The sequence below is a fragment of the Syngnathus acus genome, chromosome 16, assembly GCF_901709675.1.
Source record: "Syngnathus acus chromosome 16, fSynAcu1.2, whole genome shotgun sequence".
In the NCBI taxonomy this organism is placed as follows: domain Eukaryota; kingdom Metazoa; phylum Chordata; class Actinopteri; order Syngnathiformes; family Syngnathidae; genus Syngnathus; species Syngnathus acus.
In genome coordinates this window covers 13,999,849-14,135,509 of record NC_051101.1, presented here as the reverse complement: position 1 = coordinate 14,135,509, position 135,661 = coordinate 13,999,849, and the positions used below count along the sequence as shown (strand labels likewise).

General features: G+C 46.9%; 13 protein-coding genes and 3 long non-coding RNA genes across 28 annotated transcripts; 10 read left to right on the top strand and 6 right to left on the bottom strand.

Moving 5' to 3' along the window:
- Positions 1–21,560: 21,560 nt before the first annotated feature.
- On the top strand, positions 21,561–26,737 carry LOC119135976 (endoribonuclease ZC3H12A). Of its 3 annotated transcripts, none has more exons than XM_037274016.1 (7): positions 21,561–21,785; positions 22,158–22,256; positions 22,858–23,202; positions 23,294–23,433; positions 24,778–25,012; positions 25,094–25,200; positions 25,859–26,737. In XM_037274016.1, the coding sequence occupies exons 3-7, from the start codon at positions 22,883–22,885 to the stop codon at positions 26,629–26,631; spliced, it is 1,575 nt and encodes a 524-aa protein (XP_037129911.1). In that variant the 5' UTR covers positions 21,561–21,785; positions 22,158–22,256; positions 22,858–22,882; the 3' UTR covers positions 26,632–26,737. The 3 variants fall into 3 exon arrangements, with proteins under 3 accessions (XP_037129911.1, XP_037129909.1, XP_037129910.1); XM_037274014.1 differs by having other exon boundaries at positions 21,562–21,785; positions 22,158–22,257; positions 22,844–23,202; XM_037274015.1 differs by lacking the exon at positions 21,561–21,785 and having other exon boundaries at positions 22,141–22,257; positions 22,844–23,202.
- Positions 26,738–26,772: 35 nt separating this feature from the next.
- On the bottom strand, positions 26,773–29,317 carry LOC119135977. The gene is made up of 7 exons (XR_005100651.1): positions 28,684–29,317; positions 28,252–28,360; positions 28,031–28,112; positions 27,734–27,921; positions 27,392–27,653; positions 27,058–27,294; positions 26,773–26,933 (listed from the first exon to the last, which is right to left on the bottom strand). It is a non-coding gene; the product is annotated as an uncharacterized LOC119135977 (long non-coding RNA).
- Positions 29,318–30,037: 720 nt separating this feature from the next.
- Positions 30,038–35,624, top strand: LOC119136029 (mucin-5AC). Its single transcript, XM_037274103.1, has 12 exons — positions 30,038–30,077; positions 31,449–31,502; positions 31,752–31,877; positions 33,054–33,146; positions 33,316–33,408; positions 33,483–33,554; positions 33,629–33,666; positions 33,795–33,890; positions 33,973–34,135; positions 34,230–34,303; positions 34,369–34,473; positions 34,654–35,624. Exons 2-12 carry the CDS (start codon positions 31,472–31,474, stop codon positions 34,906–34,908), a joined length of 1,146 nt encoding a protein of 381 aa, XP_037129998.1. The 5' UTR covers positions 30,038–30,077; positions 31,449–31,471; the 3' UTR covers positions 34,909–35,624.
- LOC119136030 lies at positions 32,036–32,969 on the bottom strand. The gene is made up of 3 exons (XR_005100662.1): positions 32,914–32,969; positions 32,503–32,571; positions 32,036–32,154 (listed from the first exon to the last, which is right to left on the bottom strand). It is a non-coding gene; the product is annotated as an uncharacterized LOC119136030 (long non-coding RNA).
- Positions 35,625–35,807: 183 nt separating the features above from the next.
- On the top strand, positions 35,808–46,346 carry inpp5b (inositol polyphosphate-5-phosphatase B). Of its 4 annotated transcripts, XM_037272890.1 has the most exons (23): positions 35,808–36,158; positions 36,484–36,563; positions 36,706–36,803; positions 38,013–38,042; positions 38,123–38,233; positions 38,978–39,121; positions 41,286–41,373; positions 42,221–42,406; positions 42,487–42,588; positions 42,647–42,761; positions 43,153–43,269; positions 43,343–43,530; positions 43,602–43,713; positions 43,781–43,890; positions 43,959–44,094; positions 44,401–44,511; positions 44,606–44,771; positions 44,848–45,083; positions 45,172–45,279; positions 45,355–45,439; positions 45,720–45,847; positions 45,933–46,044; positions 46,218–46,346. In XM_037272890.1, the coding sequence occupies exons 1-23, from the start codon at positions 36,102–36,104 to the stop codon at positions 46,343–46,345; spliced, it is 2,748 nt and encodes a 915-aa protein (XP_037128785.1). In that variant the 5' UTR covers positions 35,808–36,101; the 3' UTR covers position 46,346. The 4 variants fall into 4 exon arrangements, with proteins under 4 accessions (XP_037128785.1, XP_037128786.1, XP_037128790.1 ...); XM_037272891.1 differs by lacking the exons at positions 35,808–36,158; positions 36,484–36,563; positions 36,706–36,803; positions 38,013–38,042; positions 38,123–38,233 and adding an exon at positions 38,302–38,899; XM_037272895.1 differs by lacking the exons at positions 35,808–36,158; positions 36,484–36,563; positions 36,706–36,803; ... (1 more) ...; positions 38,123–38,233; positions 38,978–39,121 and adding an exon at positions 39,615–39,763.
- Positions 46,347–46,824: 478 nt separating this feature from the next.
- Positions 46,825–51,169, top strand: mtf1 (metal-regulatory transcription factor 1). 2 transcript variants are annotated; one of them, XM_037272896.1, is made up of 11 exons: positions 46,825–47,053; positions 47,809–48,264; positions 48,713–48,951; positions 49,015–49,146; positions 49,211–49,284; positions 49,366–49,499; positions 49,590–49,667; positions 49,736–49,838; positions 49,902–50,452; positions 50,521–50,587; positions 50,720–51,169. In XM_037272896.1, the coding sequence occupies exons 2-11, from the start codon at positions 47,839–47,841 to the stop codon at positions 51,112–51,114; spliced, it is 2,199 nt and encodes a 732-aa protein (XP_037128791.1). In that variant the 5' UTR covers positions 46,825–47,053; positions 47,809–47,838; the 3' UTR covers positions 51,115–51,169. The 2 variants fall into 2 exon arrangements, with proteins under 2 accessions (XP_037128791.1, XP_037128792.1); XM_037272897.1 differs by having other exon boundaries at positions 47,803–48,264.
- A 1,810-nt stretch (positions 51,170–52,979) lies between these two features.
- LOC119135376 lies at positions 52,980–53,692 on the bottom strand. Its single transcript, XR_005100552.1, has 3 exons — positions 53,327–53,692; positions 53,165–53,257; positions 52,980–53,060 (listed from the first exon to the last, which is right to left on the bottom strand). It is a non-coding gene; the product is annotated as an uncharacterized LOC119135376 (long non-coding RNA).
- On the top strand, positions 53,685–55,938 carry yrdc (yrdC N(6)-threonylcarbamoyltransferase domain containing). The gene is made up of 6 exons (XM_037272900.1): positions 53,685–53,938; positions 54,296–54,491; positions 54,688–54,802; positions 54,862–54,981; positions 55,213–55,343; positions 55,503–55,938. Exons 1-6 carry the CDS (start codon positions 53,782–53,784, stop codon positions 55,567–55,569), a joined length of 786 nt encoding a protein of 261 aa, XP_037128795.1. The 5' UTR covers positions 53,685–53,781; the 3' UTR covers positions 55,570–55,938.
- Positions 55,702–60,215, bottom strand: si:ch211-30b16.2 (glycoprotein endo-alpha-1,2-mannosidase-like protein). The gene is made up of 4 exons (XM_037272898.1): positions 59,529–60,215; positions 58,656–58,765; positions 57,095–57,171; positions 55,702–56,980 (listed from the first exon to the last, which is right to left on the bottom strand). The coding sequence occupies exons 1-4, from the start codon at positions 59,995–59,997 to the stop codon at positions 56,344–56,346; spliced, it is 1,293 nt and encodes a 430-aa protein (XP_037128793.1). The 5' UTR covers positions 59,998–60,215; the 3' UTR covers positions 55,702–56,343.
- A 2,171-nt stretch (positions 60,216–62,386) lies between these two features.
- sdha (succinate dehydrogenase complex, subunit A, flavoprotein (Fp)) lies at positions 62,387–67,424 on the bottom strand. Its single transcript, XM_037274090.1, has 15 exons — positions 67,279–67,424; positions 66,622–66,702; positions 66,349–66,510; positions 66,098–66,241; positions 65,705–65,869; positions 65,472–65,620; positions 65,276–65,400; positions 64,947–65,115; positions 64,671–64,866; positions 64,426–64,597; positions 64,113–64,231; positions 63,887–63,998; positions 63,440–63,570; positions 63,252–63,365; positions 62,387–63,178 (listed from the first exon to the last, which is right to left on the bottom strand). The coding sequence occupies exons 1-15, from the start codon at positions 67,339–67,341 to the stop codon at positions 63,092–63,094; spliced, it is 1,989 nt and encodes a 662-aa protein (XP_037129985.1). The 5' UTR covers positions 67,342–67,424; the 3' UTR covers positions 62,387–63,091.
- A 196-nt stretch (positions 67,425–67,620) lies between these two features.
- On the top strand, positions 67,621–69,787 carry ccdc127a (coiled-coil domain containing 127a). 2 transcript variants are annotated; one of them, XM_037274095.1, is made up of 4 exons: positions 67,621–67,735; positions 68,142–68,276; positions 68,665–68,909; positions 69,000–69,787. In XM_037274095.1, exons 2-4 carry the CDS (start codon positions 68,147–68,149, stop codon positions 69,444–69,446), a joined length of 822 nt encoding a protein of 273 aa, XP_037129990.1. In that variant the 5' UTR covers positions 67,621–67,735; positions 68,142–68,146; the 3' UTR covers positions 69,447–69,787. The 2 variants fall into 2 exon arrangements, with proteins under 2 accessions (XP_037129990.1, XP_037129991.1); XM_037274096.1 differs by lacking the exon at positions 67,621–67,735 and adding an exon at positions 67,796–67,814.
- A 252-nt stretch (positions 69,788–70,039) lies between these two features.
- On the bottom strand, positions 70,040–71,108 carry mrpl32 (mitochondrial ribosomal protein L32). The gene is made up of 3 exons (XM_037274098.1): positions 70,926–71,108; positions 70,619–70,812; positions 70,040–70,476 (listed from the first exon to the last, which is right to left on the bottom strand). Exons 1-3 carry the CDS (start codon positions 71,017–71,019, stop codon positions 70,225–70,227), a joined length of 540 nt encoding a protein of 179 aa, XP_037129993.1. The 5' UTR covers positions 71,020–71,108; the 3' UTR covers positions 70,040–70,224.
- Positions 71,109–71,317: 209 nt separating this feature from the next.
- LOC119136022 (proteasome subunit alpha type-2) lies at positions 71,318–74,179 on the top strand. The gene is made up of 8 exons (XM_037274097.1): positions 71,318–71,419; positions 71,859–71,935; positions 72,221–72,353; positions 72,451–72,573; positions 72,734–72,815; positions 73,033–73,106; positions 73,394–73,451; positions 73,516–74,179. Exons 1-8 carry the CDS (start codon positions 71,379–71,381, stop codon positions 73,630–73,632), a joined length of 705 nt encoding a protein of 234 aa, XP_037129992.1. The 5' UTR covers positions 71,318–71,378; the 3' UTR covers positions 73,633–74,179.
- Positions 74,180–74,443: 264 nt separating this feature from the next.
- LOC119136017 (ATPase family AAA domain-containing protein 2-like) lies at positions 74,444–82,801 on the top strand. Of its 4 annotated transcripts, none has more exons than XR_005100658.1 (29): positions 74,444–74,845; positions 75,326–75,447; positions 75,524–75,579; positions 75,687–75,852; positions 75,999–76,071; positions 76,154–76,232; positions 76,395–76,553; positions 76,621–76,756; positions 77,062–77,175; positions 77,242–77,341; positions 77,408–77,523; positions 77,595–77,769; positions 77,865–77,953; positions 78,157–78,316; positions 78,493–78,583; positions 78,755–78,932; positions 79,157–79,293; positions 79,362–79,473; positions 79,549–79,735; positions 79,910–80,095; positions 80,199–80,334; positions 80,438–80,637; positions 80,811–80,970; positions 81,068–81,190; positions 81,310–81,477; positions 81,546–81,862; positions 81,924–82,064; positions 82,151–82,293; positions 82,372–82,499. XR_005100658.1 is itself a non-coding variant. In XM_037274087.1 (29 exons), exons 1-29 carry the CDS (start codon positions 74,645–74,647, stop codon positions 82,660–82,662), a joined length of 4,248 nt encoding a protein of 1,415 aa, XP_037129982.1. In that variant the 5' UTR covers positions 74,453–74,644; the 3' UTR covers positions 82,663–82,801. The 4 variants fall into 4 exon arrangements, 3 of the variants coding, with proteins under 3 accessions (XP_037129982.1, XP_037129983.1, XP_037129981.1); XM_037274087.1 differs by adding an exon at positions 82,630–82,801 and having other exon boundaries at positions 74,453–74,845; positions 75,999–76,065; positions 76,148–76,232; positions 81,546–82,064; positions 82,372–82,500; XM_037274088.1 differs by adding an exon at positions 82,630–82,801 and having other exon boundaries at positions 74,453–74,845; positions 80,441–80,637; positions 81,546–82,064; positions 82,372–82,500.
- A 251-nt stretch (positions 82,802–83,052) lies between these two features.
- On the top strand, positions 83,053–91,183 carry LOC119136018 (zinc fingers and homeoboxes protein 1-like). The gene is made up of 9 exons (XM_037274089.1): positions 83,053–83,806; positions 84,636–84,928; positions 85,013–85,283; positions 85,341–85,539; positions 85,909–86,109; positions 86,180–86,395; positions 86,476–86,640; positions 86,730–87,941; positions 88,769–91,183. Exons 2-9 carry the CDS (start codon positions 84,748–84,750, stop codon positions 89,048–89,050), a joined length of 2,727 nt encoding a protein of 908 aa, XP_037129984.1. The 5' UTR covers positions 83,053–83,806; positions 84,636–84,747; the 3' UTR covers positions 89,051–91,183.
- A 919-nt stretch (positions 91,184–92,102) lies between these two features.
- On the top strand, positions 92,103–94,389 carry zgc:101716 (uncharacterized protein LOC492784 homolog). 3 transcript variants are annotated; one of them, XM_037274092.1, is made up of 8 exons: positions 92,103–92,423; positions 92,631–92,732; positions 92,815–92,958; positions 93,174–93,224; positions 93,296–93,440; positions 93,631–93,721; positions 93,783–93,915; positions 94,092–94,389. In XM_037274092.1, the coding sequence occupies exons 1-8, from the start codon at positions 92,319–92,321 to the stop codon at positions 94,260–94,262; spliced, it is 942 nt and encodes a 313-aa protein (XP_037129987.1). In that variant the 5' UTR covers positions 92,103–92,318; the 3' UTR covers positions 94,263–94,389. The 3 variants fall into 3 exon arrangements, with proteins under 3 accessions (XP_037129987.1, XP_037129988.1, XP_037129989.1); XM_037274093.1 differs by having other exon boundaries at positions 92,319–92,423; positions 93,640–93,721; XM_037274094.1 differs by having other exon boundaries at positions 92,319–92,423; positions 94,035–94,168.
- Positions 94,390–135,661: the final 41,272 nt, after the last annotated feature.

The window sequence follows — 135,661 nt, the reverse complement described above, 5'->3', positions numbered from 1 at the left end:
GTGAGAAATGATGTCTTGGTGGGCCGAGCTTGTTTAGAAAAAAAACGTTCCTTTGACAAACTTACTAACCAAAGAATCTTTAACATGCCATCGGCCTCGCGGCTTCCTCTACAACGCGGGTCGCCGAGGGTCGATACGGTGCAACAAACAACCCTTTCATGCTCGCTTTTTCACCTCCTGGCGATTCGCAGTCATCAATTAACCTACAGGCGATGTTTGTGGACGTGGGAGGAAGCCAAAGAATCCAGCACCGACCGGCCCACGCGCGCAGCGGAGCGGTCGGACCCGGCCGGGTTCACGAGGTGGCGCCCAGTCAAGAGTGTTAATGCGATAACGTCGAGTTATTATCTGCAGCGTATTTGGAGATTTGAAATGCTGCTCAGCGCTCTACACGCTTAGAGGAGAGGGTTGAATTTTTAAGGGTACTATTTTTCCAACGGTATTTGAGGGGTGGCAGATCATAAACACGATTTGTTTACTACTACTAGTGCAGGTTTTTTTTAATATTGGAAATACAAACAAACATTTCATGCATTTCACTGGGCGTCAGTTTTTCGCTATTCCGCAATGGTTTTAACTGTTAGCTTGCATTACCGCCTCTATTCACCACAGGATAGCAGCCATCGATTAGTCTCGTTCTACGTGAGTGAGGTCAATGATTTTGACGTGGAATTGAAATGACACAGGCCAAACAGTACCTGAATAATAAAATTTTTCAAGTTTTTTTTAATGCACAAAATGAGTTGTTACGTTAAAGGTGCCCTCCTTGCCGAATTCTGCCTAGCCACAAGATGACAAAGCAGAGCATATCTTTTCCACCAAGTATGCCATATACTGTATGTCTGCTGTCCGATTGTTGCTGTGGAAAAAAAGTTGTCTAGGCGTTTGCTAGTTGTTGTACATCGTGTAGATTGTCCAACTACTCGAAACCAAATTGAATGTGAGGATGTTTTCCGAAGCCAGTGTTTTAGAACGCAGCCTTTGTGTGACTTGTTGTTGTTGTTGTTGTTGTTGTTTTTGTCCTATTGTTGTCTTATGGTGTCCACTTGCGCATCATCTCCATTTCAATGGGTCAGCGCTTATCTCGGTCCTACCGGGCGTCTCCAAAAAAGAGCGGAGAGGAAATGGAGCTATACAGCGCGTCTATCTCCTATTTGTGAACGTTCCACTTGGCAGAACTTTAATTCCCCAGCTCCATCTGTTATTTATCGCTTACATAATTCAATTTGCTGCACCCGCTTCCATAGTTACTGTTGCCCTGTCTGTCAAGCTCACGCCTTTTGCTTTCTGAAATATTTGGCATTCTGTTGTCTCGTACCAACACTTGTTATTCTCCGCAGCGCTCAAGATGTGGACTTGGCAATAATGTAGCCAAAGGAAAAAGGTGAACTTTTTCTTTTTTTACACGACATGACTCAAATTTGATTTGTCTGTCAGACTGGCTGAGCCACAATCCCCCCCAAAAAAAGACTTTTTGACTTGACTCCTATTCCAACGGCATGATTCAAATGGGCGGGGCTTGTTTACGCAGCGTCCACGTGACCCGCTCACCCTCCTCCTCTAAATTGCTTGCAGCATTGCACTGATGAGATGACAATAGGCAGAAAAGGAAGGCATTAGCGCAGATGAGAGCGCAATGATCTTGTTAAGAGTACTTCTACCTGCTGATTTCAGCAAGAAATTGAGGGCATGATGGAGTTTGGACACGCGTGCGGGCACTCAATTACGAGCCGAGCGTTAGGCTCATCCGTGTTACTTGCAATTGCCCTCGCATTATCATGCTTTTTCTGTTTTTTTTGCCAGGGGGTGAGGCAGAGACGTGATTGTTTGTGCTTTGTACTTTGTTTTTATTCTGATATTTATTTTGTTAGAGGACGTCAAGTAAAAAAATGTCAAAATATGAATATGTTATGTGAGGCTTTTCTAGTCGAAACACAACCTTCTGACTAATATTGCACTTGTGGGATTTGAATGAAGCAGTAAAATTCACCCGTCAGTCAACAGCGAGTGGCAAAATGGCCGCCTGCTGAGATGGATAAAAAAAAAAAAGAAAATGGCTTTTTTGTTTTATTTAGTTCCTGTGAACGGCGTGAGATGCTTCCAGGTTGCTCTACCAGTATTCTAGACTAACAAAGTCTGTGAACCGAAGCTGTCATGGCCCTTCAAATTCTTAAAGTTAAAGTCCCAATGATCGTCACACACACATCTGGGTGTGGTGAAATTGGTCCTCTGCATCGAACCCATCCCCGTGTGATTTGGATCCATCCCCTGCCCTGGGGGAGAGGGGAGCAGTGAGCAGCAGCACGCTCGGGAATCATTTGGTGATCTCACCCCCCAATTCCAACCCTTCATGCTGAGTGCCAAGCAGGGAGGCAACGGGTCCCATTTTTATAGTCTTTGGTATGACCCGGCCGGCCGGCCGGGGTTTGAACCCGCAACCTTCCAGTCTCAGGGCGGACACTCTACAACTAGGCCACTGAGCTGAAATTCTTGAAGCAATCTTACTTTAAGTTACATGAGATTTAAAATCACAACGCCTACATAAGCGTCAGAGATGACTCGACATTATCATTAAAATTCAGCATGTAGACATCTGTCTCATTGAAGTCGGCACTGGGAAAAAAAAAAAGTTGAGTGATAAAAAGCATGCCATCATTTCCCAAATATCTAGGGACATGAATATTCTGGATACTCGCTGAGCCCCCCAAAAATCGTGGGAGGGCGATCACCAGGGGAATCGTGATGCTGGCGACAAAGGATCCAAGCCATGAATATTTCAAGGCAAAAAGTTTAAAGGTGTGTCAGGTGACATGAAAGTTGGATGGCTTGAAAGTGCTTTGCGATTCCCAGGACGCGCCTTTTGCACTTATTCAAACGCCAACTTCCATTCTTTGTCACAGATATTTCTTTTCATTCTATCAGAAGCGACTTTATATTCTTATTACGCTTGACCGAGACGGCGGGATTGGCCCCTTGTCAGAGGAGCATGAAACAGTCACCCAAAATGGCCGCCATCCTCCCATCCAAATGATTTGAGGTACACTAGTCGATAGTAGGCACTTTTAGCAATCGAAGATTCTGTTCTGTAACATTTATTAGCGCCAGCTCCAAAGATGGATTCAAAGTTGATTTTTGCTTTTGAGTTGTGGGAGCGGAGCCGTCACCAAAGCGGGTTGCAGGGATGCACGCGGGTGTCCATTTGGTGCCGTGCTGCTCTGCTCTGCTCTCCAAGCAAGTGATGAAAGTACTGCACATTTTTATTCCCCTCACACTTGACAAAAAAGTCAACATGCAGCGATATCCACGCGCGGGCGGCGGCACCTACGCCACATAACGACCGTCGACGAACGGCCGCTTCTTTGGCCAAAACGCCGATGGGACTCGAGCGGTAAGCTTCGTTGCGCTCGGCGAGCCGAAAAGTCTCACCGCGCGTTATGAGGCGTCCGCAATCAAGAAAACAAGCAAAAGAATAGGATTTGGTAAAGAATACAATTCTCCTCAGCAAGAGTCAAGCGCCATGAAGTAAATGTCACTCCTTTTTAAAATAAGCCTTGAATGTCACTTAGTTTTAAAATACCAGTCTGAGGATCGTGTTATTATAAAACCAGCGTGGAATGCAAAAAAAGGCATTAGCATGTCTTTGATTTCTTTACGTAAGACATCCCCGGCCGGATATGAGGACTCCCACGGGGATGACTCTAAAGCAGAGAAGCCCTTACGCAGTGTCTTCCTGTGTTCTCAACTTTTGTAAATGTGCACTATTTGGAATCCAACCACCAAAGAGCTTCGGCGTACCTCACTTGGGAAGAAGAGAGAAATGGCAAAGGGAGTAGCAGAATAAATTATTCCTAGGCGCCCTCTTTTATTCCGACGCAAAGCTCAAAACAAGTGTGCCAGCTCCCCGAATAATTCAAGTGGTGCTTTCCTTTTTCTCCTCGCCTTTGTTTTCAGTGCAAATTCGGAAATAGAAACGGCTAAATAAGGCTCCTCCCAGTTCCCCAACTCTGTCTGACAATCTTCTTCCATTATTGAAGGACTCGTCAACATTTGGAGCTCCGGGGACCAGATAGTTAGTTATACACAAATCCTGTTTGGTAATGGGCCGACAGAAAGTGTTTGGGAAAACGATATTCCATGCGGCCGGCCCGATTCTGATAAAACCGCTGCCTAGCCTAGCATGCCGTTTTCAAAATAGTTTTGTCCTCCATACCAAATTTTGGTTTTGTTTTTGTCTTGAGAAAAACTCATTTAATCGATCATCGAAATATCGACTGCTGTATTTTAATAATCGAAGTATCGTTTATGTTTGGCGTGGCTCGAGGAGGCAGCCAAGGCGTCGCAGATGAAACGCTCTATGCGATTGAAGACAAAAACCCAAACCTTGCACGTGATGCCCGAGGGCCTGAATTTATTCCACCCTTGAAGAGCTCAAGCAATTGAAAAGGCCGTCGGGGGTAACGGCACCTGATTAGCCAGTGTGTCTTTCAGCATTTTCTTTGGACATGGGTGGTAAAATGAAGCACAGCAAGGAGCAGAACTTTGCGCAAAAGCGAGCTGACGTTTAGCTTCGCTTAGCTCGCCGGCCCGCCCGGTGCATGGTTGGAGCTCAACAAGCTGGAGAATAACAAGATCCTTTGTTGTTTTTCAACAAAGGCGTGTTCACTCCGCCAGCGTGGGCGATGTCTCTTGATCATGTCAAGTGTGTTGTCAATCCAAGGAAAGCGCACCGCGTTTCTTCCAGGAATGTTTCAAGTGTTCCTCCACCTGGGGTTTAAGTGCTCGCTTGAATTATTGATGATGTGCGCAGCCGGAGCCATCGGTGGCCCGCGTGCGCTTCTTTGCGCAGAGTTGAGGATTGAGGCGCTGATATCAACCCCAAGATTGATTCACTTCCACTAAACCAGCAAGATTTTTTGGGGGGTGCTTATTTAAGGGAGAGGGAAGGAAGTGGATTTGAGCGATCATCATTTTTATTCAAACAGTAAACTTGTCAAAGAAGTAGCTTAACTTTATAATCATAATTCAAAGGGAGGAAAGTGCCCGAATGAATGCACCCGTGCACTTTGTTGACGGAGACTCATCACGCTTCGCTTTTAGGCCGCAGCTACTGCACGTATTGCCGCTTTAGTGGCACCCGGCTGGATGGTACAACCTGACATTTTTGGCGAGATGAATTCTCTGTTCACAATTTTGCACCTCCTAAAGCAGGGGTCTCAAACTCCAGTCCTCGGGGGGGGGCCGCATTCCTCCATGTTTTCCAAGTTTCCCTCGTTCAACACACCTGATTCAAATGATCAGTTCATCCTCACGTTCTGCAGGAGCCTGATCATTGAATCAGGTGTTTAACGAGGGAAACTTGGAAAACATGTAGGAATGCGCCCCCCCGAGGACTGGAGTTTGAGACCCCTGTCCTAAAGGAAATCATAGCACCAGTCTAGTATTGTCATTTTTACCCTTTAGGGACACCGTCGTTGTTTTGGCAATGTGAAGGTAAGCCAAATCCTTTTACATTGAGCCCAAAACATGGACAAGGACTCTTAAATATTAGGTATTGAAAAAAGGCTGAAAATCTTGTCAGGCTGCCAATGTTGTGCCGCGTTGCAGATGTTTTCGAAGGCATGGCCAATGCCTTTGCTTCTTTTTGTGTGCTGCGCTTGTCCGTGCGTGAGCAGATGATGTGGAGATACCTGGCATGGCTGCAGCCTCTGTTTGTTTGGCTCGGGGCTCGCAGACTGTCAGCGCCAGGCTTGTGCGGCAAAACAAAACACGCTGTCATCTCTGTAACAAGAGTAGCCGGCGGGACTCGCTAGACGCACCTCAGCCAGACAAGCTCGCTCTCTCTCTCTCGCTTCTCCTCCTCCACGTTGCCACGGTTGCCCCGACACCCGGGGCCACTGTGGCGGGGGGGGTGGAGACTCTAAAACCGCCAAGGTTCTGAGCAATACGCTTCCAATAAAAGATCGGCCAAACCGGCTTTACGTTTTCCAAGGCTGCTTATCGTATTTCTCTCCGACCGTCAAGTGTGAAATGAAACATCCGAGTCAATCTACAGTCATGTGTTTCTTTTCATATGGTTCTTTGTTGGCTTCCATAGACATCAGATGCTCATCCAAAGATCAAGGGAGCCAACTTTGTCTTTGCCCATCTGTTGTCTTAACGGCGCCGGCGCTGCTCCAGGCACACGCCGATATGTACGCCGTTAGAGACGGGAAGTCAAGCGCCTCTTTCAATTACTCTCTTATTGGCTTGGATCTCCCCGAGGATACGCCCGGGCCCCGTGTCAACCCCGCCGCCGCCAATGAGAGAGCCCTTGGCTCCCCAGCGGTCTCGTTGCTTTTGCGTCACTCGGCCCCCACTTGACAACCAACGAGGGTTTGCGTTTCCTCCCAATGTCGCTTTAACCTTTTCAAATGGCTTCACGTGGAAATTGTACGGTATTAGCGGGTGCCTGGTTATTGTCACTTTCATCTGCAGGCTACTGCCAAACAAAACAAAGCATTAGCGTTTCAAACAACGACGTAGTCTGCGCTAGCTTGATGCTAACATAAGCGCCGCCGTAGACACACAGGCTAACAATTGGGAGTGAATGAAAACAATGCAAATCCATTCTGCATAATTACATTCAAAGTGTTTCAATTGCAATCTTTTCTTTGATTATACAGCTTTGCTTTTTGAACCTCATTTAACATTTTGCTGCACGTTTGCCAGACGTTGGTCGGCTCTCACAAGCGCGTAGGACCGAAGCCTTTTACCCAACTCAACTTTCCGCCTTCTTCCCCCTGTGGGAGTTTCCACTGAGAGTCTGTGTGTGTGTGTGTGTGCGTGTGGCGCACAGCTGCACACCAGCCCAGTGTGAAGGTCAGGCTGCAGCTCGTCTAGCAGCAGGAGATGTCACACCAGGACGGCCCGTGGCAGCCATGCACAAAATTGCCTCAACAGATCGCAGACCTCCGCCCATCTGCCATGACGGCAGATTGCGGGTCGCAGGCGGCTGACTTGGATGGTCCAACCCCTAACCCTCCTCCTCCGCCGTCGCGTTCACCGCTGAGGTGCTGACCATTTGGAAATGAAGCGTTTGAACCCCCCAAAGCTTTGTCAAGCAGTGGCACGCTGTTGAAATACTTACTATTCTTTCGAATGACACGACTAGTGACGAGGGATATGATCGCTTTAAAGTTTGAAGTATTTATTTATTTACTCTTATGTGTCATCATTATCATCATATTGTGCGTTTACGTCGAGATTGTCCACCCTGTCGTAATGAGATCTTTATTGATAGAAACATCAGAATATCAAAATATGCTCTTGTTGTGACTGCCACCAAGTGAAGATTCACTAAATTGTCACAAGATAGCAGAAGCTGTCCACCCTGTCAATATATATTCTGACTCTGACCACTTCCTTTATGAAAATAACATTGTGCATACCAATATGCATTTCTAACAGCTACTTAATGCAATCAATATGATGTTGACTAGAAAATGGTCACGTTTTTGAAGGGTGAAATCTCAAAAGCGCCTCATGGCGGTATTGACTCTTTGGCGTGCGTCTAAGCTTAATGAAGTCGTTATGGGGGCGTACAAATGCTAACCTCTGAGAAAATATGATAGCTTGCAGTCAGAGTATGTCTTTTATACAAAGATTGGTTGGTTGGCTGGCTGGTTGGTTGGTTGGTTGGTTGGTTGGTTGGTTGGTTGGTTGGTTGGTTGGTTGGTTGGTTGGTTGGTTGGTTGGTTGGTTGGTTGGTTGGTTGGTTGGTTGGTTGGTTGGTTGGTTGGTTGGTTGGTTGGTTGGTTGATGCGTTGCTCTGCACAGGAAGTCAGCGCGCCGCCTTTTCTATTTCTGTTTCCGTTCCTGGTGCGTCCCACCTCGGAGGAGTCAATCTCGCTCACAAAGGAGGAGACCGACCGCCTTCTCCCCGAGGGACATCGTTTATTCATGTATCCGATTTTATTTTTTGCCAGGGCGGCCTCCCAGGATTCGCGGCGCATTTATTAGAGCCCCCCGCCGCCTCCCTCCCTGTAATGAAAATTGAATCCTTAGGTCGAAGGAAGCAACAATAATGCGTCTCTGCTGCAATAATGGTCTTCGCAGTGTGTTTATTGGTGGGTGAATGACCTTGGGAAGTTTGGGAGTGAGGAAAAAGTTAGGGGGGAAAAAAAACTCCATACCGTATGTGTTGGGATTGTTCTTTTTCTCTATGTTGCGTCAGTTTGCTGGAGGGGAGAGTTTCATCTGAAAAGGTTTCAGTGGGGTAAAAAAAAAGAAAAACATTTCGAGCATCTGCTTAAGTAATTGATGAGAAGGCGTCGTTGCCTTACATGCGCCACACGGCACAACACGGGAGTATGAAATAATAATAATAATGCGTGGCACATACAGGATGTGTGGAGATGAAATTACGAGCTGTATTTATTTCTGTTGGAGTTGGATCGCTGATGCATCGAGAGAAGTGAACTAACTTGACAGATTTTTTCAGAGCTTGAATTCATGCCGCAAAGCTAAGCTAACAGTTTGTCTCATCCACATCCATCTTATTTTCCTATTCTCTGCAATACAATTGAATTGAATTGAATCACGCATTATGGCAAAACAGACCTTCTACGTCACAGAAAGAATTGTTTTATAAAGGTTAGTGAGAAGGGAACATTCAGAGAGCAGGCGGCTTAAGAATTTGGACAGGTGGACGTGTGGTGGCTTCAGAGCATTTGTGGCGCCGGGGATGGAAGAACGTCTGAAGGTGGAAAGAAATCCATTTGGCTTCCAAAATGAGGCATTTCTTGAGGCTGATACCAAACCAAATGATGGCAGATAATGCCGAGTGTGAGTGTGGGACAGCGATAAGTAGTGGCGAAGGTGGAGGAGACCAATTCCTCCGCGTGAGCCCGACCGGAGCTGGCTGATCTTATCCGGCGTGGCGGCTCCGAGTGCTTTGCGCTCTCTCTCTTTCTCTTTCTCTCTCTCTCTCTCTTCTGCTTTTATATCCTTCCTTTTCTTTCCTAACAGAATTGAATGAATGGTTCTCGATTCTTTCGTTCTCTTAATTGCCTCGCAAAATGTTCTTTTTACAATTAAACAGCCGGCGCCTGGTTAAACAAAACACATAGCCCTGAGCTTTGCGTTCCAATAAAAAAAAAAAGCAAACTGTAAATATGACAAAGTATATCCCCATGCCTACGGATTTTTTTCCCCAAGTACATTCATGTAATTGTATGATAAAGCAGAGCATTTTTGGATTTGCAGTCCCTCCAGATGTTCCATTTCTTCCGTAACCCGTTTAGGCAGCAAACGGACTTTGCCCCCAGGCTGCTTTCCGCCATGTCGTGAAATTTGTGACGCGTTCATAATGCGAGGCTTGGAATTAAAAACATACAAAGTTCATTTTATCCGTGATGAATTGATGACATTGGCCGACAGAATTACAGCCAAGCATTTCCGATACCTTTTACCGATTAAACCGGTCGACATGTTTTTGTCATGGATTTTATTTTGCGCCGATTCCAAGTCTGGCTTCATAATAAATAGTTATTTAAAACATATATATATCTAATAATAATAATGATAATAATGGTGAATTCAGATTCCAATACAACAGCTTCAATATTTGAAGCAGGGATCCCAATTCGATACTGAAAAATAATGGCGTCAAGAAGGTCCATAATTAAAAGCACAAGAAAACACTCCCAATCGAAACGACACCAAATGTGCTCTGACGAGCGAGCGGTTGGTTTACCATCCAAGCCACTTGGGAATCTCTTTGGCAAGCTATTTTGTATTTCTATCATAACACAGAACGTCTCGCTAGCCCCCACCAAAACAATACCAAGACAAAGTCACCGGGGTGTGTAACAGCAGCAAGGGGACCTTTTTTCTTCCGTGTGGCTGCTTTCTTTCCACTGCACCTTCTTGAATCAAATCCAATCTGCCTGCTAATTCTTCCAATTGATGAATTATAACTTGATTATGCCACATTAGGGCTGGCTGAATCAAAAACGATCATTTCGCATGATGAAAATGCACCACCGCAGCCTCCCTCCCCGCCCTCATTTTACCAAGATGGTCGAGTCTCGTTGTCTGTTTGAAAAACGATTGTGCATTTTGTCACTGTCATGACACTTTTTCCAGCAAGAAAATCAAGTTTGGTGATCTGTTTAATGAGGCTCAGAGGAAAAATAGCATTCGGGAGTCATCCAAAGCGGATTCCCTGCAAACAATTTGCTCTCCGGATGGAATAAGCAGTGAGCCTTTTCCCTCGACGCCTGCCTGGCGGTCAGGCGCTAGCTAACCTCTGGCTCGCAAACGTAACCCCACCGCGTGACCTCCGCCATCGGTCGCCGCACGTGGGCAAAAAAGCGGCGTGGGTGGCGAGCGCCTTTGCGTGCGAGGGCTGAAGCCACGGAAGGAGGCGACGGGCAGGTTGGGAACCCGCCGAGACCTCATTAACTAGGGAGCTTTCACCACTTTGTGGCGGCTGAGGGAGGCCAGGACGGGCGGGCGGGGGGGGGGCCGTCTTTCCACACATTTTACCTTCTGTATTACGCCTCGTGTTTACTTCAACGGGTCGTATTATGGAAGATTGACTTTTTAATGGCTTGTGTACAAATAGCGGGCTCTGTAGAATTCCTTGCTCATTCGCCGAGTGTGAAATGATACAATCAAGGAAATATTTTATCAGCCCATTTTTCATCATAAGCTTGTGAGCAAACCGCTTTGCACTTCCACCCTAAGTTTATTCTTTGGCCTTCTCTTGATTATCTTTGTTTTATTCCATTGTGGCGACTTGAGTTTAGAATTAGAGCGCCTTTGCAAATGATAAAGAATATCTTTATAGGGTATATAGTCATATGGTCAGTCCACATGTATTGGGGTTATTTACAAATTATGATTCAGTGTTATGAGTATTTTTTTATATTGTTTTAGTATTTATATTAGATTATTATTATTAGTGTTGAACAAATGTTCTTTTTTTTTTCCCCCCCAAATGCCAGCGATATCTGATTACTATTTGTCTACCTGTGTTGCTCCACCGTGTCAACAATGCTAATCGTTAGCCCGTCCGTCTATGGCGCGGCTTTTGTAGGTATTGCTACATTTTGTATTTACCAGGAAAAATGTTAAGACTAGGATTATTTGCCAGGCGCACGATAAAATGAGGCGGCCAAGCGCACACTCGAGGGCCTCTCAGATCCGACTTTAGCAGATAGCCGGCCGGCAACCAACATCAAGACAAAACAGATGAATGGTGCAAAAAAAAATGTGAGAGTTGAGGAGAGAGAAAATCGACAACAGACAGACAGCTGCCTTTGTGAAGATAGTACGTATATACACACACACACACACACAGAGTGATGCTGATACGTGTTGGACTTGCTCGCAATGAGTCCTCATGATTTATGGAGGTAGAAAATGTCTCCTCTGACCTTCAGAGCCGCCTCGCTTTGTGCTGATGTTTGGGTTAACTGGGGGATTGTGGGAATTCAAGCCACCCAGGAGGGATCCTCCCCCTCCCACCTTTTTTCTTCAACTCCGACAGTTTCGGTGCCTTGCAGATATCCTAATCGATATCCGACGTGTTCTTCTTTTTTTCATTTTTTTTAACCCCGTACGGATGATTGATTGAGGCTTGGATGTTGCTTTCACAGCGAGGATGGAGAACTTGGAGCAAGTTTAGTAGCGTGATGTAGTCAATGGGTGGAAGAAAAGAGCAAAAAAAAGTTTCAGTCATGGAGAGCAAAATGAAAAAATATATATATATGGAATATATATATTCCATCTCCACCGTCACTCACTCACGTCCCTGAGCAGTGCTCGACCGAAGCTCGCCTCTCCAACGCGGAAGCCTCGGCCGAGGCAGGCGTTCAAAGCTACATGGCATTGTTCATGGGAAGATTTCAGAAATATTCAGATGAGTTCCAGAGGCTTTGATGTAATAAAAGCTTATTTACCAGAGGCGAGCAGAAGGCGCGACGCGAGTTGCATCTTTAAACAATGGCAGCGGCTGGCTATTCAATAACGTCCTCGCCGCAACACCGTCGGCGATAATCGTCAAGCTTCTTTCCATCGTTCCAAAACAAACCATATAATCAAGAAAAACAATGTTGCTTACTTTTTGTGTCCTTCAATCATCTGTACGTTTTCCACAAAAGTACATTTCTCGTTTTTGAGCACCTTTAGAGGTAGAGCGACGGCTAATTAAATAGTCGATGCCTCTCGCCATAGCTGGAAATGTACTTATTATCGATCGTGGCTGGCGTCCCCCCCCCCCCCCCGCTGCGAACCAGATGCATTTCTTCATCGACCCCATATCGCAGTGCGGCACAGTATTTCTTAAATCTCTGGGCCTATTACATATCGATCTGAAAAAGTTTTCATTTTTGTTACAAAATAGGCTTTTTTATGAACGCGACTCATACTGGCGTGGCAAGCGGTCGGGGCTAATTGCTCGCTTGTGGCAAAAACGCTCTTTCCCACCAATCCATCCATCCCAGATCAAATCACTAGCACACGGTGCTTTTGTCGTCTGGCTGAAAAGGTTTGAAACGTTCTGCGTCTTGGTGTTAATTCGTGTCTGATTTACACGACTTCTATATATGGCTCCAACTTCAAGGTGACGGTTGGGTGCTTTGTTGTTTGGAAAAGCAGAAACAGCAAGGGGGGGAGGAGGGGGCAAAAAGAAAGGCCTCTATTTCTGTCACGCGACAACACACATGTCAGGAGTGGAATTTGCACGCGGAATGCGGCGGCGGCGACGACGCTTCTTCTTGGCGGGCCTTCAAACGGACGCTACACGATGAAGCGTTTGACAACCTAACCACCGTCATTTGCTGCCCTGTCATGTTGTTGTTGGCTGCGCGTTTAGCACCTCTCCTAGTCTATACTTTGACCGATTTTGAAAGTGGACCCTTTTGTAACCGCCGCAGAGCTGGGATTCGGGATTGTCCATCGATGACCCAGCACACGCCACAGAGAAAGTATCAAAAACACGATCGTTCCATTCACCTTTACACACAATAATAAATGTGAAAGAATAATCAGTAGCTACACTGGGCAGACAATTGAAGGCAGGACTTTATGCTATGTGCTGCTGTTTTGGTTAGCGACAGGGTTCAACGCTTGATTTAATTGAGGGAGGTGTTTATTTTTTAATAAATGCACCCGGTGACTAATAAGGAGACGACAAAAAAACGTCACTTTTCGGTCCACAAATAAATACCTACTCCGCTCTTCTTTTTTTTAGCATCTTCATGAATTTGCAATGCGCGCCATAAACTTTAGCTTGTCTATATACGAAAGCTCCCAGCGTATACATGTGTAATCCCGTTTGCACAGAGCCCCACTTATGAATATACATAAGCGCTTTGATATCAAAGACTTTTGCAGTTCGGGGAGTTTTTCCAGGAAACAGCAGCGGGATCGCAGTGGTTGCTTTAAAACAGGGGTGCTCAATACGTCGATCGCGATCGACCAAGCCACTATTGGTCGATCGCGTGATATTCATTATTATATTTATTTTTTTTCCGCACTTGACGCGTGTACAAACAACGGCGCTAACAACACAACACAAACACGCTAGCTCGCGAGTTTTTTCTCTTAAACTTAAGAAAGGGTATAAAAATGAGTGGGGCAGCTGGCCATAGTAAGAAGTATCACTTTCATAGGGAATGGGAGTAGGACTTTTTTTTCACGACGACATAGATATATAGATATATATATATATATAAAAAATTGTTTTTTTGTGGGTAGATCTTTGTGACTTGGTCATTTCAAAAGTAGCTCGCGAGCTCAAAAAGTTTGCCCACCCCTGCTTTAAAATGATCGCTCGGGGTTGTGCTTTTAGTCTGTGCGTGTGCGCGTGCGTGCGTGCACGTGTGTGTGTGTGGCGCAATAGGTGAGCAGAGGCTGATACAGTGCGCAGGTGATGAACGAGCAAACAGCAGATAAAGTACACATCAATAACCTCCGCAGCAATCGGCAGCGAGCTCGGGGGGGACACTCGCCAGCAAATTCATCATTGAATCGTCGGAGGATTTAATCAAATGTGTTTTCTGCGCTCCCGCTGTTGGATTTATTCTACCGTTCATAAAAGTGGCTTTGAGTCAGCATTTGGCGAGAGTCGGCGCGGACGAGTCGCTGCGGTGCAAAGATCCAGCGTGGAGGAAAAAAGTCGTGCTTGGGGTTAGGGGGTGCATACACCAAATGGAAAATGTCTACATACAAAAAAATGATTCAAATGAATTAAATGCAAATAAATACAATCAAATCAAATAAAAATAATGAACATTATGAAATGAAACAAAGTGTCATCAATTCAATTGAAAGTCTGAATTTTTTTCTGAAACAATTTTAGCAATCCGGCTGAGGATAGCAATTTTAAGAGGACAAATGAGAATCTGAATAAAAATGTTTGAGTACATTCTAAATGTAAGCTTGATTCAGCTTTTGCAATGCTGCTCTTATGTCAACTGGCAATTTCCTTGTATTGTTTGCGAATGTCTCAGGATTTTGTTCTACTTTTGAGCTTAGGGTGTATTTGGAAGAAAAGCAAACCTTGTCGTCATTTCCTCAAAGAAGGCAGCCGCACCGCAGTGTTGCGAAGGGCAAAGAGTGGCGCGGCGCGGCGCGGCGCGGCGCGGCGCGGCGCGGCACACCACTCGCTGGCTCTCTTGGCTCAGACGAGTGGAGTGTGTGGGTTTTTTTTGTTTTTGGGGGGGATTTTTTGATTTGATTATTTTGGTGCCGAGGGTGGTGGCTCAGTGTAGGAGGCACAAACCCCCGCTGAGCGCCTGTGGGCTCTGAACACTCATCCGTACATGGAGTGCTCTTCAATATCTGCAACGGAATACTTCCATCCTTATTTGGAAATGCTCTTGTTGACACACTCAGAAGCAAATTTCTTGTTGGTCAGATATTTTTTTCAATGTTTGTCTCTAATAATGGCGTTGGGCCTGGTGGGGTGGACCTCGGGTTCAACCCAATGTTGGTCATTTTGATGGCGAGCGCAGGTCAGCCAATTTGTGCGCCTTTGTGGGAGTGGTCACAGCCGTTGTGGCAGCTCTTTTGATTTAGCGCAGTCAAATGAGTGCATGGCTTACAATAAGCATATTACTGAATTGCTGTATGTTCATTTTGCAATTTTATTGATTGCAAAAAAAATCAAAACCTTTCTTATCTTGCATATGAGTCTTGTGAATAACACCATCCAGAATTATTTTTTCGCACACACTACATTATAAATCGCTCTGCTGGAGTGGGAGGAAGTTCCGTTTAATAGGATTTTGATGTTTCCCGTTGTCATGACACCCAGATCCCATTCTTTTTTTACCCGTGAATGCGTGCTGTGCAAAAAGAGGGAGCGGCGTTTGGATGCGAGACAGAAAAAATAGCCGCGTCGAGGAGGGAGGGAGGGACGGACGGCCGTGATTGCCGCGGAAATACAATGTCCGACACGAGCAACTATTTGCATCTCCAGCTGGTCGATGGGATCCCTTCGCCAGCGGCAAAAATGCCGCCGCCAAGGGATTGATTTTGTGCATGAGGGGACACAAAGTCCATCTGCATCTCAGTCTTGAATCATCTCCAAAGATGACTCTCTAAAAACCTGTAGGGGAGCAAGAGCTCAACAACATCCCAGCAGGTTTTCATTTAACTCTCGCCTAAGTTGTGCAGAACCAAACTTTGTTTCAGTGGTGCGTTCAAGTTCCACCTAAGTGTCAGGTCCTGCCAAATGTGGAGCATCCAAATTTAGCAAAGATTAAAAGTAAATCAAAATACAAGAGTTATTAATCAGCCAGGATGCGATACGGACATTGGAACATCTGTTCATTTAGGAACACTTCAATGACTTTATGACCTTTAAGCAAAAACGTGAAAAGTCACTCCTTTTTGCCCGAGGGGGGGAAGCTAAAAAAAAAAAAAAGTGACATCTCACAGCGGAGTCTGGAGACATTTAAGCACGTTAGCTGCTAGGCTAATATGCTAGCCTATGTCGGGCGATAGACACTAAATTCATACGACTTATTTTTCCCTAAAGTGTTAGCATGTTATTTCGTCCGCTGCTCGGCTCATATGCTACATGAGGAATTTTTACCAGTGCCGATTATATTATCGACGATAGTCACAAACCATTGACAATGCGAACAAAACATTCAACCTTCACTTCACGTTGAAAGCGAAAAATGGGCTATAATGAATCCGTCTTGAAATTTTACTTCCAAAAAAACTTGGTAAAGAATCCTCTGGGATCAGCCATTTATCTTGAATGTATCGCTCCTTCTTTTCCGGGGCTCCAGGGACTGACGTTGAAGAACAGAAAGAAGGAAATAAAGGAATGAAAGACTTTGAAACGACTGTTGGGGACGAGGGGGCATCTTTGTGGAGAATATACGCTAAAAGATTGACGAGCAGACCGGTCTGACTGACGAATCCATCCCGTCATCGGGTCCCAGAAGATGATATCAAGCGTCATTGGGACACTTAGCTTTAAAGCTCCATGTTTTTCCACACCAAAAATGGAGAGAGAAAACGCCTCCATGGCCTCCAATCTCATTTGTTGTCATTTTGCTTCCGTGGCATGTACGGCCGTTCGTCCATCTGTCTTTTGTTTGCTTAATTTGCTCCGATCAATCTGCCCTCCCCAAAACGTCTTCCCTGTGTCCGTGTTTCCCCTCTGAACAAGCAACCCAGCCCGCTCTCATTTTCCCTGCAAAATCCTTGCCGATTTTTTATTTCATTTCTTTTCTGGCATCCGTTTTACCTGAGCACATAGCGGCTCCCGGTGGCAGTGGGCTAGTACTGCGTGGAAGTCTTTTTGCGTGCGTGCCTGCCGTCAAGCGTGAAATCAGCCTGGCGTTTGGCGACATTGTGACTCTCACATTTGGGCCTTGCACTTTTCTCTCTCTCTCTCTCTCTCTCTCTCTCTCTCTCTCTCTCTCTCTCTCATCTCTCTCACTTTGTACGCAGCACCAGTCTCGCTCTATTCTAAGTCAATATTCAAGAGACAACCGTGAACGTCATCGTTTCAGCTTGCGGTTCCGAACGAGGACGGATACTTAGGAGTCGTTTACGATGCGTGTAACGATGGGTCGGAGTCAATGGCTGTCTATTTTCCGGAGTGCTTGTCCTCATCTGACTTTGTATCCAAATAAATGACTTTGTTTTTGTTTTTTTGTCCAGTCGATAAATAGCGTCAGCGCTAAATTTATGGCCCTAACCCCAAAACAGAGTCGTCAATCATGCCAGAAAAATGACGGAATTGAGGAAATGCATTACTGGCCTCACAAATATGAAAAACAAAATGGCCCAAAATGGTGTCAACAACTGTTGCCTCTAAAGTTCCTGTTTTGTACCCTGTTTAAAAGGACGAATCAAATTTGTTTCTGACAGTGTACCATAAATTTGACATTTATGTCAAAAAGGACCTGAAAAGAAATGAAGTGGCATTTTTAATATTTGGGCAAGATGTTGCACAGATGCAGCTCATCCATAGGCGCCCGCTGATACGAGATAATGAGGTCCATTGTCGTAGCTGGAGGAGGGAGGCGAGGCGAGGCGAGGCGGCTGATGGAGTGGGAGTGCATTATTTTTTTAATTTATTTTTTCTTCTTCTTCAGCATTGCAAAGCACTTGAGCTGAATTCCCCAGCGTGGCTCAGCGGGGAACTCGCAGAACGCTCACGCCGTCCATCCGTCCGTCACTCACATATTTGTTCATCGATTTATGTGCGGGGTCAGAAACCTCCACTGGCATTTCTGCATTCCATCAGCGTGGTCAAGAGACGGCGGGTTTGGTCCGGGTCAGCCCCGCCTGCCTGTTTTCTTTTTGCATGAGTTTGCCGTGCCAACAACATTTGGAATTCCGTTGTCGGTTATTGACTGCTTTGAGCAGACTTGAGGAAAGTTGCAGCCCAAAACATGTTGATGTCACTTTCTTTCCACAAACACAATTTTGCATTTGACTCCCTCCATGTTTGTGGCAAAGTGATGGAGGGAGGGAGGGAGGGAGGTAACCTCCGTTTGGCACGCAGACGCTTGATGATGAGCGACAGCCAGACAGACAGACAGCACGTTATCCAGTTGGGAAAGTGAAATGGGGACATTTGAACTCGCTCTATTTTCAAACTTTTTGATGAATGAACAGTTGATGTCTCGCACCTTTACGGGTGCAGAAGAAGAAAAGTTGGAGTCGAGCAGATATTGTGGTAAAGCAATCAGCTTATTAGAGTTCAGTTAACAACTGGCATGGCCATGGCAACCGCCAAGTCCACTTGTATTTCTTTGCTACAACTTGTTGAAAAGGATAAATGACAATGGTTGTGATCAGATTTCAAGTTGACAAATCAGAAGTCAAAATAAAATCATAATCATAATGATAAAATAATCCAAATAAATCTAAATAAGTGCAAATAAAGCAACATGATAAAATAATAAAAACTACAATAATAAAATAATACAAATAAATCAAAATAATAGAAATAAATCCAAATAATCCAAACTACCTATCATGAAATTTCCAAAATGGCAGCCACGATAACGGTCTATCATTTTTAGTGGCTTTTTATGATCCAAAACTTAATAAACATGGAATAATTATTTGCAGCATCCTATAAGTACAGGAATATTTTTGGCACGTCTTCGCGGGATCCCAACATCACACTGCGCGCATGTTCACACTCAAATAATTGTAATAAAAAATAAAAATAACGACGGCCGTGGGGAAATATAAATGCATTTTATGTGCGCTGTAGTCATTTCACGGCTGAGAGCTTCTCACCTTTAACCGGCTGCCATGTTGCTCGCGTCTTTCTCGCCGCGGCCGCTTCTAATAAAAAGAATAATGAAAGCTTTCTCAGCGTTTTAATTGGACATTGTCGCAATGACATCTCAATCTCGTCGCCGAGATGCCCTTTCCGTGTTCCACCATAATTGAAACGTTGCCTCGTTCACTTGCGACTTCCTGAGTGTCGTCGTCTCCATGAAGTCGTCGATAGGAAGGAAGGAAGGAAGGAAGACGTTGCCGCCGCCGCCGCTGCGACTCTTTGTCTTTTCTTGCTATGTTATGAGTGGAAAGCGGACTTTGACATTTGCATTTTTGCAATTATCCAGCAATTCTATAGCATGCCAACTTGTCGCAGCGGGGGGAAACAAAAGCGACGTGATTTGCTTCGCGCGGCAATTATTCTCATGCTGAACTTGAAATTGCATTTCAGGTAAACAAGGCTGAGAGCAAGATTAGAAATTGTGGGTGGTAATGAGGAAGAATCATGTTAGATGGGAACCTCTCAGGTCAAACACGATCCGTTTCGGGATGCCGGTCCACCTCAGATCAATCTATTTGGGAAAAATAAATGCCCATTTCAAAAAAGAAAAAAATGGAAATGCAGAGAAATGATTTGTGTTCGTGAAAATTAAAGCAAACATTCATCGTAAATAAATCATAATACAAATCTATCATATCTAAAAAAAAATCCAAAATAAGTGAAATGAAAATAGAAAATTGCACACAGCCCCAAAATAGTTTTTTAGTTTTGTTTGTTTGGAAACTATAAAGTCTTCTCGCAAAGCTTTTGGAACAAGATCTTCAAAAAGCCGTCGTGGATATGATTGAGCGCTATCTCCAAAATTCAGCAAGTTGACGGTGTTTGCAAAGAGACTAAACACAAGAAACAGAAACCCAGAGAGAAGAAATCATGCCAAACACCAAATGAAAAACAAATTGACTGCTATTAACCTTCCTTCAAATATTCCAACAATAAGCCGCTTCAAGTAGGCTGCAACTTATCGACTGACTGAACAGATAGAAAACCAACAAGCCCATTCTGTGTTTACGCACACAAACACACTCACTCACTCACTCACACACACACACGAACACACACTCACACACACACGCAAGGAGAGATCATTCTGATTTTCAATTCTGATGCCGTTTTTTTTTCCGGCACCGCTCCGGCCGAGGTTTATAGTGAGAACCAATCACAGGTGAGATGAGCAAAGCGCTTGTGAAGACACTCCAGGTTTCTTTCCCGGTAGAGAGTGCATTAATCATGACACCCCCCACTCACCCCCTCCCCTCCCTCTCAATAAGACGCAGCAACAGCTGGCGGAGAGAAGCTGGCTTTTGAACACTCGGGCCATCATTTCTTGTTGTGCCTTCTGCCATCAATAGTAATGAACACCTTGGAGCGTCGCCCGGCCGACCCGACCCGGGCCGGGCCGCTCGAGCGTGAACGGCCGTCGTGCGCCAGGCCCGACCTGAGCGCCGCGCCGCACCGCTTTTTGTTTATTTAAAGGCAGCTGGCAGAGGAGTTGCCTTTTGTTGAGCATGAGTCATATGCAGACGAGCGAGTAGACCTGAATGACCTGGGCTGACAGGAGTAATTAATCACGACATGGTTGGAGCGCCCCTCCCCTCCCCGCCCCGGCAGGTTCCAGACGTGTTTGGCCGGCCGCTCGTTAAACCAGTCGCAACCGGCTGTGACGAGTCGTTTTGTTTTCAAAAACATAATTGCCAAGGCGGGAAAACAATTGGAGAAAGAATTGCCCGCTAATCAAAGCAAATTTTCATCCCCGCCAGCCCCCTCGTCGACTCTTTTCTTTCATCCCTTCCGTCCTTTCCCCGGCCGGGCCTTTGCTCGCCCGTCGCCGCGTCTGAAGCAATAACGGAACAAGATGAATGTGCGGGATATTCGCCGAGGCGCTTGTCGCTGACAGTTTTTGTCGCGGCGGCCGGCTGGCTGCTCAAAGGGTGGACCCGCCCGCGCCGCTTGATTTCCTTTTTGGATCCAAAAGAGCGGCTAAATTGGAATCACTCTGACACGGCCGGCGTGAAGATGGATTGCTCCCATTTAAAAGGCCGCCGCCTTCTCTTTACTTTGCCCAGTCATAGGTAGGCAAATTCATATTTGTGACAGACAGCTGACCCGGCCGGGCACTCCATGAAAGGGAGGGAGATGGCGGGCGGGCGGGGTGGGTGGGGCTCTACAAAGCCGCCAAGCACATCCAAAAGCTCTCCGATGAATGTTTGATCAAGTGTCAGCCGTTTAAGCAGCCTTGCCAAAGTACAGCCTGAAGGACAAAAGGTCAACCTGAGAGCACAGGTATCAAACCATCCAGGCTCTTTCTTTATTTGCACCTGTACGCCTGTCTAGTTTGGGAATCTCGGCTACATTTCACATCATTTGGACGGCTGAATGATTCACAAAATGAGCTGGGAAATAAATCTAAATCATAAATCCATTTTATTTTAACCTTATTCTAATTATACTTTCATAATGTTTTGTGACAATGAGTTCAGATTTCGCGGACCACCTGCAATACCGCCACGGACCCCTAGAGGGCCTCGGACTACCGGTTGACTATCCCGTATCTGATTATTGGGGGCTTCTGAATGCTCCCCATATATTGTGCATTGTGCTAGGCTGACATCTAGCGGCTGTAATGTAGCATAGCGCAACTTTTTGGTTTCTCTTTTCCCAATCTGCTGGAAATCTGTCACAGCTCCAAGCCGGCATTTCTTTTCCGTGGGCGTGTGTGTGGAGCTTCGGTTTCTCTCTTCCTTCTGTGACACACCAATCAGCCGCCGCGGTGCATTTTGTAGAATCAAAGCCGTATAGAAAAGTTGCTCTGCTTGTTTGGGTTTGCTTTGGTGTTGAGCGACGCGTGTTTTGTGTGACCGTCCGTGACCGTCGCAAACAGATAAACATGAAACAGCCAAGACTTGATCTTGATCAATTTCCCCACGACTTGACTTCAAAGACATTCCTCGGAAATCACAATGTCCTATCACCGGTGAGCTATTTGGATTAGGCCGCTCATGTCGCCATTGTGCCCGTTTGACCTAGAAATTCCCAAAAATGCATTGAATGATTTAAATCTGTATTTAATACAAAAATGATAACTGAATATTCCGTTCAAATGATATAGTATGTATATTAGAGAATGTCAGTAAAAACGCCATTTTTACATTAGCTGCCTTATTTCAATTAAAAGATCCAAATAAAAAAGTGCCGTAAAAAAATATATTTGAATATAATTGCCATTTACATGGCATTTTTTGTTTGATTTGGAATTTGGTATTTTACTTTTGTCATTGAACGGAGCTTTCACAAGTACTATGTTCCTTTCACACGTGCACACTCATGTTATGCAAATTTTCCTCAGTCTGCGAGTGGGAGGAGGAAGCTTGCTGTTCACTCCAACGTTACTGTACTTTGACACAGTCACACAAGGACACGCGAGGAGGAACAATCACACTTAGAAGGTAAGTTTCAATGCTTTTTCAACTGCCCTGGTATCAAAGTGGAGATATATATCTATATATATATATTTTTTTTTTTTTTTAAACCTTGAACGCAGCAGTCATTTATAGCTGATCAATTCTAATCACGTATTACAGAGGGACAAGCGTGTTGAGGACAAAGTGAGTCTTCCTGTCGCATTGTGGGGTTTATATTTAACCAAGAGCGACTAGCCTGGGGCTGTGCTGCAAGACCTCTCCCCCCTCCCACCTTTGTCTTCTAAGTATGTTGTCGTTATTGTATACGAAAACGGCTGGCTGGCTGGCTGGCTGGCTGGCTGGCTGGCTGGCTGGATGGATGGATGGATGGATGGCTGGATGGATGGCTGGATGGATGGCTGGATGGCGGGCCGGCCGGCCGGCTGGCTGGCTGGCTGCAATTGAAAAGTGCAAAGGGTCAACTGTGTCTTTTGCACATCGTTCACTTTCTCGGAAGCGTGTCAGGCGTCTGCCGAGAGGTTGTCAGGCATTCCGCTCAAATGTGATCTAAACAGTTGTGAATTTGAGTCTCGCGGTGACATGGTAAGAATGTGACTTTTCCTGATCGAAGGATATCCCGAGGTCGATGTAAGCAGTCTTCCTCTCCGGGATGGACCCGCCCATCTCCAGCTTGAGCTCAGGCCCCGGAGAGGGCCTGGAGCTCCAGCTCCGAGCGGACTTCTTCCGCAAGTTGGGTTACTCCACGGCAGAGGTCGACGCGGCGCTGTCCAAGCTGGGCCACTGCGCCGACACCAACGCCACGCTGGAGGAGCTGGTTCGGATCCGCAACGTGGCACCCGGCAAAGATCACCAAGAAGAGCTCAAGGAGGATCGGGGCGAAGTGTCCAGACCTGTCAGAATTGAGGACAAGAAGGCTGCGCAGTCCGACTTGAGGCCCATCGTTATTGACGGCAGCAACGTTGCCATGAGGTAAGAAGCGGCCATATCGTGTTATTAAGTTTAGGAACCAGCAACACACAAGACACGGATGGCCACAAAAGCCCTCTCCCCCTCCCGACAGTCACGGCAACAGCGAAGTGTTCTCATGCCGAGGCATCCAACTGGCGGTCGACTTCTTCCTGCAGAGAGGACACGCGGCCATTACGGTGTTTGTTCCATCTTGGCGGAAAGAGAAGAGCCGCCCCGACGCGGCCGTAAAGGGTGAGGCCGCCGGAGAAACGCTGTAATTCAAATGAAGCTGGTTTTCCCCAATTAAATCGCCCATGTAGATGATCACTACTGCTGAAATTGATTGACACCAAAAGAAAAAGTACAGAAATTAAATTCATACAGTTAGATTAAATGTCATTTATTCATGTCGTAGTATTCTTATTTATGATTTATTCATTACTTGTAGTAATTATTCATTCATATAAATAAAAGATTAAATGAAATGTATTAAATGTAATCAATTCATACAGTCAGGCGTGTGATCGCACGCCTCACACGCATATATTCTTTGTCTTCTGCCAAGAATGACTAATACGACTTTTTGACAAGCCTTACTTCTCATTTAACAATTTGAACACAGCAAAAGATTCTCATGCTTTCTTTGTGGCCATCTTTACGGTGCAATCAGATCAATTAGGCTCCAAATGTGCAATACGAGGCTGGTCGTGTTTTGCTAGCACCGAAGCCAGGGTGGAGCGCTTTTTCTCTTTGGCTGTGTGTGTGAACAAGGAAGTAAAAACCTCAGCATTTTCTGAATTCTGGCAGAGCTGCAGCAGGAAGTACGCGCGTTCCTTGCTGCTGACCTCAACGCTTAATCGACTTGGCTGCGTCTTGACGTCCCTGTCCAAATTAGATGCAAATTGTAGAACCCAGCCTACGTCATGATGCAAATATATTGAATTGAAATTGATGATTTGTTCGCTTTTCACGACACAAATGAACATTGAACAATTTGTGGCAATTTCCCTTGACAGTAAGTCATGTGTACCAAAATGGTGATTGGAGTCAACAAGAAAGCAATCAGATTCTAAATTTAAAAAATGAGAAAAAAGAAATGAAAGTAAAAAATTCATAAGATAAAGTGGAGATGGGAAAATTCTCAATTTTAAGTGAACATTTTTAAAAAAAAAATTAAAGTAGAAAATGAATAAGATAAAGTGCAGGTCTGGGAAAAATTCTGAATTTTAAGTGAAAAATTACAAAAAAATAGAAACTTGATAAGGTAAAGTGCAGATATGAGAAAATTCAAAATGTTAAGTGAAAAATTAAAAAAAATAATGTCACTGATTTGTACACCATTGCAGAAGAACACTGGGCCCCAACCAATTAGCGGTCGGTTGGCAATGAAAGAAGCAACAGCATTCATGTCATTTGATTTGAGTCATTATCACTCGCACGCAAACTTGTGTGCTTCACTTGAAGATGAAATGCGGAATTGTATTTTAGAAACCACTGCTTATGTGATTTCTCTTGCGTCTGAAACCAATGTTATGTTCCCAGGTCCTGTTTGACTTCACTTCTATTTCATCGTTTGTTTTACTCGCCACTTTTCAGATCCACACATCCTGATGGAGCTGGAGAGGCAGAAACGCGTGGTGTTCACCCCGTCGCGGCGCGTGGATGGCAAGTTGGTGGTGTGCTACGACGACCGCTACATCGTCAAGTTGGCGTACGAGTCGGACGGCGTGATCGTGTCCAACGACACCTACCGCGACCTGCAGGCAGAAAACCCCCAGTGGAAGCAATGCATCCAGGAGAGGCTCCTCATGTACTCCTTTGTCAACGACAAGTAAGCTTTCCTCTGCTTACCTTCCATCATGACTGAGAATGTGACAGAGATGATGATGAGGCAATCTTTTTTGCGGAGCAGATTCATGCCTCCAGATGATCCTCGAGGCCGTCACGGTCCCAATCTTGACAACTTACTCAGTACAAAGCCACTGCCGTCTGAACAAAAGAGACAACTGTGTCCATATGGTAAGAGCCCATACTCGTCTCGTCGACAAAACAAAACTTCCCAATTTTTGGTGTCGGTCAGCTTCAGGGGTCATGTTCAAGCCCCCTAAAGTTTTCACCGAGGCACACAAATACTAGTGACTTGTCAAAGCCCTAAGAGGTGAGTCATCCTTTGTGGACAGTAATAAACAAGAATTCTATTGCCTAGTGCTCAGGGCCTTATCTCGCAATGTTTTCATTAACAGTCACTTTGTCCTGTCACGTCGAGATAAAATGCAATTTCCTTCAGGGCCCGAGCCCTGTCAGGAAAAAAACAAAAACAAATCCTGACTGACACTCCCTAAAAAATGAATATTAAATATATGAAATATATATATATATATATATATAAAATCAAATATTTTCACATAGTCCTATATGATTCTTGTCTGCACAACAACAATATATAGTTGTTATATATATATATATAATCAAATATTTTCACATAGTCCTATATGATTCTTGTCTGCACAACAACAATCAGATAAATTGGGCGATAGCTTTCCGACAAACAGTAAGTCAGACCTTCAAAATAAAAGCAAACCAGTATAATAATACAAATTGAGAAACTTTCAATCAATCAAACAAAGGCAAATGATCTTTCCATTCTACCTTTTGTTGTCATTTTTGCTCCGTTCAGACAAAAAGTGCACTTATGGCATGAAATGTAAGTACTACCATCCAGAGCGGGCCAACCGGTCCTATCTCTCCTTGGCTGACCAACTGAGAGAAAAAGCCCAGTTATCGCCCGTGAAGGAGGATATACACTCGCCACGGTCAATGCCCGACCTCCATCCGCCCAAACTCAACATGTTGGAGCATCAGTGGTCTTCTCACCACCCCGCTCAGGCGAGCAAAAACAAAGTCATCTACTGGGAAGGTCCAAGTCTTGCTCCGTCTTCTGGACACCAAGAGTATTCTGGACCCAGTTCGGCTCATGAGTACTTGGACTCCGGCCTGGGCTCCTCCATAAGTCAGCACTCTGATGTCTACCTCGGAAACCCGCACAGGCTCGAAAGCGCTGAACCCAGACCGTCCTGCGGGTGCCACGGAAACTGGGACTCTGCGGGTCCGTTCTCATTCCCGGCTGGCGCGGCGCAGAACCACGGTGCGCCCTCGGCTTACTGGTCGGATCCTTTTTGTGCGTTGCCCCAAGTTCCGGGCCCACTGGGCTCCCCGCAGCACCACAGCTTTGGTTCCTCCTGCTTGAGGCGGCGGCAGCAGCAGCAGCACCCCGCCTGCACCCAGCAGCACTTGGACCCCCAAAGACTCGAACTCTGCAAGAAACTGCAGGCCATTTTCAGCCCTCAACAGGTGGCTACGGTGATGCGCATGTTCCCGCACGTGACAAACGCAGAGAAACTGGCCGCCGAGATCGTCAACCAGAAGACTCTGAGTGGCATGTTCCTCTAAAATTGATTGGAAGCTTCTTTTATCCGGCCGGGATGGGGGGGAACTTATGACCCAATGTGCAATCGTAAGAACAAATAAAACCTCAAATAAACCTGCTTAAGTCATTCTCATGTTTTAATGTAGCATCCTATTTTTTTTTTCCATGCATTTACTATGGCTCTCAGAGGACTTGACAGGGATGATTGTTTTTGATAAATGTGTCAAGTTGAGTGCTGTCATCTGCCCACGCTGTCATGTCAGCGCCTCATTCCCAGGCCATCAGGAGCTTGTGAAAGGGTACAAAGGCACCGTAGCCAGGTTTGCTGCACACACACACAGAAAAATATGATATTATAAATATTATATCGATATATATTAATGGAGAATGACCTTCCAATATTCACGTCTCTTGAAGTCCTACAGAACAAGACTTGCCCCCGAGCTCACCAGTCAAAGTAGCAGCGTCCCTTGTGGTGGCCGTCGCGCACGCCGTGGTCGGGAGCCTGCAGCTCCACCCCGAGATGGAGCTCTGACTCCCCCTGCAGGTGGCCCAGGAAACGGATGGTGCCCGTGCTGATTCGGCCGGAAGGCAGCATGATTCGGACCCGGTGGCCCAAGTGCAGGTCCAAGGGGGAGTGCGGTACGAAGACTCGGTGTGGCCCCAGAGAGCGTCCTGATCGAATACTGTGGACAGACAACGCAATTGCCGCTCAGGTAATAGCACAAACGGAAAATTGGGCGCAGTACCTCAGGAAATAAGTCTAATTGTCATGAGCAGTACCTGGATGCTGAAGAGCAAGACAAGGCTGATGTGGAGCGTGGTGTGGGGGACAAGGACGACAGGCTTCCTCCAGATGAAACATCACAGCGAGACTCGGTGAGCTCTAATTGGAAAGGATGTGTACCATGGTGAGTCGTCTGCGTGACCTCTGCCCCATTTTCCCCCAAAATTGAGCCGTAAATGATTCCTGTTACTTGCCTTTGCTTGAGTACCCTCCGAAAATGTCTCCGTTGTCCACTTTTTGCTCCGCCTCAAAGATGATCTGTGCCCATAACAGATTGTAAGAGTTGTGCTCCGCCCCCACACCCATTTTTGAATTTTTTTTTGTATCCATCTTAATACCTGATTGCAAAGCGCCTCCTGTTTTCTTTGCAGCTCCGCAAATTTCCTTTCCCACGATGCTCTTTCGCACGCAATTCTGGTTCTAAGCGACAGGATGTCCTGTTCGGTTTTGCTCAGCCTTTTTTGGAGTTCTGCCGTGCGGTCCGGGCAGCCCGGTATGGCGGCGGCGACCATTTTGTTTTCGCAACCTGGCGATCACAATTTCAAGTCAAACGATTGATTCCGGCGTGACATTGAAGTAAAAGTCCATTTTACGGAATATGTCCCCTTTCATCAAACACATTTCGATGACCTTACCCGTCGGTAGTTTTTGGGGAAAGCTTTTTTCTGCTGTGCGTTTTTCCCTTGGCAGGAACTGGATAGCATTGTAAGGACAAATCTGAAACATTAAACCCATCAGCATCATTTAAAAAAAAACAATTGTAGTGGTATGCCGTGATAATTTTATTCATTTATTTTATGGTGCCTTGTTTGCTCAAAGCTTTGGAAACATTGTATATTGGATGAAAAAGTCTCACCCAAAGAAACCTGCAGGTGCACAGTATTCCTTTAAAAGACAATGAAAAGATGGTCCACAGCATGCTGCCATCATGAGGAAGCATCTCACCTCACATGGTGGTGATATGACTAAGGAGTGAAACAAATTCAAATGGAATTCAATGAATTCCAATGAAAGAGCTTAAATGCAGTCAAAAAGAGTTCCACAAGATGGGGCCAAAGTAACATTTATGGCTTAAAATAATATGATGATTACATTATTGATGCGGCAAAAAGCTTGAGATGAAATTTTCTGGGCTTACATTTATTGACTTACCCTTAGCGTAAAAAAAAAAGCTCTAGATATTTTTTTTCTGGGTTGACTGTATCAATACACAGAAGAGAAACGCTCATCAGGTTAATCGCAATTGACAGCTAACATGAAAAGTGCCGAGACAAAGCTGCCCACTAACCTTTGCCCCGGTCCAAGCAAATCAGAGCAGAACAAGGTCATAACACGGCAGCTCCAGCTTTTCTTATTTTTTATTTGGATCGGTGGCAACTTTCCTCCGCTAGTGTAGCGCACGCTGACCCGTTGCCGCGCATCCCGCTGGCGACGTCAATGGCGTCTAATCCTCTTAGTCGCCGGCCGAGTTGCACAGTCCAGTTGCATGCGGGTTGCTTAATTTGGTCCGCTGAGCCTTGCCTCTAAACGCCTTGTCCCTGTTGTGACCAACACAGGCCTCTAGGGGCGCTGTTGTGCTCCAAAATACGTCTTGGCCAAGTTGTCAATTAAAAAGAAAAATCTGACTCTGGTCCTCATCTGAAATAGTCTGACCCAAAGCGGCAAAGTGCGCTGTGGTTTAACGAGTCCAAGGACCATCTGAATTGTAAATCCGGTCAAATTAAACATTGAAATAGGACAATGGATCATGTCTTAGTTTCGATGTGATCGGATAACAGGTCATTAGTGTTTGAAGTGCACCATTGTCCCGTGGCGGAGGAGAAATTAAAGATGTTGTTGGGCTAAAAAACTGCTCCAAAACACTTGTGCATCTTTTTGACAACAAAAAGTACAACTCCATCGGAGGAAAACTGTCACATGATTGGTGCGAGTGTCTTTTGTGTCGCCGGCAAAGAATTCAATGTTGTGCTGGTCACAAAGGCAGAATTGTTGTGTATGGGGGGGGCATCCGTGGAGGAGGAGTGGGGGGGCGGGGGGGGGGGGGGGGGGGGGGTCTGATTTCACATTGTGTTTGACCGAAACCAAAGGCCCATATCACCTATCAGAGACGTAGGTTCATCTAGCAAGTTACCAAAAAAACTTGTCAAAGAAGTGATTCTGTTCACGTTTAAAAAAAAAAAAAGTTGAGAGAGTGAAGAGCTAGCTAGAATTGACTCCGCTAAACATGTTTCATAATTTTGCTAACATTGTGCAAACATGCAAATTAGTCAACAAAAAGTGAAAATCATGTATTTTTCCTGGATGTGATTTTTTAAGTCAAAAAGTAGAACCTATTTTAAGGGCTAGAAAGTACAGATAATTAAATCAAGTCATTAAATGTGGGGTGTAAGAAATCCGATTTTATTCATTTATTTATTTATTTATTTATTTATTTATTTAATAATATCAGAAATATGAGACAGAATGATTTCTTAAAAACCCCCAACCTTGCCGTGGTAATGTTACCCAGGTGGAGGCGTCCTTGTCCTACGTCGCTTCCCAAAAGTGGCGAAACCGGGAGAAGGCAGCCTCGGGGTTGGTGGAAGAGGCGAGGGAGGGAGGGAGGGAGGGAGAGAGGTGGCAGTGTCTCGCACAAGCGCTCATTCACTTCACCCGCAGCTGACACAAGCTACGCCACAGCAGGTGAGACCAGCCGCAATAAAATTTCAATTTCAATCAGCATTATTGTTATTGCCAATCTAGATTTTGTGCATGAGCTACGCACGCACGCACGCAATGCAGGCAGGCAGGCAGGCAGGCAGGCAGGCAGCCGTGATTTGCAATCTCTCCATCACCACACCAGTACTTTTTCCATATGCTCAAAGTCGACAACTTAGGTCACTTTTTTGGCTTTGAAAGTGATTTTTTTTTTATTTACCGATCTAAAAAAGTTTTTATTATGTACGGCACTGGTTACAGCTTTTTGTGTGTTCTCGAAACAAAACTGAGCTACGTATTCATCACCTACCTGATGCGATGATAATTTTATTAAATATATATATATATAATTCAATATTTATGATGTAAATCTGTTATGGTTTGTTATGATTACAAATGATTAATAATAGTTAACCAAACAAAGTAATATATTATTTTTATTTGTTTATTTTATTAATAATAGTTAATCAATTGAGAATGACAAAGTAGTCATATCTCATTTTTATTTATAAAGGTTTATATGTACGTATGTCCTATTTGATTTTTTTTAAGCTTTTGCGTTTGTGTGTTAACGTTAGGTCAATTTGTGTTTTAATTTGATGCTATTCTATGATGCTATTTTATTTGATGTTATTCTTCAATCTGTTGAGTGTAATTTTGTCTTTTATTATTTGGCAATATTTCTCGTACCATTCATTTTCATCACGTCCCATTCTGTTCATTGAAGCTATTGATGCGACTTCCTTTTTCTTTTCTTTTTTTCCTGTTAACACCTGTCATGATTTCTCGGCCATGCGTTACCATGGCAACGTATTCACCTGATGAAAGCCGCGGCGAATGATGGCAGGTTCCTGATGGCGTTTGCGCAGTTGCCACGTGAAACGGAGCCGCTGTTGTCATTGCGTTTCCAGGGTGTGGAACCCAGAGGAGGCCGCTGCGATGGAGGAGGGAAAAAAAGAGAAGAAAAAAAACAAGTGGCACTCCTAAGCCAGTCCTCCCATTGGGACTGATCCAGGAACAAACAGATTTTAATTGCCTGCACGGATGCAAATACGGATGCGTGTATGGTTAGAATAGCATCTGTAGCCCGAAACAAATATATGACGAGAAAGGCGGAACTCATATTGTGTACAAACTGAGCAAATTCAGCGCCCGTCCGTCCGTCCTTTCTTTTGTCTCCATCGCTACCCAGCAAACAATTATGAGATCACGTTCGCCGAGACAATCGCCGGGATTGTAATGGAGAGGATGACAAATGTATTTGCTCAGATGCCGTTGGCAAACGAAAAGCCATTCAAATGAATCTTTTGCTGTTATGGCAATTTGTTACCCAACTTTTCTTTTTTGTGATTGCAGGCTTCTTCGCTGCCACAGTGACAATGGCCGCAACCACTTTTCAAATGTACACAGGTATCAGCTTTGATTATTCACCACGCACTCGTTTTACACAATGAGAGACGTTTGACCTTTCCTTCTTTGGATTTGCTTTGTCGGGTTACGTAACCGGCATCATATTTCCATGGGGAGAAATTACCAATCTATTTACCCACTTAAAGGGAGACAAAAGATTTGGAAATGTTGATGAATACGTATGTCGTCACTGTCGCTTACAATGTGTGCCTCTTTGGTTCATACGGATGCTGTTTTGGGTTTTTTCAGACCTGATTGGTGTCTCAACACCACGTCTTGTCTTGGTCGGTCTACTTCTTCTCGCGATGTCAGGAGTCACGTCCGGCGCCACTTTGTCTTCGCCCGTCTCCGGGACGGCCGCCTCCACGTCCATAGGTACAAGCATGCCCTCTGCCACCGCCTCGCCTTCCACAGGAGCATCCGTGACGACCTCTCCACAGCCTCCCTCAAGCGCGCCTTTATCCACAGCAGCCACTACCATGTCATGGTCGTCCTCCTCACTTGCAGCTACCGCCTCTACAAGCGCGCCTTTATCCACAGCAGTCACTACCATGTCATTGGCCTCCTCCCCTGCAGCTAGCACCTCACCAAGCGCACCTTTATCCACAGCAGCCACGACCATGTCATCGTCCTCCTCCCTTGCAGCTAGCACCTCATCGAGCGCACCTTTATCCGCTGCAGCCACTACCATCTCATCGTCCTCCCCTGCAGCTAGCACCTCACCGAGCGCACCTTTATCCGCAGCAGCCACTACCATGTCATGGTCGTCGTCCTCCCCTGCAGCTAGCACCTCACCGAGCGCACCTTTATCCGCAGCAGCCACTACCATGTCATGGTCGTCGTCCTCCCCTGCAGCTAGCACCTCACCGAGCGCACCTTTATCCGCAGCAGCCACTACCATGTCATGGTCGTCGTCCTCCCCTGCAGCTAGCACCTCATCGAGCGCACCTTTATCCGCTGCAGCCACTACCATCTCATCGTCCTCCCCTGCAGCTAGCACCTCATCAAGCGCGCCTTTATCCACAGCAGCCACTACCATGTCATGGTCGTCCTCCCCTGCAGCTAGCACCTCATCGAGCGCACCTTTATCCGCTGCAGCCACTACCATGTCATTGCCCTCCTCCTCAGCAGCTAGCACCTCATCAAGCGCACCTTTATCCACTGCAGCCACTCCCATGTCATTGGCCTCCTCCCCTGCAGCTAGCACCTCATCAAGCGCGCCTTTATCCACAGCAGCCACTACCATCTCATCGTCCTCCCCTGCAGCTAGCACCTCATCAAGCGCGCCTTTATCCACCGCAGCCACTACCATGTCATGGTCGTCCTCCCCTGCAGCTAGCACCTCACCAAGCGCACCTTTATCCACAGCAGCCACTACCATGTCATTGTCCTCCTCCCCTACAGCTAGCACCTCATGGAGCGCACCTCTATCCGCAGTCCCCGCAACCGGCAGCACGCTGGCATCGTTCTCCGGAACAAGCGCTGCTGGTCCTACACACATGAGCTCAGTTAGTGGTCCTAATACAGGGACCACCTCTGTCTCCTCAACAGCCACGTCCATCTCCTCAAGTCCAAGTAGCGGCTCCGGGACACCGACGATGATGACGACGATGATGTCCACCAGCAAAGCACCCATGCCAACCAGTGTGTTTTCTTTTATTGTCATTCATTTTGTTTCCCGATGTAAACAATTCCTTGGCCATCTTACAGAACACAGGGACATTTTTTTTATATAGAAGACAGTATTTTTCAAAAAAAAAAAAAAAAAAAAAAGCCAAGACAGGATCAACTGATGTTTCTTTTTCCTCCACAGCCACGCCCATTTCCAGCACCACCACAACCATGGCAGCGAGTCCAAACAGTGGCTCCATGATGATGTCCACCACCAAGACGTACCCGGCCACCAGTAAGTTTTATTTCACCAATTTACACCGACCGATAAGCTCGCTCTTGGCTGTAAATAATTCCACGTCTCCACAGCCATGCCCATGTCCGGCTCTCCAAACACAGGCTCTGGAAACACCACCATGATGATGACGTCCAACTCCACTGGTAGGTAGGCTTTGTTCTACAGGTTTGTGACGTTTAGATTTTCCAGTGTTAACAGCCACCATTCTTCTTTACAGGGAGCATGGCCAATATGACAGTGACAACCATGGGCATGGCAAGTCCAACACAAATCAGTCTCTCTATTTTGCTAGCTAGCTAGTAAACTATGGCTAGCTAATACATTTGAAAGATAGCAAGCTAGAAAGCTCTTTATTGACATCTTCATTTGTCTCTGGAATGCAGATATCCTGCCCGGTATTTTCGTGTAACTGCTCCGAATGCAAGGCAATGTACGCCAGTCAAAATACTACGCAGTGTGCCAGCGGTGAATGGTGTCAGGTAGGCAAACCTCATCATTTGCATGCCTCAACTCTTAATTCATGGCAACCTTATATTTTCGTGTTATTCTGCCACGAATCAGTTGTTGAAGACGGACGCGATGTACTACACGGCCAACTGCAGCGCCCCCTGCAGTAGTGGCTGCGCCAACGCCACTGACGTCAACTGCGCCGTCGCCTGCTGCAACAGCACTGGCTGCCTTGACGACACCTTTGCATCCCTGATGATGACGACCACGTCCGTGGGTACGAGACACGTCGAGCTGGCACTTCAAATAGCATTTGTTCTTTTACATTTTCAACCGAATCCATTTTGGGTTTTTCCTTTGTTTTTGCCAAGCAGTTGCTCCGACCACCGCATCCGTCACCACAGCCATGACCGTGGCCCCTACCGGTCAAGCTACGACAACTAAAGTAGGAGAAAAAGACACAGCGTCGTCCAAGCTGATCACTGGCCAAACTTTGCTCCTCTCTTGTAGTCTCAGGGAAACAAATGCCAGAAAGGGACTTGCACCGGCGCTACCTGCTACAGCAGCTTCAGCAACACACTGGAGACATGCTCCTCCACACAGCTGCAATGCCAGGTGAGAACACGAGGAGAGGGAAGCCAGCTTAGGTTCAGTTCAGAAATGAAAACACCTTTAGATTTGATATTCAACCTGACAGTAACAACAGGATTCCAGAAGATGGCGCCAAAGTCATACTTTTATCGTTTGAGCCAGAGCGCCAATTCACTATGTGTTCCGTCCGCATTCATTCTCCAGTTGAGCAAGCAAACGGTCAACGGCAACACGCAGTGGACAGCGGGCTGCACCACCACCTGCTCGGACCAGGAGCCGTGCAAGGGCGCCACGTCGCCTCCCTGCCACCTGGAGTGCTGCGACGCCGGCGCCGTGTCCTGCCTGTGGCTCAACGGCACACTTAACCACGTTTCCTCTGATGCCGCGGGCACTCGTCTACGCTCGGGATGGACCACGGCCGCGATGTGCCTCCTGCTGGCTTTGGGCCTCCTGTTGTGAGGATGCAAAATCCATCCCCCTAGTCTATGTTGCTGATGTGTGCTTGTAGTTTACAAGATGTTTGGTGACATTGAAACACACACTTGTACGTTTTTACCCCCCCCCCCCTGCACATTTGAAGGTTCCGCACAATTCGACGTAAGTATTGAAAAGATAACACGTTACATTTGGTGAGGAAAATGCAACATGAAGCGCTTCCAATGATATTTTGGGAAATAGAAATGTGCCTTACCAATTGAGGTTCGAATAAGTCAGATACGCAATACCTGCATAATCGAGAGAGTCCAAAAAAGATTGTTACGTTTATTCAGTTAAGGTTTCAAAAGTGACCATTTTGTAGATTTCTTTCCTCATCGTGCAGGCATGTCTTGCCCTCGTTGTTTTTTCCCCACTAAAATGCTTTCTCTTCATTTCTATCGTTTATAAAGCCATGGCAAGAATGATGTAGCTGTGACACTATATATCATATTATGATGCACTTTATGCAACACCAGCAGGGAACGGTCACAAAGTGTGGTGGAAAGCTGTTGCGATGTTTTCGCAGAGGCATTTGTTTCGTTCCTTTTGTGTTGTTCTTATTGCTGTTTTCAATTTCCTTGTGAATGTCTTAGTTGAGATGACATGTCGTTTTCATGTCAATTTGAAAATCAAGTCAAGTGTTTTGTGTTGTATAAAATATGGACATTTCTATTTGGAAATAAATCTTATCAACCATCTGCCTGGGGAATATTGATTGGAAATAATCATGTTACAAACCAAAATGCTTGAGCGGCAGTTCGGAAATGGGTTAAATCATCCACTAGAGGGTGCTGTTTTCCTTCTGAACGTTACAGCCATGTCTTCTTTCACACCAAAAAGCAGAGTGCAACGAGCTCATTGACTTTGAGCGCGCGCGGATGCTCGCGTTTCGACACGTTTGTCTGTTAGTTTGCATGAGCGTGCGCGTGTGTGCGTTTTGACCGCCCTGTTGTGACGTCACTCGGGTGCGGGCTTCAGAATCAGTGCGTGGCAGTCGTGTGAAAACCAGCCTAGACAGCAGCCAGCCAAACAAGTGGACTTTTGGATACAAGAAGAAGAAAAGTCACATAAGAACAAACAGGCCTGCTGTGTGCCCGTCGCCCACTCATGAGATCCACGACGACCACCCACGCGTGGACTTCCTGCAAGTTGCTTCAAGACAGAGCACAGCCGTCATGGATCAATCCATTGCCGTCCAAGACACACTGCAAGGAGACGAAAACTGCATCATAGTATCCTTTCTCTTGTTACTCGTCACGCGACAGACGGATTTAGCTCCTTAATCTCAATGTAGGATTCCTAATCCTGTCGCGATCTCCTCTAATTTGGTGCAATAACAGGCCGAAGTAACATTTTGAAGTTTGAACGAGAAAAGTATTGTTGGAGGGAGGACACGTTTGCATGTTATTCGGGTGGGACCAAACCAAATTGGGAGCCAGGTTTGGTAGTGACTGCGTTTGACCACCAGACGGCGCCGTTTTGTATTTTGTTACCTACCTGCTGATTGCTCGTTTGAAGACTTCAAGTTGCATTCTCCTGAATTGAGGCGTCAAACATGCTGTTCAATGCGACGTCCTCTCGGACGACATGACTGAAAGCAGACTGCTGGGATTGGTGGAGTCTGCCAAAGAGCATGCGTGAGTTCAAAAACTACTCGAGTACTTTTGAAAAGATGCTGTTGTAATTTCACTGCGTACTGTATATGTATGTGTATGTTCATTTTTGTGCAGGTGTACCTAATGTAGTGTCCGATGACAACCTTTTTTTGTTTTCAAACAGAATCTTTATTTATACCCACCGGAGGATGGCCATTACTGCAGAGGACGTATCTCTGGAGGACATTGTCCCAATCGACCTGGACTTTGCTGTTGTCGAGAGTGACTATATTTGCCCATTCATATTTTACAAAATATACAGTACCGTATTTTCCGCCCTAAAAGGCGCACCTAAAAACCTAAAATTTTCTCAAAAGCCGACAGTGCGCCTTATAGGCCAGTGCGCCTTATATATGGATCAACTGATGAATTTGTTGATCCATACTGGTTGTACACAGTGCTCTGCCAAAATGTTTCAGTAAGACTAGTAAATTACAAGGTCGCATCGCTTCCCAGCATTACGGCAACTGTAGTCAGGGGGCGTCACCGAATAGCTATTGTACCCGCGAGGCTATTTCATGTCAAAATAGGCTGCTCTGTTAATGTTTCGAGTAAATCTACGGATCGATATGGAAGGGAAACATAGGTAAGTAGTACCAATGCGTTAGATCGAACTTTAGTCAGTTCCGATCATTTTATAGGAGATCGTTTGAGAAACGCGATTGTTTACACTTTGCTGAGGCTCATGGGAGATTGCGAGCTGAGGCTCGTGAGACTTTGCGGATGGCTAATGCTATTGCGATAGCTGCTATACGTACCAGGCTATTTCATGTCAAAATAGGCTGCTCTGTTAATGTTTCGAGTAAATCTACGGATCGATATGGAAGGGAAACATAGGTAAGCAGTACCAATGCGTTAGATCGAACTTTAGTCAGTTCCGATCATTTTATAGGAGATCGTTTGAGAAACGCGATTGTTTACACTTTGCTGAGGCTCATGGGAGATTGCGAGCTGAGGCTCGTGAGACTTTGCGGATGGCTAATGCTATTGCGATAGCTGCTATACGTACCAGGCTATTTCATGTGAAAATAGGCTGCTCTGTTAATGTTTCGAGTAAATCTACGGATAGATATGGAAGGGAAACATAGGTAAGTAGTACCAATGCGTTAGATCGAACTTTAGTCAGTTCTGATCATTTTATAGGAGATCGTTTGAGAAACGCGATTGTTTACAGAGGGCTCGTTGGTTATTGGCTAGTGGATGCATACCGCAACCCTAGTCAACCTCAGTTTGATGCAGTATAGCTTCTATTTTATGCGCCTTATAATCCGGTGCGCCTTATATATGGACAAAGTTTTAAAATGGGCCGTTCATTGAAGGTGCGCCTTATAACCCGGTGCGCCTTTTAGGGCGGAAAATACGGTACTTTTAATCTACTATCATTGAACAGAGATTTAGTTTGAAATTTCAATTTGTTTGTCTGTTTTACAGTTTCCTCTCCAGAGGAGCTTGTACTTGTTGGTAAGTTGTTGTTGTTTTTTTGTGCCTGTGTGAGTGTTTCACTCTTGTTGCTATAAAAGCTTTTTATTTCTTTTTGGAAGGTGCTGATACGCGAGTGCGAGTGAGTTACAAGCATGAAAGCGTGGAGCTCACGCTTCCCTTCGGGTCTCACTCGAGACTCTTCCTCAGCCAGGTCATCCGGGCGTGGAGCGGTAGGTTGCTTTTAATGGCAGCAGCAATGATTGTTTGCTCCGCTCCATTTCAAACCGTTATCTTCATGACATGACTGAGGGTTTAAAAAGAGTTTCATTCGTATTGAAGTTAGAATTTGAGTCTAGTCTTGTGATAACAATCGTACATAGCACAACTGAAAGTGACTGTCAACACTCGGTTTGTTTTTGTTTTTTGAAATGAAGAAACCAGTTCATCCAGGTCCCAAATGGCCTCGTTCCTTGTCGCGTTCACCTGACGCGCACATTCATTCCAAAATGCGACCTGGGCGTGACGTAGGGAGACTGTGACGTAACACCAGGTGGAGTTCAAATGTAGGATATAGCGTCTTTCTTTTCTTCTTCTTTCCTGGAAGTGTCACCTCTTCGTCTTGACGACTTCTTCTTCTTTTTTGGGGGGGGGGGGAAACTGTCTTTTGGTTTGCCTTTTGGTTCAAACAGCTCAGCGTGATGGGATTTGTCAGGGACAGATCACTTTTGGCACTTGGGCGCTACTTTCCAGTCAAGACACGGATGATGACGTTTATGGGTAGCGGTGGTTTATTTTGGGTGTGTGGCGAAGAGGATTAGTTAGGGTACCAAAAATGGAGGGTTTACACAAGGTGGTGCGCGTGCTTCCTAAAAGTAAGCTTGTGGGAAATGGCGAAGGTGAGCCACCGTCCGCCTCATTTTCATATCTGTGGACATTTCTCAAATGCTCTCATTCTCTGTTTTTCTTGGCTTTAGATGTTTGCAAGATTCCCAAGCAAGAAGGCAAATTTGAGTGGATGGGCAAATACCGAAGTGGCACCAAAGGACAGGGAGTTGTCAAACAAGCCTTCGCGCCCCTCGGCACAACGCTCCATAAACTCAACCAGCATAGGAAAACAGGTTTGTCGCAACCGCCGTCTCCGATTGACTGAGGGCCACGCTGGATCACAACAAAAGAAAAAGTCTTGTTGATCTTCGAAGGCTGCCCGCCCGGGGGCCGTATGTCATTCTGAACACACACACAAAAAGAATAGCTTGACACGAGCAAAAGGGTCTTGATAGCATGCTACTACTCCAAGTCGAGCTGAACTTTATTGGGGCTTGATCAGAGACACTTGAAATGTTGCTTTGTGTGCCAACTCCTATTTAACTTTCATATTTGAATTTACATTGACGGTAGAAAAGGTGTGGAAATGCTTTCTCATGTTTCAGTAAATGACAGACAGCATTTGAACTACTAGAACGTGACCATTTTTGTCCGTTTCTGTAGTGGACACAAACAACTTTTTTTCTTTTTTTTGAACAATCTGTCAACAACGTACATACACTACACCGTGGGAAAATAACACCAGCAAATAATGTTATTTGACATGCATGGAGTTGTTTGAATGTCGGAGCCATGTTGACTCCGCCCACGGTAACATTAGCATGGGCAGGTCGCACTGGCTGGCTCGCTCCTCGGCGCCGACTCGCTTTCTCCTCCACACAATGCGTGGCCGTGGAAAGAGCGCAGGGACATGTCGATGGTCATGAGAGACTCTGGTATGACAAACAAATCTTCCGTATTCCTCTCGCTATTCGTTGTTTTGGTCACCGTGATTGATAAGTTAGCTTCGGCTAATTAGCAGCCTAGCTTAAGGAAGTGAATGCGTGAGTGGCAGGCAGTTAGCTGCCTGCCTGCCTGCCTGTCCGTCTGTCTGTCGACGAAGATGTTAGTAAATCTCAGACGGGGGATTCTACTGATTTCCTTGAATCTAGCCTTTTAATACGTGTACATTGAACGAGGTGGACGTGGGTCATCCGCACAAATTGTTACACCGCCGGTTGTTTTGTGTTTTGTGATGTTACCGGTGTGTCGTTGCGGTTCCAGTGTGGTCATAGCGTCATTGATTGGGAAACAATTCGTGTCTTCATCGCTTTAGTGTCCCTTTGTTTTATTCTGTGATGCTTTTGATGTTTGACTTAAGTAACTTTAGTGGCGAACTATGAAAGGCGCCTAGGACTTTGGGGAGCCTCTTTAGGAATAATGCTCATTCCTCTACGGATTCATGGCTTTTGTAATGTTGCATCGTAGGCGCGATTGTGTACTGCTGAACTTTGGCCATGTGTACTGGAAAGGCTATGAATGATAAAACGTTTGATAAAGAGTCCGATCAGACAAAAGACGAGCTGAAATGCACCTAAATGTGTGTCCGAAGTGTCATTTTGTAGGTAGCATTGATGAGAAGGCAAAGTTTCTTCAGTGGAAAAAGTACAAAGCAACTTGGTGCAAGCAGGTGAACAAACACAAGTCAACTAACAGCAGTGTGTTGAATAACAACACAAAGATGCTGAGTTGTCTTAAGATCTACGGGGGGGCAATAACAGTCAGATGTCTTGGCGCATAAGTGCAATGATTAATCAAATCTAAATGAAAGAAAACAAACAAGTAGAGAGCTGCCTTTTGGTTGTATAACATTTGAAAGTGAATGAATTATGCATGAATCTCCAAATAACCAAAGTAGAAAGAGCCGGAGGTTTTTTTGGGAGAGCGATGGAACGGTGGCCTTTGCGCAATCCATTTCTTTTCCATTCTATTGTTCTTCGATAAAGATATCTTTAACCACCATTGCGGGTTTTCCTTTCTGAGCGCGGTGCTCGGAAAGCAATTCACGTTGTGTCGACAGTTATCTCGGCCAAAGCGCAACACTCCTGTTTGTGACCTTCCTCTTCCACTCCCCAGAGCATGCTGCACTTGAGCCACTACGCCGAAAAATGCTTTTCATCATTTTACAAGAATTGATTTTCGCGTTACGCGCGCACAGAAGCGTAAGAAGCTTTCATATGGAGTTCATTTCCTGTCCGGACCAAATGTGGCCTTTCAGAAGCCAGCTGTGTTTAGACAGGCGCCACGCTGTCTCCCCCATTAAGATGCAACGCCACTCACCAGACACTTCATTAGGTACATAAAGGGCACTCGAGCAAAAAGAATAATAACGTTGTCCGAGAGGTAGGAAGTTTGGTTTTAGAGACAGGTGTATCTAATGCACGTGCTCTATTTGAATGTGTTTATGTTTATCGACAGAGAAAGCGACAGACAAGAAAAAGCGAAGTTTGGAACGGCTAAAGGTCTCCAACAGTGCGACGCCACCGCGCAGCTCCAAAACAGAGAGGTAAAGCATTCACGCCTGCAATTAATCCCCTTACGTAACCAGCTCTCTCTCGCTCTCTTTCTCTTTCATTCTTTCTTTCTTTTTGTACCCGGTGGCAGAAAGGAGTTGAAGCACATTTGAGTTCTTGCGAAAGCTTTCTGTTCTCCAGGAACAAGAGAAACAAAGCATAATGGTCACTTTATTGGCACAAATATTTGGCTCAAATGTGATCACAAAGGAATAAAAGGGAATCATAATTATCCCCTGGAGTGGCAAATTGTGCTCCGTCGTCTCGTCTGTCAACACGCCTGCCTGACTCGTGGAGCTTGTCACCTCCAGTGTTTACGCCTGACTCTATGTGACGCCATGAGCAGAAATGGCTTTGCTTGAAGCTGCGACTGTACTATTCATCCGACTAAGCGTTACTTAAGAGCTTAAAATATTCCCCGTCAAACATGGATGAAAAAACGGTAAGTCGCTGTCAAGTCAACCGCTAAAACTTTTTTTTTTTTCCCCCCCCCCCTTCAAGATTGACGGTTTAGGAGGCTTAGGGGTTGGTGTGTAAAAAGCAATTATTATGCACGCTGTTAAAATATAGCAAAAAAAGTCATTTACAGAAGTCATCCAATTTGCAGCTTTGGTATATTTGGAGAGTAAGAGTCAAATGAAAGTGGGCTGCTTGCCACTCTCCGACTGTTGAGTTGAGTTCCAGCTCATTCCTAGAAAGATGCCAATCGTATTCCATTTCCTCCCCTTCCCGCCCTTCCTCCACACATGCATGCATACCCTTTGCAACGGCCATCTTGGTCTGTGCCAGCTCACCTAACGTCAAATTTTTTTTCTCTCTCTATCTGGTCGCCTGCCGCAGTCAGGGCGTCTCCAGCGAGGACGTCTCCAGCCGGTCGGAGCGGGATGAGCTGGTGCGCTCGTCCAGCCACACACCGTCCAACAAATCTCACATTCTAGCCATGCCGCAGTTCGGCCTGCGCGACAACCTCATCAAGTGCGAGCTGCTGAAGAACGAGGACCTGTACATTTACCGAGAACATTTCAGGTACCGAACGGATTTGCCACACAATGTTACAAAAGCGGACGGCGCGGTTCCATTGTTTTTTTGTTTTTGTTTGGGGGCAGCTTTTTCCTGGGCACATACAATGTGAATGGGCAGGCGCCCAAAGAAAGCCTCCGCCCGTGGCTGAGCTGCACGCCGGAGCCTCCCGACATGTACTGCGTGGGGTAGGTAGCAAGCGCCGCCAGGGGACGCTTTGAAGGACTCATCCCGCCTATGTTTTAGCTTCCAGGAGCTGGACCTCAGCAAAGAGGCTTTCTTCTTCAACGACACCCCCAAAGAGATGGAGTGGACTAAGGCTGTGTCGGACGCTTTGCATCCTGATGCCAAGTATGCCTTAGTAAGAAACTCACCTTTTTTTTTCTCTCTCTCTCTCTCTCTCTCTCTCTCTCTCTCGCTCTCTGTTTGTCAACCGTTCCAGGATTTGTGACTTGTTCCTACATAGTGGATGTCAGAAACGTTCTTCTTTCATCTGCTTCCCCTTTTCTGCGATTGCTGACTGTAGATTAGCAGTTTCCTCTTCCTCTGTGTGAAAGCAGCTTTTCCTTTGCTTGAAGCCAAAGGCTCTGCGCTCATTGACAGTCGACGTCAGACTTTGTCGTCTGCCGCTAACGAAATTTAGAACGGCACTTTTTAGTCAATGACTGTATCATGAAAATATGTGGTTACTTTATGGTTTTCTTTCCCATCTGACGGGTTGAAGGCAATTTTCCTCCAATGTCCCCTTTCAGGTGAAGTTGGTGCGGCTCGTGGGCATCATGCTGCTCTTCTACGTGAGGAAGGAGCATGCCAAGTTCATTTCGGAGGTAGAGGTGGAGTCTGTGGGGACCGGCATCATGGGGAGGATGGTAAGATCCCATGCGAGCGAGCGAGCGCTGACGGTCCCTATTTGCCTGACAATCTGACGGTGACGGCCGGCAGGGCAACAAAGGTGCGGTGGGCATCCGCTTCCGCTTCCACAGCTCGGACATCTGCGTGGTCAACTGTCACCTGGCGGCGCACGTGGAAGAGTACGAGAGGCGCAATCAGGACTACAAAGACATTTGCAGCCGCCTGCAGTTTCGCCAGGCTGACCCCACGCAGCCGCCGCTGACCATCATGATGCACGAGTACGACGTTTTGCTCTCTCGTTGCCATCCTTTTGGCTTTGAACTTGCTTTCTCTTTTGTTGACCGACCAGTGCGGTCTTATGGATCGGTGACCTCAACTACAGGATCAGCGATCTGGATGTCAACAACGTGAAGGAGCTCATCAGCAAGAAGGACTTTGAGATGCTGCACACGTACGATCAGGTAACGGGCTCGGCCCGGCTCGGCTCGGCTCGCCCCGTCCGCGCTCACCGCTCGCGTCCGTCGGCAGCTCAAGAGGCAGATCGACGAGGAGGCGGTGTTTGTCGGCTTCGTGGAGGGGGGCATCGATTTCCAGCCCACCTACAAATACGACACCGGCTCCGACATGTGGGACACGAGGTAGGTCGACGGCGTTTCAGATTTGATTTCAAGACTCCCGAGCGAAATGTGTTTTCTTGCGCGTTTAGTGAAAAATGCCGCGTGCCTGCGTGGTGTGACCGCATCTTGTGGCGAGGGAAGGACATCGGTCAGCAGCATTACCAGAGTCACATGGCGCTGAAGACCAGCGACCACAAGCCCGTCAGTTCCCTCCTCGTCATTGGGGTAATCATTTGCTGACTTGTCACAAATATTTGTAAATCCAGTCCACTTGTTTGTTACTCTGGCTTCCTCTAGTGGTCCGCAAGTCCCTTGTATTTCTTTTCATCTCATTACAGTTGCATAGAATATTTTAGGAGGGAGTTCTCGTTTTCAAACATTTTGGTAGGATTTTAAAGAATACTTGGGCATACAGCACGAGTGTACTTGAATGTTGCTTCTGACTTTATTTTAACCATGATGGATTTTGTAACCATTAAGCGTCATCAAAAGTAACGTATGACGTTTGTGTCGTCGTCTCATGGTTCACAGATCAAGAGAGTCAATGCCGAGTCCTACAAGAAAACCTTTGAAGAGATTGTTCGCAATTTAGACAAAATGGAGAACGAGTGCATTCCGTCGGTCACCTTGTCCGAACGAGAGGTAAAGTTAGCGCTTTGTTTGGAACGTCTGGAGCGCCGCAGACCGCGTAAAGTTTCGTGACCACGGCGGCGCTTTCTCACTCTCTCTCTCCTAGTTCCACTTTGAGAAGGTGAAGTACATGGAGAACCACGCCAGGACGCTGTGCATCGTCAACGACGGCCAGGTGCCGTGTCAGTTCGAGTTCATCCCGAAGCCCAACGAGGCCACGTACTGCAAAGCCTGGCTCACGGCCAACCCCCCCAAAGGCTTCATTGCTCAGGGTGACAAACCTCCACCGTCCGTCTTGAGTTCACAGCCGCGCCCTCGCCTGACTGACTGAGCTCTCTTGGACTTTAGGTGCTTCCGTGGACATCGAGCTTGAGGTTTTTGTGAACCGCACCACGGCGCCCGACTTAAATTCCGGCAAGCAAGCCATCGAAGACATCCTGGTCCTCCACCTGGAGCGCGGCAAGGACTACTTCATCTCGGTGACGGGAAGCTACCTGCCCAGTTGCTTCGGCACCCCCCTCCACGTGCTGTGTCGGCTGAGGGAGCCCATCCAGGACATGCCGCTGGAGAGCCTCCAACAAATGGTGGCTGACTTTTTTTATTTTTTATTATGCTTTGGAGATTGCATTGTTTCCAAAAATATGCTTAATGGATGACTTGCCGAGCCAACAGATGGAAACGTCGGTGAACGACAACGCGGGAAGCACGGAAAAGCCGCTCGACATTCCCAAAGAACTTTGGATGATGGTGGATCACTTGTTTCGTAATGCAATCAAACAGGTTGGGATTTTTCAGGAGAAAGTCCACTGGCTTTGCCTTGACTGAAAGGATCTGTCGGCACGGTTGTCTTCACAGGAAGACATATTTCAACAACCTGGACTCCGGAGCGATTTTGCCGAAATACGGGACTGCCTTGACACTGGCATGGCGGATTCTCTGTGTATCCTTTTCAATCTGTGAGTCTCAAAGTATTGCTCGTGGGCTCCCTCTACAGGTAAGTGTTGAACTCACATAAACACAGGCTCGAATTTGATTGACAGTACTGTTGAGTTTGAATTACAATCCATGATTTGAGAAACGTTTGCTGTCAAAGGTTGAAGTGACATATTTATTTGTTAGCATTTTATTCCGTCCTTGTTTCCCCTGCTTCAGGCAGGTTGCGTCGACCGATATTTCTGTCGAACCGAAACGATGCATCCTTGACGTGTACCGACGCGTAGCTGGCAGTAACCACTCGGTAGCAGAGGCCTTGCTTCTCTTCTTGGACGCCCTCCCAGAGCCGGTCGTTCCCTACGCTTTCTATCAGCAGTGCCTGGAATGTTGCGCCGATGCCGTCCAGTGTGAGAAGGTTCTGTCTGCCTCCTGCCGTTGACCAACCATTTTGCTTGGTAGAAATCTGACTGTGGTTTTCTTTCTCCCAAACCTTTTTTAAGGTCATTTTCATGCTACCTCAGTGCAACCGAAATGTTTTTAATTATATCGCCGCCTTCCTGCGGGAGCTGTTGAAGAATTCGGCAAGCAATCGATTGGATGATACCATCGCCGGTAAGACAATAGAGATTTTTTTTCTTTTTCAATGCGTGTGTTTTTTCTATTTTTATTACACCGGGCCTTCAATAGGCACTCCCAGGATGATGAGAATTGAAATACAAAGCTTATCTAGGGTCACGAAAGTGGCACGGAAAATCTTTATTTTTCTCTTTTGTCTCCATCTTTAGCCACCATCTTTGCCTCGTTACTCCTACGGTCAGCGACCAAGCAAGACCTCACGGAAAAGAGAAAAGCGCGGGAGTTCTTTCAGCACTTCTTGGGCCACAGCTCATCCGAGACAAAGGACCACATTTAAATAAAACACTAAAACAAATCGTCCTATATTTGAAATAAACTGTTCATAATTTTGCAGATTTTCAAGGAGTCTTCAGACACGTTAAAAAGATTTAGTATCTTGTATAGTTGATTTGAGATGCTATTGTTTTTGTGCTCTGTTGAGCCTCTTTTTCATGTTTATTTAAAAAAATATTTTAATGTTTCTGATCTACAGCATAATTGTTTTATATAAAACATGTTGGAAAACAACTGCTTCGTATTTTTATTCTTGGCACGTTCAACTGCTTGGAGATTTTCTGGAGGATTTTCACCCATTTATAACCCATCCAACTCCTTTTCTTTCTTTCTTTTTCTTTCTCGAGGAGGTGATGATGATGCTTGGCGGATGAAAAATGAACGACAAATAATGCAATCAAAAGCGACGATCAGTTTCGAAATGAAAATGGGCGGTTGTGTCCAGTTGTTCAAATGTCCCACAATGCACAAGGAATGTCTTTACGCGTGTGACGTTGTTTGGTATCCTAGGGAGGCTACACGCACGGTGCTAAACATCCCAAAGCACGCGAATAAGCACCCCCAAAGAAATCATCTCCGCTCAAAAAACGACATTTAACTGCGCGACCGCCTTTGTGAGTCGTGGAAAGCGAGTGTGCAGCATTGTCACGCGGAAATAAATGGCTGTCGGGAAGACTGGAGAGTTTTAAGGTCAGCTGTCGACATTCAAACGGTAGGTGATTAGCTTGTGAGCTAAGCTAGCTGTTAGCCTCTCCTTTTAACGTTAGATGACCGTGCCAAAGCTAATCTTAAGTGTTGGTGGTTCGTGGATGGACGGTACGATACAAAATAATAATCGGACCGTTGCGTATCACAGCTGGTTGGTTCAAACGAGACTCTCGTATTGGTGTTTCTATTTCAAAATGGATGTATTGAATTATTTGTGGTAGCTCGTTAGCATTGCATCCGAGGCGGTGATGCTAACCAAGTAGTATAGGGAAAGATCATGACGAACTTGACTAAATAACTCAACTGATGTGAATATCTGGGCTATTATCGCGCCAAATAAACAAGCCACGCTCTGACTGTATTTGTGACGGCTTGTATGTTGTGTAAAAAAAATATGACAGAGCGGTTGTAAGGTTGTTTTTAAAGGTGAGTGATGTTCTTTCGATGATTTCCCTTTACTTCCATTGAGTCGCTTTCTGACTGTGATATTTTGACAGTGTCGCGTGTCGATGAAAGGAAAGTTCTAGAATAGATCCTTTCTATGTTTGAACAGTTGCTGTAGCTGGCAGTGGAGGGACGTACCGGTAGCTAGGGAGCAGTGGTACCTCGAGCTAGATTTTGTTTTCTATTGAAATGCCAATAATCCGTTCCAGCTCACGAGCAATCAAATATAACTCTTATTATGTGTTTAAAAGTCAGTCATAGCTGACAAGATCATTGAAATCTATCATGTGTTTCCTTGGATTGAACCATTGACAGTGAAGACCTCCTTGGCCAAAAGGAAGGAGCATGTCTGAAAATGGCCCTCGCACAGAGGCGCCGCTGTACTTTGAGGTAGAGGTGGACCCCTCGGAAGGGGGCGACGAGGACGACGAAGACAAGCACCTGATGGCGGAGCCGTCGTCATCCGGCGCCCGCGTCTACGACCGCACCACCGTGCTCATCGAGCGGGACCCCATCCGGCTGGATGAGGAAGGCGAGGAAGAAGGCCACTGCGGGGGCGACGAAGACGGCGTCACCTTCCTGACCGAAGGGGAAGGCGACGAGGAGGGGGGCTTCATGGCCGACGCCATGTCGCAGGGCTACGTGCACCACACCATCTCGCCGGACCAGATCCAGTTCACCATTAATCCGGGCTCCACCCCCATGCCACGCAACATCGAGGGCGCCACCCTCACCCTGCACTCGGAGTGTCCGGAGACCAAGCAGACGGAGGTGAACGTGCTGATAGTATTAAATGTGCAATCGCAACTAATCTATTTCCAAATGAATCCATCATCCAAAATGTAGAACAGGGGTGTGAAACAATGTTGTTGTTGTTGTTGTCGTCGTCCTTCCAGCTTTCCCCCAGAGGGCCGTTATGACTGTGAAACCACATAAATGTTCATTTAATCTCCCGTGTCTCCATATTGCACTTATAAAGAAATAAGATGTCGAAACAGTGTCACGATGAGTCACAAAGTAAAGGGAAGATGGTTCACTTCCTGCTTCTTTGCTACTGATTAACATACGCTTGCACAATCCAAGAGCTCTTGACAAATTGTATCTAGTACCAATGCGCATTGTTGGGTTTTGTGTCTTTGTGATCGCCACGCTACGGCTGCGCGTTTGCCACACCGCGCCGTGGCTATCGTTTGACCAACGGAATATCGGTGCTTCTCAGGTGAAACGTTACCAGTGCATGTTCGGAGGCTGCACGAGGACGTACAGCACGGCGGGCAACCTGCGCACGCACCAGAAGACCCACCGCGGCGAGTACACCTTCGTGTGCAACCAGCAAGGCTGCGGCAAGGCCTTCCTCACCTCGTACAGCCTGAAAATCCACGTGCGAGTGCACACCAAGGAGAAGCCCTTCGAGTGCGACGTGCAAGGCTGCGAGAAGGCCTTCAACACCCTGTACAGGTGGGTCGTCTGCATCGCGGCCCCGTTCCGTGATTGCTGACATCTGCCGGCTTGTCTCGGCAGGCTCAAAGCACACCAGAGACTCCACACGGGCAAAACGTTCAACTGTGAATCGGAGGGATGCACAAAGTACTTTACCACTCTCAGCGACTTGAGGAAGCACATTCGCACGCACACCGGAGAGAAGCCTTTCCGGTGAGCAGCACGATTGGAATCCGCAAAAGACGTATTTATATGGCATTGCTTTGATTTCATCAAGGTGCGACCACGACGGCTGCGGCAAAGCTTTTGCGGCAAGTCACCACTTAAGAACGCACGTTCGGACCCACACAGGTATGTGTGGCCAAGTCCATTTGTGTGATGAAAAATGTCTGTCATTCAGTTTGATTCCAATCCTTTCCTGCTTTTCCCAAGGCGAGAAGCCCTTCAACTGTCCGAGCGACGGCTGCGAGAAGACCTTCAGCAGTCAGTACAGTTTGAAGAGTCACATCCGGGGTCACGGCAAGGGGCAGCCTTTCAGCGTCACCCTCGCTCACCCGCTGTCCGAAGTGAGTCACCACTTTGCGCTCAGCGGGAACGCCGCTCGGACGATTCACTTCCTCACATCTTGCTTTGCCGATTCCTTTTTTGGGGAATAGGATGCAAATCATTCACTGTGCCTCAGTGACTTGAGCCTGATCTCCACTGACTCGGAGCTGCGGGAGCATCTGCGCAACGTAAGTGCGCTATCGACAAGGAGGTTTTGTAAGCGCCGAGTGTCCCGAACCTTCCTCCGACCTTCCAGGCGCAGAATTTGGACCTGAACAATGTGACCCCTGTGAAAATCTTTGAGCTCATGTTCCAGAGTCCGGAGAACAGTGTGAGCCAAGATGAGGCCCAGCCAAGTGGTAAGAACCTTTGCAAACGTTTGTTGTCGCTGCGCTGAGCCGCATTGGCCTTCTCCTCCTCAGAGAGTCTCCCCGAGCGTTTGGGACTGGAGACCCCCACCCCCCCGGCGGTGACCGAAGCTTCGTCTCTCATCTCTTTCTCCCTCACTACGGCCTGCTCCCGCCCGCCGGCCGTCATGGAGGCTCCTCCTTCTACTCAGGCCCCTGCCGTCGTCACCCCCGGCTCCGCTCAAGCGCCCGCATTCGTACACATTTCCGACGGGCCCGTTCAGGCTTCCGTCCAAGCGCAAAAGCAAGCGGCGCCACAGCGCTACGTGGCGCTGCCTTCGACATTCCTTCCTCCGGACACCGTGGCCCAGCCCGCTCCCCCTCCCATCTCGGCGCCCGCCCCGACGGCTCCGTTGCCGGGCGCTTCGACGCCGGCCGCCGCCTCGGACACAGCTGTAGCTCAACCTGTGCCTTTGGCCAGTAACTCGCTTTCCGCGTCCAGCCCCGCCACCATCACCATCGCGCCAACTCAGAACCTGCTGCAGCCCGGCCTGGTTATGTCCGACCAGAACCTTCAGTGGATCCTGAGCAGCGCCGCCAACAGCCAACAGAATCCCGAACAAGCGGTGAGTTTGAAACATGGCGATGCCTCGTCCGATTGATTCTTGTATTTTCATTTCAAATATTCCTTCAGTCACAAGGTGGTCCAAAAGTGGAGAAGGTCTTCTTCACAACAGCCATACCAGTGGGAGGCAATGCTGGTAAGATTTCTTTGAAAGCCGACAGAAAGTGGAAATACGTTTTTCTGATGATTGCAGCCTAAAGTTCATTTTCAGAAGCCACCGAGTCAACTTTCTTGTTGTCAGTGAATTGAAGTGTTGTCGTCTTTTCAGGCAGCTCAGTCCAGCAGATCGGCCTGAGCCTGCCCGTCATCATCATCAAGCAGGAAGAGTCGTGCCAGTGTCACTGCGCCTGCCGGGACACGGTCAAAGAGAAGAAGGCCTGCTCGCCCCCGCCCACCTCAGCGCCAGAGACCGCCGCTCCTCCGGCCCAGCCCCAAGCGCCTCCCCCCGCCGCCTCCGCTTCTCCGTGCTGCCTCCCCGAGTCTTCGTCCAAGGTGGGTGAAGTCGAACCCTCCCCCGCTCAGACGCCGCCGCCGCCGCACGGGCTCGCCAACATGGACGTGTCGGACTTCCTGACGCTGCAGAGCCCGGAGACCGCCGCCAACATCGAGGCGCTGCTGCTGGTCACCGACGACTTCAGCATGGCCACCGAAGGCAATCCTTAGAGCGGGCGGGGCGGTGTGCGCGGGCGCGCTCCTTAAATAGCGCGGGCGGGCGTGCGTGCGTGCGTGCTTGCCCACCTCCCGTACCTTCAGTGCATTCTCCTCTCATTGTGCGGCCTACCTGCACAAGTTTTCTTTTCTTTTGCAGTAGTTGAGCTCACTGTTGACCGACGGCAATTCATGCAGGGAAAAATGCGGTCGAAGAGTTTGGCTTTTCCTTTGAGGAAGCTTGTTAATACTACGCGTGTTTGTTCAAATTGTATATAAGTCACTGATGACAATTGTGCTGTCCAGACACTGAAATTGCAAGAGTTGCCATTTTGCTGGCTCGGAGAAGGTGTGTTAGAAGGTACTGCACTTGGAGGAGGAAGAAGAAGAGAAAAACAAATCCTGACACATGCTTGGAGCTGGTTGTAATGCACTGATAGAGAAGAGCTCCCAGCACAATCTTCACGGGTAGACAGACACGCTTGTACACTAGTCCAAAAGATGTGAGCTGGGGTCTTTTTGCGCAAATTCAGGTTTGAGCCGCCTCGTCAAAATGGCTGCAATGGCATCGCTTCCCTCTAACTTAAACCTAATTTAAAAATTGTACATTTTCATTTATTTAAGCCTTTAATTTCCGACTGGCAATGCTGTTGTGATAGATGAAGAGTCTTTTATTAATTTATTCCGATCACACAAACGGTTTTTCTTTGGGTTCTGTTACTGAATGACTTCTCTTCAGGAAGACAAATGCTCCTTCAAGTGAACTCCTGTCATTATGGGTTCTCTCAGGGACTCTTAAATGATCCCTGCGTTTTGCGCAATTGCATTTGGACGCGCTCATCTCCACACTGCGACACGACATCTGCGACTTTTCAAAGCCAGGGGTGGGACATGGAACGGCGTGTTTACTACTCACACAAAGTTTGAAGATTTGACATTTCTGGGTCACACGCAGTACTGAAAAACTATTGCGAAGGTTTTATTTTTGTAGAGACAAAACCCTTCTAGAATGCGGAGCTAACATTCTTGGTCACATGCTCTAACGTTGTTTTGTGTAAACTGCCGCGCCCCCCAAAATGTGACCTGGGACTTCATTTCCCAAGAAGCAACCAAACAAAACAAGCAGTGCAGATATGCAAAGCGGTAAAGACCGCAGTCCCACTCACAACCATTCCAGATATGCAGTTTGACGAGGGTCCAAATGTTCCGAAAACACGTGGTGCGATGGAATCTACTATGCAATTTTCAAGTCGGGCATTCGAGAGGTATGCACACAGGCGCCCAAACGCAAGATCTCTTCCCTTCTTTTGGTAAATCGTGTGGTGTTGAGAATATTTTTATATATGCATCACTCCAGTGGCAAATGTTAGCTATAATAATAGATCTATATCTAGAGCTATATATGTAGAAAGAGAAGATATGACCACTTATGCCAACGACACGATGATCTCTAAACCCCTTTTTCCCCATCTGGGATGATGCCGCTTGAAAACCGCTTTAATAGCAGTCTGCGTGCGCTGAAGGAACACGACTTATTGAACGATTCTGTTTTAAGAATGACTTTGTTTTCATCCTTTCTGAGCTTTATAGGTGAACGAACGATGTGCCGGCTAACCAACCACGTCTGCCTTTTGCCTCCATATTACAAATTGACAGTTGACAATTGATTTGGACACCTGTTTGGAAGCAGATTGATTCAAATATTCCATGGAACAAAATTAAACTACAGCTTCCAAAAGGATGTCTGGTCACCCGGAGAGCAAGGATTTGTATTTTTTTTTAAAGAGAATGTATCATGTTCCGTGTTTGCATATGCTCGTTTCGTACAAAGTAATATGATAAGTTTCTCAAATAAGAGCAATATACTAATAAAACCTTATTGTCTCAGAACAGTGTCGTAGTTTTATTGTTTCAACATGTCATTTTTGTGGCGGCGAGGTCGCATCCTGGTGAGATTGCGTCTGTGAAGAAATAACAATCAAGCTCAATTAATCGCGTTGCGCAAGAGGGAGGGAGGGAGTGAGTGAGTGAGTGAGTGAGTGAGTGAGTGTGTGACGCTGCTCACCAGAACATGATGGAGAGCTTTCAAGTCCTCCAGGATTTGATCGCACACGGTTATTTTCTCACTCGTAATCCGTATTCTCTCATTAATCTCCTCCTATGAAACATTGCGCATGATATTTCGGGCGAGTCGAACCCTGGATTTACTTCAACTTCCGTCACTGACCGTTTTCATTGCAGTTGCACTTGCATCATTCGCCTCAGACATTGCGGAGGATTTTGTCGATCTCTAAAGCGTGTTACTTCAAAAAACAAACAAACTTAGCAACTTTCCACAGAAGTAAAGTCAGTGGCCGGCCACCGGCAGGTGATTCAAATAGCCAACGAAACACGTCATCGTGGGCGTGCGTGGTCGAGGTGACGTCGACCCTAAATAGTATCTTTTAAACGAACCCAAATATTCAGTACTGCAAGTCACAATGTGTTGGATGTCAAATGACTTCTGTGAATCGCTTTGTTTTTGTTTTGTTTTTTATTTTTAATCGAACAAGTCTTTCAGGAAGGTGACGTCATGAATTGGGGGCGTAACCCGGAAGACTTTGCTTCCCTACTGCCTCATGCCGTCCGTTCGTCTTGACCATGTTTCGCCTCTTCAACTTGTCAACTCTTTGACGCACTTTGATGAAGTATCTTGGAGATCTAGCAGTACAAATAATTCAATCCGCAGCTGCTCACCGTTCTGCAGTTTGCCGTGTCGGAAGTGAAATGTGTCATCGATTAAAGACCCAAGTGCTGCAGTTGGGGCCAGTCACAGGCGACGGGCCGTTTCTTCCTACCGGTAGGTAGGCACAATCGCCCCAACAACCAATAAATGACCCAAAGTATTCTTCTATCTTTGATACTCTGTGATACTTTCAAGAGGAGGCAACATAACATGTCGGCATATTGCATCAGATGTGCCTGCCTACCTGTCGACCTGACTGGTCGGTCTTGTCGTCAACTCGTTGCTACTTCTGCGTTCAAACTTTATCCGAACCACCACGAGATTGTTCGAACAGTTGAAAACGTGTTCAGTGAGTGGAAATTCAGCACACTGCAGGGAAAATGGTTGTCCTTAAAGAATGACTGCATTCATCTCTTTGAGCTTTGCTTTATCAAATGACGTTTTTCCATTTGGCATTGCTGTTCCCCTCAGATGTTGCCGCCATCCTGAGCTGCACGGTGAAAGCCCTGCAGGACGGTCACGTGGTCGCCGTGCCCACCGACACCATCTACGGTCTGGCTTGTCTGGCTCAGAACTCGGCAGCTGTCCGCCACATCTACGACATCAAGGAGCGCAATGAACAGAAGCCCTTGGCCATTTGCGTGGGCGAAATCCACGACATATACAAGTAAGAAGATCTTCAAGTCCCAGCGGAACCTCCGCTATGGAACACCACCAAATGGTTGGATGCTAGCATGAAACGAGCCCAGTTGTGCTTTGATGAGGTGCACGTGCAAGTGTCGTTCTCTTTGTTTACAATGGCTTGGGAATTGGCAAAGAGACATTTCCCAACTCAACGCGAAACCTCTTGCTTCCATGTGCAGATACTGTAAGGTGAAAGTTAAAGAGGACCTCCTCCGCGACCTGCTGCCAGGCCCGGTCACACTGGTGCTGGAAAGGTCGCAAATACTCAACAAAGACCTCAACCCCTTCACGTCGGTAAGTCGTTGAAAAGTGCTCATTTCTTTTTTCATCATTGATTGTGTTGTCCCCCTCAGCTGGTCGGCGTCCGTATTCCGGACTGCGCCTTCATGCGCCGTCTCTGTCAGATGTGCGGCGAGCCTCTGGCGCTGACCAGCGCCAACGTCAGCGCGCAAAACAGCACCGTGGCCGTCCATGTAAGTTTCAACGTGGAAGGAACGCACACGAGCGTTTTGTTAGCCCTATTCTAAAAATGGTTTCAATTCGGCTGTGTTGGCAAACGGGAGTCTTGCTATGTTCACTTTGCCGACATGAATGGCAAATGGGAGTCTTGCTATGTTCACTTTGCCGACATGAATGGCAAATGGGAGTCTTGCTATGTTCACTTGGCCGACATGAATGTCATATTTGTCTTCATTTCTTGACAGGAATTTCAAGATCTTTGGCCCAAGTTATCCGTGGTGGTGGACGGAGGACCAATAGGAGACCAGAGCCGCCTCGGATCCACCGTGGTGGACCTGTCGGCGCACGGCAGGTACCGCATCGTAAGACCCGGCTGGTAAGTTTCTCCTCTTTATTTTCAGACCGAAACACCGAACAAAACTGAAAATAGTACTTAATGAGCAGGTTCACGAAAAAAAAAAGACTTCTGATGTTATTTCTTTGCGTGCCATTCAAAAAAGAAAGCCAACCAACCAAGTCTTAATTGGGTTTGTAGCGCCTTTTCCTCAACGGTGAAGGTCCTGGAAGGCAAATACGGACTCACCTTGGAGCTGTTGGGATGAATATTCAAAATGCAACGCACAATCAAGATTCTGAATGGTCATTTCCAAACCAGAAGAAATAAGGCGCCGGTCGTATTTTCATACTGACGTATGTGCGTGCACTCCGTTTGACAGTTGTTCCCCGTATTTTTATCTTGGGATCACGTGGCACTTCTCCACCATTTGGTCGAATCCAAATCATTGTATCTCGTTACCACCGCTCATGTGTAATATATAGAAGCGGGGGGGGGCTCTATGATGTACTGTTTGTATAACAGGAGGGGGGGAAAAAAATTCTGTCTGTAAGCTTTGAGGGATTTGAATGGATTTTCTCAGCATGCTACATTTGTTCTTTAAAAGCGCTTATACAATAAAAAGCCCATATTTATGTGTCTGGACGCTTATTGTCGCTGGACAACAGAGTTTTATTGTGAAAAATTCCGCTCTGGAAGAAGCAACTGGAAACTCCAAAGAGAAAAAAAAAAAATGCAAATACCGTTAATAGATTTTGAGTGATGAAAGCGATTTACAAGGACAAAACACAAACAAAACCCGCTTTTGCTTCCCTGAAAAATCTTTTGCGGCCAGCAAATTGTCGAGCGATGGTGAGGTTAGTGACAGCACAATTAAGGTTGGCGAGCAAAATTTACAGACGGTCTCTTCTTGCCCCATTTTTGGATTTCAGCAACGAGTCGTCATTTTCTTTTGTTGTTTGGGTTTTTCACCACAACGTTGCTTCGCTGCTCTATCGTATTTTAATATCTGCTGCCATTTTTCTTTCTTAGCGTCGGAATCTCACATGAGCCACTGCTCCTTCTCCTTGTTGAATTTCTCGGCCCAGCGTCTGGTCAGCTCCAGGTAGTGCTGCGGCCCGTGCGGCCGGTAGTCCAAGTACACCCTGGCGGCCGTCTTCTTGGGCACGGCCCTCTCGATTTGCGTGCCCTCGTGCCACTCGTTGAACGAGGTGACGGCCAGCACCTCGGGCCGCACGTCCAGCGCCGCCTGCAGGGCCGTCTCGTAGTAGCGCCCGTTGACCCGGTTGCGGGTGCTGTGGCCGTTCCACGGCCGCACGCTGGTGTCCACGTAGCCCGGCCCCACGCTGGGGACGAACAGGAGGTCGTTGTCGTCGCAGAAGGCCTTGATGGCCTTCCAGTTCTGGTGCGACGAGCCGAAGGAGAAACCGTTGGAGGCGAAGTAGGTGTACATGCCGTCGAAGCCGCCCGCCGCGATGTCCTGCTTGTGGCGCTCCTCCACGATCAGGGCCACAAAGACGCCGTCGTAGGCCGAGCCGCGCAGGCTGCGCGAGCCGCCGGCCGTCAGCACTTGCGACCAGGATTCGGCCGGCGTCAGGTACGAGTCGTAGATGTAGAACAAGGGCAGGCTCTTCCCCGTGCTCGACGTGAACTTGTAGAAGGCTGCGTGATCGCCGTACCTTGGGTGAAAGAGACCACCGAGTGAGCTGGAAATCTAGAGCTGATGAATTTTGCAGAAATGGCCGTTATATAAGCAGAACGTCGATGTTGATGGAGGCGCAGCAGAACCTTACCTGTCAATGATGTACTTGACGTTCTCAAGCACGCTCTGTTCATTCCGTTCTCTGTAGGGTTGGATGTGAAATGCCGCCTGGAAAAAAATGTCAGTACTGCGTGAATAGCAATGGTGCATTTCCTTCAGGTTGTTTTTCCAACTAATGGGGGGGGGGGGGGAACTCAGCAGTGTAACAAGGGAACCAAAATGACATGTACTCAAAAAGTTGAATATTTAAAGGCACTTGTATGTATGCACTTTCTCAATTATTAACGATCCACATGAAACACATTTTTGTAGGAGGAAAAAAGGTCTCAGGAGGAATTGAGAAGAACGTCAGTGGCGAAATGTCATTACAATGGAGGACAATCTATTTGTAATAGTTGTTGGGGAAAAAACTATTTTTAATCCAGCTCACCAAGCATTTTTCATAAAGATTTTACTCATTACAATTCCATCCAAATTGACAAAGATAATCAAATTAAAATAAAGAAAATAATTTCAAAAAAATCTCTTGCATGTAAATGCATTCAACATAGTGTTAAATACATCTGAGCTGTACTCGGCACTGATCCTTGTGGCACTCCGCTTTATAATACTCTGTGCATTGCCTACCTAATTAGCATGCAGAACGTTTGCATCCCCTGCAGAATTGTCCCAGGAGGCAAACATGACGTGCACAATTCCTCAATCTCACTTGGGGCCTGAGTTTTCACTCACCGCACTGCCAACACATTTGCCTCCATTTAGTAGATTTCAGGCCCTTCCTTGCTAAAGAGAGTTTGGGCTCCCCTTCAAGCTGGAGGTCAAGCAGCAAGCGATGCAGATATGGCAATGCGTGAGCAGCGTGTGTGGGTGCTGCGACTCAAATAGTCTTCTGTTTATATAATGCTCCCAGAAAAAGTGCATTGCTGGCCTTTGTGTTTTTAGTGGGTGGCATGCTAGGCAGACCACCATCCAACATGAGTTTGAATGGCAATTCTGAAGACAGCCACATGGCATTTAAAAGGGTATGCACACTTGTGCAACCAGACGATGTCAAGTTGTGCATTTTTATGGACTGGAGAATTTATTTCGTCAGTCGGTCGATTGTCTTTACGTGTAGCAAAAGCGCTGTCTGTCAGTGTCACTGCATTATTAACGCCGCTCGTTTGGTCGTAAGCGGAAGGACCCTTCGGAGACCATCTTGTCTTTTGTCTGTCTTACAGAAAGAAAGACACGAGAAGCTTTCAAGCCTCATAGAAACGCCATGTGACGTCAGTTGGTTCGCAGAATCAAACGCTCCTCCCTTTTGCCCGTTTTACATTTTTTATAAGCTTTCAATAAGGCCGGCCAGCGCACATTTATTTTCCGACCGAATTGGCAATTGGTCCACCGTCGCTCAGCTCGTACGTTGAGTCCCAACGGCGAGTCCCAACGGTGAGCCTGCGTCCTTCCCCACGTCCCCAAAATGTCAGCACTGCCTGTGCAGATTTGCTTTCACGGCAGTTCTTTGGAAACTTCAAAAAAAAAGGTTGTCTCAAGGCGCTTTACCATATTTGGAGCAGGCAGGGCCCGAAACGTTTCCTCTTTCTCTTTACCTTGAGATTGTGTCTATACGCAGCGTCCAGTATGGCAGGTACAAAATCTTCAGCGGGTTCCCCGTTGTCGTCAGCCATGCCGGGAGGATACCAGGACAGCACCAGAACCCCTGCGGATGATGAGTCTCAAAGTGTGCCACTTGAATACAAAATGTCCTTTGCTTGAACTTGTCAAAAAGTGCTTGGACGCCTTTCCGGCTCAAATGTCTCAGTAAGCAGATTCTGTTGCATCCAATCTGTCTAGCTCGGACCAACAGATGGCCGTGTTTTGTAACCGCGATGCACCTCAAATGTCCAGAACGCTCACCGCGTGAGCTGTTACTGGACACCGAGGTCTCTCGGGCGGGCTAGCTGTACCGCCCACAAGCATTCGTATTTGAGCTTGATTGGACATAACATTAGGCACGTCTCAACCAAAATGCCTTGACAAAGTAAATAATATCGTTGTTTTTTTTTTATATACAGTCAACTTATTCACAGGGAATGCAGACCCTGGCACTAGTTGGCGCCTAAACTATCCTTATAATACGCATACATGGCTTTGGGCTAAGCGCCACAGTTAATAAGTGAGTTTTCATTCAAAACAAAGTTGAGTTTTTCAGGGCTGTTTTTATCATTTAGAGAAAAAGAAAATCCCCGGGGCCAGGAACGGACGCTTACTTTCATTTGATAGGAAATGTTAAATTGCCACTTTAATTGATGCGCAAAAAACTCCCAATGCGCCATACAAGCACTGGGAGCTGTCCGTGGTCCTGATCTTTGCTCGCAGGAAGATTCTCATCAAACGTCCAAAATGGACATACTTTGCGAATGTCGTTTCTCTTCACTTTCTCTTAGCCGGAGTTGCTCACACTTTAAAGTGAAAATGTATACCTGCCGCCGAAGCCGCGATCTGCTCCATGTGGGACTCCAGCACGTCCGGGTCCCTGGAGCTGTACGGGCCGAGCTCCGGGTAGAAGCTGGAGCCGATGTCCTCGGGCGGCATGTGCCTCCCGCGCGGGTAGCTGGACGCGATCTTCGGGTCCCAGTGCGGCACCAGGACGTGGTCCCAGTGCACGAACTTGCCGTCCGACTGCGGGCTTCCATACCACGCGTAGTAGAAGATGTGCACGTCATCGAAGATGCTCCCCTCCGGACCCGAGTTGGATACCGCAGCCGACTTGGTGCGCTGCTGACCGGAGGATGACGAGGTCCGCTGTGCGGAGCGCCGGTCCAGTGTGTTAGGGACCAGATCAGAGAAGCCATCCCCGGTCTTGAGGGTCCGGAGTGCCATCATGGCTCCGAAGATGAAGAGCGTGAAGAGAAAGAAAGCCACGCAAGCTCTTCTCCGCAGTCGACCCATGCTCGGTGGTACCGGCCGGTTCTAATGTGACTGTGTTGAGAGCTATCGGCCTTTATCCGAGGCTCCGTCTTCTCCACGCACGGCCCATCTCCAGCCGCGCCGCGCGTACATGCTCGCTCGCCACCCCGCTTCGCTCCGTCCGGTGGTCGATGGGGGTGGTCCTATCGCAGCTTGTGCGCGTGCGTGCTTTCGGTTGAGCGGAGGACGCGATTGGGTGCTTCCGGTTCGGATGTCACTAGGAGATCTGTAGCGACACCAACTGGCGTGCCGACGGTAAACGACAAAGCTGAGAGAGATTTTTTTTTTTTTTGTCTTGTCCGTCAAGGTGCATTGGCTCCACTCGCTGGCAAGCAATCGCTCGCCTACTTCCTCCTCAGGTGGCTAGATTGAAGAGAAGGGCGTGCGAACAATTACAGAGAAACCTGGAATAGAGTGAAATGGAACCGAGTGAGTGGCAATTCGATTGACAATGTACTGTACATGTGAGGCAGTTGAACAAAATCCCGGACTGTTTTTGAAATTGACCCCCCGGACAGATTTTTGCTGGGGCTGAAAAGTAGGACATGTCCGGGGAAAAGAGGACGTCTGGTCACCCTAGGGGAGGGGTCCCCAACCCCCGGTCCGCGGACCGGTCCGTGGGTCACTCGGTACCGGGCCGCCAAGCCGCACAGAAATAATATGTATATTTTTTTTTCATCGACGATCAATTAATTCAGGCCAAGAGGCTCACGTGACATGTTTCCCCAGTCGAGCCCGCAAAGCTAGCAAAAATGAGTCTGATTTTATTCTGGAAAATGTGGCGATTCTTTCCCAATTCCATCCGTCGGTGCAGCTGTGTCTCGTGACAGGTGAATTCAGGTCAAGACGCTCGTCTCGGTCACGTGACATGAGCCCACGAAGCAGGCAAATATGAGCAAGAAACAGAGATGTTTGGAAAAAAGCCCAATGAGGAGACGAAAGAAGAAGAGGCTACGACTTCTAAGAAAAGGAAAGCTGCATTTAAAAGAAAGTCCTACTTCAAATATGGTTTTATCGCCGCCACAGGTGATTGACGCGCCAAGCAAGCAAGCAAGCAAGCAAGCAAGCAAGCAAGCAAGCAAGCAAGCAAGCAAGCAAGCAAGCAAGCAAGCAAGCAAGCAAGCAAGCAAGAAGCAAGCCCACTCTGCATAATATGTGGCGACTGGCGACAGGCTGTAGCTAACGAGGCAATGAAGCCTTCCAAAGTGCTTGGGCACATGGAGACCAAGCATCCTGGATTCAAAGACAAACCTTAACCACTTGGGGTGTCATTGTCTCCGATTACGCTGAGAAACCAGCTCAGTGCTCCCACTAATTCAACGGAAGGGTGAGTTTTATTTTCATGTCGTTTATACTTGTTTTAATGCCAGTCGTATCATTTGATTCCTTTCAGTCGTATTTATATATTTATTATAAATGTATGATTTATTTATATAAATGTATGATTTCTTTATATAAAGGCCGGTCCGCGAAAATATTTCTGACACGTAACCGGTCCGTGGCGCAAAAAAGGCCCTAGGAGAAAGTGGCGGTGTACCTAATGGAGTGTCCAAGTGAGGTCACAGATCAAACAGCCAATCAGGAGGTGGGGGTGATGGCACTTTTCACTTTCACGTCAGGTAAGCTTTTTCCCTAATGAAGAGGCCTGTTATTAGGTACGCCTGAAAATGGCGGTGGACCAAATGGCGTGTCCGAGTGACGTCACGGATCAACCAGCCAATCAGGAGGTGGGGGTCAGTTCAGCTTTGGCCATGATTTTCCCCGAATGAAGTGGCCTGTTATTAGGTACACCTGAAAATGGCGGTGTACCTGATGCAGTGTCCATAAGTGACGTCACCAAGCCATCAGCCAATCAGGGGGTGGGGGTGAGGGCGGGTGTGGCACTTTCAGTTAAGCTTTGACCATGATTGTTCCCTAATCGAGTGGCCTGTCATTAGGTACACCTCATGGACACTTCAATAGGTACACTACACGAGGTTAAAAAAATAGAAATAAATAAGAAAGCGTAGTCACAAGGAAGGTCCAGGAGGGACATGAGCGGTCGGTCTCAGTTGAGCACTTGATAAGGGATGCCAAGCACTTCCCACAATGACATATGTTCATAATTGTTGTTGTCACTTGCTGTGACTACAAATAAACTACAATAATAAGGTTGAATCATCAAGAACTCTCTTAAGTCTGTTTCAATTCTTTTAATTGTCGTTGAACAGTTGCAATGCAAGCATACATATTTTGCGTTTTAATGGCAAACCCAAGGCGTAGAAACAAGTGGATTGCTTCCGTGTGGCGGCTGGGCGGAGTCAGGTCTAATCTGGTTGGGTCTTTGTGGTTGCAAATTTACGATTCATACTTCAGATTATCACTACGTTTCCATGTTTGCCTGATTTTACAGGACAGGAAAAGTACTTGTGTTTCTACACAGTTTTGTCTCTTTATTCAACATGAACCCAAAGTTAGGGCAAAACCAGAAACAGGCAAATAAATAGTCACCACTTCAAATGAGTGAGTGCCAACCTTGACATTCATACCGTCAATTGCCTAGGCACCAATATGTGGTTGGCAAAACGTTTGCTAAGAGAGCAGTCTGCTACTTAAGAGAAAGCAAAGCAAAAAATGTTACAAGTCTGAATTTCTTCTTTGTTATTGATGTACATACAGTATACCGCATGATTACGTTTGTATTGCATCACTTGTTAACTGCAAACACACCAAGAGATCACTAATGTGTGTATTTCTCTTGTAACACACAGGTAGTATGTGATCCATTCTATTTATTGTACATTGAGGTCATATTTACATGCGTCAAACTTTCCCGGGCTGCGGCCTTACAGCAACACGAGCTTGTGCAGACTGAACCTAACCCGAAATATCAAATGCATTTCAAGCACCGCAAATCTAGGAAAGCGCACAAGTCCGGCACAATAGCAAAGATGGATGATGAAATGTGTTCACGGCACACCTTCAAACACATGAGCATAGTTCCCTTTAATGTTTTGTGTATTGCAGGAACAATTTCACCATCAATAGTGAGTGATCATTTGCAGACATCATGGTCGGTCTGTCGGAGGAGGGCATCTTAGTAAGAGCGGATGGCGGGAGGGACATGGGCGCAGTCCTGTTCATCGAGAGAGTGGTCAATGACAGGACGGTACTCCAAGGTCACCTGCATTTGGGCAAAGTAGATCATTTGATTTACTGAGGTCAACGATGCGGCAGCAGAAAACTAGCCACAGTACCTTGCCAGTTTTGGGCTCAACATAGGACATAGTGTGTTTCCTCCAGTGCTGCTCAAAGGGCTTCTTCTCCTGACCCTGCAAGGGCTTGGAGTAATCGTACTCATCGATGCGATCCTGTGATCCAAAAGAGACGCCGTGTCAGAGCAAGGGAGGAAGCGGGATTATTCCCCCTTTGGTGAAACACAGACCTTGAAGTCTTCTCTGGCATGAGCTCCTCGACTCTCCTTCCTCTGCTCGGCCGAGTGAATGGTCTGGACGGCGTTCAGCATCAGATTCTGCAGCTCCAGTGTTTCCACCAGGTCGGTGTTCCACACGATGCCTGACGACGTTTGCGGTGGAGATGAAAGAGAATGACATTTGATTCGGGCTAAAAGCACACAAGCCAGGAGCAAGGTGGAGTCGTGAACGACTGCAAGTCTACCTGCCTGGAAGGGTGACAAGGTGCTATCGGTGTCATTGTATCAAAGCGTATAGCAAGAGAACCCCGACTAGTATGGATGTATTTGGAATTCCGGCTGGATGGTTTCTATTCAAGCCCCACAAGAAGCTTTCGGATTTTGTTGCTTATGGCAGTGCCATATGGACAAAAGCGCTCGTGTTTGACCTGAACTTGCCTTGTTTGATGTGAAACCTACCTCTGTCAAAGGTCTTGATATCGTCCATGGTCTGGTAAATGGCATCCAGTTTGTCACATCCCTCCTTCATTACAGAGCCGGTACGGAACACGGCGGCGTGAGCCTGCATGGCCTGGGGAAACAAGGACAAAATGATATAGTGTGCAATGTGTGTGTGTGTGTGTGTGTGTGTGTGTGCGCGCGCGCGTGTGTGTGCGCGCGTGTGCGCGTGCGCATGCATACATACCTTCTGCATGTTGAGCCTTATTTCAGAGGTTCGCAAGCTTCCGTTGGCAAACCTCAGCTTATCCAGGTTGGCCACAGACTCTTCTCCTGCATTGGACTTAAGAGGGGAAAGTGCCTCTCCTTGACGGAAGAAACAAAATCCTCACCATGTCAGCACAAGTTTCAATTCAACTCCCATCACTTATTTGTAAAGCATTTCCAAAACCCATTTTTTGGGTCAAGCATGGCCACAGTTTCTAAGGAGGCATTCATTGCCAAGCAGAAATGTCAAGCAATCTTTGCATTTTGACAGGGCGCCTCCACAAATTCCTCACCGGGCTTGTGCTCCTCAGCAATGGTGAGGGCGCAGGCTCTGCCAAACACCACCAGGTCCAAAAGAGAGTTGGCGCCGAGGCGGTTGGCACCGTGAACACTGGCGCAGCCGGCCTCTCCGCAGGCGTACAGCCCACGAACCACCTTATCTTCGCCGTTAGTGTGAGTGATCACCTGACAGGCGGGTGGAAATTCAGAACCATCTCAGTTGCAGAAGAGCGAGCGGCGGGTCAACGATGGCACTTACCTGGCCCTTGTAGTTTGTGGGTACGCCTCCCATGTTGTAGTGGACGGTCGGCAGGACGGGGATGGGTTCCTTGGTGACGTCCACGCCGGCAAAGATCATGGCCGTCTCCGAGATGCCGGGCAGCCTGGTGGCGAGCTGCTGAGGAGGGAGGTGGTGCAGCTGCAGGTATACGTGGTCCTTCTGTGGACCCACACCCCTGAAGAACCACACAAAAGTTCAAAGAGTGCAGAGATTCTCCAAATCCTTCTTGCATTGGAGAGTGTCGGAATCAATGACCTGCCCTCTCTGATCTCGATGGTCATGGAGCGGGACACCACGTCTCTGGATGCCAAGTCCTTGGCGTTGGGTGCGTAGCGCTCCATGAAGCGCTCGCCCTCGCTGTTGATCAGGATGCCTCCCTCGCCACGGCAGCCCTCGGTGATCAAACAACCGGCTCCGTAGATCCCTGGAAAGATGAACAAGATTCCATATATTGTGGTCTTTGCGGAAGAATTGATCTAAGTTAAGAGGAGGGAGGGAGGGAGGGATGGAGGGAGGAAGGAAGGAGTCTTGCAACGGCTAATGTGCGGTCTTTGAAAACACAACCTTTTGTGTTGTTTTCTCACCGGTGGGATGGAACTGCACAAACTCCAAATCCTGGCAGGGCAGACCTGCTCTGGTCACCATGGCGTTTCCGTCCCCGGTACTGGTGTGAGCAGACGTGCAGCTGAAATAAGTTCGACCGTAGCCCCTGGAAAGAGAGAGCGTTTTGTTGAGCTCCCGTCGGAAAAGGGCAGATGCCCGGCAAAGTGGCCGCTTTACCCGGTAGCAATGACCGTATTCTGAGCTCTGAAGCGATGGATCGAGCCGTCCTCCATGCAGAGCGCGATCACGCCTTTGCACTCGCCGTCCTCCATCAGAAGGTCCAGCGCAAAATACTCCACAAAGTAACTGGTGTCGTAACGCAGCGACTGAAGACGAGATGAAGACAAAGGCTCAACGTACTGTATAATAGGTGCGCGTGTCCAAAGGGTCTTTCTGTATTGCGAACATACCCGACCATACAGAGTGTGAAGTAGCGAATGTCCGGTCCTGTCTGCGACACAGCAGCAGCGGTGGGCTTGGCCTCCTTTGCCGTATTTCAGACTCTGACCTCCAAAAGCCCTCTGGTAGATCTTACCGTCCTCTGTGCGGCTAAAAGGCATGCCAAAGTTCTCCAACTAGTGGAGAGAGAAAGAGGATGTGACATGCATGAAGGCAGAATGCATCTTTCTATCTTTGAGATATCTCAATACGTCAAAAGTCTGCACAACATTGTTTAGATGCCAGCTTTGAATGATGTCAAAAATGAAAGTAGGATGCGTGCGTGATGTTTGGATTGGCACTCTCAGAGAGATTTTCATTTGAAAACAGCTTTGTTGTGGATGTGAATTTCAACATGTAGCTACCTCCACAACAGCTGCAGGAGCCTGCTCTGTCATGTAATGGATGGCATCTTGGTCTCCTAGCCAATCCGAGCCCTTCACCGTGTCGTAGAAATGCCACCTCCAGTCGTCGTTCTCCATGTTGCCGAGCGCTGCGTTGATTCCACCCTGAGAGTACACATTGGGCAAACATTGACTTTTGGTTGATCGTAAGATACAATATTGGAAGCCGTCTTAGCTGAGCCGGAATTATTATTCAAAATGATTGACTCTACCTGCGCCGCAACAGTGTGAGACCTGGTGGGGAAAAGCTTGGTGACACAGGCAGTGTTAAAGCCAGCCTCAGAAAGGCCAAAAGCTGCCCGGAGTCCCGCTCCGCCAGCGCCAACCACCACCGCATCAAACTCGTGATCAACAACCGGGTACTGATTGGAGATCTGAGTAAAAAAAAGAAAACCTTCCAGCCCTTACGTTGATTACATTGACCCACAACATTTGAAGTCAATCGATATATTCAGACTCTTCAATAGATGATTATTTCAACTCACACTGTCAGAAACCTTCGCATCTTTCTTGCCGTAAATGGAGAAGTGCAAATTCCTGGAACCTTGAACTGCTGTACCAGAGACCTGGCAGCAAAGACAAAAATATTTGTTATCACAAATATCGCACGCTCTGCTGATGCATAATACAATACTGATCATTTAAGGTTAAAGGCCGGAACGAGTGACCCCTGGGCTACAGTATGATGATGATGATGATGATGCTATCTCCATACAGCGCCTTATTAATGCGTTATTACGTGAAATAAGAGGTCTTCACACAATGTTTTGAGGTTCCTAAACATACGTAATGCTACGCTAACAACCATGCTAACAACAAGAGCCACAACCCTTCTCACAAGGACAAGGAAGTAAACGTGTTCTTTGACGGAAAAGAATAACACTTGGTCAAACGTTCTTAAAATGTAGATATATATGTCCATAGTTGGGAAGAAACGGCAACAGAAGACATCTTTTAGTGGCCTTTTAAAAGCTATCGTCACCGCAGAACTCGTGTCACATTGAAGCAGCCCTTTCCTACGTAACGCAGGTTACGCAAGTAGTTATGAAAGCAATGCAATGCAGTCTATTCGTCACCGACCGACCTTCATTTGGAACTTGCCATGTAATGCACAACTCCACAAAACGAGTAGAGATACTCACTGCTTTCCTGGAGGATAATATCCTCTTGGAAAGGAGGCGAGAAGCAGCTTGAACAGCAGCCATGATGTCCGTTAGAGATGAGACGTCGATCCGATCCGATCTGATCCGATCCGACAACACTTGAGAGTCCAGACTAGCTAGAGGCTGACGTATTGTGAGCGACTGGAATGAACCACCCTCCGATAAACAGGGGTGACATAATACATACAGTGTATTTGCAAACGTTTTCTACCTTTTACAGCAGCTCTTTTTGCTAAATAAACATTGTAATGGTTGCTTTAATTAAGATACTCTTTTACGTGTGCTTATTATGTCATGTAATAGAACATGTATAATAACACCAATCTAAACACCCCTCCCTATTGATGTAGAAGGACCGTCAACGGGTTAGAAATGGTATAACCTGGGTATATGGTGCCGGAACAAATGTATAAGTGACCTAGACTTTCCTTTCAAGGTGAGACACAACACCATTACCTCAAAACAGACGTCGGAATAACAAAGTCCCGTTGGTTGCATTTGTGAACCACTCTAAGGTGTACGAACGCGTTAGCCTACATGTTAGCTAGCTTTGTAGCCTTGACTTAGTTAGCCTTGTTGTGGTTAGCTGGGCAGTCAGCATTGCAAGCATGTGAAGGTTTTACCGTGGATATTCACAATAAAAACTCTTTTTTACTTTTGTACTGGAGTACACGTCTGTACATTTTTGCTTTTACTTAAATATAGTTTCTTTTCTATCTGTAGTCATGCTGAAGTACAGAGATGCAATGAGATTACATTTGCTCCCTTCTATCGAGTGTTACTTGAAAAAACAATCCCACATGATCATGTGAATGCTTATGTTTTGATTTGTTTGTCAATAGCCTCAATGAACAACCTGAATGACCCCCCAAGATGGAACATTCAACCAGACGCAGGAGAAAGAGGGGAGGGAGGCGCAGATGGCAACCAGTGGAACTATGCTCTCCTGGTGCCAATGCTGGGGCTGGCTGCATTTCGTAAGTTGCATCAGCAAGTGTTTCATGTTAGACTGCCATATACCATGGGTGGGATTTTCAAATTCCCGTCACATTCTCAACTACCAAATTCAAAAACAAGTCACACACTGTTGTACAATAAGAAACTATTCTCAATGTCCCTACTGCAAAAATGAACACAATATTGTGGATCAGGACTTGTGACAAACATCAAGGGCGATTAGTGCGTGCGTTTGTTTGGACAGTACACTCTGTTCTTTTGCACTTATTATTAATGTTAACACAAAATGGATTTTTCGTCGTATTTTGGGTCATTTCCTGAATCTATTTTTGACTTCTTTTGTTTTGATCTCTGCAGCTGCTCTTGATGTTGAAATGAGGAAAAGATGCTTTTTGTTTGTCTTCTCAGGTTGGATCTGGACCCGCGAGTCTCAGAGAGAGATTGAGAAGGTCAAATCCAAGTATAACAAAGATGTGTTCCTGGTAAAAAGCGAGTTGGAGTCCAGGTATGAAGAGACGTTAACAGAGAGGCGCAGAGCCTTGGCTTCCTTGGAGCTGGAGCTCGAGAAGGAAAGACAGAGGGTGAAAGGCTACAAGCAGGCCATGATCTCCCAGAGCCATCTCCTGGTAGAAGAACGGAAACATTTACAGCAGGTCATTTTTTTGTTTCACAAACACTGATGGCGACTGACCTATTGAATTGAATCGCTTGAGCACCAAACAATCTCTCATCTTCTCCATCAGGAGCGTGAGTGGTTGGAAGAAGAGAAGCAAAAGTATATCAAGTCTGGAGCTGGAGGAGCTGTCCTGCATCAGGCCACGGAGCAACAGAATGAGTGGTTCCAGAGAGCCAATGCCGCACTGAGCCATCTCGAGGCTCAACTGGCGGAGCGCCAGAACGCCTACTGTTCCCTCATCCTACCTCGAGACAAGCGCCTAGAGATGGAGAGAAACATGCTGCTGGAAGCTGTCAAGGAGCCCGTCCTGGATGAACTGAATCTGGAGGATGATCTTCAAGATATTTTTAAGAGGGATAAGCATTGTGCAAACATGATGAACGTGGACAAGAGGAAGAATGGAAGTCTCATGTGGGTTTATCTCAAGTACTGGCAGCTGCAGGTCACTGTTCAGAAACACAAGAGAACCGAGGCAGTCCTCCTTGGGGAAAACGTTAAGCCGCAAACAAAATGATAGGAACATCAGAAATGGAATATGGAGCAAGTTCTGACTTTTGGTCACATTTTTAAAACAATGAGTTCTCCCCGGATACCCAAATAAGAAGCATTAGCTTCAAATCACCAGATCTAAAAGCACTTAAATGATATCCAGAATCAAAGCTTCAAATATAGTCTTTTGAAATGAACATTTCAGGACATGCACTTGATTGGCAACCTTTTCATTGATACTGCCACATTGAAAGATATTTTAGCGTGAAATGTGCTGATGCTTACTCCTCTTCAGCTCTATTTTATGTTCAGATGCCCTAAGCACTCTGTGTTTTGCGCACAATAAAGCCTCGGTGTAGGAATTTGCTTCCACCGTCTTGTGTTGTTTCTAGTTTCTCACATAAGGATAAAAACATGTCAACACGAGTTGCATGTGTTGAGAGGCAGCTTCAGCGTGCGTCACCAGCTCGCTTGAGGTAGGCATCGTCTAGTGCAGTGTTTCTCACGTTGAAAAAAATGGATGATCTCTCAAGGCACCTTGGTTGACAACATCATGAGCTCCCTCATGACCCGACTAAATAGCACCACTGAAAATGGATGGGGGAACAAATGACATGCTTTTGTTGATTTTATTTTCCCACACAATGATTTATTACCAAACAAAAGGGACTGAAGTTGTTGCTGTGCACATACAGATGACACAAAACAGTGTTGCTCAAATCAAGCCACAATAATTACAGACATGACTAAGTCTGCATTCCAATGGTTTGTAGTGCAGCACATAGCGCCAGACTACACCAGCATTAGTGGGGGAACCAGGCGGGCCGTTTCCTAGGCCTCTCCACCACCCTCTTTCCTTGGTCCAGCTCGCTTGGTTTCTCGTCAGCGTACAAGACAACGGTCTCCACAGTCGGGGCAGCCAGAGGACCGCCCTCCATCTCTTGAATTTGGCGACGGATCAGACTTGTCTCTCTGCACACTTTAGCGTAACAGAAGCCACACATGGTATGTTTCTGCTTTAGGTGGCCGCACTCTGGACAAGGCTCGATGTTCAGCTGAAGGAGAGATGAACCAGGTGATAGATAGTGACATATAGTGTGTAGTGGCCCAAACAGAAAAAAAAAACTTTGGCTATCAATGCCGTGTCGTGAGTGTAGCTTATATGAGCGCTGACATAATAAACGACGACGGGTGTACCTTGACTTTGCAAAGTTTGGTCTCATCTCTCCTCCTTGTTCGGTTGACCTCGATGGTGCGTCTCTTTTTGGGTGCTGCCATCCACATGATGCTGTCCAGAACGCCGTGAGGTCCCGCTCCACTCTGCTCCTCTTCTTGGTGCTGCTCCTCGACAGAAGGCAGCAGGCTGGAGCCGTTCATTGCCAGGGCTGGAACTGCACACACAATCGCATCACTGGCCGGCCGAAAGACATCTCTCCAAACATCTTCGAGGGATCAAGTCGGATGAATAGGAGCAAGTTGCTGTATTGGGTTGCTATAAACTCACCCAACCGTTGTTCTATCCCAGCCACCTGCAGGAGCCTGCTCTCGATGTTCAACAAGGAGCATCTTAAACTGTGCATCAACGCAGCCAAATTCATTTGATGTTCCACGTTGGTTCCCTTCAAAACATGTCAAACACTTGACGGTCACTGATACGTTCGTCACTAAAGGGCGACAAGGTACTTCTTCTTCTGTTCCGTTTCGGCCACACATGCGGAACGTTATTGCCGCCTAGTGGTAGAAAGTTCCTTGGCTTGAATATTATGTGTTTTGGGTGTTTTTAGTTTTACATGAAAAAAAAAAAAAAGATATTCTAAACATAAAATCAGAACTTTCCTCAGGGTTTACGTTACAAGAATGAGCTGTGGTGATAGGACATTTATAGTAAAATCGTCTAGGTGGCAGTGTTTCTTATTTAATATTGCGAGCCAATTCACCAGAGAAGAAGAAAACCAAAATGGCGGAACGCGGCTACAGTTTCTCTCTGACCACATTTAGGTAAACTTGATAAAATTGCCGTTGATTCAAATGTATCCAATAAACCTGCTGCTTACAATAATTGCTGTTGAATCGCAATAGATAGAAATGGGTATGCCGTCTCTAATATTTGTATATATTTAGCATCTGATGTCTATGCACTGTCATTGTCTGGAAGTGCAATGAATCAGCTACATGTACAATTAGCATGTTGCTAACTATTTTATACGCCTTTTCTGTTATGTTCGTAAATCCAACTCGCACATTGATACGTTCAGTGAGCTAGTTTTACCTGGCATCTCCGATAATGTCTTGCGACAGGTCATTTTACAAAGCCTTTAGGTTTTGCTTTCACTTGTAGACTCGCTAAGTGGAGGAATGTTTTTTTTACATTTCTGTTGACCTTAACGTTCCTTTTTGAGTCATAATTTCGATGGAACGTCTGCATGCCTTTCCACAGCCCTTCTGGCAAACTGGTGCAGATTGAATATGCACTGGCCGCGGTAGCTGCTGGAGCCCCCTCAGTCGGCATTAAAGGTAAGGATTTCTCAAGGTTGCTGTTTCTTGTTGATTTGCATTTGAGTGATTCCGTCTGATTCTCAAGTTACCTTTCATAGCCAATTTAATTGACATTGCAGTTTTGATGAGGTCCATGAATGTTAAAATTGGTATTTCTTAAATGTACACAACTTTTTCCTTTTAATCTTCAGGTACCGTATTTTTACATTAGGATTCAGCTTAAATTGCTTGGCGACTCATTTGTGAATGCTTTTGGAGGTCTGATGGCTTTCTATCTTTTTTTTCTTTCTTTCTTTTTTTCAGCTTCCAATGGGGTTGTCCTGGCGACAGAAAAGAAACAGAAGTCTATTCTGTATGATGAGCAGAGTGTTCACAAAGTAGAGCCCATCACTAAGCACATAGGCATGGTGTACAGCGGGATGGGGCCTGATTACAGGTGGGGGCGGGGGATTTTCAATATTTGTTCAAAGTTCTTTTTGTCAAACATTATTGTCATTTTTAAAGGAAAGATGAATAAATGTTGTATTTTGCAGGGTTTTGGTCCGACGAGCCAGGAAGCTGGCACAACAGTACTTCCTTGTTTACCAAGAACCTATCCCCACAGGCCAGCTTGTCCAGCGAGTGGCATCTGTGATGCAAGAGTACACACAGTCAGGGTGGGCGAAGCTTACTTACACTTATCAGTGACCTTGCACTTGCATTCATCAAAGACGTGTTTTGTTTTTCTTGGACTTTATTTGGCTGTATTTGCTTGTCAGTGATGTACGATCTCACTTGATGTGACTGCGCTGTGATGTTTTTCTCTCTTCTCTACAGTGGAGTGCGTCCATTCGGTGTGTCGTTGTTGATAGCCGGATGGGATGAAGACCAGCCCTACTTGTTCCAGTCAGATCCCTCAGTAAGTTCAGTTTTCATTTTCTGAAGAAATGATTCATCTCCAGGGCCGTATCCTTCTTATTTGTCATGAGTAGTTTAACCAGACTGCATTAAGTTGAGGAACAATCGGATTGCCTGATTCCTTTAGTAATTGAGCATTTTTAAAACTGGATTCAGCAGTACATATAATTACAGAAGAGTATTCATTGAAGTACCCCGTCCCATCTTTCCTTTCCTAGGGAGCATATTTTGCATGGAAAGCCACAGCCATGGGAAAAAACTACGTGAATGGAAAAACATTCCTTGAGAAAAGGTAGCTTGCTTCACACTCAAGTTGTACAGTTATTGCATTCTGTTATCAGCTGCATATCACAACAAGGATTACGGTGTGTGTGTGTGTGTATTTTTAATTTCAACCAGACTGGTCGAAAATATATTGAGATAAAACATATCCTAAAAGGGTTACTATTACTACTCTGCCAATATTGTTATTATCATTCTATTATTATTGTCATTATCTTCACTAGACATTTATCTGCATCTTGAGAATTGTACCCTACTGCATACCGGATTGTTTTTTGATTGGCTTTCATCCTCCAGGTATAACAATGACCTGGAATTGGAAGATGCCATCCACACAGCCATCCTGACATTAAAGGTACAATTTCCTGATCATAAATGTTCACAAAGGAACGTCCTTCGCAATTACTTTATGATTACAGGAGAGTTTTGAAGGTCAGATGACTGAGGAGAACATTGAGGTTGGCATCTGCAATGAGGCCGGCTTCAAGAGACTCACCCCAGCAGAAGTGAAAGACTACCTGGCAGCCATTGCATAAGGACCCACCGCATGCATGGTGATAGGGCTCAGTGTAGACAGGATCGTGAAGTAGCCAGCAACTGCATGAAATTCATTTCTCCTTTGTCATTTCCAAGATGATTAATGGCATGATGATTTGGGGTATGCTTTTTTTCCAAGTACCGTCTCATCAACGCCATACCAAATTGATAACCCAATCTTAACCAAATTAAAATGATGTTTTATTACCCAAATTGGTGTAGTGGTTTGTCACACACTATACATTTAAGAATGTGGTTGATGGCTACTGCACACGTCTACGTATGTGTGCTTTTGAGTTCAACCTCAAGTCTTCCACTGACATCCCTTGACTTACATTTGATGAAAGTGCAAAATCATTTGTCAGCGCTTGATTTCATTTTGCCAGTGGGATACTTGAGATGACCTCTCATAATAAAGTTGCTCGTACAGCGGTTTGACGTCATTTCCCTCCTTTTCTGACAAGGAAGGATACCGTTTTTTCTCTCTCTTATGTTGGTGGATCAGTTATTCTTTGAGATAATAAAAAAAATCCGGTTCGTATTGTGTGGGTGTTTCAAAAATCTTTGTCAACATCACCTTAACCTAAGGCGCGCTCTGAAACTACCGGTAGTGGTACGGCCAATGTATTCTTCCGCCCAACGATCACGAGCGAGTCGTTTCTACTCTATTCTATCAAATCTGGCGGCCATTAATTAAAAGTTTAGTATGGCCTTCGTAAAGAAATGCTGTCACGGGGCTCTAGTGACCCCCTGGGTGTTTTTTAATTCTCGTAGCAAATTGCACCTCGGGTCTATTTTGTCTCGCGGCAGCTCCTTCTACCACCACTGCTCTGATGTCATTCGTGGCGCCAGAAATCAAGGGCAGAAGAGGAGCGCGAAGCTGTATGGCGGCCGCCGCGAATTGGCGTGTATCTTTCCTATGCTGATGACGTTCAACTTTGGACGCATTGGACTGCTGTAGTGACCGAGCGCCCGTCATTCGTGCGTTTATAACTGAGGGCTGGAGTCGACATGGGAATGCTACGCAGCGGCGGCGGCGGCGGCGGCGGTGGTGTTCAACCGTTGGCAACAACTCCAAACAGGAGGTCGATGGAGTTGGACACAAGCTCGGAGTTTCTGTCTCTCGTTCCCGCTTCGCAGAGAAACAACCCCCGGTCGACGCGAACCTGCCGCGCTCGAGAAGATCACCTGGGGAGCCCCGAACACAATCGAGTGAGAGCTAAAGCTTGTTCAGTCACAATGTTGCATCCAGTTTGATGTCCTACCTAACGCCACTTGCTGCTATGTTGTTGCTAGCCGGCGGCTAAGCTAAACGGACAGACAAACTGACAGCAGTAGTCAAATAACATGCCACTGTCCACTCGCATCTCTGCCATGACATGATGTGACCAAAATCGGGAGTCAACCATTCATACTGACAAATATTGTGGCGGTTGACTTGGGTGAGGGTGTCTGATGTTGGAGGACCCCAGGTTACATCACTGATGGATGGATGATGTGTTCAAGAGCATCTTATTCAAATCACCTGAGGACATTGTAGATTGGATTGAGTTGTGAGAGCAAACAACGGTCCCTGAAGATGGCCCAAGAGTTTGGCATACAGTTGTAGTTCGTATCGTTTCAGGGAAGTGCGTCACTTTGACCATGGCTGCAATCGATTCTCAACATCTAAAGTCATTTTGTGACCGCTAGGGAGATGACGAGCAGCAGTCGGGAAGCTGTCTCCACGACTTTCCGAAGACCAGAGGCCAACGAGTCAAACTAGAGGTCTCCTTTAGTGACCTGCAACCAAAGGCCGGAGGCTATGCCACCAGGTGAGCGAGCGAGCGACTGAGCCTCTTTCTCATGTAACATTGAGCCGTTATTGTGGTAACCATTCGATGCGTTTAGGAAATCCTCCAGACTGCAGAAGGAAGGAAAATCATCCTGCGACAAAGTGCAAGGGGGTACGTTTTGACTCGACACGTAATTCTCCTTTTTCCACGCATCGTGTTTATCGGGCGTGTGTTTTTAGGACGATAGGGCAACAAACTGCTTTCTGTTCATGTTCAAGATGTTCCAGACGAGGTAGAAGGGACTTCCACGCCCAAAAGAAGCCGCATCAACCTCAGGAGCCCCGACAACGAGGTGGAACACGCTTTACGACGAAGTTCCAGAATCACCAAATATCAATTGAATTCCCGCAATCAGTCTGTCCTTTATGACCGCCTCATCACCAAGTGAGTGTCCGAACAATTTTTCCACATTGATGATATTCATATTTTCTCAAAAAGCCCGTTAACTCGCCACATCGACTACATTCATTTCACAATTTACGACTTGGTAAAGCGTCAATTCAAGACCAAATTCCTTGTGATGGCCTTAGCACGGCAGAGGCTGTCCTGCAAAAGATGGATGACATGAAGAAGTTGCGACGCAGATTGAACAATGAAGAAAAGGTCATGAACACGACCATGCATGAAAAGACATTGTTTCTATCAAGCGGCTGTGAAATGATGCCAAATTGTTTTCTGTGAGCAGCTGGGTGTATACACCAGAGGCAGAGTGAGGCGATCGCAGAAGACCAACGTGGACATCAAGGATGCCAAGGAAAACCAAGGTGAGCGAGCCAGCGAGCGCCTAATGCTTTGTAGCTTTTGACCAGTATCCAAGTACATGGCATCAGATTCTCAGGACAGAATTATCCTGATGAATATGATCATGTTATCCAAACAAGTGAGTGTATTTCCTTTTTTGTTTTCTTTTCACATCGGGGATGAAGATGAGCATGACGACGAGGACGAAGATGAAGACGAGGATGACGTCGATGACCTCGACGACGACAGTGACGACGATGAGGACGCCGTTGACGAAGACAACCAGAGGCGCTACGAATTCCGACAGCGAAAAAATGTCGTTCTCTACCAGGCGCCGCAAGATGGTAACTTGTTCTTTTTCACATGAGCATTTGATTCTATTTTTTATTCTTGATTTTGTCCCGACGCCAGAGCCCAGAGAAGCTCGAGAGAGCCGAGTGAGCAGAAAGCGCCCCGTGTACTTTAAGGAGCACTCGTCCCCCAGCAGACGCAGATTTCCCTTTGGCTCGGCGGCCCCTCAGAATCCCTACAACAGGAGGAGCGGCAGGTCAGTGGGACAAGCAAGACGCTTGACATTTGCCTTAGAACTTTTGTGATCCGCATTTTGACCGCTCCCGTCCTCTTGTCTTGTCAACATATGGAGATTCTCTCTGTTCGTGTCAGCAATTTCTTTCTTTCTTTCTTTCTTTCTTTCTTTCTTTCTTTCTTTCTTTCTTTCTTTCTTTCTTTCTTTCTTTCTTTCTTTCTTTCTTTCTTTCTTTCTTTCTTTCTGTTCGTTTCTTATTGGCTAGCTCGACACGCGGTAGTCAATCTTTTCAAACTTTATGTGAGATGTCTTTGCGTATCAAACAGGATGAGACACACCCTCCGTAGTCGTGACTCCACGTCGACTTCTTCAGAAGATGAGACCTTTCATACGGCCAGGCCTAATAGCAAAACTAAGAGCGGGAGCCGGTCGGTCACCAGGTGAGAACTCCTCGTTGTTGTTTTGCTTTTCCCGTTCATTAAAACTTTTTCTCCTCTCCACGGTAGTCTACCCATGAACATTGTGAAAGATGACTTGCTGGGAATTCACAAAGATCGCATGAAAACTGGAGCAAGTCTCATTGACCCCATGCACATAGACCGAACGGTGAGCAAAGGAAATAGTGAGAAAAAATCTGCTTCCTGCCTCTGACAACGACATATTACTACGCAGGTACGCTTTGGCAATATCGGAGGCTTGAGCAGACACATCTCATCCCTGAAAGAGATGGTGGTGTTCCCCCTGCTTTACCCAGAAGTCTTTGAGAGGTTCCACATCCAGCCACCCAGGTAAACAAGGAACAGCTTCCACATCATCTTATGTAACATGTCAATCTGTATTGTTTTGTTTTGTTTTGTAGGGGTTGTTTGTTTTATGGTCCCCCAGGCACCGGCAAAACGCTGGTGGCTCGAGCCTTGGCCAACGAATGCAGTCAGGGAGAACGGAAGGTGTCCTTCTTTATGAGGAAGGGGGCCGATTGCCTCAGTAAATGGGTCGGAGAGTCTGAGAGACAGCTCCGCCATCTCTTTGAGCAGGTCAACAGCACGTCCCATTTTTTTGCTCATTCCAAATCATCTGCTTTCCATTGTTGCTTTGAAAGAAGCATTCCATTCTCATCAATCTCATCTAGGCACACCAAATGCGCCCATCGATCATTTTCTTTGATGAAATCGACGGTCTGGCTCCGGTCAGGTCCAGTCGACAGGATCAGATTCACAGGTGAGCATTGGACGAGGGAAGGCACGCGTTACAGTTGAATTTTGTGCCGTCGGGTGAGGAATGTTCCTGACTCGCAATTTCTGACTATGTTCACGCCTCGTTGAGATTCGGGTTCATGTCAAAAGTCTGCTTTCGCAAACATTCAGAATAATACATCGTACAGTAAAAGACTGATCATCAATCTTTTGTGATTATTTCTACAGTTCCATCGTGTCAACTCTTCTGGCTCTCATGGACGGACTGGATGGCAGAGGAGAGATTGTAGTGATCGGCGCCACCAACAGAATCGACTCCATTGATCCGGCGCTCAGACGCCCGGGCCGCTTCGACCGAGAGTTTTTCTTTAGCCTGCCCGACAGAGAGGTGCTGACGTGCTTCATCACTTGTACATTCTTAGCTGAACGAATTTACTCGTCAATGTCGTTTAACCATGCTCGCACGTCCTTTATTTTTCTGCTCCGTCCAACATGAAGGGAGATAAGTTTAGCAATAAGGAAGTCTTTTGACTTGGTTATTTGCCATCTCATTTTGTCCGGCAGGCAAGAAGAGACATTTTGAAGATCCATACCAGACAGTGGACACCTCCTCTTTCGGACAATTTCTTGGACGAGTTGGCCGATGAATGCGTCGGCAAGTCCTGCCGTTGTTCTCGAAACATTTCACTGAGCTTTGAACGGTTGATGTTTATAATCATCTGGCAACATGAAGTTTGAACATCTCTGGTGTAAAAGTATCCTGTGTATTGGATTGCAAATATTGAAGCTTTTGATTTCAGAATTGCGTCTTTCTCTTCCCTTGTAGGTTATTGCGGCGCTGATATTAAGGCGATGTGTTCGGAGGCGGCGCTGTGCGCATTACGGCGCCGCTATCCACAAATTTATTCCTCATCGAAGAAACTGGTGCTTGATGTGAACTCCATTGCAATCACAGCCAAAGACTTCATGTCCGCCATGACCAAGATGGTGCCGGCTGCACAGAGGTAGAAATCACTTTTGCTTCTTGCTCTCTAGCTCAAATTATTACACCAAAGTATACGATGCTCAAATTCCAATCATTCTGAGCAGATGGCTTTATGTGTCCCCAAACATATTTTAAAAAGTTAGCCCGAGTTTCAAATGAACATAAAAACCTAACATCAAAAAGTGTGCAGTCGAAAGTTGCACGTGTAACTTTGAGGCTTTTGACGCTGAATGCAATCATTAGGACTGCAGTGTCCCCAGCCAAGGCTCTGCTGCCTGCAATCCGTCCCTTACTGAGCGCCGCTCTGCAGGAGATCCTCCACACGGTCAGCAAAGTCTTCCCACATGCCGAGCAGGGCTTGAAAAGGAAGAGGACTCAAGGTAGCCGTCGTCGACTTTCAAATGCCCAGTCTCAGTCGCTCTTCAGGGCCGCCGCGGCGTGTTTCCAGATCATTCGTGCGTGTCCGAGGACGACCTGGTGTTCAGCGACGACGACGAGCGGCCCGACGGGCGGAGCCCTCAAAAGACCACGGCCTCAAAGGGAATTCTCAGCATCGAAAGGTTTCATTATTGTCCCGTTTGTCTAAATGGGATGGGTTTTGGAAGAAAGGCTCATCGTTGTCTCTGTTTGCATAGAAACGCGTTGAGCCAGCCCACCTCTCACCGTCCCAGGCTCCTTTTGGAGGGTCGAACGGGCTCGGGTCAAACGGCTCACCTGGCTCCCGCCGTTCTCCATTCTCTTGAAAGATTCACAGTGTACACTTTAGACATGGCGGTGCTGTTTGGAGCCAGTTCCACGGCACCAGAGGAGACCTGTGCACAGGTAGGTGACAATCGCTCGCTCATTTCTTGCAAGATTGCTGATTGGTGTGAAATCAGCAATTTTGCGCTCAACCAAATGGAAACACGGCATTCTCAGTCCTATTGTGTTTGGTAAAATGCCAAATATCCATCTGCCTTTGCGATTGCTTTGATGCAAGTATTTGTTACGGTACAGATTTTTGTTGAAGCCAAGCGGACCTCCCCCAGTGTCCTGTACATCCCCCACATTGGACAGTGGTGGGAGACAGTGGGTTGTTCATTAAAAGCCACTTTTCTCAGCCTCCTTGGCTCCCTCCCTGCCTTCGCTCCCATACTGCTCCTGGCAACCTGCAGTCTCGAGTACTCTGAACTCAGTTTTGAGGTATGAAGACCAATAGAAGAAGCATGTTACCAAGATGGCCGGCCCGAGTCTTAGGTGAAGCGCCGCTTGCTGTCCTCACCGCACTCTCTTTTTTTCTCTGCAGGTTCAGGAATTGTTTAAGGCTGATTATGGGGAGGTTTATTATGTGCTAGTCCCCAGCAAACGGGAGAGAAGACATTTCTTTGAAGACCTAATACTTAACCAGGCCGCCAAAGCTCCTGCCTCGAAAAGGAAGTCACGTGAGACAAACTTGATGCTTTTTTTCGTTTATTTTTTTCAATGAGAAACATGCTTAAATGTGACGTTGAAAAGCAAAATTAAGCTTTTGACTTCCCCCTACAACAGCCCACTCCTTGGAGTTGCTTCCTGTTGCTCCTCCTCCTCCGCCGCCACGTCAGCTGGTGGAGCAGGAAGCCCAAAAACTGGCTGAACAAGAGGAAGACACCCTGAGGGAGCTCCGCCTCTTTTTGCGGGACGTCACAAATCGCCTCTCCCATGATAAACGCTTCAAAGCTTTTACTAAGCCTGTTGATCTAGAGGAGGTCATTATTTCCAAACTCACTTTTTGCTTGATCATTGAAAATAATGTTGAAAGGCAGTTACCTGGATTTGTCCGCTCGGGGGCGCCAAAGCACCCATTTCGATCCATCAAATATGGCATTAGGGTCACTGTTTGAACTTGAAACTGCACTGCACTCTCTCTCACCTTCGATAGGTTCCTGATTATGCTGCTGTGATAGAGAAGCCTATGGACCTGTCAACCGTGCTTTCAAATATTGACCTCCATCAATATGTAACAGTCAAAGACTTTCTTCAAGATGTGGATCTCATTTGGAAGAATGCGCTTGAATACAACCCGGACACCAACCCCTCAGGTACACGCTGCCCATTTAGAATAAAGGACCTGTAGATGGCACAGCCATTCTGATCTCGTTTTTTTTTTTTTCTGTTTTCCTTCTCCTTTTCCTCCAGGCTGCCAGATTCGACATAAGGCCTGTGCGCTTAAAGACACGGTGCATGCCATCATACGACATGAATTGGATGAAAACTTTGAGAAGATTTGTGATGAAATCAAAGATTCACGTATCAATAGAGGTGAGTGAGTGAGTCAACCAAGAAACTACATTGACCCAGATCTGTTGATGCCAATTTAGATGAATGAGAAGTGAGCCTTTAGGTCAGCGTTTTCACTTGAAGCTTGTCTTTGTCCGCAGGCTTGTCGACGACACCTTCCTTTTACCATGCCCTCCCCAAACAGGCCAAACTTGTGACCGAGGCTAATAAGCTAACTGAGAAGACGCCACCAAAAGAGCCGTTCAAAGCCGCAACTGCATGGATTCCTAGTACAGCTTCCTCGACGTCCATTACTCCTAAAAGCACAGGTAGAGCAAATGGTCCTTTTTGAAGTCACAACACTCTGTCCTAACAAATATCTATCTGGATCCTCAAGTGCAGAGAAAGAAACGCCGGAAGAGTCGCTGGTCCTCGGGATACTATTCAAAGAAGGCATCTTCCTCTTCTCACGTCTGTAAAGACAATAGTCACTTAAGCAGCGAAGACGATGAAGATGCCGAAGACACCGAGTCGGAGAAAGTGCTGACCCCGGAGCTTTTTGACGAAGACAGCAAGGAGGTCAAAGCGGCGCTTCGAGCTTCTTTGAAGGACGCTATTCAGAGTGAAAGTGAAAAAAGGGATGTTGACCACCTGACACAAAACCATATCGTAGCCAAAGATCAGTCGGATTTTGAAGTTACGCCACAAAGCCCAGTCGGTATTAGGTACAGTTCCGTGAGCGGTGAAGGACATAACCAGGGACGCTTGTACACAGGTTGTGGCCAAGCCTGCAGCCAAAGCCAGAGCCAGAGCAAGATTGCAGCACATGAGCCGGAACCAATGGAGGTGGTTACCACAGACAATGCCAGCACAGAGCACTCTGGAGCCCTCGCAGGAGATAAGGACTCTGTCGCAGGTTTGGCTTCACCGCCGTGCTTCTTGACAAGACTTCATTCGTTCCTACAGAAGCCAGAACATGTGCTTCTGTGTTTTATGTCGTAGAGAGAAGCATGTCGTGCATGACTTGGCCCTCAAACAACTCTGGTCAGCAGCAGCAGCAGCAGCAGCAGTTTGACATGGAAAAGGCATTGCAGAGCCGTGACCAGGAAAAACCTTCGCTGGTCGTGGACAGGGACAAATTAAAGGTGGGCTACTGATTGATTGCTCATGGCACATCATGGATACATTTGCAATGCGGTGTGCATCATTTTATTCCTATCAAGGAGCTATTGGACAAAGTTGTGACAAAGACTGATGGCTATGAGGTGCACAAGTTGGAGAAACTCTATGCTCTCCTCTGCCAAAGTGTCTACAGACACAGACGAGACCATCATAAAGCTGCATTAGTAATGGTTGGTATAGTATTTCATAATGCTGTTGACAGATTAACACAGGCTAGGACCAAAGTAATTACCGTACGTCAATAACCATTAGCCGTGAATGTTATCACTACTAATTCTCTCCTGTTTTCCTTTCAATAGGAGTTGGAGCAACAAATCAATGATTTCTACTGAGAAGTCTGAAAGAACAATGTACAATGCTGAAATGTTAATGCTCTGTACCCTCGGCTACCACGAATACTTTTGTGCATAAAGTGAATCTCTGTATTAGCTCTTGTTTCTATTTAACGCAATGGATTCTCTTTATTAATAATGCAGTGTAATTTTTGCCTCGGAGCAAGTGTTGATCTGTCTTTGAATGAGCGAATACTAATTTAATTTGACAAAAGGTGAATATTAATTTGACAGTACTGAGCGAGTATATATGTCCATTTACAATGAACAACTGAAAATGGTGTTGAGAAATGCCAGGGCCGGCCGGACGGGTGGGTTTATTTACAAGCAGAAAAAAAAAAAAGGTGCAATGTCACTTTTGGCCTCAAGTAGCTTCTCGTGCTATCACCCTGATAGGTCACGTAAGGACACTTGGGCACGTCATCCGAGACGTAACACAGCCTTTTATTTGCACTTTTCAAAATGAACACGTTTCTTAACTCAATTTAAAGACTCACCCGAATGACAGTTTTCTGTCGAATATCTACTGAGACTTATGCGTGATATAAAATGTTTAGTCCAAGTCGCCGAGGAATGACGTCACATGGTATCAGACTAATGACGCTGATCATTGTTTGAGGGAAGAAAAAAACGCTGTTAAAATTCAGAATTAGGTCAGCGAACTAATGCATAGCCCAGTGAGCACCCCAGGATTGGAATCGTTGCTTTTATTCATGGGGCCTTACACGACGCTGGCCGGGACACACAACCCGCTCGGAAGAGACATGTCCGCTGTTTCCAGCATTTGCAGGCGGGAGTCGTAGCCGCTCTACCGCTCTCCCGCTCCGTGTGCGCGGATACCTCCCGCCGTCTGCTTCGGGAGACCGACACACGAGCCCGGCGAACGTCCGCGCCGCCGCCGCCAGTGCGTCTCGGCCCGGCCGGTCGGCCGGCGTTGCTTGAATGGTTAGCCGCCACTCGGAGGGCAGACTACAACAGGGACAGCAAGAGACGCCGCCGACGCTTCTCTGGGGATTCCCAGGAAATATCAGTCATCGCTTCGCCTGCCTTCCAGCCAGCCTGCCTGCCTGCCTGCCTGCCAGCCAGCCCGGCCGGCCGGCCGACCGGCAGCAACACGGCGCTTGCACACGCTCGTGTAGTTGCAGTAAGTTAGCCGGCAGACATGCCAGCCAGCGTTTCGGGACTGTTAGCAGTGGCTAGTTGGCCCTCATACACATGCTACGAGCCCCATTGCTAAAATCGACGCCCCAAAGAATTGCTTTGGTGAACGACCTTTGCATACCTGAAATGCAAATGCTCTCAGCCAGCCAGCCAGCCAGCCAGCGTTCAAATCCAAGGAGCAGAGACGTGCACACCTGTTTGACACTAAATGCACCATCACGTTACAACATCAGGACGATTTGCACCAAAATGAGATGCATTACATGAGCTACATTACAAAAACCTACGATTGGAATTCTAATCGTAAATGCTTGTTTGTTGTTGGAATTTGTAGTTGTATCAAACTACTGCATTAAGAATAATGAGAGCTGGTATCAATCATTGGAACCAGGTACTATTCATATAGGAGCCAGCTCCAAACTACCAAACAGTGTTCACTTATGCTGTACTCTACTTTGTTGTCCCATTAGTTACCAAGAGTTCTAATTTGAGCATTTCATGTCAACATAAGGAACAATAGTTAACATTGTGGCTGGATGCATTCATCGTACCGAGCTGTTGTGAAGATTATACATAACTGAGGTACTTGAAATAGCGCAAGGCTCTAATTCGCAAACCACTTGTCCCATACATTGAGCTCAAATAACCTTTTTTGACAGTAGTCAACATATTCGTTATAAACCCACTTGGGAACAGATTTCTTTGCTAATTTGTCATCGCTTATAAAATTGTACCTATGCACTCTCAAGAACAATGTCAAATCACATTCGAGTAGAACTAACAAACCGTTTATGACACATTTCTTCCACTAGAAATTGAAGGAGTCTTGCTATGCGAGCGAGCACGGCCACTTGAGACATGTGAGCCTGGACTCTTCCGTCTCAGACTGTCTTTGCCCTGAGTAGAAAGTTGCACGTTTTGACAATGTCGAGCCGCCGAAAGTCGACCACGCCTTGCATGGTGCTACCCTCTGACCGGTTGGAGGCCACAACTGAAAGGACAATGGAAGTTGAGGCTGAAGGGGTGGAGGGGGCGGTAGATGAGGCTCAAACAGCAGTGGAGCTGGATCAAACAGTAGCCGTTGGCCCCACACCACTAGATCCTGGTAAATGTCTTCGGACCCACTCTGTCAAGCCCAAACTTTCCTTAAACTTGACTTCATTGTTTCGATGCTTTGCTCTCTTTGTAGGCGAGTCCGACAGCCTAGAAGACAAAGAGGCCCCGGCTCCCTCTGTAAAGTGTAGCGCCGCGACCGAGCAGCCCGGCGAGGATCAGCAGTGCGACATGCTCCGAGATGTCGGAACAGACGCTACGAATGTCGGCGCCATCTCGCTAAGCAAGACCCCCATCATGAGGATGAAGACCAAATCGGAGCCCAAGAGGATTGCCGTGTCCCTCAAAGCTTCAGATGAAGCCGTGGAGTACTTGGAAGCAGAGGGCGAGGTTGAAGCGGAGCAGCAACAGCAGCAGCAGCAGCAACAGCAACAGCAGCAGCACCAGCAGCAGCAGCAGCAACAGCAGCAGCAGCAGCAGCAGCAACAGCAACAGCAGCAGCAGCCCATCCAAGCGCCTCTGGGACCAATGGCGTCTGTTGAGATGCTGCTCCATGACTCCATGAAGCTCGGAGCGGGAAACTTCCTGGTCAGCCAAGCCTTCGAGCAGCCAAGGAAGTCATCCATTTTAAATCCCGCCGTTATTCCTCCTGGCCTGGCACAGGTACACTATAAGAATTACAAATCTAGCATCAATCAATAGTAAATGATTTCGCCTGCCGTAAGAAAAACACTTTAAAGGGGAAATCAACTCCCAAATTTTCTTTTCTTCTGTGAAGCCCAACTAGTTGAAAGATGAATTATACGGGCTTTTTAAAAAAAAAATATATATATCCATCTCAGGTGGACATTTTGCCACTTGCTGTCTATGGAAAATGACATCACAGTTGCCAGGTCACAGCCAATCACGGCTCAGTCTCGGAAAACCGATGAGCCGTGATCCGTTGTGACCTGGCAACTGTGACGGCACCATTTTTGGGTGGACTTTTGGTTGTAACATTGAAATAATCTTGTCCCACTTTGTTGTGTTCAGGTACTTTCTGCTTTCCAGGCCCAGCAAAATCCATCAGCTCAACCCCAATTGCTAATTCCTCTCAGCAGCATTCCCTCTTATAGTGCAGCTTTGGACATCAACCCTCTGCTGGGGAGCACTTACAAGAAGTTTCCCTATCCCTCCATGGCTGAGATCAGCAATCTGGCCGGGCAGACGCAGTTCACAGAAGAGCAAATTAAGGTAGTCAGCAGAGTGGAGTGGAGTGGGTGAATCATCTCTGCTGGCCCACTCACCGCTCTTTTCTATCCAGGTGTGGTTCTCAGCCCAGCGACTCAAGCATGGTGTCAGCTGGACCCCAGAGGAAGTGGAGGAGGCCAGGAGGAAACAATTCAACGGCACTGTCCACACGGTTCCTCAGACCATCACTGTCATACCTGCTCACCAGCTGTCTGCTGCCAATGGCCTGCAATCCATACTGCAGACCTGTCAGATTGTTGGGGGGCAGCCTGGCTTGGTGTTCACGCAGGTAGAATGACGGGAGGGGGGGGGGCTATTTGCATTATATATAAGCAGCTATTTGATGGAAATGAATTCATCTCTTTGCAGGTCGCTCCAGGAGGGAACGTTCCCGTGACCAATCCCATCACACTGACGGTGGCGGGATTGCCCAGCCAGTCCCAGAGCTCCAGCAGAGTTTCCTGCCAGTCCACCCCAACAAGCAGTGAGCTGAAACGGGCTACCACTGTCGAGCCGCCCTCGCTTTCCCCACAGGTAGAGCTGGCCCACCCTCAGTACAGCTGATTTGGCAATATGAAATGCTCAAAGTGTTCAACGTGTAACTCCACCTTTGTCTTTGAAAGGAGAACTCTGCCCTGAGCGCCGACAGCTTCAGTATGCGCCCCAAAAAGTCCAAAGAGCAGCTGGCCGAGTTGAAAGCCAGCTACCTTCAAAACCACTTTGTCAGCGATGCCGAAATTGCCCGTTTGATGAAGATCACCAATTTAACCAAGGGGGAGATCAAAAAATGGTTCAGCGACACCAGGTATAACCAGCGCAACTCCAAGAACAGCAATGTCATCGTATTCCACGACGGAGGCGGCAGAGGAAGTAGCGCCGCCGCCGCCACCATCGTCATCGACTCCAGCGATGAAACGCCGGCATCACCTCACCCTCCGTGCGCGCCTCCCGTTAAGGAGAAGGAGACCCGGCCCAAGACGTGGAATCCCTTCCCGGACTTCACTCTGCAGAAGTTTAAGGAGAAGACACCGGAGCAGTTGGTGGTGCTGGAGGAGAGCTTTGAGAAGAGCAGCACGCCATCCGACGAAGAGCTGAGTCGCCTGAGAACCGAGACCAAACTGACACGGAGGGAGATCGACGCCTGGTTCACCGAAAGACGCAAAATGCCCACCTTCGGCGCTCCGTCCCCGGAGTCCTCTGAGGCGGAACGGATGGACGCCGCCGCCGGAGGGAGAGCCGGAGAGGTCACCGCTGCTTCTCGCGCCGCGTCCTCCTCTCGTAAAGGAGGGAGTCAAACGCCACCCGGAGGCCGCGGTAAACAGACGGCCACCGGCAGCTGCAACAACGGCGGCAAAGACATCAAGGATAAGACCAAAAAGACTCCGGAGCAGCTCCACATTTTGAAAAGTGCCTTCGTGCGGACTCAGTGGCCCACCACAGAAGAGTACGACCAGCTGGTGGAGGAGAGCGGCCTCCCCCGACCCTACATTGTCAGCTGGTTCGGGGACTCGCGCTACTCCTGGAAGAACGGCAACCTTAAATGGTTCTTTCAGTATCAAAGCGGCAACGTGGAAGGCGGCGGCGGCGGCGGCGGCCAAAAACCGGGAGGCGGTCGAAAAAGACGCGTCCGAAATCGCGGTTGGGGGAGATCTCGACCTCGAAAGCAGCCCAGGCGCTCGGCGTCCTTTGGTTCCGACTCGGACAGATGCCCCCCCCCGCCCAAGAAATTCAAGAGCGGCAGGGACATCTTGAAGGAGTACTACCTGAAACACCGCTTCCTCAACGAGCAGGACCTGGACGAGCTCGTCACCAAGACCAACATGAGCTATGAACGGGTAACGCCGTTGCTTTTTACTTGACCACTCACTCCAAATGCTAGTTCACAAGATGAACGAGAGATGCTTTTGAACCACAAACTATTTACCAGTGAGTCATCATGCTGCTCTGAAACAATGAAGCGTGCTAATTAAGAACACCAACGGAGAGGACCGAGCAGTTGCTCTTCTTTCTTTTCAAGTATCACACCAGCCCTCAAAAAGCGATAGCCGCCGTAAGCAAAAGTACGGACAATAGAAAGCTGCACCTTATTCCCAACCAGATGGGTCATTTCAAGTTCAAGAAGGAAGAAAAAGCAGACACGATCAAAACACGTTCCCGTACTTTTGCTAACGCGAGCAGGCTAAGTTAGCTAAGTGCGAAAAATCCAGCCGACGTGCCTTTTCCATTGATTTCTTTTCCATTGGATTTTGAAATGCCAGAAGCTTGTGCTTTGAGGCTGCCACGAGGCAAGGCGTCAACATCACAAAACATTCTTGGAGCCGACTGACTCTCTTAAATAAGGCCATTGATTTGAAATGGGGTCATCATGGTGAATGCACCTTGATTCCCATTCCTTTCATCTTAATGCCGTCTTCACGGCTTCTCATTCGGTCAAGTTCAAATGTACTTGACTTTATCTGCGCAGGCCTAAAACAATCACGCAAATGTGTCTTTTGAAACATTGAGAGAAAGATATACTCAATAGCAAGGTGAAATCATTAGTCAAGCGCAGCTCAGGGTTTGTATTTAAGGCCGAGTGTACTGGTTGTAAATGTAGCCCAAGCGGCTTTGGAGCTAATGTGACAGCTCAGATGACAACATCCTTCTCTTTTGTTCCATGGAGGTGCGAGAATGGTTTGCGGAGGTCCAGAGACGTCTGGACGTGGGCGCGGACCCCTTCCAGGAGCCACCTTCGGGCACGCCGGACGCAAGAGAGGGGGGGGCCCATGAAACAAGGGGAGAGGCGTCACACGCCGACAAGGCACCGAGAGGCGACCGAATGGGAAACCAGGAGGAGGAGCAGGACGACGACGACGAAGAGCACGATGAGGAGGATACGGACGACAGTGAGGTTTGGGAGCCGTCACGCAGCGTGAGGAAATCCTTGTCTGTATCCGAAGACTGAAGCTCAATTTTGCAAATGAGACTAACACAATATTAGTGGTCGCCCTCAACATTATTCAAATGACCTGGGCAGCATTTTGGCCAACAACATCTAAAACTGGACATTCACACACCCAAAAAAAATTCATTAAATGGAATTGATGGTGACAACTGAGTGAGATCAGCCCATGTTGTACACATGGCAAGTGTAAATTCCCTTTTGAAATGCGTTACTGCATTTCCTTTGCACAAGCCCAAATTTGAACTTCAATTTCCAGCGAATGCTCACCAATCTTAAAATGTGTTTACAAGATAGCCCACACAGTCAAAACACACACACACACACACACGGTGGAACTTGTTCTATAATCTTGTACGGATTGTGATTTATGGGACTCTAGTCAGCTAAATGAGAACGAATGAGTTTACAAAGTCGATGACGGCCTAAAGCAACATGAGCCAAAGTACATGAACAGTGAGTGAATGCCAGCGTGCGTATTTGTTGAAGGATGTCTATTCAAGTCTTCCCTTGATGGTGGTTACTACTAGCCAACTAGTCGTGGGAAGGTGAAGCTTCAAATTTGCGTCATTTCGACTCCTCTCGATGGCACTGTTGGAGTTTCAAACATTCATTCATTCAGTGTTTTGAACAGAGCGCCATGGAGAGGACAACAAGTGGTTCAAGAAACATATTGAAGCTTCATTTTCCCATCACTAAAAATGACTCATGAGGGAGAAAAAAAAGAGTTTAATATGCACTGCGATTTCCATTTGTTTTTGTTTTTGCACCTTTGTACACGACAAGCCTTGTGCTGTTGTTACTTTTGATAGAATGGTTCTGAAACTTTGCCAAATTGGAATGGCTTGTTGTCCCCAAACAAGCAAGCAAGCAAGCAAACAGTGTTTGCGGTGTAAACGAATGACACTGGGGCTTCAATCATCACTTCAAGCTAATTGACGTAAACAACAATCATGACCTAACCCTAACTACTGGCCCGATGTACGTATTGTACTTGAAACATTTGAAATCATGTTGCACTTTTCTTTCCGCCACCTAGTGGATGAAATTAGAATTTGGCACCTTATTGTATCATGCAAAGGCTCCGAGAGCCCGTATTCGTTTTATGACTAAACCAGTATTTGACCTTTTGTTTGTTTTCCCTGAGGAGGAATTGTACCAGTTTCACCACTTTTGAAATGACAACTAAATGGGGTTGGATGTTTATATAGCTTGGTAGACTCTCCTGCCACTTTCTTTCGCTTTATTGCACATTTTGAGCCACGTTTTGTGGGGGAAGCAATGCTTGGCTAATGTTTTGTACTTTTTTTTGGTTTTCCAATCATGTCTCTTGACTTTTTGATGGACTTGGGAAGACACCTTAGCAGTGTTGTCTTTTCAGCCAAATTGAACACATGACACTACATGTTGAATTGCTATCATGTGTGACCACAACACCATGGAAAGAACTGTTGACTACCAGCTGTTGACTACAAATGTTGTTAACTCAGACAGTCCTACTGTACCTACATGTGCCTACTTGGCTTGTGGACTTGTGGCGAGAGGATCCCCTCTTGTCATCACAAAGCACTTACTTAAGGTAGCCTTTCTCAAAGCAAATGTGGGAGGGAGGGAATGCATGATGTGCAAGATGCCTGCCTGCCTGCCTGCCTGCCTGCCTGTCTGTCTGAAGTTGAACATTGTAAACGTCTGTCCATGACCTTGGTTAAACCTTCTTATTTACTTTCTGCTATTTTGCCACCTTGTACTTGTCATCCACGCTAGCACCTTTTTAGCTATCTGAAAAGCATTTTCAGCCTGCCTGGTGTATAAGCTGGCTCGCTCGCTGGCTCGCTGGCTGGCTCGCTCGCTGGCTGATTGCAACCGAATGGGCAGACACATTATGTATTTGTCGTAATGTGAATAGTAAGTGCCTGGGCATGAAAAAGAACAAGATGTTGTCTCCATGTATACCAAGCGTTTATACCTTTTTGTCATTTACTGCATGCAATAAGTACGTCGAACAACTGCTCATTTTGTACATATGTACGTGTGTGTGTGCTCATGTTGGCACAGTACTTAGCCAATTGAAAGCGAAAGCTAAGTTGTCTAATTGTCTTTCCCAAATCATTAAGAGCATACACAGTTGGTCAGTTAGTTTTGAATCCTTTTCTCGCTACTTTGTCTTGACAAGCATTTGTTTTTGGGGCTTCTTTCTGCTGCACCTTCTGCTGCTTAGTATTTTATTCCACAGATGAGGTCTAAAAGGATTTTACGAGCCTTCTTGGAAATCTTTGTATCCGTTTTTATCTTTTCAACCAAATAGTTTGTTTACTGCACACACACACACACACACGTTTGAAAGTGAACTCGAATTCATTTTGAGCGCCAACGGCTTTGCTCGAGTTGCTTCTGGGTACTTTGGTTGCAACAAATATCAAATCACAACTCACTTGAAAAGATGAGCACTTTATTGACGGTACTTAAAAACGATAGGAGTGAGACGTTCTCATTTCAAAATGCTACTGTTTCAATAAGGCCCTCGTAAACGATATGCACAAATAACATGTATTTCTCCGTTGATATGATGAGAAAGTGCTGTGTCTTCTCAGTGGGTTTGGATTTCATATCATGTATCATATATCTATCCTATTTGCAGTAGAGCTAGTATCGTGAGTAGTTAAACTGCTGTAATATTATATGCATTTACCCTTTGGCATCAAATTCCATGATTACTCTCTCTCTCTCTCTCTCTCTCTCTCTCTCTCTCTCTCTCTCTCTCTCTCTCTCTCTCATCCTCTGTGCTCAATGCATCTTTTGCAAATGTTTTCACCACAGATTTTTCAACAAATACAGTTTGTCACAACAATGGGTTTTATGCTATCCCAAGTTTATTTCGTCTTCAGAATGGGACACTTTGCTGTTTGGGTTCAGTCACATGACTTTTGTATTCGAGCAAGATGGAGATGTCCCATTCTAAAATGCATACGTAGAGTTGGGAAGGATTTTACAAAGGCTGCTCTTTGGATTTGTCTTTATGCGGGCCTCAAAGGAAGACGTTTGAACGCCCCTGGCCAACGTCAAATACTGTAAATTAAGAATTGATTTAGTAACGGGCAGTCAAATATTTTCAAACGGAACTTTACTGCTCGGAACCAACGCGAATCGTCAGTGTTTCCGTGCGGACACATTACACAAGCGGAATCTGCGATTCTTCCTCCTGTCAAATCGCTGTTCAACCTGTAACGAGTTCGAACGATGGCCCAAGGCATGAGTCAGTGATTAACTCGCCATGGAGCTATTTGGAAGCCATTTGGATGACTCTGTATTTTCAGAGGCGAAAGACCGTGGGTCGGTGTGCGTGCCTTCTTATAACGCTAAAAGCTGCGAGCCGGAGGTGAGAAATGGGGACACGAGTACTCTTCCGCCGAGTGGAACAACTGTTGACCTGCTGTCATTGAAATGAAGAAAATAAATTCACTGCACTTGCAGTTTCATATCCCAAACATATTGTAAATAAATACGTCAACTGAGCCTTACCTTCGTGCGGCGTTTGTTCATTATGCCATTGATGCATTGCATTAAATGCCTTGTCCTCTTGTAGTGGTTTTGCCAAGGTGCCGCTCTTGACACAGAAGACTCTTTGGAAAAGCAGAAAGTTTTTAAGTTTCGGGGTGACCTGGCAACGAGACAGGGCAAATACCAGGTATTTCGTTCTGAAATTCAACTTATGCACATAGCAACACTAGCATCAATCTCTATGACAAAATGCTCCTCTTGTGTGTTAGGCAGCCCTGGATGCTTACAGCAGTTGCCTGGAGTGGATCTCTGACAACAACCTGTCAATCAAAAGAGATATTTTGGAGGGAATGGCTCGATGTTACACCAGGTTGGACCAGAGAGACAGAGCAATGGGCTTACTGGATCTGCTGGTACACACACTCCTATTTTCTTAGCGCCTCCGAGGTGTTCCAAACCGTATTACAGCATGATTTTTGTTTGTGGAACATGCGTATGATTCTCTCGCAGAAATTGTGGAGACGGGTAAAACAATTCAAATGTCTGCTAATTCTGTATTTTTACCGATTGATTCATCTGGAATATTCCCAGATGACCATTTGCAATAAATGTGTGTCTTTTTGTCCAGAGCAAAGAAGCCTCAAACACATGTCACCTGACCAGCCTGCTGCTGCTCAAGGTAAATCTGGGCACTCCCTTCACAACGCCGCAGCGTTGGAGGTCAATCACGTCATTTACGTTGCCCAAAAGGTGAGCGTCTACCAACATTTTGGAGTCATCGGACCCTGGATGTCGTCTCTGCAAGAGCTCTGCAGCCTGCTGCCTTTCAACCCCTGGAATTGGTGCAACCTGGGAAAGATGTGTCTGCAGCTGTTGGAGGACTCCACAACCTTGAGTAACGTTTTAGTCATCTTGGAGGGGGTCCTCAGCCGTTTCACCTCGGAGATCCAGTCTATTCAATTTCAAATTGATGCACTGAACTGATTTCAATTCAGATTTTTTTTTCTCTCTCAAAATGAAGGTCTTATTTATCCCGAATTCCACTGAAATCTTATGCAGTCATTTATTTTCCGATTCCTCTGTAGACAAGAAAGGCAAAGAAGCTGAAGAGCAACAGGAGGAACTCTCTGAGGAAAGACTCTGGCTGAAGGCCTGCTTGTGCTTCATCAGGACGAGGTAGTGGCGCAAAACGCTGGTCATCAGCGGGCGGCTGGTGACAGCAGCCCTCTGCTTTCAGACTCCTACTAAGAATCCTGCAGCAGCAGCAGTCATCGTTTGTGCTGCGACACAACCAAAATGTCGTCCAAATAGCGGAGGACGCGTTGGGACATCTCAATCCTGACCAAGCAACTCTTCTCACCCTCACTGAGGTGAGTAACTCTGCCTTGGAAGTTATTCTCAAAGTAAGGGATGGGCTCCAAAGTAGGCAGTCAAATGAATCTTTGAATTGAATGTTGGATTGCCATCATCTTTATGTTTGAGTTTTCAGACATGGAAGGCCTTGGATATGACACCTATGACGTAGCAGGCATCTTTTTCTTGCCAGGTCATTTCAGAGGACCTGAACCCAGAGAAGATGAAGGAGGATTACCAGGACGGTATGAGTCTGTCTAGTGTTTGTCTGCAGAGTTTTGAGGAGCGCTGGTGGAATAAGATCCTACTGAGTGGGGTTCTGGAGACTGATGGATATCACAGGCCGAGCGGCACCAAGTTGTGACGCTTCCTTAATGTCAACCACAAATCATGGTGGTCAAAACAAAGAAGAAGAAAAAAACGATGGTGAAGTTTGTCGAACTTTTGACAGCCTGTTACCAAAGGAAAATGCAAAGTGACGACAACAACAAAAAAACGGCATACTTTTGTACTATAATGGGAAGTGTGCCTTCAAGTGTCATCAATGAACTGATTTTTATTTTTTTTTTTAGAACTTTTTAATGTGAACATGTTATTTATCCTGAAATGTTATAAAGACAATAAAAAAACATCAGATTGTGTTTCCGTGCCACTGCGCATTGCATTAGTCAGAGAGCATTATGAGTGGAAAGGAATGGAACACCATGTTGAACCACATTGGCAATTTTCCAAAACAGTCATTTGCAATTAACGCAAAAGGAAAAACAAGTTCATGTTTGGACTACTCTGGACAACATCAAATACTGTAAATTAGGAATTGATTGGTAATGGCCAGTGACGTTCTTCACTTGATCGGAACACAAGGCGACTTGGTGTTGTGTCCGTGCGGACACATTACATAAGCGGAATTTGGGCTGATGGCTGCTGTTGGAGCTTCGTTCTATTTTAACTGCTTTGCTGCCATCTTCTGGCGTCTACATGGAGTTACATCAATTCGCGGGATTCACTACACAAGTATATATATATATATATATTTTTTTTTTTTTACAGTCCTTTGCAAATAAGATAATGCTCTGTGAGGTATTGATTTAGCCATGTGTTCATTATAACGGGAGAGGATTTCGTTTTGTTTGTGTCGGTACGAAAAAAGTCTGACACACTTCTTACTTCCGAATGAACCTTATTAGATGTAACGAGGGCGCACGCCATTAATTCAATGACCTCTCCTTGTTGACAATTTGAAAACATCAAGCAGATGGGCTGCTATGTTTTTTCTTTTCTTTCTTTCCTTCCTTCATTTGGAATATAGGGCTGCTATCCATTGTGGGCATGTCTGTGTTGACTTGGTAACGGATTGGTCCCGAACGAACCTTGCAGTATCACACACCGATAGTGTGTTTGCGTGATGGTTGGCAGAGCCCCCAAAAGGTCTCCATAGTGCATCCATGTCTTCGCCTTGTTACACCAAGACCGACAGATCAGCCAGCCGTCTCTTTGCTCACAATGCATGTGGCCTCGGTGAATATGCACATTGCGGTTTCCCCCCGCCAGGGCCCTTTTTTTTTCTCCCCCCCAGAGCTGGGATGTTTGTGCGCTCTCGTTAAAATAGGCGCCGCTCAGCCGAGGATGTTCTGGTCATTTGCAGGAAGCAGAAAAATAGAGAATGTGGAGAAGTGGCGGCTTTGTGCGACCAGGCGGTTATCGACAGCTTGTCAGCAGCTGCCAGCCATTTGGTCGCTTTTGAGAGCTTTGACAAAGAGAGGAGGGGGAAGATTAAAAATAAATATGTTTACATTAAAAGGCTGCCGTGATGTTGTGTCCTGCTGTGTCGTCTTCTTCTACGGCTTCCTGCTGGATGCCACACTTCAAGAGAAGAAGAAGAGAAAAAGAAACTGAAATCCCCTTTCATTTTGTTCCATAGTGTGTTTCAAACAAATCAGCTGCTGAGAGGCATTTGAGGGATATACTATCCAGCAGCAGCAGCAGCAGCAGCAGCAGCAGCTTTGGGAAAAAATGCTGAGCATGCTTCCCCAAAGTGTGATTGTTAACGAGTCTACAAACTACTTGAAAAGGCTTCTGGGAAGACACATTTGGTCATTAGATGATGGATGACACTTTAGAAGAATCAATAAGACACCGCCAAATGAATGTCTTTATATTTTGCATTATTTAAACTCAGTTTTGCTCTATAAAAGTGGGACACACTGGTGAATACAAGTTTCAAGTGTTGAGGATGAAAATGAGGGAAAATAATCCATTTTAGAGAGGGTTTATTCCAATCGCAAGCACCGGCCACCATTTTAAACGCTCATGTTATAATAATTACTGGAGTAATGTAATCATTTCATCGAGTTGAAAATGTTGTATTCTGTTCAGATTTTTCATAAATGACTACCTAGGTCTGACTTTTTACCTGTTCATGGCAAAACAAATTCAATAATAAAGCTTCCGACAACTTCAGCACCCCTATCCAACCTCCCAATGTGGTGTGGTCCACTTCAAATCAGGTGTGTTGATGTGTCTGTGTTTTTTTATTTTTGGGACCAGTTTGGGTTATAGCGTGCAAGTAACTCGTATTTCTCCCCCAAATATCCCTTCCCCACGTTTAAAACAACGAAGGACTCATTCGTTGTCGAAAAGGAAATGTGAGAGGAATGGCGTGCAAGTAACTCGTCTTTCTGCCCTCAATATCCCTTCCCCACGTCTAAAACAACAACTAAGGACGAATTCATTGTCGAAAAGGAAACGTGAGAGTAAAAAACGAAAAGGGCTCTTGTAAATCAAACAGGTGAGTGTCACGAAATACCACCAACTCAACATTAGCAAATGACTCATACTTTTTGTTGTTGTTGTTTCTTCATTGTCAGTAAAGACGTCATCCCAGTGGACCATGTGTAAAAGGTAAGCAAGATTTATTTGGAGAGTAGAAGTATGTTAATGATAATTAATTGGAGTTTTCAATGATAAGCCTATTTAATTGGAAGCTTTTACATGACAATGTTCATTTCAAATGAATTTCTTTGCCTTGTTTTATCTGTGACAAGTTGTTAGTCTAATGACATTTTAAAAAAGCTTTCAACACGTGTCTTCAAAATTTGACATTTTTAAATTGTTGCAAGTTTTCAATCAGCTTTTCTTTTTTTGCATGTTGTTTACTAACAAAATGGTATGGTATTTTAAAACACAAACATTTCCTGGTACACTTTTGATGTTATAGCTGCCCACCTTGAGTGATATTAGATCAGGGGTGCCCAAACTTTCTCAGCTCGCGAGCTACTTTTGAAATGACCAAGTCACAAAGATCTACCCACTAAAAAAAAATTTTTTTTTATATATATATCATCGTGAAAAAAAAGTCAGACTCCCATTCCCTATGAAAGTGATACTTCTTACGATGGCCAGCTGCCCCACTCATTTTTATACCCTTTCTTAAGTTTAAGAGAAAAAACAGGGTTCTGACAATTGGAGGGAACTCGCGAGCTAGCGTGTTTGTGTTGTTAGCGCCGTTGTTTGTACACGCGTCAAGTGCGAAAAAAAATAAAAACATTTTAATATCACGCGATCGACCAATAGTGGCTTGGCGATCGACCGGTCGATCGCGATCGACGTATTGGGCACCCCTGTATTAGATTATGGCCCATCCCCTCCCCATTATGTCAAAACCAAAAGGTAAGCAGAGCTGTTTCCATTAGCAACATGTTGATGTGCCTCATACACAAAGTCTAGTATAAAAAGTGCCTCCTTGATTTCTAGTCCCATTTGAGTTGCCAGAAGTGTCCATTGGGCCAGCATGAATAAGGCGGGGTGTCCAGTCAGGATCTAAAACGCGCCCTAGACCTTTTATTAAGACGCCTGAGAACTATTTTAAATCGTGTAGCCTCTTGCTCAATCTGCATTTCATCCCCGCTCGGACTCCGTGGTGTGTGACTGCCTGCGTTTTGTAGTTGTGCTTACATCCCCACACACACACACACACACACGTGGCAGGAGTTGGGCCTGCAGCCCTCCTGGGTGTTTTTGCGGCTCGGATTCACACGGCTGAATCCTCTGACTGCGCCATTGTTATTTAAATGTGCGAGGGCGATCAGCGGCGGGCATTAATGGCATCCGCAACACACACTTGAGCGTCAGTCAGCCTTGCGGATGAACCTGGAGGGCCGCCCGCATGAATAACAAATAGCAGGCGACTATTTCCAGCATTTTCTTTCGCTGCATTAGTCAGCAGTCTTTGGACTTGCATATTAGCGACGCTCCCTTGCCGCCATACGTACGTTTTTAAGCAGGATGGCCCGCTAATGTCTAACTCGGGTTGGAGCAAGTGGGATGGAAGGGGGGGGTCGTGTTTCGTTCTGTCAAGGATAATCAGAGCTTGGACGGCGTATGTGAGGTGATGGTATTGTTTTAACACCGGTGAAGACACCCCCCCCCCCCCCCCCCCACTCACCAAAATTGGATTAGACAGACACCTCTAGCCATTAGAAATAAAAAAAATAAAAAAAACACTGTTGTTGGAATTGTTGGACTTGCCGCTTCTCAACTTGGTGTCCTGATACCATTTTTGTCGAGTTATTGATTGAAGCCAAATAATCAAGTCCTTCATTGGACTTGAATTGGGGTGCCGATCGGCATAGAGTGCGTCTACATAAGTCTTTTTCCCTCTTTTTCTTGACCAAAATTCAATTCGACACCTCTAGCCACTACTCTAGAATTGTCGGACTTGTTGCCTTTGAACCTGGCGTCCTAATCCAATCAAATGAGCGTTATTGATCAAGGCCAAACCATCAAATTCCTCCTCAAATGATCCCTGCTTTCCGTTACTTCAGAGTAACACAAGTCTGTCAAGAGCATTCAAATGTTCCTTGCCCATAGACTTCTGATGAAGGTGACCTGAGAAGGGATTATTTCCATTTTTTCCTCTGGGGGGCAAAAAAAGTATTTAGTGGTGCAACAAATAGCTCGCCTCACCATAAAACAAAGCCAACTAACTCGCAAGAGATGATGATACAAGCATTGTTGAGCTTTTTTCGTGGCCAACGTTCTGGCTTTTATTTTCTTCCCCCCCCCCCCGTTGTTGTTTGTGTCCAACTTTGTGTGTTTGTGGGTTTCAGAGTGTTGTCACAAGTGATCCCATTTTCATTACTCACCGCCTCAAAGGAGGAGGTGAGGCCCTGGCTGCCTCGCCGCACTGATAAATGCATTACGCCAATAAAGCCTGTCGCCACTGAGGTGCTGAATGCTGACACGCGCACGTGCACGCACGCACGCACGCACGCACGCACGCACGCACGCGCAGCCAGGAAAGAAGAAAGAGGCTGCCAGTGGCGAGAGCGATGGATAGATAAAGGGAGCAAAGAGACAAGCAAATGGGAAGAGAAAGACAGTGACAGCCCACAGGAGATGAGAAAGGAGAAGGAGATGGAGGGCGAGAAAATAAACAGAGATGCGAGAGAGGGGGGGAAAGATCTTGGAACTAGGGAGGGGGGCCGTGAAAGGAAAAGTGACAGGTGCTGAAGAGCGACAGGAAGGAGTTGACACGGACGAGAAAAAGAAGGTAAAAGGTGCTGCTCCAGAGACTTGCGAATGAGCATGTGGAGACAAAGTGAAGGAGGTCCACTTTTTTTAATTGTTGCTTCATTGAATTTGGCATTTTTCTGAGTTTCCAATTGCACAACTTTAAAATGGCATCTTTTGAACCTCGCAGTGTAAATCCAACTGTCGAGGTTCCACTAGGTAGCCGGCCGGCATAGCTGTGCCCCTCCCTCCTCATCGCGCCCCCCCTTGCCTCGCCAGCTCACCACCTCTGGTAATGAGGTGAAGGTGGATCAGAACCCTTAGCACAAGCGAACGGCGTCCCCGTCCCGGCCGGCCGGGCCCTTCCCTCATTAGGCCGCCATCACAGGCTGGCTTCAGCTACAACACAACCATCAGAACCGAGGGAGTTGCTTGGAGAAAAGCGGACTTTCAAAAAAAAGAGTCCTGGGGGGGGGGCAGGGGTACAGGGAGCGCTTGAGAGGTGTAGAGGGCAGCATACAATTAAAATGGACCGAGGAGGGGGCGGGTGACCTCATAATAACAACTGAGTGGGTTTGGAGGGTGGGAAAAGGGCTGGGAGGGGAGGGGAGGGGAGGGGGGTACGTGCACCACATAATGAATGGTTGAACTTTTGGGGCGTCTGGGTCGGCATACCAAATCAAGTCACCTTCCAGGAGTGCAGGGAGAAAGGGAGGGAAAGGCAACAAGAGGCGACCCGGACGACTTGAGGAGAGGCGCACACTTTAACGAGGGACCAGGGAGAGGGAAGGGGCGGGCGGGCGGGCGGACGGACGCAGGACCTGCTTGCCTAATAGGCGGCGGGCATGGTGAGGGAGGGAAGAAGGGATGGCGAGAGAGGGAAGGAGTCCCCCGCCCTTGCCTCCTTGTGGCTGCCACCGGGGCCTGAGTGACAGAAATTAATAATTAGTGACAATGATTGACAGCGCTCCCTCCATCTGCGGCTCCTCGCCACGCCGGCCTCCGCCAGCGACCGCGGGCACAATGAGCTCCGGAGGGATTGTGGGGAGACGCGCATGATTGACATCTGCCTCCTGGAGAGACGGGAGAAGTGGGAGGGAGGGAGGGGTGAGGATGGATGGTCCTCTTGCCCCCCCCTTCCCTTACGTTTACCCCCATCACCCCCCCATCACGCCTCTTCGGACTGCTCATCTCGCCATCCCATTTTCCGGCGCTCCACGCCACGCCATTATGCAAAAAGTGACAAATTGACCACAGGAGGGGAGAGAAGAGCGCGGATAAATAAAGAGGAGAAAATGAGAAAGAGGGGGCTTAAGCTCTGGCCTATTCTGTAGCGGGAGCTTGGGGAAATAGCCTATAGATAGCCATCAACGGGGGATTTGTCAGCCGTCGTCTCTCCTGTCCCGTCCTTTCAGCCTCTTCAGGCCATCCTTGAGTGGCCACGTCACAAGTGACATCATCATGGTGGCTGGGGTGGGCTAGGCGTCCTTCATCCCAAATTAAGAGAGATTGTGTCTGCCGGGAACTGAATTTCAGCAAGATAGTCTTTAAACTTGGCTTTTCCAATTTCCAAAAGCGACTTCCCTTTTTTGTTGTTGGTTAGGCCGCTAGCTACAACATGAAATAAATGTTGCATTTAAATCTTCTCTAAACTTGCTGGTATTGTACAACCATCTGCCACACACTGGCATTTTTGCTCTAGAGACAGAAAGAAAAGTCAGTCTTTCACGTGAGCCGTGCTTAGTGAGCGGCACCCTAAGATGGCCGCCGGTGGCTTCACTTCCCTCGACACGGCGGTTATTGGCACAGCCACGATAACTAAACACGGCATATGTAGCATTTTAGCAGCGTCTTTAAAACCCTCACTACCGCCACCTACTGGAGTGGAGTGGCACCGTATCCATTTGACCAAAGTAAAGGAACTTGCTGAAGTTTTTTTTGGCTTTGTCGGCTTAGTCTCTCATTGCGCTTCCATCCATCTCAATTTTTACTCATCCCTGTCTTTGTGTGGAGAACACCCCCCCCCCCCCTTTCCCCACACCGGTGCCGTTTGCGCCCGCCGTGACAAGGCCCGACGCTAATGTGCTCCGGTACGGCTTAATCGGCGCACCGGGTCTCCGAGGCTGAGCGTAGCACGGCGCTACAAAGTACACTGTTTACCTCGGGGCCACAAAAAGAATAGGCCTTTCGCGGCAAATCCGTTGGGGAATCACTTTCACATCACAACACTTTATTGATTAGATTTTTTTGGTTGCCTTTCCTTTTCTTTTCTTCCTCTCCCCGAAAGAGACAGTCTGGCTTCCTATCTCAGCGGTGTCCGCTAAGGAGCTCAGGATGAAGGTCGTAGCCTCCAGCTAGCCGCTGTAATGTGTCTTCTTCCACCAGCGTACCTATCAATTCCAGCGGTAACTAAGGCACTTTGCACTGTCAGTAGCTATCTTACACATTTCTCTTCAAGCGAGGTGGACACGTAGCGATAACTGGAGCGTTTTACCCGCTTTTGATCAAAGTCAGCAAAGGCCCGATTGGTGGATAAGCATCAAGTTGATGTTTTGACATTTAAATGAAGATATTTCCTTGGCTAGCGGCTCATGTAACCGTACCATTTTGGCCCACATAGCTCAGTCATGCACAGTTCAATTCAGGTTTCATTTCGTTTTGTTGATGCAAAATTGTTCACCTAATGCAAAAATGATATCTGCATTTTTTTAAAATACAGTAGAGGTTCGATGATTAATCTTTTTATTGATGACTAATTGATTATTAAATTAATTATTTAAAAAGAAAATCTATTTCTCAATTAAAGTCTAGCCTCTGAACATGATTTATTTATTATTATTTTTTTTAAATCAAATTCAGCACGTAATTGCCAAAATAATCGAAAAATTCATGAACAACATGGTCCGTCCGGTCTTTGCTTGCCAGGCAATGTGAAAGTGAGCCAACGTTCTTCTGGAAGGTCCACCTTGATTTTCATCCGGCCCAACTGAAGTGTATAACTTTGCTTCAACCCTTTTAACACGCGCACAGACGGCTCGGCGTGCACGCCGAGTTGACAGCTGGTGACTGCGGGGCCCAGCAGGTGCAGGGGGGATGGGGAGGGGGGGCGCAGGCGGTGCTCCCGGAGGGCCCCTGACTCACGGCCAGTAAGGCAGGCGAGAGGTGTGTGTGTGTGTGTGTGTGTATGTGTGCACGTAATAGTGGTGGGACTCGCCCCGAGTGGAGTTCACTTCAGCTCTGGTGATTGATTAGAATTGGCCCGGACGTGGGCCGATGTGTTGCCTTTGGTCACGAGCTTTGACGGCCTAAATTACATCAATACAACACAAGCACCACACCACATCTCTTCCTTCTCTTTGTGTTGCCTTATGTGCTCTGGTGGCCATTTTGTCAACTTTGAAAACATGATGTCATCGTATGTATGGCCCACTTTTGACCTGCCACAAACTCCCACTCCCATATTTTTATTGCTCAACATTTTCATTTTCAGTAAGATTATGCAAAGAAAACATTGTCCCGCATTGTGTTGAGCCCAACCAGTGTTCCGATTAACGTTTTGTTTGTGGAATACGATTGAAACGGGCAAAATCCACCCGTTTTTACTATCTCATGGGGTGTCCATTTTTCCCCTTGTCGTTTGACCGAAAATGACATCACAACCAATCAGGGCTCACCTCTTTTAAAGATGAGCCATGATTGGCTGTGACCTGAGACCTGGCAACCGTGATGTCATTTTCAGCCGACAGCAAGTGAGAAAATGGCCGCCGCCGCCTGCGGTGACTAACAACTGGTGAATTTGACATCTTTTTTGGCTTGACCTCCTCTTTAATGGACTTGACAACAAGAGCTATCAAGTAGGCTAGGAATGTCGGACCAGGCACAGAAGCTCAGCAGCTCCTCCAGGTGCTTGCCAGTTTTGCTCTGAAGCAGATATAATGACATCATCAACAAGCAAAGTCCAAATCTCGACTGTAGGCCAGATTTATAGCGTGTATATACTTTTTATACACATAGAATGGAAAGTTAGGGCCTGGACTGTAATGCTTAGAAAAGCAGAACATGTATGATTTGGAGTTCCCAGTGTTCAATAATAATGTGAAGCAGAAGTTGGGTCACACTGGAGGAAGAAAGAGGAAAAAAAAAATTCTCCCCCTGGCTTTCTTTCTCGTTCCTGGTCAGCACATAACGGAGCACTGCACTGTTTCTTCCCCTACCCCAGCCCAGCCCAGCCCAGCCCGGCAGCGGCAGCGGCACCTCCACCGCCACGCTGACATGTTGAAAGGCGCAGCGCAGCGTCTGTGGCACACACCTGGCCTCGCCGGCTGCTTCACCTTTTGTCAGCGCCGTGTTAATGAAGGCGCTGTCAATGTCCACCTATCGCACGCCGGGGCGCCTTTTAATGAGTCCGCCGTTTGATCACGACAGACATTGTGCTACTCGCTCGTCCCCTCTCGCCCAAAGGGCTGGTCAGCTGATTAGCGGATAATAAAAGAGGGGATGGCGGTTGTCTTGAAGAAGAAGAAAAAAGGACTAGAAAGACAAGACCTGGGATAGAAGTATAGGATTAGGAATGCCAGGTTCAGGATGGGTCAGGACAAAGAATACATGAGGAGCCATAGCACCTTAGGGAAGAATCAATAGATAAGTAAGAATTAGGGACGAAAAGTCGGAGATAGGAATGTTAGGGCTATGTCCTTGCGCTACACCAGTGTGCCCTAGTAAAACTTCCCTCCTCTGAAGAGAATGCTGCATGACGGCACAGGATTGCCATTTTTACATTTGGGTAGACGGTTCCGACTTGTCATGGGGGGGGATGGATTGGAGTTTGGACAAGGGATACTAGACTCGGGATAGACCAAAAGTATGTCCAAGGACATGGGACCAGACATTGGTTAGGGTGGCAAAACCAGGGCGATGGGATCGTGGCTTAGGACTAGGAGTGCTGACTAAGGATTTAGTACGGGATAGAAACTACAAATAAATAAGGTTAGGACTAAAAGAATGGGGGCGGATGGTTGTATTTAAAAAAAAAAGAAATAAAAAAAAATATATATTTTGCTTCCATCCGCCTGCCGTTTCTGTACCAAAGTGCGTTGCAGCCGAGATGAAAGCGGTCCGGGGCTCTCGACAAAAAAAAAAAAAAAAAAAAGTGCCAAGCGATCACAAACAAACCTTCAGATGAATCACATCAAAGGCGGCGGCCCAATTGTTGGCCCCCTCGTATTTGCCAGAAATTGGCTCATTAAGGCTGGGGGGGGGAAAAATGACATTGTTTACATTAGCCGGGGCCCTGATTAGCGTCGGCCATGTTTGTTGTTGTGTCCGCTTACACCGAAAGGCCACTTGAACGGCGGCGATGCACAATCGGCCCTTTGAAGGCTTTAGAAAGCCGAGCGAGCCCAGAGAAGAAAACAGGGCAGAACGGCCGCAATTTGTGTAACGCCCGCCCGCCACACAATGGGACGGCACGGCACGGCACAGCGGCCCTTTTTCTCTTTCCTCGCCTGCCTCATCAGCTCTTTAGGACTAATTAGGTCGCAAGCTCACGCTAACGCAGGCGATAGCATCGGACGCCCCGCGGCCGCGCTTGTGTCGTAATTGCGCTGATAAAGCGGCGAGAAAGAAAGCGCGACAATGAAAAGGCCTCCACCTTTTGTAAGATGACACCGTGTCTCATCTCGCGCTTTTACACGCCGTTTTGTTTTGTTTTAAAGCCCGTTTGATCTCCTGATCTGATGCGGAAGGGTCCTTCTACTGTCTCATGTGCCACTCCAGCTCCTTCCCTTTCTTCTCCCGCCATCCGTTCTGACGCATGTATCAGCTGTAAAAAAAAAAAAAACAAAAGCGCCGTTTAAGCTCTCATTTCAGACACTAACCCTATTTCCGCATTTACCTGACAAGAACTGTCTTTTTGAGTCAGGACTTTTTTGGCCAAACTTCTCCCTACAGACCCTTGACGAAACATATTAAAATTCAAATGGATACGTTTAATTTTTTTTTTTTCTTTTAAATCCGACTCTGCTCGGTGTGGTAGCGAAGTAGACTGAGACTTTGAGATCTCTGCGCGCCGGGTGAGCAGGTCAAGGCACGTCGCTAACGACAGCGGGCGACCCGGCGGCCGCCCCGCATTACCCTTCACCTCCCGCCGCTGCCCCAGGCCGCCTCACCTTTGCCCCGCCGGTGAAATGGAGTCGTAATGATAATCGCTGAGATGGAGACGCTCCCCCCCCCTCGTCCGTCCCCTCCGCCGCCGGCCCCTGGACACTCAGCCCCGGCTGCCCCCCAGGTCAGCTGCCACATTATGAATCCTCTCCCCTCCTGAACTCTGACTCTGCATTTACATATTTGCTCCACATACTTCCTGTCTTCCTTTGGACTAGTTTGTTCCACTTTTCAGCACGGTGATTCCGCTTAGAAATTTCCCTCTCGACTTTCACCGAGCAATGAAGACATGAGGGTAATAAACAGAGGAAATACACAAATATTAGAATTTTAAAAAATTAAATGACCAAACATTAGATGAAAAAAATGCCAATAGAAAAGTAATTCAATGTAATGCAAAATTGTGAATAATAATAATTAAAAAAAACTATTCGTAATTGAGTATTTAAATGACTAAAATAAAATGGGTTTTTGGAAAAAATAAAAAATATAATTGAAAAAAAAAACTAAATTACACAGAAAATATTACACAAATTAAATCACACAACTATACATATACGTAAAATATGAATGTATATATATGAGATGAAAAAAAAAGATAAAAATAGTTTTGTTGAAAGATTTGGCATCTTTCTCATTATTATCATCTTTTTGCCTGCCTGGTGTCCTGCTGCACTGTGCGTCAGAACGAGCATTTTGGAAAGAAGTAAACACATCTCAGCGGGAGGCCGTGCACGTTTGCCAACACGCAGCTGTTGGCTCTGTCTTGATTTTTTTTTTTTTATTCTGCCCTTGACTTTTGACAACCTTTTTATTTCCAGGGGAGAAGGGGACCGGGCGGGCCGACTTCCATTTGTCTTTAAGGGACCCATATGGAAAATATAAATTGGTAGCAGCGGGAAAAGGGGCGAGGCCGCCGACATTCCCGGCACACATTTGAATTCATGAGCTAACGCCGCCCGTGCCTTTCTTTTCGCCCCGGAATCCAACAAGAATTGTCACAGGAGGGGAGACACAAACACACACATGCACACATCAACTGTATTCAGGAACATTTTCATTAGGTAAAAAACAAAATGCATTTTGGAACATTTGAGTTGATACAATGCACAGTGTGACAAAATTGAAGAAAAGTAAAAGTTCTCATTCAAGAACACGCAGTAAAAAAAAAAAATAGACAAATGATTTGACATGAAAATGCAAATGAAGAATAAAAACGATGAAACGTGATCATTCGACAGAACGCCGTGCTTCTCCCACTTACATAATTCATCTCTTTTGACTTTTTTAATTAATTTCCCGTCGGCTGACTTTACAATTTAAATGATAATTTCATCCCTCGTTAGTGTCGGAGTTCGCCGAAGTCTTTGCTTTCTGAGCCGTTCCCCTTGGAAAGCATCTCTAAATACTCGCTAAATTCAAACGCTGCATTGCCACACTGAGGGGGGAAAAATAATAAATAGAAAAGCACACAAAAAATGTAAAAAAAAGAAACATTTTAATATCTATAAATCTTAGATCAATATTATGCAAAAAAATCAATTGATACAAATAAATATTAGGTATGTTTTTATTAAATATCAAAGCAAAATTCAAACCGATTGAATGGAAAATAGACAGCAAAATTAGTTTGCAATGTAGCCCCAGTTTTGGGGGGCTATTTGGCTTGACGGGGAGCACATTAGGAAGAGGTCGCGTCCAACTCGCGTGACCTTGCGGATAATAACCGCCAGCGGGCTTGGCCGCCGGCCTCGGCCGGCGGCCTCGGAGGGGTTGTGAGAGACACCGATTAAAAAAACCAGCGAGGGGACAAAGCTCCGTCGTCTTTTCCCGACGTGTGTCGCCGCTATCGGGTTGAACGGAGCATTATGCAAAACCGGGATGATTTTGGCTTCGGGGGGTCTGATAGGGAGAATTGGGAGGTGTGTGGTGTGGGGGGGGGGAGATGAGGATGGTTAAGGTGAAGGGAGGGGGGTGTCGTAAGAGGGTTAATAAAAGTGACAAGTGAGTGTTTCATTCTATCAGAGCCCCCTTTCCCCCGGACAGGTAACTCACTTAGAGGATTTGCTGAGTGGGGGAGTCAGCCGCCAATTGTGTGTCTTTCTCAATATAAGCCACACTGCACACAGGACCCTCAGGTCTTAAATCCTTTTTTTTTTATATCTTTATATATATATATATATATATAGAGAGAGAGAAGCCTACCTGAGGAACAGCGCAATAAAGGCCAATGTAATATGGCCACTTGGACAATTTTCCAAGGTGGCCGGGAAAAATCAACTTGATTTGGAGTTGGAAAAGAAATTGAAAGTGATTTGCAAACAGTAATTCCCCAAAATGGCATACAGCAGGTTGACTTGGGAGAGTCGTTTATATTCCGTCCACAAACTAATTGAATTCAAAAGTTATTGGAAAACACAGTCTGACTGCATGTGGAGAAAAAACGTGCACACCTTTGACCAGCAATGTTTTTTCGCTATTCTCGGCCTCACTTCCTATCTATGGCCAGAATGCAAATATTTTTGACATCCAATCAGCAGACACTTACAAGTTGACTCCGCCCTCTTTTTGTCACTATCAGAGACAAACTTTTTTTTTTTTCTCCTTTGAAATGAGGCCCACCGAGCATAATAGGAGACGACTCGACACCCCTCCTTGATAAGAGCGTAATTGGCTAATGATGACTGTCTAGCTGCCTCCCCCCAATACTGACAGTTAATTGTAATAGATTACCTGCACGGATATAATTGTTGCTGTGTGTGTGTGCGTCGGTGATCAAGGGCTCCTGGTGATGAAAAAGAAAAAGCTCAAATGAGTTCCTCCGTCTTTTTACGCTACCACGCTGATGACTGTCGTAATTGCGAGCTCAATTTCCCCCGAGGGCTTGCCCCCCAAATTGAAAGAAGTCATCCCACTCTGGCGAGCGTCATCGCGTCGGTGTCGCGCTCGAGGGAGCCTCGGCTTATTTCAATGGAACGTTTCTTTTTTTTGTTCTTTTTAATATTCCCAGCCCCTTCTTCCCGTTCAAGTTGTGTGTCACTAATGAATAAATAAAACACACACAAGCAGTGGGTTGACTTTCATGCATGGCTGCGCCGACTCTAACACACACAAGCTGTCGAGTCACCGTCAAGCCGTGCATTGTGAACGTCGATGACGCACTCCTTAAGTTTTACAAGGCCTCGGCAAGGATCAAATACTAACACTAAGGAGCGAGTGAGCGGCTAATGGACATGGCCCCACCCATAAAGGCCTCCCCCAAGGCACATTTCAGGGATGCGTGTTAGTGGGCCAGATTATAACCAGTGTGTAAACTGTGTTCTATAAAACTTGCTTGGACAGCGACGCAAAAACGGAGATCCCCAAATTTCCTTTTGTTCAGCCTTGGCAGAGGGTCCGCCTCTAGTTATTGCCCCGCCCCCAAAGTCCCGAACAATATGCTAGCGCTCGTCGAGCTTGCCCTTTTAACTTGCCAAGGACCTGGCATGGCGAGCATGGCCACTCGTGGGGCGCTGCCACTAATTGTCCATAATGGCATCATAAATTAGGGCCAAATCAAGAGCGCGGGTTTGAATAGAAACTCGTAATGGGAGAACGGGGGGGTTCTCCCATTACGAGGGAAGGGGGTTCCCTCCCAAAGGCCCATTGAGGTCTGCCAGCCTGCCACGGTTATCCATCACGTCGCAACGGGTTCTGGGGGCAATGTTAGCATTCTTTGGGTTGAATACAATGTCAAAGGGTGACTGTAATTCTTTACACTATTGATTGGAACGGTTATTCCTCTATGTTTGTAATAAGTAGGCAAAAAGACTTTAGCATGCTAATTATCCTGTTGAAAAAAATTTGGGTGAGCGTTTTTTCTTTTAGTGGCACTTATTTCAACTGGGTAAAGGTGATTAAAGAATGAATTAAAGTTGGAGGTCAAGGCCCTCCTCCAATAGTGTTTGCAGATCCCAACGACATGTGATTTAAAAGCAGCCCAGCGAGTAAAATTCTACTCCAAGCAGATTATTTCTCACCCCAGGCATGAGATCTGCAGAAAATCCCCCCCGCTGCTCACGCACGGCGGTTAAATTTAGTCCAAGCGCCTGGATTTAGTCGCAACATTTTTAGGCCTTATCAGACATTCACCCCAAAGTACTTTGCGTGTGTGCGTGTGGTTATTTATTTGTGCAAAGGCGGCGTGCGAAGCAGAGTTGCCTTTCCATTTGAGGATGGGTGATTGACGGCCAAGTTTCCCCGGGAGTGTCGACTGCTTTCCTGGCAGGGATCCACGGCGTCTTGTTCGCTTCGAGAGCCTTGGCACGGCTTGCGCACTTTGCATGCCAGCGCGCTGTTGCGTCAGCAATAATCTCTGAAAGCAAACAAGAGACGGGGAAAAGGGATCAGGCTTTTGTTAATAGAAATTTCTTTCTAGCCATAGCGCCGTTCCCGCCCGCCCCCACGCAAAAAGCACGTGTACAATCGCAACGTTTCCCTGTCGTGTGCCAACGAGCGCCGCTAATCCTTTAGAGCAGGGATTCCCAAACTTGATCGGCTCAGGACCCCAAACTTTCTGAAAGCAGAACAACCATGGAAAGACTACAAGAAAATCAATTAGATTTTTTTTTTTTTTTAAATCAAGTCAACTTTTAACTACGACTACTAAATGCAGCTAGGCTAGCTAGCACTTGGCTAAGCTTAAAACACCTTCTTCAGAGTTGTCTCCGTTTTTGAGCAACGCAGTCTTCGTCGGTGACGTCAGGAAACTGTTGTCTTGCACAACAAGCAAGAAAATACGATTAAATGCTCTCCCACTACTCAAGAGAATAGTACTCCAATCACATTCAGGTTGAGGGAGTTTGAAATTGTATTCCTGACCTAAATATAGCTTCTTTTTGTTTTGTTTTCCCTAACCTGGAATACTAACCTCCAGAGAGAGCGAATAGCACACACGCTGCGGATGATTCAATAATGTGACGAGCTAGCCGTTCTCCTAGCGCACGAGAGGAAGGCCAAATTAGCCGAGCGGTATCAGCAATTATCGGGGCACGCCGTGTACCCGAGCCCTCCTAATAGGTATGTAGAGGAGGCATTATTCAATTAGACTGGCGACGAGGCTAGCGGCGCCGGCGACACTGCCGCTGTCTTCTCCTTATGAAACAACCTATTTAAGCTAAATCAACTCCCACTTAAGAGCGGCGGTAATAAGCGCGCGGCGACGCTTGCCGGCCCGCGGGGGCCCATCCGTCATGCCACGCGTTATACGGGAGTCGGAATGAGTGATAACGCCTCGACTTAGCCGCCGTTGCTGGCTGGCTGGCGCCGCAGGAGCGTTTCATGCACGCAGCAGATAATGTAGGCTGTGAACTCAGTTTGCGTGCTAGGTAGCAAGTCGCTTGATTTTACTTTGCCGTTAGAATTTGGTTTTATTGCTCAACATTTGCTAATGTGTGTGAATGCCAAAATGTGGCTTAAATGATGTGGCAAAGGTCCGGCCACCTCCGTTTGTACTCGTCTGTTATTTAGGCTAGCGTACAAGCTAACACAGTTGCCCAGCCTCGTGGGAAGCTAATTTTTTTTGTGTTGCATAACTTGGCGACTACATTTATGAAACGCGGGTTCAAGAATGGGGTCACAAAACCTCCATTTAGGAAAGTGCAACATTTCTCAAAGTTTCAAGCCGGTTTGATGAACGATGTGTCGCCAGAGCCGATCCCCGCCAGCAAAAGGCTGAGTTGCACTGTGGTTGTTTACAAAATAGACGTGTTTCTTTTTTTTTTTTTTTTTTTTGCGGATGTTTGTATTCCTGGTGAATTACAGCGATAGCATTCTTGAAAGTACCATAAAACCTTCGCAAACAAACGGGGGAAAAAGATGTTGACTATTTCCCGCTCTTGGATCATGAATAGCTAAATGAACAGATGAAAAGAACAACAAAACAGAGACAGAATTGGGGAGGGGGGGGGGGGGGGTTAACCAATGAGCGTTGCCTTTGCGAAATTTCACGGGCGTCTTTCTGTTTTTGTTGACATATTTGTTTTCCGCCTCGCTCTCCTTCTCGGCGTGGCTCATCAGTGTGGCTGTTCGTGGGTAATGACTCCCACTGTGGCAGGGCCCCTTTAAGGTCTAGGTACCCAGTCTCCCCCACCCTGGACCCCCCCCCCCCCTCCATACATTATTCATAGATCACAATCAAATGAGGGAACAACGGTTGGTAGCACGAGACGCGGAGCATGGCTCTTCCTCTTCCAAAAGTCCCCCGAGGTGCCACAGTCTGGTACACAGAAAAAGAAAAAAAAAAAAATCTACCACTCCCAAGCCTCCTCAACAGTTTATTTGATGGGGGGTGCAGACAGATTGACTTAGTACCAGGCCTCTGGTGACCTCCCTTACCCTTTTGGGGTAGTCATCACTTCCTGTTCTTCTCCACAGGGGTGCACCCGAATTGTCTGGCGTGATACATTTTTTTTTTTGTGGTGGGACAACTTGTTTTGACATCACTGGCAAGCTGTTTACTCTAGTCTGGTGTTGTGTTTTTACATACGTACAATGACATAAAAAAAAAAAATAATTCACCCAATTTGCTCAATATGTCTGCTTCAAAACAAAATGGGCTTTTTCTTGTAATGATGTCGTTGAGACGTAAACATTTTGAGGATTCTCAAGAAGTTGGAAAAAAAACCAAAAACATCAGCTGAAGCCACAAAGACGGACGGATTTTGTAAAGATCCCCTCAGGCTCATCTTCTCCAAATACGCCATTATGCTCCTCTGATGATCCTCATTATTGGGGCGGCAGGAGCGGCGCTTGCGTCCATCACGGCCCTCTAATGCGGGGTCTAATGGTTCTGACCCGCGCGGGACACAGGTGGGCCCCAAAAGCGCCTTTGATTGGCTCCATTTATTAAGCCACTGCGCTGCCGCTGCAGCCAGCGCTTCCTGAGGAGCGGAATTTTGGCCCCGTGGCTGTTCCGTGCAAATGGCTCAATTAAAAAGGTTAATTCCGAGCGGGACCCCTCAAATCTATTATTAGCGCCAAGCTAATGAAACCCAAATGCTACTTGGAGTAGGGCCTGCATTTGTAATTTGAAATCTAAAGTCATCTCGAAGCCCAACCGGCCGGCGCGCTATCTCGGAAATGTATACTTTGAGAGCATAAGCCTAATTTGAAATCTTCAATATCTCCAGTGTGCTGTTTGCGTCCCATGCACACACCGGAGCTGTGTTGCTTCTTTGCATCCCGGCGCCGGGGCGGTGCAGCGCATGCACGGCGCACATTTATTATTCATGCCGGCAATCAAATAAGTGAACTCCTCAGAGAAAGTTACTCTCTCTCGCTCTCTCTCTCTTTTTCCTCTTCTTTCAACACTCGCCACCTGCGCGGAATTGCTTTCATGGCGGCGAAGGCTCTGCGGCGAAGCCGTCGGCCCCGGCAGCCGTCGCCGCCCGCCATCTCGACCGCCGCCGTCCCGCCTGCCCTCCTCCCCCGCCCGTTTTGGGGAAATGAGCAATTCTCTCATTGTAATAATGCGCCTCTGTCATCTCCCCATTATCGGCGTGATAAAAGATGAAATATTCAGGGAGGCTGGCCTCCTAACCTGATCTGGGCGTGATATTGGGCCCGTGGAAAATGAGTTTTATCAGCTTTAATATACTCCTTGGCAGACTGACCCTTGAAATTAAACATTATTACAGAGCGGATATTTAAAAAAGCGGGGCCGCAAATGACATCAAAATGAAAATATTAAGGAACATTACGGCTCCATCAAGTGCATGGCGGGCGTTTCTCCCTGCTTCTCTTCTCGCCGTCAACCGTTGCGCTGGAGGTGTCACCGGCACGTGCGCGGTTCTGTGTGTGTGTGTGTGTGTGTGTGACTGTGTGCGCGCGGGCAGGCGGTGAGCTGCCAGTGGAATAATAAAAAATTCCGCCTGTCCCGCCCGCTTCATACGTCTGAATAAACTAATTATGGCTCCACGCGCTCATCACCTTCTTTATTGAGAATGCGGGGAAAAGAAACAGTGTAGGCGTGTGTGTGTGTGTGTGTGTGTGCATGTGTGTGTTTGCATGCCAGGAAAATGGTAATAGTGCGCAATCAAACCAGTGTTTGATGTGTACACGACGCATTGCAAGTGATAGTCGCGCCTGTGTATTGCTGTAGTAAGTGTCATGAATTTAGTTAAGTTACAAATATTTTCAAATACGTATATTCCTATATATTTGATTTGATTGGCAAAAAAACTGCTTGGCGTGACACCCTGATTCCAATGGTTAACTTGAGACCTTGAAAGTTGAATTTAAAACCCGAAACCCTGACCTTAGGGGAAAAAAACCAAAATGTTGTTGTGCATTTTCTCAAATTTATTTGATCAAGCGATAGGATGAAATCTAATCATGTGGATCCAGCAGATTTTATTTTGTGCAACCAGATGTCAAAAATAACATTCACAAAGTCTCCTTTGGAACAAACATTCCAGCTGGCCAGCAACAATTTTCAGCGTCTCAGACGAAAACCTGAAAGTCCGAAGGAAGTTTTACTGAAGTCAGTGTTTTCCAAAATCTTCTCAAAGTGGCTTGATAGAAATATTTAGGAATGACTTCTCTGTCACCCCCGCAAACTAAACATGAAGTGGGCAAATGGATTTCCTTCATCACTTCAAAGCTAAACGCCATCAACGTGCGCTTCCTCCCCAAATGCGGGGAAAGTGGCGTTAGTTCTGTAAAGCCTGCGCCCATTTGTCACCCGACTGGCGCAGGCTGCCGCAATAAAAGGCGGAGGAGGGAGGAAGGGAGGGAGGGATGCGATTTGAATAGATTTCCCGGCAAGCGCGTCCGCGGGGTGGAAGTTGGATGAGTAAGCAGTGTCCCCCAGGAACGAATTAAAACTTTACTTTTGGTCACGGCAAAACAGCACCCCCCCTCCCACCTCTGAGCGCTTGTTGGCTTATCATCTCAATATACTCGTGTGTGTGTGTGATGATTGATGTGTGTCTGGTCACGTATGAGTGTGTGTGTGTGTGTGTGTGTGTGTGTGTAGTGCCAAGCAAATGAAGCAGACACCCCGGTGCCCTGAGGTTAGGGTGGGGGGGGGGGGGTTACGCCCGCACACCGTCAGGCCCGGATGAGTATTCACAGCGGCATGTCCTTCTGAGCACCTTTGGATGTCCGCAACGTCTGTAACGGTGTCAAAGTCGGGTTTCAAGTCTGGTTTAGGATTTTCATTCCACATCTCTCCAGATTGTTTTTTAGGGTGGGGGGGGGGGTACGCAGGTGAGGAGAGGGCCCCAGGATGAGGCCAAGCAAATACATGAAAACTACGATGAAAACGGGCAAAAATGGGGGAAAAGAAAAATGCCGGATCAACACCACGGGAAGGGGTGGGGGTCGTCGCCAGGGGGGCAGAAACGCAGCGGAGGGATAATGGTTTTCTCTCCCTTCCTCTTCTCTCGCTCTCTCTTTCCCTGCCACTTGATTCATTATGCTGATATACACACTATTTGCTTCCCGAGCGTGCTCCCCTCTCATGCCCCCCCCTCCTTTGGTGGAGCACACACACACACACACACACACACACACACACACACACACACACACACACACACACACACACACACACAGTCACACGCGCATAGAAACACACGGCGAGGTGCCGGTGCCGGTGCGTACGGTTGCCATAAATATAGCAAACGACACAGCCCGGCAGCTGAGCAAGGTCAGCCCGGGCCCGGGATGACAGTGCCGTGGGCGCTGCACCCAGCTCTTATTAGGAACGCACACGCAAAGCTCATTAGGACGGAGCCCTGAGCCCCCCCCCCCACCCCCACCCACCGCTTGCCAGGCACACAAACGTATACAAACATTGATCCATTTACTGTTTAATTGCAAAGCTGCAGTCCAGGTTTTTGCCACTTTTGCTTTATTACGGCTCTGGCTGCCTGCAATTTGGTTGCGGCGCCATTTTGCGTCTTCAAAGAGCGACGGAAAGTCAAAGAAAAAGCCTTCTGTGGTAAATGCTCCATTGGCTCCGATCTGACCTCCAAATGTGGAAATAGAAGGGCTGAGACAGTGCCAGTATCAAATGCTTGTAAAGGATGCCCATACTTAAGGCAAAAACAAAACTCCTCCTTGCCGGGAGTTGGTGAATGATCTGCGTCAGTGAGACCAATTGGCCTTTGTGTCAATTGAAATTTTAAGTAGAAGTAAAAAAAATGAACATCCCCAGTAACTAGTGCATGTAGCTGCTAAGTGTGTGTGTGTACTGTTGTACGTAATGTGCTTGGCTCATGCTCTGGACACGCCCGAGAGAATCTGTGAGTGTTGCCCCCCCCCCCCATCAGACACATGCTGCGACACACAGGCACACACTCTCTGAGCAATTCCTCATTTCTCCTTTTCAATCCATTTTTTATTTCATCATCAAGGTGCAATCCTGTAGCAGTTGATTCAATCTATCAACTTCTAGGTCACAAACTTCATTGATCCCCGAGAAACTTTGGGGGGGAAAGTTGAAAGCATCTCAGCAGTGCCACTGTGCCCCTCTTTAGAAAATGCATTGGATAGTGATTGCCCCCACCCAATGCCAACCTCCTCCATCAGTGGGTTTGTGGGGGCGGGCAGTGTCAGTCTGGCAGGCCCCGGCCGGCCGGCCAGCCAGGGCCCGTCAGGCGACCATTGGGCTGTGACGGGCAGCAGCAGCGTCCCGCAGTCTGGCGCCCGCTGAGCCCAGCTTGCCAAAGTGACCTCGCTAGAACTGCCAAGTGGCTATTAGGAGTCAAATAAATAATCATAAAGTCAACTAAAAATCATCAGCCTGCTAAGTGGACAACGCTGAACGGACCACAATGTACAGTACAATAATATAATCATTAATGACATGCTCAAAAGGAAGTTGGACAAATGTTACTTGGCTTTGCTTGATTTTCAGCTGTCTCTGTGTGGGTTGACTTAAAAAGCACCAAAGCTAACTTATTATCGATATTTTATTGTTACATCTCGGTTGTAGCGTATCGTTAACAAAATGCTACGGCGGTCGTCGCATTTTGGAGATCCCTCTAGCCAGTGATGAGATCAAAAATGAGAATGAATGTGGCAGGAAAGAACCAGGTGTGCACCAGAACATCTCTGGTGGCAAAAACACAACACGGTTGGCATCCCTCAGAGGGTGATGCAGCGAGGTGACAGCATTGAGGAGGAGAGCTGGCACTTTTCCCTCTTCCGCTTTTCCTCACATCCAGTTCAAGCGCTCGCTCGGCACGCCCAAAGCGCTCGCGAGCCGGTACCGCCTCCCCCTTTGGCGCTACCCCGCCCCCCTACCGCAACCCTGCGGAGATGCGTCGGGGTCAGGGAATATGGGGAGAGGAACAGAGGGAGGCCGCGCTGGACGACTTGAAAGGAATTCTAATGAGGCGGCGGCGGCGGCGGCGGTGGTGCAGTAGCGTTGCCGCCGCCACCGCTGCCTATTCCCACGACAACAGGCCCCAAACAAATAGCTGCATTTGAAGTCCCTTCGTTTTATGGCTTTGAAAATGTTGCAAGTTGTTGTTGTTGTTTTCCTGACTGACTGTCGCGTGTGTGTGTTTGTCTACCTTCCTCAGAAGAAAGTGACCCGGGATCTGATTGGCTTTAATGTCTACACCCAAATCATGTCATTATGGTCGACTTTATTATTATTTAAAACCAAATGTTAATTGGTCATTAACACAGTCCACTGGTGTGTTTGCTCTTAATTCACACATGGCGATGAGGACCGTCACATTTGTTCAAATTCACTTGTTGTTTTTTTCCCGCCGTACTACATGTAAACACCCCCAATGGAGTCTTAGTAGTCGTGGAAACATTTTCCTCCACAGCCATTTTCATAAAAGTAACTCCAGCATGAGCAGAAATTCGACTTTTCCACATTTCCTCAAAGCCAAACGCCTCAGCTTCGCAAAATGAATCGGCAGATGGAATCTTTGGAGTTGCAAAAGTACGCCCCCCCCCCCCCCTCCGTAACTTCTGATTTTATTGAAATGTGGAATCAATTTGAATTGACCCCATTGCCTCACACAAAAATCACCAGTACAACAGACAAATGTTTTTTATTTGTCAGGAGGTGGCAGCTGACCTCGCCCGCCCCCCTCTAGACGCGGCTTGGAAAACTGAAAATAATAAACAAGTGTCACTAATGCATTATGGAGAGAATCACTTTCAGCAAGTGGGACAGCATGAAAAGTATACAGCCCATTTTCAAACTCATTTTGGTAAGTGTTGCTCAGGCCAACTATTTCAGTCTCGGGCCATGCAAAACATTTTTCAACAACAGCTGATGTTTGTTTGATCAAAGCCATGTTGCAAGTGTTCTCCCCAAAGTGCATTGTCGCTCGCCTCCCTCCTCGTCTTGTCCCGAGCTCTCATCGTACGCGACTGTTAACGCGCAAACATAAAACAGCGGCAGCCCGACCTGCTGGCTGCCGCCGAGCGTGTAAGTGGAATATCTTCCTCCAGTGGCTTATTGAGCAGCATAATTACGTCGCACATATTGAATTCCACTAATGCGCCAACGGTAGCTCTTATTTAATACCGCAAACTCCCGGGAGGAGGTGGGGGGGGGGCTGATTTGGAGCTCACATCTCCTGGCTTTGTAGCGTTGGAAATATGTCACTTGTAAATGCGGCCAAAGCTTACCTGGGCCCCGAGTCGTAATTCCGTGATGGTCCCCTGAACCAAATGTGATTATTTGGCCTTGAGCGGCCTATATATCTGCACGCCGACTCCTTCATTCCCAGCCGTAAAGCATCGGATAAGGGATGCCAAATCTCGGCCGTTTAGGCTCCCTGAAAATCCGTTTGGTTCTTGAAGACGTTGCCGATGTCAAATCGAGTTTTACCATGTGTTGTCATTCCAAAAAGATACATCGGAATCAGGCCAATAAAATTCCCGTATCATCATTGACTCTGACACAAAAATATCCGTCTGAAGTTTACTATAGACACTGCCTCTGTTTTGTTTAACTTTTAAATGGAGCTAATTTGTTTTGAAATGACAATTGTGCAGTTGGCACTTTTTAAATTTCGTTGTACATGTGTGACAATGACAATAAAGATCTATTCTATTCTATTTACAGAATTTGTATTGACTGAAATGAATGTAAAAATATGCTGACAAGATAAGCACGCTTTCTTTTCGTAGTTTCTTATGACAAATATTGTCCCCCAAAAAAGATCACATTTGGATGAGGTCGTCGTTGCCACTTGACATCATGACGGGGACAGAACAGGAGTGTCTTCAATCCAAATGTTTCTCGACACTTGCGCCCTTTTGGGACCGAGTCTTGAATGGTTGTGGCTTGTACAAATCATTGAATGAAATTGGACGAGCTCACGGACGGCTATGTCTAATTTTCATGAAGGAACAAACGGCATGTTTAGCCCGAGGGCTTGTTGTATGGATAGATGACAGGATGTGCCTCTGGAGAGTAATACTGAGCTCCACCTGAAGATGGCAGCCAAAACCTAGTTAGTCACGCCAATCCGCAGGCCACCTTCTTCTTTTTGTCTTTTTCTTTCAAAACCATATTCCTCCATAGAGTCAAACGTGTTTTTTTATTTATTGTCTGATCAAGGCCGTGTGTTTGTTTCACTTAAGCACAGAAGGCAACATAGAAATGTACGCTACGCTACGTCATGTTTAACGAGGATGCATTTTCAATCTGTTGGGAGAGGAAGGCAAGATGGATGACGTCCCAAAACGGACTCCAATAGTTGGACAATGTTTCTTTTGGGACCTTTTTTTCTTCTTCTTAAATTGATGGTGTACAGTGTCTGAAATGCAATCAGTTTGGTGAGCACAAGATAAATCCCACTTTGGGATTAAATACATTTGGGAAAAGTCACTTCTTGTATGACTGGATCTTCAAGTTTGGAATAATGATCATTTTAAATTTGCTGACTTTGCTCTCAAAGGAGGACGTGTGTGTGTGTGTGGGGGGGGGGGGGGGGGGCCTGAAATTATTAGCGCTATATGTGCATCCTGCTAGAGTGCCTCACATTTCAAACAAGCTTTTAACAATCTTTGCATGTGTACGCCTTTACTTGAGACAAAGAAGGTGGCGTCGCCATGGCAAACAATGGGAGCTTGGTGTGGTGGGGGGAAAGCGGGGGACCCACCCAAACAGATGAGAGAGAGACGGAGAGGTCACGCAGGGTGGCGATCTGGCCTTCTTTCTGCGTGTCTGGGTCAAGTCAGCGCCGTCACGCTCCAGCGCACCATTATTGACTGCTCAAATTGATACCCCAACAATGACTTGGTTGGGGCACCTCGTGCGCTCGTGTCACGCTAGGTGTGGGGGACGCACCAACTCTTGGTATTTGGACACATCAGAACATCTTTATTTTAAAATAAAAAAAAAAAATATATATATATATACAGTTTTACTCACCGACCAAAACACGCTGCACAAAAAAAGTCTCAAGGACTCATGCCTAAAATGGAAAATAAATCGAATCAATTCTGAAGCAGCCATTTTTGGGGTTTTTTTGCTAATCCAACGAGCCTCAATCGGAAGGCAGGTATCCCAAAACAGACAGGCGTCGCCGCTCAATTACGAACAATCATTTTGATGATCGGCCATGAAAAACAGGGCACGTTCATCGCCTCTCTGCAGCTTTAATTATTATTGTTATCGTCATTATTATTATTTCACGGCCTGTTTAAAGATGTAACGCGGCCCACAAAGCAGCGCTTTTAATGACCAATTAACAGGAGCTCCTCGGAGCGCCGAGGCCTCGTGGAGGATTTGCTTGAGTAAACAGGGGTGCGGCGGTTGGGGGGGGGGGGGGTCTATCTTGTTACACGCATACAGAATAAACGTCCATGCATACACACGCACACACAAGCCAAAAGAATCTTATTAAAGGAGCAACGCTGTTTACCAAAACCTTGAGACGCGCTCAAAAAAACTGCGATGGAAACCCTGACGAAATGGCGTGGAAGAGCGAGTAAATGAGCGCAGGCCGCCGCCGCATCATTAGCATTGCTCAATAATGTAGCTGGGGGGTAGGACAGCGGCACTCAAGGCCACGGGGCTTTCCGAGAGGCTAATTTGGACTTCGCCGTGTTTCCAAGCAGCTCCCCCAACCAAACACAAACAAACCAGTGGAGGCTCCCCACAAAATCATCCGTGAGGAATCGAGCGTACGGCCAAACGCCACCCGCTAAGTTGTAGCAAACAAATGTTGCTCGAAGGTTCATAGTTTTAGTTTCCCTGGCAAAAATTGACGTTTTTTGGACCGGTCCGACTTAGAAGGAAGAAAAATACCAAGAAAGCCCGCAAGGTCAATTTGTCTCAAACAAGTGAAACAGCTCTTTTCGCTAATTGCTAACAGGCTAATTGCTAACCGGCGTCGTTTTGCAAGCATTTGCAAACCTTCGTTGACATTCTCATGGAGACACTCAATCAGCACTCTGCATACACACACACACACACACACACACCGACAGCGTATTATCTTTTCGTCGAGGGGGGCGATCAGACAACGCGGTTAATAAGACAGTGCGTTGATTGTATTTGTTTTCCATTTATCTCTCGGCTTTTGAAGACGCCCGGCGGTAATTACGCCGCTAAGTGAAAGTGAAACGGGCGAGTCGCGGGCCGAGCGTCGTGCGAACAACAGATCGAGGATGACAAGAGGCTCAGCGGAACAATGCAGAGAAATGCTAATCCCCACCGCCGCCCATTAGGAATATCCCATTGTAATAGAAAGACAAAACCAGAATCGGAAGGGAATAATACATACGCGCCTGACTCATGCCAATGTGTTTAGCATAATGAAAGCGTGACTTTTGCCGCCGATTCGGCGGCGCGCTCGCGCAAGTATTGTAAAGCAAATAAAGAGGAAAGCTTAAACGCTCCGTGGGAGGTTGTTAAGAAAGATGACGCAGAGAAAATGTCGGGAGCCTTTAATGTCACGTGAATTGACAATCGCACGCAGAGTACAAAATGACGATTTAAGGGATGTTACGATTTCGGAATCGATGGTTATTCCATCAGTTAGTTGTTCTTGGAAGCCAAGCCACTTTTGGCTAACGAGCTAGCGCGGATGCCATGGGTTTGTTACTTTCTAAAGAGTAGAGAAGTAGCAAGTCATTGGACTCAAGAAGCAAAGTGCCATCCACCATGTGAGCACAGCTGGACGTCGTCAGCGCTCTACTTTGAATCCATTAGCAAAGCAGTCAATGTTTTGTTGCTCAGCTATCGACGGAGGTTTTGATGAATGACCGACCGCCTAATTAATGAACATGGGCTACGCTTGCTTGTACAGTGAAAAGGACTGTTATTGATGTGCCGCTGCTTTTCGTCTTTTCGACGTTAGCTCGAAGGAAAAAGACAAATGTCATTTACAACAAGGACTTCCTTGATTGCTGTCATATAGAGGCAAGTTGAGAAGAAGGAGAAAGACACTTGATCTCCATCTCTCCACCATTGCATGCTTCTTTCTCTCTTCCCGGTCATGCTAATTGCTCCCAAGGTCAGAGTATCGGAATCTCACCCCTTTGCCTCACCCCTTTGCCTCACCCCTTTGCCTCGCTTGGCTTTGAATGGCATGTTTTGATCAGGCCTAATTTGATTGGTGGATGCCGTCTGCTGGGGCGGATAGGGACGCCGCTTTACAGCCCACTGCTCTTGATGTGTGTGTGCGTGCGTGCGGCATGCGTGTCAGGGCGATGTATGTCAGGTTAGGAAGTGTCGACAGAGGAGAGTGTTACACGTCAGCGGGGGGGGGGGGGAAGTGTTTTTTGAGCCGTGTCAGAGTGTGTGTGCAGGAGGGGGTTGAGTGTGTGTGTGTTTGAGTTTGTGTCATGGAGCGTTTTGTTGCGTTTTTAAAGGCGACAGAGGGCCTGATGCCATCGGATGTGTTGCTTTCATCACTCCGAAAATGTTCACGGGTCAATATGAGCAGTTGTGCATTTCGCGAAAGAAAAGGAAAACAAGAAAAATGCAAGGTGATTCCAAATATTTGATGTGTATGAGGTCAAATGATCCCCCAAAAAGAGAATTGCTTTTAATAAACCAATTCCTGTCATGTAACTGTAAAGTTTATTTTTTTGTTTGGCTAACATTGTGAGTTCGACATAACCCAAACAGACACGATTCTATGAATATCTATGAAATGAAAATATCGGTAAGAGGCTCCAATTTGTCGGCGAGCTCTGCACTCTACTGACTGCCGCGTCCGTTGATGCGGCGTGTCATTTCCTCGCTTTATGATTAGACTGCTTTGCCATGGGCTATTCCGGCCAATCGCAAGGAGAATTATTTGTTCGGTTGCCACGCAAATAAAAATGTCCTTTGCATCAATTGTCCCATAAAATGTCTAAAAGTAGGCACGCTGTCATTAGCAATTTAGCTTGATGTGATAAATTATGCATCTTTAGTTTTTGACTGCCAAAAAAACAACAAGGTATTTACATCTCAATGGGGGAAATGCGGCGCCACCGCTCATTTCTTTCTCAACAATTATTTTAACATCTTTTAGGATGTCCAAAATAGAACGCCAACTGTCAAATGGAGGATGCGGCAATTTCACTTACTTTCCATGATGATTTGAATTTTTTTCATTCCGCCTGCCGCTGTCCTGTTGACGGTTTTTTGTTTTATTTATTTATTATTATTTATTTTTTAGAAGTGATCACTTTGAAACGATCATTTTGCATTGTGCCTCACTCACATAACATCAAAGTGACATATTGTGCATTTCTTTATTTAAGTCTCACAATTAAAAAAAACGGTCAAAATTGTCCGTCAGTCTGAGACCGATGGCGAATGATGGACTGGCAACATTTTCAGATGTGCATATCTTCAAAAGATTGACCGATTTTCTTTATTTTATTTGTCACATTTTTGTTGTTGAATTTTTCTATACTTTGTCGTAAAATGTGACGAGCACAACTCATTGGAAACTAGCCGCCTTAGCTAATGCCAATTGTTGCTCACCCTGCAGCTCTGCTTACCTTTTGGCTTGTCGTGCTGTACTTCTCTCCACATAAACGGAAAGGTTGAAATCAGGTCTCGCCATCAAGCGCACGCCCCCCTGGCCCCAGCGGGGAGAAAGTGAACTATGTACAGTAGGAAGTCGGTCGGTCGGTCGGTCGGGCAGGCGCGCTTGTGGCACCGGCGCTGATCCGGCCCTCTTATGAGTGAGATTGATAGGGCCTGTGATCAGGGACGCAGCGCTCGCTCCCGCCGTGGCTGGCGAGATGGATCGCATCACACCCGGCGTGTCCTCCGCTTCCAGGATAAATGAACAGAGGGGGAATCTATCACTCCCTGAGAAAGAGGGAGGGAGGGAGGTTGTCACAAGGAGACTTTTCTGACCAGGAAAGTAGCAAGGTAGAAAAGTCGGGGATGGCGAGGTAAAATAAGATGGAGGAACTGGCGACTGCACCCCCCCCCGCACAGGTTAGATGTTAGTGTGTGGGGGTGCTTTTCTCATGTCGGGCTGTCAGCCCACCATTTGTCACGGTGAGCGATGGGATGCGCCGCCGAAGCCATCACTCACCTTCTCCGAGCTTTGTGTGTGCGCGTGTGTCTTCATACAAACCACGCCCGGGTAACAACTTGATACACAGTTTCCTAAATAAATAGATGATGTGTCTCAATTAGTGACCAAGAAGTCCACTTGAGTGCTTTTGATCTCATTGCCATAAAAGAGTGAATGAAATTTACAGCGACATAGAAAATGACATTACAGTTCATTATGTTTTTATGAAGTCCTATAAACGTTTCTCTCAATAGATGGCTACTTTGTTCCCCACTCAGGAAAAAGCACAATTGCGCAATCATGGCACGGCAATGAGATGGTTCAGTTTGGAGCATCGTTGCAACCCAAAACAGCAGCACCCAAAGGCTCAAAGTTGTTATGTGGAGACGATCATGAATGATCATCAAATTCCAGACGTGACAACTTGAACCCAGTTGCTAACCAAAACAGCAGCACCTATTTTCTTTCTGACTGAATTTTGTTTGACTTTTTCCATCCCATCTTGCAGTGGTCCTAATCAGCGGGTCTGGCCTGGAGATGACCCCCCCGTCCCCCTTCCCCCATGTGCCGCTCGTTTCACCCGGCTACAGATCTTGCCTTAGTCACGGCTGATTGGCAAATGGCACCTTATTGCATTAGGCCACGGCTTATTAAGCCGACGCTGTTAAAATGCGCTTTGCTTAACTGGGCGACAGCTTCTCAATGAGCTCGTCTTGCCAGACCCGTCCGAGATAATTGCCGAGGGAGGGGGGGGGGGTTGTTTTTTTGGACTTAGTTGACACTCGTCACGGACGGCGTCCGCCGTGTGTTGTTATTGATGTGATTTTTGCATATTTCCCAGCTAATATGTCCTTCTTTCTCCAGACTTGTTGTTCTTCTCCACCAAGAAGAGTGACAGCTTCCACGACTGATTGGTGAGTCCTCCACTTCCTCCAGTAATCCCGTCAATGCTCTCAATGTGGCTCTTGAGTGCCCCCCCCCCACACCCCATCTTCCTCCTCACGACATACGCACGCCGTGATTGCCCAATGTCAAAACGACGGCGGCGGCAATTTGTGACGAGCCAACAAAGGACTGTCGTAACAATTAATCACGGGGCGAACGCCGAGGAAGGCGGTAATTACGTTCATTAAGTGGCGAGCGGCGAGGACAATTAAGTGGCGAGGGTTGTCGCCGCAGATGCCGTAATAAGTCACCCTGCTCCGTTGTAATGAGCGTGATACCTTCCCCGCGCACATGCTCACGTGCTCCGTGAGCCGTTGAAAGCCTTGTCTAGGATCTCTTTCATTTCCTCGGCAGATCTCCGCGTTGATCTAATAATGACATAACACGGCGGACGAGATTTGTATTGGATCATTTCTGAGGACATTTTCTGTCAAGCAAGCACTGTAATGTAATCAGAACATTGTTTATATGGTGCATTTCAATACATGGGAACAGGGGTGGCCCCAATCTTCAGAAAATGGGCGTCTGACATTCTTCAACTTTTATCAACCACACACTCAAACCTGTCCATCAGAAAAGTGTTTATTGAGTTCTTTTTCAAAACCTCCCAGTGAGAATGCAACTCGTTTAGGATCTTAGGGTGCTCCATAGCCCTGCGGCCTTTTTGACTAGAGCAGCCCCTGCACTCGGCAGCGGCAGAATTCCATCTGCATATTTACAACCAAAGCAAAAAGTCATTTGGAAAGTTTATACGTGTGTCTTTTTCAACACATCACGTTTGGACATTTGTTAAATGAGTTCTTGTGGGATGAGCCTTTTATAGTACTCGAGTAAACCTTGTGCTCGTCCTGCCAATCAAACGGCGCCGTTTTCTGCGGCGTAACGCAAATGGACTCCAACGGCGCCGGCGTGCGATGGGACAAGAACTCTGCAGCCTGTTGCTGTCAATCAATCAAACTGAGGTTGACTATTTCTGCCCTCCCCCCCCCCCCCCCCCCCTCCTGAAGCTGCCAGGAGTGAAAATAATAGATGTTTAGGACTCCTCGCTGTTGAATTTATTTATTTGTTTTGATCCCCCCCACCACAAAACAGAAGATCTGGATGTAGCCTCCTCTCTTGACATGAGAAAAAGAATCATCTGGAGGTATCTGTGCTTTCGAGGAGAGACAAATAGAGTGTGGGCTCTTTATCACCAAAGGAAACAGACAATGGCCACCTCACAGGTCTTATTTTAGTGAGTGCCGTCTCTCTTCTCTTTTATTTCTTTTTCCTCGGGCGCCTTTCTTTCCTGGTTCTCTCTCATTGGCGAGCCTATTTGCAGGCTGTTTGTTTTCACGCAACCCCCCCCCCCCCCGCACCAGGATGGATGCGAGGCATGTATCACCTCAGGTAAGCTCAAGTGAAAGCAGCCCGACTCGCCCGCCGTTTGCTCGTCTGTGGGAGGCTCTGGCTCATCTCTGCCTCTGCATCCCCGTAGCCTTAATCTGTGACAGACCATTTCATAATCACAGCCGAGGGCCGTTCTTCTTCTTCTTGCGCTCCTTCTCATCGCCCCCCCTCCCCTCCTCTCCCTTCGCCTCTCCCAAAGTGCAATAATTCACAGGCGTGCGGCACCCTCCCACAGGCGGATTAGCAGACGCCGTGCTCGTCCTACATAATCTCGCCACAATGAGGCCCCGTACGTGCCGCCCGCAACCCCCCCCCCCCCCCCCAAAATGGACCCCCGACTACCACCTGAAGTTAACGTCTGACTTTGTGGCTCTTTCTGGGGGGGAAACATCAAAAATGAAAACGTACAGGGTTTGCGTGAAGGCGACGGAATGCCATCGACACTTTTGAGAGGATGGAAAAAGTTTGAGTCAAAGAACACCACCCCAAATTCAAAAATGCCTGGGAGCAAAATCAACTTCATTCATATATAATAATAATAATAATAAATATAAATAAACTGCTCAATTCTTAGCATCTTATGAATATTCCGTCTTCAAATCATGACGCGGTTGTGTGACATTAACATATGAAAAAAGCAAAAGAGCGCGCACGTTCTGATCCATATTTGCCATCATAATAACAGCTGAGCCGATTAGCAGCATTGTTGCCCAGACGTCATTACACTCCATTTCGGGTCGTAAATCTACAATCATCTGATGTACTACAACAGCCGATTCCCCCCCTCAAAAAAAACATCCGTTGCTCATTCCCACTGTATCTATATATGTAATATTACATTTATGTATTAGCTTTAGACGGCTTAAGTGTGAAGCTGTGCACAAGCGCTCCGGTACCAGAATGTCAAATTGGATCCATGGCTCCATTCCGGCGCGTTTCATATAATGCCGTAATGAAAGGCGAGGATTTATAGCGCATTAGCAACGAGCTCCATCAGATTTACAGCCGTAAATCCATTGTGGAGCCGCCAAGTTTGCCTTCTCCAACGTTTAATTTAATTTGCCCCGCGAGTGGCGGCCTGTTCTCTGCTAGCAGGTGAATGAAATCATTTGCACGCACTTTGAGCCTAAACTGTGGAAATTGCCCCGTGTATTTTCTCTTATGAAAAAAAATCGCTTATTGGGAAACATGCATGCGCCATTAGGTCGGCTAAGATGCCGGATTACCTCCGCCGGCCGATCCCATTATATTTAGAAAGCTTTCCCTAAAACCGCCGCCGCCGCCTCCTTCCCATTCATTCCCCGTCTGGCCACACCTTGAAACAAAAGGTGTGGAATAACGTCGGCGCCTGGGCCGCGTTAAACATCGGGCCCTCCGCCGGTCTGGTCCTGCTCTTATTTTCGCCGCCTCAGCACAAGGCCCACACGGCAGTCATCCAAGTCAAGTCAAGTCAAGTTTATTTGTATAGCCCTAAATCACAAGCAGTCTCAAAGGGCTTCACATAGACAAAAATTGACAATTATTCTCAAAGCATCCCCTGATCTTAAGCTCCCTCAGAAAAGGCGCCAAAACGCGGCGTCGCATACCATGTCCTTTAAGCGGCCGACATTCGCACCTGCCAGCGGAAAGGCTCGCAAATGTTTGCGTGGCCGGTCCGCTCAATGACTTTGTCTGATTGTGACGTGAAAAATGTTGATTTCTTGCGATTCATTCGTTGTTTGCGGCGCCACAGAACGGCTTTGACTCAGCAGACGCCTCATGGTGTGTCATCCGAGCACGTGTTCACATTGCCCTCCTTCCTCTCTCTCGCCAACTCCGAAGAGGCTCGCTAATCCTTGTCCCCCCCGTCGCCTTCAATGTTGACAGGTTACTGCATGCATACTGATAAACATATGCTAACATGCAAGCTTAGCTGCATACTGATAAACACATGCGAACATGTTAGTTTAGCTGGCGCTGCAGTGCTCAGTCACCATCATACTTGCGCATTGTTTGATATTTCTGGACCCGTGATGTTTTTATACGAATATTCTTCCTCACTTGCGATGATGACTTGAAATGTGCGGCTGTCGACCAACTCGAGTCAAAAAAAGTAGCGTGAAAGTTGGCTCCTCCGTATGGCAAGGCACGACTGAGATTGAAAGGTTGATGAGACTGAATGCAGCTCTCATGCCAGCCTCCACCCCTTCCGCCTCCGCTCTCTCTCTCTCTCTCTCGCTCTCTCTCGTCGTGTCACGGCGGCTGATTTATGGCTCTGTTTAAGCGAAGGCCACACGTCTCTCCCCACGGCGCTATTTGTTTCAGTCCCGCTTTAATTTTTTCTTCTCGGCCCAACCAGGAAGCAACAAAAATGAACCCTTGCTTCTTGACGCACGCTCGCTCGCTCAACCCGCTTCACTTGACCATCCGCCGTCGCTAGCTCGTCGCTGATGTGGAAAAATGACGCGCCGCAAGGATGCCATTAATAATGCTCACGGGCAAGGTTTTGTTGACGGCGAGCCCTTTTTATGGGCCTAATTTCATAAGAGGATCTCGTGTCTGAGCGGGCCGGAGTGGCTATTTTTCCTCTTCTTTTATCTTGTAAACAGCCATTACTCGTACGCCACGCCACGCCGCGCGAGCGAGCGCCTAAGTGAATATGAATTCTGAGAGAGAACCATCCTTTCACATCTGCCCGCCTTTCACAACCGCTTTGACATCACGGCGGCATCGGGCAGACTTTCCCGGGCTTCCGACCGCAACGTAATCCATCCGCATTGTCTCGACAAGACTTCTCTTGTTGACGCCGGCCGGGGATTAGATGTGGTCGATTTCTCGGAGGCAGCCATTGTTTCAATTGTGTGTCTGTTGATTGTAAGTATCAAAAGCGCTTGAGAAGAATGCGGTGTATTGACCTCATTGCGCGATTGTGCTCCGTTGTTGAGACGCCCCCATTGTCCCTCATGGGAATTCCCTTTGGGAGACGCTAACCGTAGCGCTGCCTAGCTTAGCACGGCTAGCATCCGCTGTAGTTAAAATGCGTCGCCATCGGTGTGATGAGTGTAACGCCGGGCTTAGAGCGAGTGAATCCAGTCCTCGGCGCCAAAGACATCATTTCCCAAACAAACCTGCGTGCCGTAGTATGACCTAACAGTCACGGCACACCGCCCGCAACAATCAACAGCCATGGCTACGCTGGGGGGCCCGATTACAAGGCGCGCCCGAGTTCAGGTGTGTTTTGTAGCGGACGCGGGGTACTGCCAAGACGGGTTAGGCTCCCGCTCGGATGCGGCTTGACAGCAGGCGGCCAGGCGAGGCTGGCCGGGCCCACCGGGCGCTCGGGCCTGGCGGTGGAGCTGGAGGGGAGCGGACAACACTTGACTCACAACTCAAGTCCAAAAAGATGAGCTGTTGGTCAATCAGTGTCAGGCCCGATATGCTCCGCCGCTTGGCACGCAGGCAGGCAGGCAGGCAGGCGCTTCTGTTGACTCTGGGCTGTGAGTTGGAAACAAAAGTTGGATTTCACTCTTTTTCCACGGAAACGTTGCTCTACAATGTCACGCTTGGGCTTTTTTTACGGGGTTAACGAGGTTACCCTCAATTCGCAGCGCCGCTATTTCGTTAAAATGCCAGGAAGGTGAGGGATGTAAAGTTGTGTGGGAAGAGACGCCTAATGCCTTCTTAAGGTGAGCCATTTGGCCACCACGCCACGGCATTTGTATACGTCTGCGTATTTACCCGCCGAGGGAGGGAGGGAGCGGAGGTGACCTTTTCGGCGAGGAGATGGCGGCGTCTTGCGCCGAGACGTCGCTCGTTGCATCCTAATGGTCACCCAGGGCCACCTTGCCTCTGTGGCCGTCCTGATATTTGCCTGAATGTGTGGATGGACAACCCCGCCCCCGTTTCTCTCCTCTTTTCCCTCCTTCTCAAAGAATTTACGTCATTTGTATCGCCAAAATGTTTATTTCAGGCAAGAAGCAAAACATTTACAGCTTGTCTCCGTCAATTGTAATTGACTAGTTTGTGTCAGAAAAATGGAAATAAATATAAGCCTTAAACAATGTGGTACTTCCACACCTCTATTGCTATCTTAAGGCTCAGGAAATAATTCTCAAACAGACAAACCAGGACTAACGGAGATTAAAAGTGATTTTTAGCAGCAAGGGAACATCCACAGGTGCAGTTCATCTCTGGAAAAACTTTGCGGTTTTGTCCGCTGGGGTTATAGCCATCGCCTCCTGTTGCTGTGCAGATCATTAGGAAAATGAACAATTGCGCTTGTGTGTCTGTGTGTGTCTGTGTGTGTGAGTGATGTTTGTGCCACCGGGCTACGGGCGGCATGATTACTCCGTTCTGTCTCCTACTTACCTGCCGGCTGGCCGGCCGGCCCACTGACTTACCGTCAGCATACTAACTTTCCCCCCCGCCCTCAACCCTAAAACGCACACACACACACACAAAGGCGCGCGCGCTCACAAATACATTTATTAATCGCTACAAAACTTGTGAATGTATCAAACCCCGACAGCTGATTCTAGGCCAGTAAATTTACTCCCCCGGGGATCCGCTTTCCTTCGGGGACGTGGCAAATATCCCCCCACCACCACCACTGACTTCACTAGTTGTTTTTCTTCTCTTGTTTTATGTGCTCGCAGGCAAATAGCGCAACATACATTTTAAAAGCGCATCAACGACTCGGGGGCAAAACGCCCCCCGCCCCATCACAAAGGTCGGAAAAATTACAGGAGCGTCGATTGATGTCGGCGGGGTGGGAACAAATCTCGGTACGGGGTTGGAGATTTTTCACTTGTGCGAGATGTCCCCCATTAACAAGCGCACGAGATAATGTTGGTGGGCGGACACACTGGCTGTGTATGTGTGTGTGTGTGTGTGTGTGTGTGTGTGTGTGTGTGTGTGTGTGTGTGTGTGTGTGTGTGTGTGTGTGTGTGTGTGTCTGTGTGTGTGTGCGTGTGTGTGAGTTGGTATCATAGCAAACGTGCTGAGCCTTACAAAACAAGGAGTGCTAATGCTAGTACTTTGTCTTTGCAGTAATACATCAGTGCAAAATATTGTTACAGTGGGACCTAGATGGTAGAAAACAATCTGATTTTTTCATTTTTTATTTTTTCTGTCCCCCTATTGGAAATGAAGGAGAGAGAAATGATCTGTTCACGAGACAAACCGTCACTGTCATCAAGCAGCCAAATGACATCTAACGCACTAGGTGTCAGACAGATGCTTTTTCAATATTAAATATATATGTATGTATATAATTTTTTTTTTCTTCATTTCAGTGGACATTGTTCTGTTGATTTTGGCCACCAGGGGGCAGTGATAGAAATCCGATGGATGCCTGTCACTATCTTGCCTGTCTACATGTGTTGCTCCACTTTGTGTTAATATCTTCCTTTGATTCAATCTGTGGACAGGCACTCCAGAGACCCAACTATTCATATACAAGCAATTAAAAAGTCAATTTTCATCCGAGTCCCACTCAGTTGTACTGTAAAAGTGCTCCGAAAACCAGCTTTGATTAAATGACTTTCTAGTACATCATGTCGCTAAGAAGTTTATTCTCGCGGCGCATCTCTGACAGCCACTTTTCTTTTTTTTTCCTTTTCCCATCATCACGTGACCCCGCAGCTCTGTTTCCAGATGTTCTGAGCACTTAAAGATAATTATTGAAGAGGAAAAAAAAACAGACAAATGACACTCTAATGAGGAGGAAACAAGCGTCCCGACATTTTTTTGTGACCACCTTTTAAGATTTCATTTTTTTGTTTGCCCGTCTGACAGTCAGGGCTCTCCCGTATGGCGTCATAATTGGCCCAGCGCCGCCGATGCAAATTGCCGGTAGATTTATTAAAAGCACACCTTAAAGGAGGCGATGAGAAAATGTCTGCCGAGCAAGTGAAATTACCATTTATTTTTTGCGTCAGCCTCTTTTCAACTTTCCCCGAGAGAGGTCAGACGCAGGCCTTGGTTTGTGGAGGAGGATTTTCGCCATCCCGTGCGCTAAATTGCAAGGCATTTCGAGCTATCGGAGAGGGTCACCGACCTTTGCTTGAATTTGCCTTTATCTTCTGGTGCGTGCTGCCTTGCCACGCTCATGTTTACTTGTGTACCCCCCCTCCAAACACGCTCCGAACTTCGGGACGCAACTTTAGGTACACATCATGAGATTTGAAGTCAGCAAGCTCTGTTGAATTAACACCTTTAAAAAGTTACTTTGAAATTGCAGTGATTGTATAGATAGTAATAATAGATAAATAATATGAAATAGGTTGAATACATCTATGTAATAATTATTTTTGGACAAGAATGATTTCTTTTTGAATGCATTTATAATGGCCGTCAATTATGTCTCCATTCTCAGCGAAGGATGGAGCTCCTCCGTACCCGTAAATTAAGTTCTGAGCTTGGTCACGGAATAAATTGTACTTGCGTCGTTCAATAGATTTAGCCATTTTTTTCCGAACCGTTACTTCTACCACAGTCCTGTTTTTCTGCACTCCTACAGAGCATGAATCTTTTGGCCCCCTCTGCCGGGTAATCCGCCAGCGAGACGCGCAAGCACGGAACCAGAACTAATGAAGACAACTATTCAATTACCAGCTCAATTAATGCAGGCGCCCCCCAGCCAGAGATGGCAGATGAGCCGAGCCGAGCCGAGCCGATCCGGCTCCCCTCAGATGTTGCCGACCGCAACCGGGGGCCAAACGTCACGTTTCGACGTCACGTAACGTCTCCTCCGTCGCCCGCATCAGCAGTCCGCCGCGTTTGTGTCCACTTCGCGACCTCGGTTAGTCTTCGAGACCCCGATGCAACTTTCTTCCCAAGGTCAACTCTGTTATCAACGCCTTCCCTCCTGTCTAGCTGCGCTAAACTTGCCCAGGTCCAATTTATGCCGGGGTTTTTTTGCGCTCCTTCTCTGATTCCTTGTATCGATTTCATTGGAGTTATCTTTGCTTGTTTTTTTTGGGGTGGGGGATAAATCTGGGTTGTTTACAGCGCACGATGACCCGCGGGGGCAAGCGAGATTATTCTTAACCCTCCGCTTCGCCGAGGTTTTGCCTGGTATCGATAGCCAGCCATGTTTGCTTATAATTAAGTCCCTGCCAAACCTCAGGTGGGACTCACTTCAGACTCCTCTGTCCAATTAAAAAGCAGCCTTCCCTCCCTTTCCGCCTGACTTCAGCCCGCTTTGTTCCGCACGTATAAGCACCTTCATTTGGTACAATGTAGCGTTTGAACTGATGCGCGCCGCTTGCGACTCGGTTTCCAAAGCACCTAAACGCCCAAAGGGAGGGACGCACGCGCTGATTAAAGTTTTAGAGGCTCCACAACAGGAAGATAACAGCTGAATTATTCCTCCCTTTAAAAAGAAATTAAAAATGGCAAAGGCCACAGGGGAGTTGTGTCTAATTATTTCATTTATCCCTAAAAGGACTCGCGAGGCTGTTTTATGTTGTCATTTTTCTTGGCCTAAGCAGTATTTGCCTTCTTGCGTCATGTTGCATATTCTCCACTTTAGACTTTGCTGTCACGTGCGAGCGTTTACTAGCTTGAGATCTACTGATGGCATGAGCAAAGTTGTCCAGTTAACGGAGAGCAGACTTTTATTTTTGATAAAATTGTGGTAACTCTTAAAGAAAAAAAAAAGAACCCTGAAATACAGTATAGCGCTAGCTAGCTTCTGTACAGTGCTAGCTAACTTCAGTACAGCGCTAGGTAGCGTGCCTACAGTACTAGCTAGCTTCAGTACAGTGCTAGCTAGCTTCAGTTTTCAACAAAACATCAAGGATTAGACATTATGTAATTAATTTAAGCCCGTAATTTTGCCTTACAGCGCTTTTCTTTTGTCAACATTTTGTCACACCCTGAAAAGAGAGGGTAAAGAATTGAGCCTACCACCTTTTGGTTGAGCTCTTGATTGAACCGGCATTACGGAGGTTGTCACACGTACACGGCGACAGGGTCACGTCGTTACCAAGAACCAACCCATCGTATGTCGGTACTCTGCCAAAGAATGGCTTTTCCTTTTTTGCACACTTGGATTGTACACAAAATGCAAGTGAAGGATCATTAAGCCAAAGCGGGATTGTCCATTATTTTCCACTCCCGACTCATGTGGCCTCCCTCCACCTCTCATCCCGTGACATTCCTCCGCCCTCCTCCCTGGCGAAGTCCGCGGCGGGAGCCCCATTTGCCGTGACATATGGTGAACAAGGCAGCCACTGCGAGCGAGTGGCCCTGTCTGGAGCTGTGACTTAGTGTCGTCCCTCAGCGCCGCTGGCAGCGCAGGGACGGACAGCGGAGGGGATGAAGGCGATGCGGAACGGGGACGAGGGAGGGGGGCCCAGAAGACCCAAAGACGGAGGACTGGCTGGGGGGATTTCACGCTGGGGGTTTTTGCCCTGGAGACGTGCTGGCAGTCCTAAGATTAGAGGGGTAATCAATCTCAGCATGGAGCCGGCCAATCTCCACGCCCCGCAGCCGGCCGGGCCCAACCTGGCCTTCCTCAGGTGGGGCTGGGCTGGGCTGGGCTGGGGGTGCAAGGTAACGCTGACATGTAGGCAAAAAATATGGGCAGGGGGGCGCAATTTGTCTGTGAACAAATCTTTGTGTCGGACACGAGGTGAAGCATTGCCGTCTCAAACAAATATGCCATCATGGCCATCAATAAAACGCCCAAGCCGAGGGAGGGACTCCCTTAAAGATGAGTTGCCGAGGCTCGGTCTGTAAGGATTTGGATTTGGAGGAACACTGGTTCTGGTCCGGTGAAGGAATGCGAAGCTTATTATATTTGTCCTGTACTTCTCCAGTCCATCCGTCTTTGATAGTTTGCCGCCGTATGGCGGGTTAGTTGAATCTTATACCAGTTGACTTTCTAGTTCTCGAAAACCATCCGAAGTGGCTTCAATCTTTGATGCCTCTGTTTTTTTAATTCACCTCTACACCTATTTATCGTCTTACCCCTCCCCACCCTTCTATTTTTTTTCCATCTTTGACTCAGTCCGAATCGGTGAAGGAAATTAAAAAAAAAAAAAAAAAAAAAACGAGGAGGGGGGGCGAGCGTGGGTGAATCTGAGCAGAGAAACATCCTCTGGGTCTTTTTCTTTTTTTAAAAGAACTCCAGATCTCATGTTTAATTCATGAAGCAGGGCTCAGGCGTGATACATCCTGGCATGACAAGCAGAGTCCATCTTTTTTTTGGAGGGAGAGAGGGTGTGGATGTGGATTGGACCGGACTTGACCAAGGGGGTGATATGTCAGC

Coding starts and splice junctions, on each gene's coding strand:
- LOC119135976 (XM_037274016.1), top strand. CDS start 22,883: ATGGACCCGCCCATCTCCAGCTTGAGCTCAGGCCCCGGAGAGGGCCTG. Junction 23,203..23,293: donor GGCAGCAACGTTGCCATGAG/GTAAGAAGCGGC, acceptor CCCTCCCGACAG/TCACGGCAACAGCGAAGTGT. Junction 23,434..24,777: donor CCCCGACGCGGCCGTAAAGG/GTGAGGCCGCCG, acceptor GCCACTTTTCAG/ATCCACACATCCTGATGGAG.
- LOC119136029 (XM_037274103.1), top strand. CDS start 31,472: ATGGCCGCAACCACTTTTCAAATGTACACAG. Junction 34,136..34,229: donor GATGACGACCACGTCCGTGG/GTACGAGACACG, acceptor GTTTTTGCCAAG/CAGTTGCTCCGACCACCGCA. Junction 34,474..34,653: donor CCACACAGCTGCAATGCCAG/GTGAGAACACGA, acceptor TTCATTCTCCAG/TTGAGCAAGCAAACGGTCAA.
- inpp5b (XM_037272890.1), top strand. CDS start 36,102: ATGGATCAATCCATTGCCGTCCAAGACACACTGCAAGGAGACGAAAAC. Junction 43,714..43,780: donor TGCTGCACACGTACGATCAG/GTAACGGGCTCG, acceptor GTCCGTCGGCAG/CTCAAGAGGCAGATCGACGA. Junction 44,772..44,847: donor CAAAGGCTTCATTGCTCAGG/GTGACAAACCTC, acceptor CTTGGACTTTAG/GTGCTTCCGTGGACATCGAG.
- mtf1 (XM_037272896.1), top strand. CDS start 47,839: ATGTCTGAAAATGGCCCTCGCACAGAGGCGCCGCTGTACTTTGAGGTA. Junction 48,265..48,712: donor CGGAGACCAAGCAGACGGAG/GTGAACGTGCTG, acceptor GGTGCTTCTCAG/GTGAAACGTTACCAGTGCAT. Junction 49,147..49,210: donor ACCGGAGAGAAGCCTTTCCG/GTGAGCAGCACG, acceptor GATTTCATCAAG/GTGCGACCACGACGGCTGCG.
- yrdc (XM_037272900.1), top strand. CDS start 53,782: ATGAAGTATCTTGGAGATCTAGCAGTACAAATAATTCAATCCGCAGCT. Junction 54,982..55,212: donor ACAGCACCGTGGCCGTCCAT/GTAAGTTTCAAC, acceptor ATTTCTTGACAG/GAATTTCAAGATCTTTGGCC. Junction 55,344..55,502: donor CGCATCGTAAGACCCGGCTG/GTAAGTTTCTCC, acceptor TTGGGTTTGTAG/CGCCTTTTCCTCAACGGTGA.
- si:ch211-30b16.2 (XM_037272898.1), bottom strand. CDS start 59,997: ATGGGTCGACTGCGGAGAAGAGCTTGCGTGGCTTTCTTTCTCTTCACG. Junction 58,766..59,528: donor GATCGCGGCTTCGGCGGCAG/GTATACATTTTC, acceptor CATCATCCGCAG/GGGTTCTGGTGCTGTCCTGG. Junction 56,981..57,094: donor GTCAAGTACATCATTGACAG/GTAAGGTTCTGC, acceptor CTTTCACCCAAG/GTACGGCGATCACGCAGCCT.
- sdha (XM_037274090.1), bottom strand. CDS start 67,341: ATGGCTGCTGTTCAAGCTGCTTCTCGCCTCCTTTCCAAGAGGATATTA. Junction 66,703..67,278: donor TATTATCCTCCAGGAAAGCA/GTGAGTATCTCT, acceptor CTTTGCTGCCAG/GTCTCTGGTACAGCAGTTCA. Junction 64,232..64,425: donor TGCTGAGGAGCACAAGCCCG/GTGAGGAATTTG, acceptor TCTTCCGTCAAG/GAGAGGCACTTTCCCCTCTT.
- ccdc127a (XM_037274095.1), top strand. CDS start 68,147: ATGAACAACCTGAATGACCCCCCAAGATGGAACATTCAACCAGACGCA. Junction 68,277..68,664: donor GCTGGGGCTGGCTGCATTTC/GTAAGTTGCATC, acceptor TTGTCTTCTCAG/GTTGGATCTGGACCCGCGAG. Junction 68,910..68,999: donor AACGGAAACATTTACAGCAG/GTCATTTTTTTG, acceptor CTTCTCCATCAG/GAGCGTGAGTGGTTGGAAGA.
- mrpl32 (XM_037274098.1), bottom strand. CDS start 71,019: ATGAATTTGGCTGCGTTGATGCACAGTTTAAGATGCTCCTTGTTGAAC. Junction 70,813..70,925: donor TGGGATAGAACAACGGTTGG/GTGAGTTTATAG, acceptor TTGTGTGTGCAG/TTCCAGCCCTGGCAATGAAC. Junction 70,477..70,618: donor CCAAACTTTGCAAAGTCAAG/GTACACCCGTCG, acceptor TCTCTCCTTCAG/CTGAACATCGAGCCTTGTCC.
- LOC119136022 (XM_037274097.1), top strand. CDS start 71,379: ATGGCGGAACGCGGCTACAGTTTCTCTCTGACCACATTTAG. Junction 71,420..71,858: donor TTCTCTCTGACCACATTTAG/GTAAACTTGATA, acceptor GCCTTTCCACAG/CCCTTCTGGCAAACTGGTGC. Junction 72,574..72,733: donor CAAGAGTACACACAGTCAGG/GTGGGCGAAGCT, acceptor TCTTCTCTACAG/TGGAGTGCGTCCATTCGGTG.
- LOC119136017 (XM_037274087.1), top strand. CDS start 74,645: ATGGGAATGCTACGCAGCGGCGGCGGCGGCGGCGGCGGTGGTGTTCAA. Junction 78,933..79,156: donor ATGGTGCCGGCTGCACAGAG/GTAGAAATCACT, acceptor TGCAATCATTAG/GACTGCAGTGTCCCCAGCCA. Junction 82,294..82,371: donor TGGACAGGGACAAATTAAAG/GTGGGCTACTGA, acceptor ATTCCTATCAAG/GAGCTATTGGACAAAGTTGT.
- LOC119136018 (XM_037274089.1), top strand. CDS start 84,748: ATGTCGAGCCGCCGAAAGTCGACCACGCCTTGCATGGTGCTACCCTCT. Junction 86,110..86,179: donor TCACAGAAGAGCAAATTAAG/GTAGTCAGCAGA, acceptor TTTTCTATCCAG/GTGTGGTTCTCAGCCCAGCG. Junction 86,396..86,475: donor CTGGCTTGGTGTTCACGCAG/GTAGAATGACGG, acceptor ATCTCTTTGCAG/GTCGCTCCAGGAGGGAACGT.
- zgc:101716 (XM_037274092.1), top strand. CDS start 92,319: ATGGAGCTATTTGGAAGCCATTTGGATGACTCTGTATTTTCAGAGGCG. Junction 93,225..93,295: donor CCAGCCTGCTGCTGCTCAAG/GTAAATCTGGGC, acceptor GTTGCCCAAAAG/GTGAGCGTCTACCAACATTT. Junction 93,916..94,091: donor CTCTTCTCACCCTCACTGAG/GTGAGTAACTCT, acceptor TTTTCTTGCCAG/GTCATTTCAGAGGACCTGAA.